The sequence below is a fragment of the Scleropages formosus genome, chromosome 5 (genome assembly GCF_900964775.1).
Source record: "Scleropages formosus chromosome 5, fSclFor1.1, whole genome shotgun sequence".
NCBI lineage: Eukaryota > Metazoa > Chordata > Actinopteri > Osteoglossiformes > Osteoglossidae > Scleropages > Scleropages formosus.
Genome location: NC_041810.1, coordinates 24,759,860 through 24,902,034, shown reverse-complemented (window position 1 = coordinate 24,902,034; position 142,175 = coordinate 24,759,860). Strand labels below are relative to the sequence as shown.

The following is a 142,175-nucleotide window of genomic DNA, read 5'->3' as shown; positions in this document are numbered from 1 at the left end:
GAAAAAGCATTAGATAAATAATAATATTCTAATGGCATCTGTGTGACTTTTTGACAGTGCTTCCAGAGAAAGGGTTAGAGCTGAGATTATGGCTGAGATTACGCCCATTTCATGGAGCTTCAGAAGGACTCCAGCGCGCTGAGATGGGCTCACAGCATCGTCTCACGAAGGGATAAATGCTCCGAAGCTCACCTGAGTCAGGAGGAGAGACCCCAACCCTGACCGTAAGAGCATCCACAGGTGGAGCCCACACTAAACACACGAACACCCAAAGCTATGAGCAAAAATCACACTGGGCAATGAGATGATGGGACAGCTTGTCAACATGTAACCGGTCGAGGGTCCGCGGCTGCAGTCGTCCCCTGGCTCAGCGGCGCTCACAAAAGAGAGAAGAGCAAGGACCGAGGCAATAAAGCGCGGTGCCGAGTGCGTAAACACTTCTCCTTGAGCGGCAGGGAAGGCCAGCGAGGCTGGCGAACAGTGCCGCGCCGCGTCTGGTCCTGGCAAACAGATCCACATGTGCGACGATGTGCCAGGAACACGGCCCTCGTGGCCCATATTACCGCGGTACGTTAATTATAGATCCGAGGTAAACTTGTTAGAGGAGAAAGATGGGTCCAGGACACAAACGCGAAGAAGCTGGTCGAGTCCACCCCGTTCCCCCCCGACGGCCCCGCGGCCCACGTTTCAGCACAAGGGCTACTTTGAAAAGCCACTTAGAGGCGCAGGTCCCGCAAAATGAACGCAATAGATGTGTGTCAGGAAGAGTTCAAGTGCAAGAAAAGGGAAACAGAAATGGCAGCCAGGCGTATCTGGCTATATATAAAAGAATGAATAAAGCACATTATTGCTTATGGAGGGAGGATGTACTCGAGTCAAAAGATCTTCGAAGAAGAGAGGAGGAGGAGGACGCGGTGAAAGCGCAGCATCAAGGTAAAACAGAGCACAGGAGACAGAGGGGAGAGTTGAAAACAAGCACTAAAGGCAATACTGGATATCAATGAAGGCAAAATATAAAGGCGAAAGTATATAAATTAAGTGCACTACTAACCGGAGACAGTCGAGCTGTCTGGGCTAGAAAAAAACGGGCGCAAATCACTACGGTGTCGGATTTATAACTCGGAACACAGCTGCTACTCCTGTACTGTATGTAAATGTTTGTGTACCTTGTTAAAAAAAAAAAATAAAATCCTAAGAAGGTTATCAGTATTCATCTATCCTGCGCTTTATGCACCTGCTCGAGCGACGAACATCGGTGCATCAAGCGGAAAGAAAACTAGGTTTACTTAAGAATCGCATGCCTGTAGCCATGTCTCTTTCTCCTAATGTAATGCGCAAGCTGTATTTTCGCCGAGACTTACGTCGCTCTGGAGAAAAGCGTCTGCTCAATGAATAAATTTAAATGTAGAACATGTCTCAACTCCCTTTGGAGATATTTACAGCTCCGATCCAAAGCATTATCATTTGGTTCTTGTTGTTCACCTAATACTACCATGCAAGACCAGACTTTTTAAAACAACTGGATATCTTTGCGGGAGCAGATCGGCGTCAGTACCTTCATAAGAGGTGTGAATCAGAGTACAGAACACACTGGCTTCTTGGTTCACGAATATTGAAAGGCACAAAGTGTTTTAAATTACCTACAATTATTTATCTGTAAGGGGGGGTGCGGTGGCGCAGTGGGTTGGACCACAGTCCTGCTTTCCGGTGGGTCTGGGGTTCGAGTCCCGCTTAGGGTGCCTTGCGACGGACTGGCGTCCCGTCCTGGGTGTGTCCCCTCCCCCTCCGGCCTTACGCCCTGTGTTACCGGGTAGGCTCCGGTTCCCCGTGACCCCGTATGGGACAAGCGGTTTCAGATGATATATGTGTGTGTGTGTGAATTTAAGGTAGGGACCCTGTTCAAGGGTGCTACAGTGGGAGGTGGGATTCGAACCTGCAATCTTTGCACCCAAAGGCAGCAGCTCTAATCAAGAGCACTGCAGCAGGAAGTGGGATTCGAACCCAAGGTAGAGGCTCTTTCCACAGCACCACCTGCAGTATTATGGACTTCACTTCATATGACAATTTTTCAAACACTTTTGATACATTCTTAATTTCATTTCCTTCACTTACCCGTTTTCTAAAACGTTGCTCTTTCTTGGCGGGAGCACGACCTGTCTTTGTCCTCCACGCTCTTAGATGGCAGCGAAGTGCAATATGGGACTTAATGCGGGTCCACGTTAAGTCAACTCACTTCCACAGTGTTCAGAGTACGCGTCTTGTGTTCCGGAGTGTCGGTGGTCAATGTCGAGATGAACGCCGCACGTGTTTATAGCAGGAATGAGTTAACGGTCGGCACTGGACAGGTGGAGTCTGCGGAGGAAAAACCATTTACTGTCAGACATTTTAAATGAGTGAAAACTGTACTGAAGATCAGAGGATGACCACAGTACCTTGAGGGTTGGGAAACCGCCACCGGTCCGCTGATTCCGATGACCTCGTGAACCTGCATCAGACAACATCTGCTGCGCTGCATCACAGATCGGTGCCCCGGCATCACCAAGCGGCTCGGTCAGACCCACGACGGGCAGAACGCGGCGATCCGCGGAGTTCCGATCGGCAGGTCGGGGCCGAAACAAAGACACTCGGACTCAGCAGAGCGTCGATTAGCCGCCGCATGGCAACGCGGGGGTCCCGTGAATAATCTTTACGCTGCAGCTGCGTGGCGGCGTCACCTTGAGCGGCCCTCTGATAAGTGAATTACTGAGACACAAGGACATCTGCGACAGGCCTAACTCAGCAGATCCTTCAAAAGGCGTCCATCATTTCGCGAGCTGGGCTGCCACAGCAGGTTTCGTGCTCCCGACCTACTTAGCACATCATGCAGCCCCGCGAATATTTCCTAACTGCGGTCAGACAAGGGTTTCATCAAGGCATTCGGCTCTCTTCGACATTTCACTTGATTATTTTTCCTACAACGTTTTCCCCTACTTGTAACGCCTTCAATGCAACAAAACAATGATCACAGGAGCAGATGTGCTGAAAAGGGTCTTTGCTGCTCTTGGAACCCCTGAACACGCGCCCGCAAGGCAGCGCTCCCACGTACACCCGGGCGGATCGCCCTGTCGGTCAGCGGCCCTGCAAACGAGAACAGCAGCCGGTGTGGATCACAACTCTGCGAGTTCCCGTGCAGGAACACGAAGCGAAAGACAAGTACAGCAAACCATGGTCGTGCGTGGGTGTTTTTCGCACCCAGGCTGTGCTCAGACTCCACATTTCACACCTGTGGGTTGCTGTCTGGCTTATTTGCCATGTATTGTGACATAAAGTTGTTTAAATCCAACAAACTGCAAAACAAACCGGAGAGTCTGTGACTGGAGCGAAGCAACCGAGTTACAAACGCAGCAGTTCCCAGTATGCTCGGCGTTCCTCTCGGCCACGTTACTCATCCGCGGCCCCGCGTTTCCCGCATCGGCACCTCCGCCACGGGGCCCCTTTCCGCAAGCACTCGAAGGGTCACAGAGGAAATCTTCCAGACGTCGTTGAGGGTTAACGTAAAGCTGCGCCAGCATGCGTCGCCGCGTTTTCTTTACCGACCGTCATTAGGATGCAATAGATGCCACTTGACGCATCAAAGCGCCACATGCCCCGTTAAGATTCAGATCACTTAAGCACCGCCCCCTTCCCCTCATCTCCCAGAATCATTAATCCAACACAGCAACAAAGCGGCATAAACACGGAGCGGGCTGCCGGTAACATGATTTTTCCAGTCGCGCCTCGAGGCAGCGGGCCCACGGGGACCCCGGAGCCCCCCCCCCCCCCCGCTTTGAGCCGACGGTGACACGAGGCCATCCCGCGTATTTACCGGGAGAGGAATTGGACGGCGCCACTGCGTGTGTCAGAAGGAAGACTGAGTACATCAGCAGAGCAGGTACACATCTGTTTGGAGGGAGATAACAAATTGCTACAGAGCAGGAAACACATGAAGGGCACGGTAGCATTGAGCTGCTAATTTATCTGTTTCCCACCCTCTGGAAGTCATTATGTTTTTGCTGTAGTGTAATTAATATCCCTTTTTTTTTCCAGGAGGAAATTGTCGCGGATCGGTGCGGCGCGACCGCGGAGCAGGGGGCGTCCGTTCTCCTCCGTCAGCATCCGAGAGGCCGCCGACGACTTGGCCGCAGACGGCCCCCGATTCTCCAAGAAAAGGGTTCCCCTCCGTCTGTCGTCGCCCCGTGTCAGAGGCCTGCTTCAGCGTGAAGGAAGCGGGATTACTTTTGACAATGACTGATAGCTTCGCCTAGAATACATCTGTAACCGAAAATGAAAATCCCTGTTAAATCTCAGCTTAATGAAGGAAGTAGACAGTGGACACTCAGGATTTTGTTAAGTAGGAGCTTGTGCCGGCTCTGCGTCGGCTCCGAGATATTTATGGACGAACATCGAAACTCATCCAACGTTAACGTCTTGAGGCTCCGCACAGGAGCACAAGTTGTTCAGAGGCGGAACGCAAAGAGGAGGGCGTGACGGACAGGAGAGGAGCGCGTGCGAGCCGTGCGGAAACGTGCGCCAACGTCAGTTGCCGTGTTCTTCCTTTCTGCCGCGGTCGCGGACGGCGGAGCGGAAACACAGCTGTAACGCGCGACATTCCCACCAATTTCAGTCTAACTAGGCACACGGGGGCAACAGGTCAGACATATTTTCACTGCCGCAGACCTAACGACTATGAACACGCTGTAAAACTACATTTGTGTTGCCAAAACTTTCACTGCTTTCAATTCCCATTCATTTGCCCGATTTATTTTCCTATTTATAGTTAGAGGTCAGAAACGGGGTCTTGACCACTTTGTCTAACCACCAAGTACGTTAACTAGGACTACTGAACGAGTGGTGAGCTCGGTGTGAGACGGTTTCAATCAAACTGAAGAGAAAACCTCACAACAAACATTTAAATAACTGATTTTTTTTTTTATATACTCTATATACAGTATATTTTGGTCACCTTTGTTCAAAGTGGCTACATTCAATTAACCCCTTTTTTTTTTGTGTGAAAATAAATTTAATTTCTGCAACACCCAGAGTGTGATGCATACTATACAATATACAATCACTGATAATTGACTCTAATATACCCATTTGTACAGCAGGATATTCTGCATCAGTCTGGTATGGCTACTTTGATTAAGGACACTACATGAGGAGCTGGGATCCACACCTGGGACCCTTACATTTCCAGGTCTCGGTCCTAACCACTGCGCCGCCCTGCTGGCCTTTGTTCTTGCTTTGAGTCGTGAGCAAATACGATGAGTTTCACATTTACTATCTGCAGTTTCTGTACATTATTTCTGTAACAAGGAGCCCAAACTGAATCTTCTTGAATGTGTAAAATTTCTGAAGGTAAATGGGTCATGTGAGTGATGAAACAATGATGGTAAATACCAGCGGTGATGGAGAGGTGGGTGAAGACGGGCGCGAGGACCCTGCCGCACATCCCCTGCCGTTCGTCTTTCGGTGTCTTTCACAGGAGCGACGGCACCTTGACAAACGGCAGCCTGCACTCCACCTGGCCGATTTGACACCACATCAGCAATTATAGTCCCAAACGGCCGGCTTCCTCCACCCCACCGACCCCCCGCGGTGCTTGCTCCGCCCCCCTGTTGACAGCGACCAATCAGCCAGCGGCGTTGTCACACCTCCGTGCTGACAGGCCAATCCATCTAGTCTCCGGACAACTTTAAAATAACCTTCGACGGCACGCCGGAGGGAAAGCCGTTACAATTAAACCAGGACAGTTTTATGTCATATATGTGACCCTTTAATTACTTTTCTCCCAAAATTTTATGACAATATGATCAGGGGAGAGAAGAACGGAGCGGAGAGTTAATAATGACGTGATAATAAATGGCTGAAAGGGCGATGCAGGAACGAGTCCCCGGTGCCATGGGGCCGAGTGGCACTAACAGTACGATTCGGAGGCACACCCACAGCGCATCACCTCGCTCTGTGTGTGTCTGAACACCACAACCTGCTGCTTCATGCATGACACACATCACGCCCTGTACTATGAGAACACGCTCTGTCCACACCTTGCGTGGGAAGCCTCCTTGGAGAAACGTGTCACATCAATGAAAAAATGTCAAAGAGAAATAAATATGACACCTACATTTTGAATCGGAAGGTAAAAGTGGCGGTACGGCCACAGCGGGCGGGGAAACATATGTAGGACAAGGTAAAACAAAGTGTTACCCTGGAGCTCATTGAAAACATTTACAGGGGAGTTTGAGATCTGTCGGCCCTCGTAAACACCGCTGCGGTCGCGACCCTCCTGCTCTCCGCTCGGCTCCACAACTGCCCGCTCCCACTGCAACCCAAACAAATGCATAACTCGCAATGAGGGAGGAGCAGCAAATAAATAATGGAAAAAAATGCGGTATTATGTTAGTTCTGCAACAGCAGCTTCTCGTCTTCGCAGCGATCGGACTCGGAGCAGTTTCATTGTCAGTCCATCGGAGTGGAGTTCGGTGAAGGTCGGGGCTGAAGCTCCGGCGTGGAGGAAATCAGGATTTAAATTGGTTCTGCCAGCGATCGTGGTGTGCGTGCGCGGAGAACCCCACGCAGATGTCTGAGGGGAGGCCCCGGCAACCTGGGTAAGGAGGTGGGCAGCGAACATCCTCCGCACCGGATAGGAACAAGATCCTTCACAAGGTGTTCGGATGGAGCTCCTGAGTTGAGTAGCGGTGTGTGGATCCTTCTCATCTCCAGCTCAGCTGAACATGTCCATTTCGGGAGGTTTTCTGCACCGCTGTAATTGGACAACCTAATACCAGTGTCAGAGTTATTACTTAGAATAATTACAAGTATTTTCATCACTCTTTTGTCTAAGGTGCCATTCGGTGTTAGATAATCTACTTTACACTGATTTACCCATTTATACAGTGGGGTCATTTTCACCATTTCAGTTCACAGTAAGTACCACGATGGACTGCGGCAGGAGGAGGCGTACTGGTTAAAGCCATTCCCTTGGAATGGAAGACTCTAGGTTCAAATCCCCTCTCTTACTGCAGTACCATTGACCGTGGCACTTATGAAAATAGCACAGTAAAATTACCCTACAACGTACTACAGCAAGAGTATGCATCTAAACCTCAGACCTGAAACCACTACTCCGACAGTCATCACTACTGCTGTTCACAGGTGGGTATTGACCCAACCACTCGTTTTAGAGATGGGGACGCCGGTTCGAGGCTCTCACTCACTCACACACACACACACACACACACACACACACTCTCTCAAAGCCACACTGTGTGCCGCTCCCAGGCCATCTCATTACCCAATAATGATTTATTTTTCCCTTCTTTGTAAATTCAAGCATGACCATGATTTTTTTTACTGCGCTCACTAATTTTACATCCCTTTGTCCCAACAAACATTTCTGTTGCGTTTAATTACTTTGCGCTCAACTCTTTGTGCCCTTGAATCTCTAGTAAACATGTTTTTATTCTCATTTGTGTTTTTCTTTATGCTTTGTTTCCGACCTTCGCAACTTCTGATGTAAACTGTGGAAAACGACGATCGCAAACTCGCTGGATTTACTGAAATAGAAGTGGGTTCGCAACCATTGCAGGAAAGAGGCTCTGTTCAGCGGTAATTTGCAGTAAAACAGTGTAACACAAAGCAGTCATGGGGCCAGTCATGAGTTCAGCTGTCGGGGTAAACTACACGCATCCTCCAACACAACTCCTGCCATTTACAGAGACATGCAGCTTGACCACGCGTGCATGGGGGAGGGAGGGGGAGAGGGCGAGAGAGAGAGAGAGAGAGAGAGAGCGAGCGTCCATCCTTCCCCCAATATGAATATATATGGTATAATGCAAAAGGTGCATTTTAAACTTGCAGTCCAAAACTCAGAATTGCTCTATTTTACCGCATTGCTACACACATCCGAAGCTCTCAGTACGGCGGAAAGGCAGCGTTACCGCGGTTTCAGTACCACAAACTGGAGACGAGAAGAGGAGCAGCGGTGACAGCGAACAAGTCTCCCATTTCGACGCTTTGCACAAGTTCTCTGTAATATGAGTAATAACAGCTGGCAGTGCCACTGCGGGGGGGCGGGGGGGGGCTCTGCCGTTTTGCGGTTTCAGGTGTAATTTCTCCGAAAGGCCACAGGCAGCGACAGGGAGACACCTGTGTGAGGAAGAGCTGCTTCATTAGTCCATCATTAGTCCATTAGAGCGTTATTAGACACCTTCCCCCCCATCACGGTCCCCGCTGTTCACTTTTGCTCCTCGACGGAAAACACATTCGTGCACAAGCTTGAATAAGCGGCGTGTGTGCTGCTCCCGCCCAACATAAAGCCCGACCCGAGAAGCAGAGACATTCACCGGTACTTTGTGCTCAATTTTACTACTTTTTAAGGCGTCTCACTGTTCAAGCTAAACTTGTACGTAAAATTAAAAATAACTGACTCCTTTTGCATCCCAGTGCCAAAAACCTTTATTTTCCCATGTATATACTTCTGGTAACTAGAAAGTGCTTTACTGTGGTAAAAGTTCATCTACACAAGTTTCAGCAAGAATAACCGTTACCTGCAAATGTCATGGTTTGTTTAAAAAAAAATTAATCAGAGCTCAGGGTAAATTTACCTGTGGGCCCACGCTGTCTGCAGTAGCTGCTGACGGACACCGTGTGTGTGTGTGTGTGTGTGTGTGAAAGAGAGAGAGAGACACACCCCGTCCTCCGGAAGGGCTCCAAACCGTTCTTTCCCATGTTCCTCCACGGCCCAACTGCAATTACAAAACACACATGCAAGATAAAAGAAAAAAAAAACAAAAAGTGATGCAGCATAAGAAAGACACTCCTGGAGGGAAGTGTCAGTGCTGGCGCCAGTGCGCTGTCAGCGTGGAGTCGTTGCCCAGCCCTGATGTATTTGGCACCAAGAGCGATCCCCTTTGTTGGAATGCTACCCCTGCAGAGCCCAGGAGGTACGCTGGAGAAACAGGAGCCCCAGCGCAGACAGCTGGCGTGCATGAATACCGCAGTGAACCTTTGTCACAGTTGAAGGAATCCCAATAATGACAGGAGTCAGAATAACCTGCATCAGCATCGATGCGTGAAAAAGCAGATTTTGACATGTCACCAGAAGGGTGTGGGTTCGAATCCCAGCAGGGCTTCTGAGCACAGAACAGAGGCCCAGGCCGTGCAGGAGAGAGGGGGAACGAGCCGCTGGGCCAACGTGGCCACCAGAAGACGCCACTGAGCCCCAATCTGACAGACACGCCGTCCAAAAAAAGCTCCACAGCTTAAGTGCAGCTTGCGACTCGATCAAGTGTGACCATAATTAAACATCTCATTTGCCTGCTAATTGCTCTGTCTCATTATATTTCAATAATTACATCAATACGCTGCTGAAGCGGAAAGGGACTCCGCTCCGCCCTTTGATGACATGAAATGAACCGGGCGGACGCCCCCCCGCCCCGACCCAGAAGAAAGTGGCCTAGTGGTCCCTGGAAGAGCACGTTGGACATGCAGTGCTGCTTGAAAGTATGTGAACCCTGCAGGAACAGTCATTGTTCTCGTACAAAATATTAAACATATACAATGAATAAACGACACTGATTTACATCCCTGCTTCTACTTACCTACTTTGGATAACCAGCGACACTTCGGGGACATTCATTTTTACACCTGCACTACCTGCGTGTTCCTACTACAGACACGATTTACTAAAGCAACACATGGAACTGGTTATTTCACACCTGGTATGTGCGTAACCATTTCACGGTAAAAGTGAGGGACACTGGCGGTTACCACACTGTAAATACCGAGCTGCACGGGTGAACATGGCGACAGGAGGAGAAAGAGCCTCCAAGAAAGTGTACCGAGTGCACAACGCACCTCGAGGTCACGTGAAGCCGAGTTCGTGTGGCTTCTGCTTTCACGCGGCAGCAAAAATAGCAGCTTCTGTAGGCGTGTAGGCGTGTACCCCCCACCCCCACCCCGGCGCTCAGGGTTCATAAAAAGCAAAAGGGTACTGACGTGAAAAAACACAGGGGGTGACAAACAGTCCACACACTGGTGTATTACCAGGCTGTCAGTGGACCAGGAAATGCATGTGCGCGCACGCACACACACTGCAGCCCAATCCCTCATCTTCCCAGTCACCAGCGAAGAGGATGATTACATGTCTTTCTTACGTCTTTCCTGCCCCGGGTGATGGGGGGGCTGACACGGCAAGGGATGGACACGAAGCGTAGTGCTGCGGGGAGGGGGGGGGGGTCAGTACTGGACTCCACAGCTCCCGTGTCCAGCGGTTGATGGGCTGGAGCACCTGCACGCGGGACCTGAATGTGCTTCCTCCTCGTCCTCATCGCTCCGACGTGTCGGTCGTCGGCAGGGGAGAGACAGCCTGCGCATCTCAATGAGACTCGAGACGCTGCCCCCCCCCTCGCCTTCAGAGCACCGACACTTCACCGTGACGTCATCGGCATCTCGTGCCGTGTGAAATTAACGTTACGCATATACACAGGTCGATACATGCATGGATACATCGACAGACATGGAGCTTTATTATTAAAGCCAAAGAGAAGCGACGGCAGTGCTGAAAATGAATTTTCATAGGAAGGAAATTTTACCATCCTTTACCTGTTCCACTACAATCAGGGCACACGAGGTGAGGATTATTGCGGTACGGATGTGCTCCAGTATTAAATACGCCCACTTTGTGCCTTTAATGTATTGTGAACAACCCATACCGCGGTGAAATTCTGCAGAGGGGCCGTTTCTCCCTTAACGAGCGGAGGGCAGGAGAGCCGGGCCGCGACGCGGTGGGCGCAGCGTTCAGGTGTTCGAGGTGCGAGTGCAGAGGGAAAGAATCACGGTTCCGTCTATCACAATGACGACGACAACAGCCACATAGTTATAGGGACAAGTAGCTGCACTTCTATCCCAAAAAATTTAGATTTTTTCCCACTTAAATGGTCGGAAATTTCCTCACAACTGAAGTACTTTTACCAGGGTACAACAGCAGGGCCCCCTAGGGATGATTTTTTTTTTTTTTTTTAAATTTGACTATGGAGGCAGCAGCTGGTGTAGTGATTATATCTGTCTGTCAACCTGGAGGTCCTGGGTTTGAATCCCTGTGCCTGCTCTAAGTTACCTTTATAACGGAACCTGAACTGATGCGGTGAAAACGACGCTGTAGTAAAAAAGGGTAAAATCACCGTACACGGCTCAGCGTGCCAACGTCACACCGTAAGTCGCTTTGAACAAAATTGTCAATAATGATAAATGAAAGTACGGTACACGCACCCAGTAGTGAGTCGGTTGGGTTCGTGTACCGTGTTACATAGAGCGCGTTACTCTTCAGCCATGGTATAAACGGTGTGATCGTCATCTTTCATTATCACTTAAGAGTTCTGCGTGCGCCGCCTTGTCACTTTCACCGCACACACTAGAGATGTGAGCTCAGCTCCTGCCGCGCACCCACGCCGTCAATCCCTTTCCACCTTCAATAGCTGCTATTTACCATCGAATTGCAAAAAGTGACAGAGCAGGAAAAGTGTAAATAAGTGAGCAGTGAAACAGAGAAAACATTATCCGAAAAATTACAGACTTCAATGTGCGACGTTGACTGAGGATGACAGGACCAGTAAAACAGCTCATTTTTATACCTATAATGCTCTGCTGCTACTGAGTAACGTTCGGAGCCGGGAGTAAATACATTGTTTGCCACTAGTAAATTATGCAGATGAATTTGCAAATCAATGGTCACTTTTAGACGATGGAATCCTGGACGCGCGACATCCAGGCGAGCGCTCGGAGGTGGAAAGGTCTCCAGAAACACGGTAACATTTCGCACCTCCAGCACTCGCACGCAAACAAGCGTTCGCTTGATTAGAAAGCCATTAAGTGAAGCTCTTATGAATATGAATATAAAATTTAAAAAAAAAAAAAAAAAAAAAAAAACAGCAGACTGGATTTCTGGTACTTGAATTTTGAATTGCAATGAATATGCAAATGACCTCGCTATTTAAAGTCAAAACTATTTTTTTGCTGAAGGAAAACACTAGTATTTTGCTGCAAAATGAAATACACATTTTTTTTTTTTTTATCAGTAAAGCAAATGTGTCTCTGTAACGAGTTCAAAGAGACATGAAGATGGGTTTCTGTCCTTTTATCGAGAAAGCGGCGTTTCGTCGATGAAAGCCCTGATATTTGTAGGGCTTTTCCCTCTTTCGCACATTTAAACCCCAAAAACCACGAAGCTCCAGCAAGGAGAGGCCTAGATTTTACGGCGGTTTGGCGGTAAGAAATATCGTTTCTCTAGAAGACGTTTCACCGCACCAAGCGCCCCGTGCCGACTGCCGTGCAGTCGCTCCTCGTGCAAAGGAAGCGCGGAAGTAACGCACGGTCAAGTGTGTCCCTCATGCAAGGGGCGGTCGAGTGCGTTGTGCAGACCGAACCCACAGAGCCCTGCTGTACACAGGACCACACATAGTATTAAATGGGATGCGATCCCTGTTGTTCTGGACGAAGGTCCACGAATGAAGAGGAAGGCAGGTGGCGGCTCCTTCGGCAGAGGCTCGCTGTCGCCCCCCGCGGTGTCTCTGCGAGCGGTGTCGGTGCAGCGAATGAGCTCCGGTCAACGGGACCTGTGAGTCTGGGACCGGAGTCCACAGCCTGCTCCACGGACCTCTTCATGCCCAGGTGGAGAGGAGAAGTGGTCACCACCAGGTTTTTGAACACGGTAGAGGTAACAGTACACCTTTTGTGCCGTCATTACGGTGACACAATTTGGGGGCCTGTGATTGGCCGACAGCCCGCTGACACTCCCTCCCCCCCATGCCGATACGCAATGATTCCGAGAACATCACGTCTTATTGACACCTTCCGAAAGGTGAGGCTCGTACACTATGGTATTTACACTGATTTACTCGGTCAGTTCAAGGTAAAGACCGTGACCAAAGGTTCTACAGCAGGAGATGAGATTTAAGCCCAGGACCTTCACTTGTAAAGAAATGGCTCTAACCAACAGTAGGTAAAAGGAATTTGATACATGTCTAATAGACTTATCCAGTGTTTACTGCATGGACTCACTAATATGATCAGTTATGACAATATGATAACAGCACATTAATAAATAATAATACCACCAACACCAGATACAGGCTAAATCCAGTTTTCCTGTGTTAGTAAAACTGGAACAGTAACAAGCTCCTAAGTGAGACTCATTCCATAGCGCACCCTCTTTTTTACACTTAATTTACTGCAAATAACAGTAAAACACACACACACACACACATTTTCAGAACCGCTTGTCCCATACGGGGTCACGGGGAACCGGAGCCTACCCGGCAACACAGGGCGTAAGGCCGGAGGGGGAAGGGGACACACCCAGGACGGGACGCCAGTCCGTCGCAAGGCACCCTAAGCGGGACTCGAACCCCAGACCCACCAGAGAGCAGGACTGCGGTCCAACCCACTGCACCACCGCGCCCCCCAACAGTAAAACAATTAAATCAAAGTGAAAGGAGATGCAGCTTCACACCTGAAGGGGGTTTACAGGCAACAGTTGGAGACCAGCAGGTGGCACAGCAGTTACAACTGATGTCTTGTAACTGAAGGGCGTGGGTTTGAATCCCACCTCCTGCTGTAGAACCGTCAACAAGGTACTTGTCAGCTAGGGGCTGATACCGTAAGTAGTACCTGCCCTATAAAAGTGTAAATCGGTGTAAGTGGCAGAGTGTAAAAAAAAACCTGCGACTGTGAATCGCATTGGAGTAAATCATGAAAAACTGATGAATCATGAGAAACTCCAGGGAGACGAACTGCTGCACTCGCATGTCGGTCATCAACGTCATTGGTATTACCCATCTTACTGATATTACTGATGTAACTGACATACTATTGATCGTACTGATTTTATTGATGCGATTTATATCATTGATAGTGTTGATGTTACTAACGTTATTGACATTACTGATATTACACCGCTGCGTAACTCCTTCTCATCCGGCGGCTTTGATGAGATCAACGGAGAACCGCTGCCACCGCCACGAGCCCTTGGGGGTTTCGTCACCTCCTGTGTATCCAGCGCCGCTCTCCTCCTCCTCCTCCCTGCACTTGCGCGCCTTCATTTGCATCTCCGCTCACCATCTGTTTACGCTCACAGCATCTGAATGCGACGAACACGGATCTTCGCAGACACGCTCACTGAAACACTTCACGTTACCGCGGCACACCGGCGTAGTCGTTCGTGGTGTTGCATTGCCAAAGGACCAGGGTTCGAATCCGACCTCCTGCTGTTGTACCCTTGATCAGTTCCAATGACCCTGCTGTGGAAATGGTAAATCAGTGTACAGACATAACAGTGCAGAAAAAAGCCCAATAATTAAGAGGTGAAAACAGGTAAGTGTCTCAAGCACAACGCCCCCTACTGGGCGCATTACATTGAGGTCGTTCACCCCCCTCACGACCCCGCTTTCAAACCGTCGGTTATGTGCACAGACTCTCTGACCAATGAAATTCCACATAATTTGCATAGAAAAGTTCCAGACAGCAGCAGTGATATTCCTTGTGCGTGTGAGCGTGTCTCTCAGAGGCGTGAGGTTGCCCCACCAGGCCGTGGGCTCAAAGATCTCAGAAAGGCAGGGTCACCGAGGGGTCACACATCCTGCCAAGTGATGGGTTCTTGAGCAGAGAAGAGGGCACCGTGGTCGAACCCGAGTGCAGCGAGCCTGCGAGCCGGAGAGCACGTGGACGGGAGAGGAGAGACGTCCCAAACGTTCCCGGGGGCCACGCAGTTAATGAGAATGCAGAAACCTTCTGTTGTACAGTTATTTTCCTCTTTCAGAGAGGAAAGTGAGAATCGCCTCTACGGGGGGTAAATACTGCAAGAATCAAACAACAGGGTATAAATCACTCCACATTACCATATTTCTTTCGGTCACAACATTTCTGTAAGTTGGCGCCCAGACGTGTGCGAGCGACAGTTTCGTGGAGAAATTCGGAGCGCGATTCGGCCCAGCCCAGCCCCGCCGTGCCCTGGGTACGAATGAGAAGCTCCTTCCACTTAGAAGAAACGAACAGATGTTCCTTCGCGGCACGGACACGAGCGCAGCACCCATTACGGTCTCACGTGTTCAAACGCAGTGGAGAGCTCCGAACAAAGCCGGGGACGGACCGCACTGTGCCGAAAGGCCTGTAGGGGGTGGGTGGACCGGTGGTCACAGCTCTGCTCTCTTCGCCTCCTACCCGCGAGTCATTGCGTCAGAGAGCATATGGCGCTCGCCGGTCTTGGCACCAATGGCCTCGTCGGGGAGACAGCCTGCGGTTTGAGGCCAAAGTGGACAGGATGGAACCTCGTTTTTCTCCAGCACACGGTGTCTCCGCACTACACCTGGAACAGACCCTCGGGGCTCTTTAAACAAGTGATCTGGTGCAAGCGCATCTCCCGGGCACACACGTAGGGTTAGGTAAAATGAAGATGGAAAGGCAACTGACGTGAGAAAACGACCGGAACACGATGGGTGCGACCGAACGTGGTCAAACGCGTCACGCTGCAGACCATGGCCTCTTTCTTTCGCGCCGCTGAGATGAGGTGACTTTTAGAGGCACAGAGGAGACAGAGGAGCTGATGATGGTGGAGATGGAGGAGAGTTGTCCTCAAGCTGACAAGTGAAATGCTACAATAATGGATACGCAAGAAACGAAACGCGCGGGAGGGGAGCGCAGCGCCTCCTCGCGAGCAGGATTCCAACCCGCTCCCGAACGCGCAGCCCAGGCTCCGCGAGGCAGCGGCGCTACCCGCCGTTCCCTCGGCCCGTTAAGATGGAAAGATGAGGCAGCCGGAGGGACGGCTCGGTAGACGATCGGCGACGCAAGCGGCTCCTTCGCGCCCCGTCCGTGATAACGGGCTCGGCTCGAAGGCTGACATTTCACTTCTCTTTCCAACCTCTTGCTGCTTGGCTCCCTGAGCATTTTTATTTCACAGCTGTGACATTTCTAACAGGAAAGCAGGCAGTGAAAGCGGTTAAAAAAAAATAAATAATAAACAAACAAACAATTACAGACCAGTTCCTCTAGAGAAGTCTGAGGCCAAACGTACACCGGTTTCCCTTCTTGGTAGATCATCATTAACTTACTAGCGTCGATTTCTTTGCAGAGGAGCACTTACTGCACACGTACCATAGTACTTCTCACCTATTTAGACAGATGTAGGTCTTGAATAATTAAGCACCTTATGCAAGAGCAGCATCGATTTAGTTCACCGGTTCCCTTCGTATCGGGTTTGTGCGGGTTTCCTCCAGGTGCTCTGGTTCCCTCCCACAGTCCAAACACCTGTGTCAGATGCACCAGCGACTCAACCCTTTCACACAAACTGGGCTTTGACATTTCGGTAATCGTCCTGCTCCTTATCCACCTGGCTGACAGACACAGAGGGCTTGTGGGTAACACCACGCCGTCGTCCTTTTGCACTTCACCCGAACGTCGTGCGGTTCAAGTCAAACTGGGAGGTACAATAAGCGGACTCCCTAAAGCGGGGAGCTGCGCTGTTCCTCCTCTCGGGTTCTTTATCATCGCAAGGAGAACATTAAAAACGGGGAGCGCTGGCTAATTGCGGCGGCGCGCGAAGAAGCGGCTCACTGGCTGCAGTTTGGCGATTTGTGTCATTAACTCAGGATTAGAGCGATTGAGATCTCCAGCGGCGCCATGGTGGGATTATTTACTCTTCCGCCCGGATCCATTCACAGCATAAATTATCTGTGTGGAAACAGATGTTTTCCTTGAACCGCAGCTCACAAAAGCCCAAATTTTAATAGCCGCCGTGCTTTATTTACTTAATTTATTCCTTCATTCCTGCTCATTAAAAATGCGCGTCGCACCAAAGAGCGGGGACGCGACTCGCGTGCGTTCCGGGGACGGACGCGTGGCGGCAGAGAACCGCGGCGGTAAAATTCAGGGGCCGAAGGGCAAAGTCCACCAGAAGCGACGCCCCCGTCGAAGGCCGGTCGGCAGGTTCGGCCGGCCCCGCCTCTTTCCGACCAGCAGGAGGCGCTGCGAGGGTCGTGACAACGTCCCGACCAGGCCTCCGTCGGCGCAGAGATTCGCCCGTTTCTGTCCTTTTTCACCGCTCCGACACGGAAGGCCTTTGAAGATGAAAGGCTGCTTGGGGAGCTCTGGGCTTCGGTAGCCGACCGTAATTAAAACCTCGGCGACTTTCGGATGCTCTAAAGGGATAATGGAAGAGGTCTGCCTCCGCGCTAATCCTCGCTAATTATGTTTTGATACAGGGCCGGGTTTCAATAAACAACGCTCGCGAGAGGCCGATCCAGCCATCGCCGCTCTGCCCCGCTGCCGCTCCGAACGGCCGGTGCCCGGCGCCTCATTTCCATTTCGCCACAATATCCCGTTCCAAGCCAGTCCGAGCTGTGGCCGTCTCTCGCCGGGCCTCCGGGAACACAAAGCCAAGAACGGTGCCGCGGTAATACCGGCGTCGCTGGGGTGCCCAAAAGGAGCAGATCCGTGCGCCGAAACAAAAAGGTTCTTCCATAGTTGAGGCTCTTTATTCGATTTATTTGCCGTTTGTATCCCAACATTTCTCTCATTTAAGCCACACGCTCCAGGGGCGGTCTTTGGGGCTCGTCACTTTCTCACCTGGCACCATCTCTTCGTCTCCATCGGTTCACCGCCAGACACTTTCCTCCAGAGCGATTTACAGCGGTGAGCTGCTTACTGTGATTTACCGTTTTACCCGGCAGGGTAATTTTCAGGGTAAGTAACTTAACATTAGAGCAGGAGCAGCACTTCAAACCAGGGTCCTTCAAACAACCCTTCACGCTCGGGCAGCTGTCGGCCAATAAAAACCTATGTGAGAAAATGAGGTCTAAATAAGAGGTGCATTAATAGCCAGAAAATGTTACAATATGACAGACGACATTGTTCTATATTCACGAGTGACTCCGATTGGCTCGTCTCACAGCCAAATATTGACACAAATATTCAGCGCACACTTCCTGTTGACGCGTCTTGTGAACTCGCAAATTGATGCATAAGCTACACGCTTTTTTAAAAGGTGATGCATTATTCAAAGGCTGAACCGAAGATGTCTACAGGTACGATACATCACAGGAAATGTCAGCGAAAACCGACGGCGGAGGGGGGGCACAAAATGCACCGATTGCATAAGAAATCGGAGCCGTGAACTTTGGCGGAAGGAACTTAACAGTTACGGCTGAGAGCTTCGGCCCAAGATGGACCTTTAGACCTTTTAGACCTCCAGGTGTTTGGAAGATCTCCGGTTATGCAGGTCGCCGCTCATCGCGTTCCTCACAAGAGGTCGATGACAACGAGTTTCTCTCTTAGGTACGTTTGTGGAGAAACCCACCAGTGCTCCTCAGCACGCCAGGACGCCGAGATGAACCGCTGACGGAGACCCACCAGGACCCGACCGCAGCGATCGCAGGTGCTCCTGACCACCGTTCTGCTCAGCGATGAGGTCCAGCCCAAACCAAAGGAGCTTTTACCCTACTATTTCCTGCACGTGGTCTTTATTACGAAGGAACACTTTGACACTTTGCTGCAGTGTGAGGTTTGTGCCCTGAGCTATTTACACCAATTTACCCATTTACACGACTAGGTCATTTTTAATACATCAATTCAGGGTAAGTACACCGATCCAGGACACTACAACGGGAGGTGGGATTCGAACCCAGAACAACTGCCTGAACAGCAATGGCTCCAACCACTAAGCCCCCTGCTGCTTTGAAAGCTTCCTGGAATTATCCTGAAAAGCTAGAAAATTGCAACTCTTAAAATAAATTCTGATTTCATAAACGGACCTGTCCTCTGTAGCAAATTATGTAAGAAACATAATTAATAAATAAAATGCATCGAATGAAAGGCTCGAACTTCCCAGCAAGCAGACCAAACAAAATGTGTCCAAAGGACTGAATAGTTTTGCATGGAATTATAGGTTAGCAAGTACACGGTGGCGATCGGTGCCGAGAAATAAATTGGACAAGAAACGCGCGTGAAGATCCAGCACCAGACAGCTACGGAATAGGGAAGATGGTTCTGAAAGGAGAGTCGGGGGGCCGGAAACGGGCCTGAAACGGGCTGCACTTAAACAGCGACGAGAAACACGCCGTCCAAGGAGGTCCAGCCCTCATCGACAAGCTGGATCATCGGAGCCAAAGCATCGCCTTTAAGCCGGACCGATTCGGGGTGGCCGGCGCGGTTGGTCCTTGTGAACGGAGCAGACGCTTGCGATTGGAATTAATATTAAAAAGAGGAGGCCGCAGACTCCGCGCTCGGTGCGCCGAGAGAAAGGAAGTCTTTGTCACATTACTATATTTCCTCCAGTTGAGACAAATGAAGCTTCATTAACCCTCTCTGGAGGGGTCTTGGAATTAATTCAACTCTCGCAGGAAACAAGTCAACACACAGTGTGTACGAAAGCAAACAAGTTCATCGATATTCCGCGCCCGTCTCTCGTCTCGTCGTGCGTGACGACGCTTCAGTTCGCTTCACGTCCCGGGATTTACTCGCGGACCCTGACGGGACGCACAGAGGACACGCTTGCCCTCGGCCCCCTGGCACATCTATATAGGGCCCTTGGGGGTCTTGACCCACCGCCCGGATGTGCGCGCTTGTGTCCGGCGCTCAGACAGCAGGGTGACGACGACGACGACCGTTTCCCGAGACACGTGTCGATGCCGAAGGGACAACACTTCCGTTTCAAACGAGCAGCCCGAGGGCCTCCGAACGAGTGCCGCCGGGAAGGAAGCAAGGTGCATGCTCACAGCGCCCTCTTCTGGAAGAGGAGGGTACTGCTCCACAGAGACACGGTCCCACTTGCGGTCCAGTGCCGCATGAAGGGACAAACGGAACAAATGGACCAACGGTCAGAATCGTCTCAACGGGAAAAGCAGAGAACACCACCTTAGTATAAAAGTGCTACTTAGAAAGCAGAGTCTGCTGACTGCGCCACTATGTGTTGGGTCACACAGGGGACACGGTAAACCGTGGCAGCACTGGGTTAACGGCTGCTAATGCCAACCCCCCACCTCACCACCAGGGGTCTTGCATTTTAACGATGATATCTGGACGTCTTCAATCCACAGCAACAGCCCTGCAGGGGGTCTCACTGCACAGCCACCCCCCCCGCGGTAAACAGAGATGCCAAACCCTTCCCGTCTCCAATTACGTGCCATGGCCTCCCGACTCCCCGCTGCGCATCCTTCACGTACTCACACCGGGGAGGTGGGGGGGGGGGGGGTTTGATTTGCTGCTACGGGACGCCTGTCAGCAACGCCACTACATACCCGTCAACCTGAGAATCGAAGAAAACCACTCACCTGCATCGGACACACGAGAGCGATTCCCACAGCAGCACAGAGTCAAAAGTACGAGGTTGTTTGCGCAGCAGCAGAGCGGGTAGCGCTGGTGCCTCACAGCTCCCGGGCTGTGGGTTCAGACGTGGCTACGAATGCGGCTCAGCCTGTGTCAAGTTTGCGCGTTCTCGCCACGTTTTTGTGGCTTTCGTTCAGGTGCTTCAGTTTCCTCCCACAGATTTTTAAAAAAAAAAGTGTTTTCTGTGAATTTGAGACTCTGAAATCTCCTTGGTGTGCGCGTGCATGCATGCACACTTACCCTTTGACAGACCGGGACCCCACCCAGAGTGCCCTCTGCCTCCTGCTTCCAGGATAGGCTCTGTACCACCAGCAGGACCCTACACTGGATAAGCGGTTATTGACAGTGGATGAGGGGACCTGAAACACCCCAGGTTACTGCGGCAAATGGGCAGACGTGCAGAAAAGACAGAACATGTGCTGTTCAAAGGGGCCCCGAATCAAAATTCAGCTGCGTCCCGTCCGAGGGCAGAGGTGTCGTATCCGAAGGACGAAAGCGCCTTTGCGTTGTGATGTGCAGCGTAATTGGGCGCCGAGAGCAGCCGGAATGGAGCGCCGGGCACTAAACGGTCCGTCTAACGGCCCCTTATGGTCCGCAGATGGACGTGCGGCGAGATCAAAGCATCCCGGCATATGTCTCGAATGCATTCAAATGACAAAGGGAACATGGACGCGGCGCGGCGAAGCGAGGCGACAATAAAGGAGGAGCGTCGCCAATGGGCCACATCACCTCTGTTTTACTAAACTCAAATTACTGAACCAGAATTCAAAGGTATAAAAATATCTGGTGCCGACAGCTGTCGCTTTCCATCGTCGCTGCAGGATGTTGTGTGAAAACCGAGTTAGATGGGAACAATCAAATTCTGACAGATTTAAAATATAAATATTTCAGAAACGTGTGCAGAGCGCTGAACCACAGACGGTGGCACACAAAGCGCTAGAAACATTACACATCGCCACATGGACCGTATTTACCGCCGCTACCGTTATTTACTCGTCATTTCAAGGGTCCTGCAGGGGGAGGGGTTTCGAACCCGGTCCTTCAAGTGAAAGGCGGTGTCTCCGACTACCGCGCCCCCTGGTGCCCACATCAGTTGACAGCGAGCTGCTCAGATTGGCCCTTGGAGGGGTGCGAGGAGCGTCCTGCACAAGGGCGACTCATTTCCTCCCGGTGCCATTAGCATGTGCGCGGCGGGTTGTGGGAAAACCGCGCCCGGACGCACAATCGATAAAAAGGGCGGATATGAAAGTGACAGCAGCCATATTGTCTCACGCTCTATTCAACGAGCGCCGCCGAGACGGCCGCGGCAGAGACTTATTGAAAGGCGTCCCGAGCATCTGCCGCTCAGCGGCGTGTAGTTCTCAAAGAGGTGATTAATGAAAATGGAAAAACGGCCTGATGGGGGTTACGCTCACTCATACACATACAAAACATGGTAAAAACAGCGCTGAGCGCTGGGTTTTACATTACCATGTACAGTGTGCAGGGCCAGAACAAAAGGGCAACGCAGTAACTCGGCGGGAAGCACCGGTGCCTCTCAGCTCCCAGCCTGTGGGTATCAACGCAGATCAACGTGTGCGGAGCGTGTTTTTGTGTTGCCGAGTCCATCGTCATCATCATCATCATGAAAATCCAGGAAATTACAGTTCAAAACCACAAAAGACGCCGAAGGTTCTACTAAGGAGGTGAAAGTGACGGAGCTTGTGTGTGTGTGTGTGTGTGTGTGTGTGTGTGTGTGTGTGTTTCCTGTGCACAAAACACTACATATAAATAGTGATCATTACCTGTTCAGGCTGTTCACTCGCAATGGATATCCACGAAACTTTATCAGAAGATGCTTATTGCAACGAGAACAACGAAGGAGCTCTAAGGAACAACCAAACAAAAGAATAATCCTTCCTTACATAAGAAACGTATCAGAATTGACAGCCAGGTTACTCCGGCCGCATGGAATCACAGCAGCACGCAAGCCAACGGCCACGTTGCGAAGGATTATTTCAAGACCAAAAGAAAAACTTAAGAACAAAGATAGAATGAAGCTTATTTACAAAATCAACTGCACAAACTGCGACAAGTACTATATCGGCCAAACCGGCAGAAAATTATCAACTCGACTTCATGAGCGCAGGCTGGCCATCAAGAGACGTGATCAATTGTCGCAGATATCCATGCACCAAGATCAAGAAGGGCACGTGTTTGATGTTGAAAATACAGAAATCCTATCCCAGGCAGATATAAGACACTCGAGAGAGTTTCTTGAGGCCTGGTACTCTTCAAGCAACTCTATAAAGAAACACGTCAATCTGGATCCCATCTATGAACCAATGCGACGCAACGACCAATTGGGATCAAGCTAATATCAAACCGGTTCCTAACCGATTTTAAACCGGTTTAGGTCAAGACAACCGACCAATCGGAGACCAAAACAATCGCCAAGGCCGAAGGTCACCACAAACCGGCCAATCACGTCAAACCTCCAGACAACTCCCACGCTCAAACTATATATAAAGAAAGAAGTCCAACACACTCCACACATTTTGTGCACTGATGATGTCACCTTGACTGGCGATGAAACGTCTGCAATCTAAATGCCAAGCTCGGCAAACTACTGAACACCTCAATCGACAACCCAAGCTATGAAGACCACCAATCTTCTCGATCATTTCCAATAGTGATCATTGACACATTTTGTGACGAGTTCCTGTTTTCTTCTTCGGTGTCATTATTTTTGCAACACAAGTGACCCTTTCAGTCACTATTGAAGAACTAAAGGCACCGGCGGCAATTTACGAAAGACCGAAAGAGAAAGGGGCGGAGCCGAGGCCGTTTCACTAACCGACGGAATGAGGTTTGTAGCCTGAGCCACTTACCCCAATTTTTCTTACTGTGTCAGTTGTCTACCACAGTAGCAGGTGGGATTCAGACCCACGTCCTTCAACATGCAACAGCTCTCCAACCACGAGTGCTCAGCCAGCGTCTGTTACAAACCGCACTGGCCGACAGGTTCCGACTGTCGTTTCCACGGCGACGTTCCTCTCACTTTTGCAGAAAGCGTCCTGGTGCCATCCACCAGCGTTGCGTGGCACTCAGAAATCCACGCGCAAGGGTTTCCGCACGCGTGCACAAAAGCAGGATCGCACTGTGCGCCTGCATGAATGGGCTCCTTTCGAACCCACGCTGAAGGGATGCTCCGCCCCCGGCGACGCCAAGCTCAGGCCCACGAGCAAAGCAGCGGATGGAGAGCTGCTTGAACGTGCGAATGGATGAATGGAGCAAAGACCCCGGGAGATTTGTGGCGCTGCAATGGAAAGGCGGCAGCACCGGGACCGAGGTACACCGAGTAACTCATTAGAAATGGCTCCTAGGCAGGAGCTGATGGCACCGGAGCTTTGTGAGACACCACTGACGGGTCAAGTAAAGAAATACGTAAATAAGACGGATGCCGTGCGGCTCCGGTAACAGCGGCGCTCTGAGGCTCCGAATTCAGCAGCTTCTTTATTCCCCTCCTTTCACATCCCAGCTTCCTGAGCAACCGTGACCATCTACCGGCAACCAAGCGTCTGGCGCTTCCGAGCTAGACGGGCACAGGTGGCTGTCAATACCTGTGTGTGTGTGTGTGTGTGTGTGTGTGTGTATGCGGGGAGGGAAGGGTCTTGCCGCGTATCAGAGTCTCAGACAGAGGTGTTTTCAAAACATTGGTTGCCATAGTGACCAGCAGCGGATCCACAAGCACCGCGCACTCCCTCCAAACCCCTCGCACGGCGGCTCCTCGACATCATCACTTCGACTGGATCAGGGCGACGAGATCCAGGAGGTTCCGACACCTGCGGTTCCTCACCTGATGCTGAGGGTCTGGTGCCCATCGGGGTGAAGAGCACCGGATGCCGGGAGCCTGAAGAGTGAACGGTAAGAAAAAGATACCAGAGCAGTCAAGAACAACCTGCTAATGAAGCCTGTGACAAAGGATTCAAAACCGAGGCCCTTCGGATGCCAAGGTGGCAACCCAAATGACAGCGCCCCCTGCTGAGAACGGAAAAAAAACTAATATGGAACGAATTTTTGCAGTGAGTAAAACCAGATTTTTCCACAGTAACGTGCAGAGCTCCTGGGTGCCACCAACGCAGTAACTGCTGTCCTAAGCGTGTGAAAATACAACGCGGCGCCGCGGCCAATTTGGGGAATTTACGAACACCAAGGATGTTGACGCTCGGCACCGAGAGACAGAAGGACAACAGCAGAACCGGACTGGATTCGCTTCGCCGCCGGCGGACGACGTCTCCTCCTCTTGCCGCAGAACCAACGAGCGCGAGTGTCTCGGTGGCCTCGCCTCCACAACGCACGCCCCACGTAGCGCATGCCACACACCCTCGAGCGCGACACAAGCGTTACACACGAGCCGCCGTCGCAATTTAAAATTGATAAAAATTTCGATGAATAGAAACGAATAAAAGCATAGCGAAAATTCCACCTGGAGAGTTATGAGAGAGTTCTTCTTCAAACTTCGGCAAAGGGAGGACGACGGAGCCGTTTAATTAAAAGCCGCTGCCGCGCTCGTCCCGCTTTCGGCCGCGGCGCTGATTAAGGGTTCGAATTGGCGCTCCACGATAAGGGGAACAAAGAGCGACGGCGCCGCTTCATTACAGTCCCACTAAGTCCCTGTGTGACGATAAGCGTCAACAGCGGATGTGTGTAAGGTGAGGCCCGGACGAGATCCGGGGGGGTTCGGCGCAGATAGAGCACTCTCTTGGGTGAGACACCAACTCTGGGTGCGAAACGGCGCTCGGTGAAAACAACACGGGTTCAGCCGTCTATGAACGTGAGCAAAAGGTGAACAGCAAGAAACGCAAGTGGACCGTGACCTTTATCGACTTTAACCGAAATGGGCGGGCAAGGCCCTCCAGCCCCCGACCTCTTTACAGGGGTTATTTTCAGAGGAAGCTCTTGGGCCGCACGCCGATGACCGCACGGCTGGCCGTGCTCCGGAGCGCACGCCTTCCTCCATCCAAACATGTTTTGGTCGCAAACGTCACCGCACACGATTTACCCGTGCGGTTGGCAAATAATCAAAATCTTATCGTATAAACAGAGGGCTTCGGTCCAGCGGCCAGAACTCCTGTCCGCTCTTCCTGGTGGTGCCCTTACAGAGGCCCCAAGCCAGAGAACACGTGCCATGGATCTGTGTTTCGACACGGGACGCGTTGCCCGTTGCTACCGGTTACCGAGAACGACACGGACATGCGCGGATCGCTCCAAACACAGGAATGATGTGTGATTAAAAACATAGAGAGTGCAGGACAAGAGCAGCTCCCAGGGTGTGAGGAAGAAGTGTCGCTGACGGTCACCTTTACGGAGCGTCAGGGACACGGTCCACTACTAGTTTCCACACGTACACGGTCCTTCCGGAAAATTCTGCAGTTGAGTCCATCTATTCGCCTGCTGCTTGTCCTCCTCTTCCAGAAGTATGAAAAGAGAGTCCATCATCAGTGTCGTGACTAGTTACCACGAATTATTAGTGACCGTCGTTCATCGACCGCGTTTCCCCCAGGTGACTTACAGCGCGAGCGACTTGTTTACACCGATTTACCCAGTCATACAGACGCGCAAGTCTTTCTGTGCCGCTTCAGGTTGAGCGCTTTTGCCAAGGGCACTACAGCAGGGGATGGGATTCGAACCCACTGTGCCTCCCGCTGCCCCATTAGAGACAACATGCACGGTCATGACAGCGTGGTTTCAGTAGAACAGAGGAGCTTCACTGCAGTAAATGGAAAAATAAGAGCTGAAATCCATCCAACCTGCAGGAGAGAACAGAGTAAACAGTAAATTGTAGTGTAAGAGAGAGTAAACAGCTGGGGGCTGTTGGCAGACTGCAGTCGCACCTGCGGTAGGCGGAGAGGCCAAGGTGGGGGCGCCGTTTCCCCGCTTCCGTGGGGTGGCCTGGGGGGGTGCGCGGCAGCCCGAGGTGAAACAGAGCGCAAACGAGGTAAAACGCCGTCCTGAGCTGCGAGGGTGAGGGACCGGTGACCCCACCCCGTGAGTCACTTCCTGTTATAGTGCGGACGGGAGCTTATGGGTTTCTCTCCCAACGTGCGTGAGGGAAACGAAGGGACATTAGTGTGCCGATCACGTGTACAGCATAGCTTCGATGGAACTGCAACATGCCATGCGCGCGCACACACACACACACACACACACACACACACACACACACACACACACACACACACACACACACGCTTGCGCCCAACAAAATGTGCCATGACTACAAGCGTTAAAGAAAAGCCGACGCCAACCGGCCTCCTTTCCACACAAACGAGCACAGCCACACCCACCCACTTCCACATGCCGGGGGCCACGGGGGAGGGGAACGTATTCCAGTCCCTCCGGGACAAGCGTCTAGTCGCGGGCGAGCCTTCGGATGGCACGCGCATCGGAGCCCCGGCGCGCTCACGCAGGGCCCGCTGGGAGTGCGACGGACGGGTTAGCGTGTTATAGCCGCCCCGTCCCCACGACGGACATCTCGCACACATCTCTCTCCAGCGACAGCAGGAGGCAGCAAACGGCGACTGTTTATTGTTGTGTTTGGCGTCGGAGGATTACGCAGGCTCCCGGAAAGAACTTGAGGGCAGAAATTCGCTGACATGCAGCCACTGGAAAAAGAAAAGAAAAGAAAAAAAAGAAAAAAAAAAAAAAAAAAAAAAAAAAAAACACAACACCACACACACACACACACACACACACAGGCACCTACCCTAGTTGACTGTGTGTGTATGTGTGGGTTCAAATCCCTCCTTGTGCTGTAGAGCCCCTGTTGAAGGCACCTACTCTGAATTCATGTAAATACATGTACATTTTGGGTAAATCAGTGTAAGTAGCACAACACAATCAGTTGCTTTGGGGGAAAAGTGTCACAATAAATGAGTAAACCCATGTAGTCACTGCGACGGCGCTGCTGATTGACCCAAAATGACCTGGTCAGTCCTAGTCAACCACATTGACTGTGGTTCTTGACAATGATCCTGGCTCTTCTGAGAAAGGACAGAAAACAGGAAGAGAAGCGTCAAGATGAAAAAGGACACGTCTGGGTCACGCGAACAAACGTGGTGGGGGAGATGGTCGTGGATGATGCGGTCAAGGAGCGTTCAGCACGAGGAGCGACCGATGAGTCAAACCAAAGGGACAGACAGTGAGTTTCCAAAAGAAAAATTGGGATCGGCACAGGAAGTGTGTGCTGGGCGCGTGGCGGAGGAAACCTCGAGCATCTATAGCGACGGAGCAGCGGCGGACCTCAGTGTACCGCATGCGTTCGCCAGCAGGTCCTCACTAGAGTGTAGTGTGCAGAGTGCTTGCAGGATGTGTCATGGTCCTTTCAAAAGGAAGCGGATGCAAGAAACGCACCTTCCGTTCTCCATCCAAGGAGCCCAACGAGACCGGCCGTCAGACCCAAACTCACAAACACACACTCAGACCAGGGTCTGGAGCCTGCAGTTTCAGCGGCCGCCTATAGAGGGCAACATCCCCCATAACCACAATTCTTTTTCCTGCTTGGTGACACAAATTGTGACAAATGGCCATTCTGGAATCAGTAATTACACAAATACACAGGGAAGAGTGCAGAACACGGTAAAATGGGCGCAGAACAACACCTGTACAGAATGGAACGAAGGCAGCAGGGGGCACAGCGGTTACAGCTTCCATCTTTGAACCTTAAAGACCCGAGTTCGAATCCCACCTCCTGCTGCAGAGCCCAGTACTTACCTTGAAGTGATACAGTAAAAATTACCCTGCTGTATCAATGAGTAAATCAGAGTACTTAATTGTAAGTCACTGAGCTCAGTGAAGAAAGGTAAACGGCAAGAAGAGCGACAGTAACTGTTGGGTTTGTTGGCACCGGGGGGACAAGAAGGTCCAGTGGGTACCGGGGCCCAGGACGGGATGCGGGGGAGGGGGAGATCAGTACCACTTTTGTGCGGGAGGTGGGGGGGGGCGGCACTTATTTGCGAGAAAATCCCGGTGTGGTTCTGATCAAACACTCACTGGCGTTGATGAAAGGCTCGCGGCTTCTGAACACGGATAAGAGCACTTTTCACACGCTCAGTGAACACTTTCATCCATTTTTGGACGACTTTAAAGGAGCGCGACGCCTCTGCCCGTCGTACAGCGCACGCGGGTCCTCGCTCAGCGGCAGCGCTCCCGCAGGGCCTCGAACCAACAACCCGTTCTGCCGTGCAGCTCCGCCACCCGTTGAGCAGAAGCCCTCGGCCCCGGGACCGGGCGACAGCCACGAGGGTCGCCGCCCCTTCCCAGGACTGTGACGAGTCCCCTTGCAGCCGCACAGAGATGCTCCCACAAGACGTAAACCCACAAAGAGCGAGTCGATACGAAATTACAGCAAAAAAGTTTTTTTAAAAATTGATGAAAACATATTGATTAAATGTCTTATCTGATACATCCCTGCTATTGATTTTTATTTTTTTCTTGGGTCCCGTACTCTTAGCTGGTGCACTAACCGCGTTTACCAGCGTGAGGTTCTGCCATCCCGGGGCGCGGTGACCGCCGTCTCCGACAACAAAGCTCATGAATATGACCGTTAACATGCATATTTATGCCAAGCGCGTGATGCGTGTTGCTGGGCCGTTCTCAGGCACACCCAGCATAAAGCCATTATGCAGATGGTAGTGCGAACACTGGGGGGGGGGGGGGGTCAAGGTGAATGAGAAAACACCCCCAGCACTTCTGATCTTACATTTCCCTCCAAATCTTGTTACCTGGCGCCCGCCACTTTGCATAAATTATCGCGTGCATCATGGGAAACGGAAAAGTGATGGACGGACGGTCTCCGCGGCAACTCATCTACAAAGTTAATGTGCGCGTCACCCGGTCGGCCAACGAGGACCGTTCATTCCTGGGCAAATTACCTTCCCGGCACAACAGGACGAACTCATGGTTAATACACGACCTGAAAAGTTCTTTCGTTCGCCTTGAACTTCGTTTTGCCTTTTGTTTCGAGGAGCAGCGCAGAACCTGGTCTCATCTCACGCACCGCAACGTTCGCAGGTCCCCACATCCACGTGCATCGGCCCCTCGTTACAAAGTGCTGGAATTCGAAGCGGAGGGAAAGTGACCCCAGTTCGCCCTCCAAGCTCAAGGATGGCAGCAAAGAGCACGCAAACAGCATGGGATCGTGGCCGCTTTAACTCAACTCACATCCGCGGTGTTTACAGCTCGTGTCCGGCGCTCCCGAGTTGTCGGCCGATAAAACGAGAAGCATCGCGTACCTTTCTAGATGTACAATCGGGGATTTCTTTACGAGGAAGACGGGCAGCTGAACAGGAGGCCCATCCCCCGAAACGCTCGTCCCGCTGCAGACCCGCGCTTTTACGTCCCGTCCGCAGTCCACAGGCTCCGTGCTCGTCGGTGCGTCCAAGCTGAGCATCTGCAGCTGTCACTCCCCACACAGCTATGCCCAAGAGGGACAATATCGCCGCTAATGAAAACGGCGAAGCCGCAAGTGGAGCGGCGCTCATGCGGCCGCTGACCCCCCTCACCCCGGCGATATTAAGCGTGACGCACGTGCGTCAGCAGTCAGCGCCCGGCTCCTCCATCTGTTTCACCTCTAAATGCAACTCGCTCTTAATTCCTTAACGTTTCTTCAATGAGGCGGGCGGAGTCCGGGAAGGCGACGCAGAGGGAGCTGCTGGGAACGGGAGCCCCGGATGATCGCGAGTTCACGTTCGACATGGAAAGAGGGGAATAAGGAGAGAGGAAAGGCACCGACGGGATTGACATCCACAGCAACGGAGGAACCGTTCCTTCGGCGCACGGTTGTAACAGCCAGTTTCGATGTTATTGTGACGCGCGACCCTTCGGCACCTAGGACGGCTCCCCACAGGGTGGATGGTCCAGCACTGGGAACTGTCCCTTGAGGACACGCAGTACAGAGCACAGCCTGTACCACGTTGTACCATGTAATAAGAGAAATCAGACCGCAGCTGGAAATTATTTACAATCCATGCGGCAACTGAGGAGAAGAAAACAAAAAAGCTCCTAGACAGGAAGAATTTCAAACCTCACAACTCAAATCAAATGCTGCCTGTTTAACGTATTGATCGATACCGAAGGGTTTGAAAACACGTTGAATTATGGTTGCTGTTAACCTCACTTTGCTGCTTTCTGTCCTGCTTAAAAGCCTTCAATTTCCCAACGTGTCTGGCATTCGAGTTTCAAAGGCACAGCGGAGCAAACCGCGCGTTCGGAAAACTCCAAGGGTTCCAGAGACGTGGACCGCGAGCTTGGTTTTAGATCATGAGTGTTAAGACACTGGATGAAAAGCACACGCACACACAGACAAGAAGGCGAGAGCTGTGTGGGTTGGGAAGGGAAAAAAAAAAAAAAAAAAAGTTTCTCTGAGTAAAGAACTTCATCAGCAGCAGTAACCAGAGAAGTGTGTAATCTTCACGCTGAGGCCCTTGAAGATGAAGCGGTTGATCTCGGGTCGGTGACTGTTCCGCGTGTTGCGTGTGTTCCGCTACAAACCTTCATCGGTTCCCACTGCTCCTGCTGCAGCTCAATCCACGTACGGGTCTTGTGTTCTCTGGGAAACGGAGCGTGACCTTTCTACGCTGAGCTTTGCATCTGTTCGCACAGCAGGGTAACTTTTACTCACTTTAGGGTATGTACCTTTGCAAAGATACCACAGCAGCAGGTGGGATTCGAAACCGGGTCTTTCAGCTGAAGGCAGCTGCTGTTACCGCCCCCTTCGACCCCACAGGTATTCAGAAGTAAGCCGCTGTAAAAAAAAGGGGACGTGTGTAAATGATGCAGAAAGAGGGTGGCGACAGGCAGCGTGATGAAGAGGAATGGCTTTGACCAAACTCCGACCGCTCCTTCGAGAAGCGCCGCATCTCGGGGTTCCTTCCCCGTTAATAAGCCGGTTATGAAGACGGACGGCTGACGGATTCGTGCCAGATAAGCCCGTTTGTGCTTGAAAAGCTGCACGCATCACTGCAGGACCGTGACCGTAAGGCGACCACGCGTGCAACCTGCACGAGCCGCCCAGCCCCTTTGCGGCGGCACAGATGGAAGGAACGCAGAGGCGCCGATGCACCCTAAGAGATGTCGATTCGCTCCGTTTTCTTGTGAACGGAAGTCCGTCGGTGGCGTCGTTCGAACTCGGAGCCTTCGCAGCCCTGTCAGAGAAGCCGAAGAACGGACTGTTTGCTGGGTCCACGGAGGAAGGTGATCAGTCAGTCAGAGACACACACACACACACACACACACACACACACACACACACACACACACACACACACCCATTCGTCCCCATTTTACACGTGCTGGTTTGTGTGTCCGGCCACAGAGCTGCAGCAGAATTGAATGGGTTCCAGGCCCCATTCCACCATCGGCTGTGCAGAAGGGCCTTTCGGTCAAATCCAGTAGAGTGTGTTTTCACACAGCCAGCTGATGCGTCCAGCTTCACGTGCAAACATACAAGGACTTTGTCACACAGTGTTACCGCGGTATTAACCTTCATTTCTCCGATTCCTTCGTCCAGGGCCACTTAGAGTGTTAGATGATAAGCTTTACACTGATTTAGTCATTTTTACAACAGGGTCATTTTTGCTTGGTTAAGGGCACTACAGCAAGAAGTGGGATTCAAACCCAAGTCTGACTGTGAAGCAATAGCTGTACACGCTGCGCTACCTGCTCCCCAAATTTACATAAAGGTGTGTAGTTATGAAAATGGAGGCAATAAAATGTGTCACTGGTGGCAGCAGGGGGCGTCGCGGTTAGAGATTAGAGCCATCGGCATGCAGTAGCTTCGGTACTTAACTCGTGCCGAACCGCGGTAAAATGTGTTTGTTTACCATGGCAGCACTATTTGCTCCTACCAGGAAAATTACGGGGTTTACTGAGATATAATTGTTCATTTCCATCATATGAGTCACATATTACTTCACCTTCATTAAGGTTGAATCCCAGCAGAGTAGCTGCAGTCAGTGGGTTTCCAATGAACACTGAAATTGTCTGTCAGCGTGTCACACAGCTCCACCACCCCGCAGACACACACCTGTCTTTGTCGTTACCCGTTTGAAATTCTTATTTATTCTTTTCTCTCACTCTTTTCTCGAAGGAAAGCGTGACGTTTCTACACCGTTAACCCATTTTTACAGCAGGGTAATTCATACTCTATCAGTTCTGGGTACCACAGCAGGAGTGGAACTGGAACCCGGGTCCTTCAAGCGCAAGGCGAGGGCTCTAAGCACCGCACCACCCGCTGCCCCACAGTTTTATGCCACAGAGAGTAAAAGCTCAGTGAGACAGTTACCTCCTTTCAGTGCAGTAAAATACAGTAAAGGCGCCCCGAAGCCCATCTGCAGACCCCCAAGGGCTCCATGGACACCAGGTTACAAACCCCTGATCTGGACGAATAGTTAGAAGCTGAAAACAGGAGAAACCACGTCTCTCTCTTTCTCTCTCGCCCGCCCACTCTGCTTCCTCCCTTCCCCCACAACGGCTGACATCTGCTGCAGCCAGTGCTCCAGCTTCTCTCCCACAGACCGTATGGATTAATCAATCTGTTTGCTTTCTGCTCTCCCCACACGGCCGGGTGCAAGCCCCCCCTAGAGGGCTGTGTTTCTGGGGATGTGACACAGAGCCCTTCAGGCCCAAACAAAATCCATCCCCTCCATTGCCCACCCCTGCGGGGGACTCATGTGAAGGGCGGCTTGTGTCCTGCACCCACCCCCCAGGTCGGCGGCAAGACGTAACGCACATATCGCTGGCGAGGAGCCATTTCTGCAGCCCCCTCGCTGACGACATCGGGCAGCGAGGAACAGAACGTGTCGACGGGGCGCCGCAGCCGTGGCCTCCGTGTTCCGGATAACGAAGCACGCGTTCGCCGCGGTCCATGGACAGCGACCACACCCAGCCCAGAGCACGACGACGTACCGGGCGACGCAGCAGCTGCAGCGGCCAAGTTCAAATCTCACTTTCCACTCTAGCGCCTTTGATCATGGACTTATTACCCTGAACACACACAGTAAAAATTACCCTACTGTATGAATGGGTAAATTAGTGTAAGGAGCTTCACACTGTAGGCTTCTCTGGAGGAAAATGACAGTTTAATAAATTTAATTCCAATTTTATGTCTAGTATAATAAAATTCACGAGTTGCAACTGGTTTCCATGCAGAAAGAACTCCGCAGAGTTAATGCGACACTTGTGCGTTTGCTACAAGGCTCTTGACTTCTTGTTTTTAACAGGGGGGGTGGGGGGGTCATATACGGCCGAGACCTTCATCTATCATCCTGTGACGATTTTTTCATATTCTTCTATTAGATAAAAGTGTCAGAGCATCACTTCATTCTGAGGAGAAGCTGCGGTTCTCCACAGCTAACAGCGTTAAAGCATAAAGCGGTTATTTTGCTGTTGAGTCCAATTCCCAGAGCTCTCCTTGGGGACTCCCAGCATTGCAAAATTATTTCTCTTATTATTCATTATCTCGTACTTTCTCCGAGGTCACTTACGGTGTGAGGATGGTACGCTAACTTACACCGATTTACCCTTTCACACAGGGTACTACAGAAGGAGCTGGGATTTGAACCCAGGTCCTTTGAGTGGAAGGTGGTAGTTCTAACCAAGAGGTTACCCGCTGCCTTAACGTGAAGGAGCCCCCCTCCCCACCCGCATCTCACACCGCTGTACGGGTAGCACTACGACACCTGTTGCCAAAATTAATTATTCCCCTTGGAGACGTGCAAAAGCGAGCATTCAAACCCGGGGCCTCGTGCCGTTTCTCACGAGCCGCATTGAAACGGCACAAAAGCCCCGTTATCCAGGAGCAATCGGAACGGACTCATCCCCGGCACCACGGTACACTCACCGTAAACGGGTCCACGTGTGCAAACGGTCATTAATAGCCGGCGCCGCAGGGAGGACACATGATTTAGGGCCCCGTCGCTTGACGAACACATCCATCCATTATTTATTCCCTCTTTAATTAAAAGCAAAGAGAAGCTCCCAGAGTCACCTGAACCAATATTCCCTCCAGGCCATTCGGAAACGGGGCCAATTTCCCGCACGTTGGCTCTCGGCGTGGGCTCGTGGGAAGGAAACGGGCCCCCAAGGGGCGTGGGCTACCTGTCCAGCTATTTGGGTATGGACCTCTGACAGTTCATGAAATTTCTCAATGGAAAATATTACCTACTGTGATAACAAAGGAACCAGGAACAAGAGGGCCATTTTTGGGCATCGTCATGTCCCATTTATCAGGGCGACAGCGAGATGCCAGGATGCGCGTCTGTCCGCGCTCCGTCACTGTGCCGTAAACAAGCGCTGGACACAGAGCCAGGATCAGGGGGCACCGGCGAGTCCATTATGACAAAAAGTTGGACACATACTGGAGTCAAACACATATTTGCGAAGGAGCTTCCGGTGCGGATCACAGTAACGAGCTTTGTTTCCTTACCAAATACAAAAGAACAAAACATACTTCCCGTTGTACTTAGGGTAAAATCTGAGTTGCGATCCGGTCTCGACAGGTGTAAGCGGTGCAATAAACCTGAACCCTGTTGGTCTTAAAGACACGTGATGCCGGTCTGAGCGTCAAGGTCATTCCTGCCGTCAAGCCCTCGAGCGAAAGGCCCTACAGGAACGCGGTAAGAGCAAGCGATCTGGAGGCCTGCAGGAAGAAGCAGCTGGGATCCGAGGAGGACGGGAAAGAGTCGTCCCCGACGACCATCTCACCGGATCTGGGCCAAACTGTCTGCCGACCGCCTCCACAACGCCTCCGCTGCTCTCCAGAGCTCGGGGGTTTTGGCGACGGGGTCGAGCCGCAAAGTCCCCCGAACGCTCGAGCGCACGGCGCCGTTTGCCAGCCAATCCAACAGATGGAGCCTACCGAGGAGGACGGGCACATTGTCCGCCGTTCGCGGACCCCCTACCGGCTACCATGCCCGTAGGAACGGAGAACGGCATCTCGAGTCGATTTGGGATTCTTTTTATGACCGTGTTTGTCTGCGTTTCAAACGCAGGTAGAGAAAAGAGTGTGGACTGCTGTGTGAACGCTCACCATGCACACAGACACACACAGCCAGCGCAGGTACCGGCTCCACACAGTGTAATTTTGGTTATTGCGTTAGCTGTCAACGTCCAGCGGTCGCGCCGCGCGACCGCTGCCGTCATGCCGGGGCGATAAAGGGAAAGCGCACGGCAGCCGTGGAAAAGAAGGGGGGGACCGCCCTGAAGGGCTCATCTCGTCATATTGGCGCGCGGTTCTTGTCAGCGGCGCGCGTTCTCCGCGTGCCACACACCAGCGCCATTTCAGGGCCCCGGTGTCCAACAAGCCCTAGACCTGGAGAGAAGCCCCCTTCCTACCCTCAGCATCCTGCCAGGATTTTTGTTGCTGCATATTTTTAGAGAGACCGAAGTGCCCGTCTCCCGTCGTTTTTGATGTACGGCTGCTGGGGGAAATTAATTCCGCGTCTACGTATTAATTCATGCGTCCTTCCTGCCAGTCTTATCTCGGCAGGGCCTCCGGTCATTCTGGGCAGGCGAACACGTCGGGACCGCCAACGGAGCGCGCAAAGAAAGCAACAGCGGCGCAGATACGACCGCGAGCAGCCTGTTCAAACGCGTCTAGAACTCCGCACGAGATGCGAGACACATGCCATCGCAGACCAGCTCTCCGCTGGGAAGTGCCAGAAACACACACACACACACGTGTGTATATTTAAATTCCCTGCTCCGTGTTTGGCGGGAGGTGCGAGGAAGGCGCTCGGCTCTCGGCGCGTCCAGCTCCTCGTCTGCGGTTTCTCGACAGGCTTGTTTACACCATCAAACACGGAGCGCCGCTGGACACGGCAGCTCTTTGATCCGCCGTTCCTCCACTATTTACGCCGCTGTTTTTCGGTTTATGCTGCAGTGCACGCACGCACTCAAAGACATACGCACACACAGAGAGCACATTCAAATATAGAAACTGTACTCCTGCGTCTACAGAAGCTGGATCCTCCAGCTGTCTTTTGGGACCTCGAAGACCCGAATTCTTGTTTTTTGGCAAATATCTGCTGAGCGCCGAGCGCTGAAGGATGTTTCTACGTGGGCTTCTGCCCTCACAAAGATGGAATGTGTGGAATATGGAAGATGGCAGGAAGAACCCCGCTGTCAGACGGAGACCCGCAACTGGAGATATTACATGAAGTTCAATGTTCACATTGATGGAGGACTCCTGCGGTTCCTATTCCATCCCCGAGCAAGGCTCTGAAACTGAGCCCCTGCGTTAAGTTCTCCCCCAATGAATCACTGAAGAACAATTCACCAGTCTTTAGGTTCACAGTTTTGTTCCCAATGTGGTGGAATGATCTCCCTGTGTCCCTCAGAGCTGCTGAATCCCTTCCGCAATGAAGAAGGGTCTCGAACCCATCTCTTTGAGAGCCACTTCATCTCCTGATCTCCAGGAGACGGCTCCATCAATGAGTCCAACACCATCTGCTACGATCATCTATGTATTTATCCTTTGAAAGTCACTTTTGTAGGAGCTACTGGAGGGTTGAAGAGCTATTTAAAAAGCCGGGAAATTTACAAGCAGGGTCTTCACCCGGGCCAAAGCAGGACGGACTGGAACAGGTTGCCATGCCTTAGCGTTATCCGCACGGCCAGACACATCCCTCCTCATTGGCAGTGAGGCTCAGTCGGTTCCTCGGGGGTCGGCTACCGGTGCGTGCACTAAATTAAACATCAGGCCCTCTAATTCAGAAGCTGCGCGAGGACACTCGGGAGAACTCCAAGCAAATGGGGGCCTTTCAACTGCGCCACAAAAGGCTGTTATTGGAACAGAGAGCAACGCAGCCGAGGACAGGTGGAGGGGTCAGCGTCCAATCAAAGGTAGCCACGGCAACTAAATTAATCTTTTCATTACTTGGACACCCCAATTTCACCAGGCTCATTTCCTGCAATTGTTCCTCATTCCAGATGTCCAGGAGCAGGAGCCTCCTGGTAAACTGAAGGCCAAGAGAAAGCATTTGGCTTTAAGCGCACAGATGTGGATGATCTCTCTCTCTCTCTCTCACACACACACACACACACACCTCCTTGTTCATCAGTATTACCTTCATTCAGCTACCCATTTGTTCTGAGTTTTTTTTTTTTTTTTAAAACACTAATTTTTCAGAGCAAGGTCATTTTTACCGCATCAGTTCAGGTCAAGGGCACAACTGCAGAGTGAGGTTCGAACCTAGGACCATCCGATAATATTGTTTTACAAGGCAGTGGCCCCAACCACAGCGCAAAATACTTTCCCAGATATAAATTCATAGAGGGAGAATAAAAATCAATATTCTTCTCCTACTGGGTCTGAACAAATAAATTAATTTGTAAATAACCTTTAACAGGAAGTCCCATTAATCCGGCGTTATAATGTTATGATTTCGAACTTTAAAAAGGTGTTTTTTTTTTTAAAAAAAAAAAAAAAAAAAAAAAAACGCCAGTTGGCTCTGCAGAGTAATTATTTGCTCTATAGTTCAAAACATTTTGTTATGCTTATGGTGTTCTTGCCCACAAAGTGTAATTTGCCAGCAAAAGGGAATGCGATGAGTTTACATACTCTTTACATATTCTTTTCACCCAGAGGCAGCTCATCCTCTGCCATTATTGCCTCACAGATAACAGATTGTGGCCAAAGTGAACACACACACACACACACACACACACACACACACACACTCACTCTCTTGCTGATTTACCCCTCAGAATAGCACTCATTCGGTTGTGAAAGTGCTGCCTCCAGTTTCCATGGCAAGCCAAATGCTTCACCGCGTCACCAGCGGATGTTTGCGTATTCAGGTTTCGGGTACGAGGGCATCACGACCCCTTCCTCCCATTCAAATACCAACCTCGTAACCTCCCTCACCCCATCGCACCCCCACATCCAGTGGCTTGATAGAGTGACGAGGGCTAAATGTGAGGCTGTCGCGTATTAAACTCCCTCATTGCTGTGCAAGTCGAACATGATACCATTTGGCCTAAAAGAGGCTCCTGTCCTTGATGATGGGTGATGAGTGAGCACACCCCCCTCTCCCGATGACCCAACAGACCCCAGATGTACTGCACTTTACCAGTGTAAAGTGCAACTTGCTGGGAACTATTTTTGCCTGTTGAACAAGTTTGAGCAGGAATTGAGGTAACGCATCGCCTCCAAATGCTTCTCGAACGCTCAGCCGCATGAAACCTGACGCACCAGCGCTACCTGCTGTTCCGCCATGCCACCCGCTTCTATATTTTTGTACTTTATTTAAAAGATGCCACTGCACCATATTTTGGAATCGTGATTAATACATGTTATCTCTGGTAGATGGGGTGGTGGAATATCACAAGAGGGCTGCAATGGATTCCTCTGCTCTTTTTATGATCCAGCTCATTCGCAGCTCCTTAATTATGCTGGGCTGACGGCATCTCCCGTCCAGGTGAGCACTGCAGGTCACTTCATTCGCCGAGGAGGAAATTAAACTGGGCACAGGAATGGGGGAGGGGGGGAGGCGCACACATCAGCCTCCAAACAGCAGAGGCCACAGTTTTAGTCCTCATTTTGGATAATAGGCCTTTTTATTTCATTTACCCTCAGCTGTCTCTCCATCCACTCAGCAGTCTCAGCACTGGCAAATTGTTTCCAGCGGCTTCTTCCCGTCTTTTATGTGCGAGATCAGTGCTATTTGGAGCTGCGTTCAGGAACCTGTTTCCCTCCTGAGGGAGCGACTCTTCACAGAGAGTCACAGAGAACCATAAAAGCGGCACGAGGGAGTCGCGCGGCTGCATAGGGTTCTCGCTCCCAGAGTTGCTTCCTCATCCTATTCTCAGCTAACAGGGACCAAAAGAGCACGACAGGACACCTGGGACAGGTCGCGGAACCAGGAACACAGCAACGTTCTTGTAACCACCACTATTCTTCATTTGTCTTTGTCTCACACTTTTCCTTAAGGTGTCTCACCGTGTCGAACCTGCTCCCTTCAGCTTGCAGACTGATGGCTCCAACCACTGTGCCCCCTGCAGTCTCCTTCCTTCTTTTCCACCAAAAATGAAAAAACATTCCCATTCTGTTATAACAGCCAAAAAAAAAAGCAGATACATATCATTTGAGGAAAATGTGGCTCATCGAACACCCTGTAAGTCATCAGACGAGGAAACACTTCCAGGAAGAATGAGCTGAATGAAGGTCATATGTAGAGGCTCCTTGGAGGCCATGGCCTCATCATCTGGTTGCTCTGTTGACCTTGAACGTGCAGTGAAGGCACAGCGACTCCATTTCTGGACAAATGGGCTCGCTGGTGTATTTAGTGTGCGCCGCTGCTCACTGACAGGCACAATGGATACTACAGTTCAATTTCCTAACTGCCAAACCCTACCGGGACTTGAACCAACAATCTTTTGGCTCCAAGCACAATTGTTTTGCCATTTACCCGGCTGCTGCACTCCGGGTTAGAGTCATTCTCCACGCCAGCTGAGTGGCTGCAGGTGCCTTTTGCCTGGGAAACAAAGGCACTTGAAGGTGCACACTCGCTTTGCCTAAACACTCCGTGCTGACAGACGTCGTCCTACACCTGCTGCCTTTCGCTCTTGTGATTGACATATGGGGACCTCCGGTGCGGCACTCTGCTTTCGAGGACAGACACATGGGAGGAAGGCTGAAATCGCATCCACAGGTGCGCACGCATGTCACGTTCACGGGTTTGCGACAGGAACAAGGGCAGAGCAACAAGAAGGATGACTAGGCCGTTTCCATGGAAACACGTCTCTAACAACAGACGTGGAAAAGGCACGGTTATGTAGGCAGGTCAACCGGGACCCCTCGGTAGACTCCCTGTGTTCTGCCCACAATGCCAAGCATAAGCCCTGCCCACTCCTGGACCCCCCGTGCACCTCACAGCTGTAGGTTTGGTTCGGTCTGTGACTCCACCGTCGACCACGTTTTGTACGGCTGCTCATTTATCCTGGAAACACGTCAGATCGTTTCCCTGTCCCCGCTGACACCGATTACACGCAAACAGTGTGTCCAACAGATTCTCTAAATAATAGCCGGTGCAGTCAGCATAATGAGATCACACACACAGCCTGTACACAAATGAGGGTCCAAGTCAGTATTATGGGGGCGGCAGTGGCCAATAGAGCAAGAAGCTGGGGTGTCGAGGGCTTTGGGAATGTTTCAGACTTCAGCAAGTACGCACAGACACGCAGTCATGCGCTTCATGAACCCTTCACGTCCTCAGCCTGACCTGCCCCTCATACCTACCTGTCCAGCAACCCAGAGACAGAGATGAGGAGAAGGGAATTCGGGGGTAGTGGTTAGGGCTGGGTTTAAATCCCATCTCTACCTGCGGTACCCTTACTTACCCTAAATTAATTAAATAAAATTATCCTGCTGTACAAATAGGTCAATCATGGTAAACAGATTAAATGCGAGCACCCACAGGCTGACAGCACAGGTGTCACGGTACCGTTTCCAACCCCACCCCACCCTGGACCCAGCATGACACTCTGCATTCCGATGAGCCACGACTAAAGAGGTGTGTATCTGTATCCCCGCCCACAAGGCAGCCGAAATCCCTCTGAGCTGCTGGGCGAAAACCTCGACTCCAAGGCTAAACTGTGGGAAAGGCTCTTCTCGGTGCTCTTACACACACACGCCCCCCCAACCCCACACGGGCGCCTCTTTAAAGGCTGGAAACTCGGTTTGTTGCGTCCCAGTGGGGATGTAATTTATTCTGTAAAACGTCAGGGAGAATATGCGCAATGAGCAGCGCATCAAGTGCTATACAGTACCAGGAAGTGTAGAAAGCACACTCCAGATTTATTGGCTCGCACCCCGCATGACAGACCTCCGCGTGCATAGGGCAGCAATGGCTCGAGGTCAGGACCCTCGGCTCACACCCATTACAGGTTTCTTGTTGGCAGCAGACGACGCAGTGCTCAGATCCACTACCCCTTCAAGGACCCAGGTTTGAACCCCATCTCCTATCAAAGTACCTCTGATCAAGGTACTTATCCTGAACAGATACAGTAAAAATTACCCTTGTCCATAAATGGCTGAATCAATCACGAGATTAAGATTGTAAATTGCTTCGGAGAAACGTGTGAGCTAATATAATAGATATAAATGTAATGTAAATGAGATCTCCCAAATTAGACACGAGTTGGAGGTGAAGCGTCGTTAGATAAATGAGTTAATGATGCACAAAAATTTATAAACCACTGGTGGGGAGCCGCATTTTTATTTTACGGGATGTGGATCGTTTTTATTCTCACGTTGTAGTGTACCGTGCTGTACCTCCTGTTTAACACTAGGAGCTCGTCACCGGGATCATGAGTAACCCTGGTCTGCGATTGGTCAGTCTGGCCACGATGGACAGGCTCTTGGGCCAATCACATGAGCGAACAGTTTACCCTGGGGAAAAGCCAACACGTTGAGGAGGAGGTCATTAGTGCTGTATTGTGATGTGAAGTGAGAGACAGCAGCCGGTGTAGAGACTGCATGTGAGTGGGAGTGTGTGTAAGAGAGATGTGGTAATTGCTGCTAACAGAGGCTCCCACACACACACACACACACACACACACACACACCAAACTGCACCACATGTCAAGTCCTCCCACACATACACACACCTCCACTACTCAATACACATACTGCAGAGCATTATAACCGCACCGCACAGCATCCTTTCACACTTGATGCCACTTTGACAGCGAAGCCACATGGTGGCGGGACACAGATGCTGAATGCGGGTTTGAGGCCGCGAATCGCACCCACCCGGCGCAGCATGGACGGTGAGCGTGACATACTCCTCTCCATGGGCCTGAGGAGGAGACACCTCCCTTGTGATGCTCTCATAGAACAAGCGGCGGGGGGGGCAGCACCAAGCACACACACCCCACACAGGTTTCGCACAGAGCTGCGCGGCTTTGAATTATTTCACACGGGCATCTGGTGGGAGGCCCTGCACGGTCACACTTCGCTTTACTACGCTGGTGCCATGGGAAAGTCCTGTGTCACACTGACCCCTGCTGGCTGCCAAAGGGTCTCGATCGGGACTCGGCCTCTTTAAAGGCCTCCTGCTTCTAACCCAAACAAGATGTGACATTGGCTTGATGGGTCTGTTCTGAAGGGGTACACGCACACACCGCAATCACTAACCCGTGTGTCCCCCGATACCCTCCTGAAATTTTACACATTTTTGCTTCTTGGTGGTGGTGGTGGTTTGAAAGTTAACAAATTCATTGTTTAAATATCACGTCTGCAAAGCGTTTCATCCAGCAAACATGGGTGTGTGTTGAAACAACGTAACCATGGTGTTACCGTGACGACCAAGTAAACAAACTAATGAAATAAAGAGAATGTTAACTTCTCTCCCCTGATGTTCTGGAGCGACCGAGTAGAACTGCAGTCGGAAGTCAGAAACGCCGACACCTTACAGACAAGTCTGCAACAAGGTCAACGGTCACATCACAGCTCTGTGCATGTGTGTTGAGCTCACAAACCAATGTCACGGCCATGTACCGTAAACCAATTTACCACCACTAGGTCAGCCAGCATGATGACGACTCGAGCATCACCGGTTTTCTCTACTTTAGTGCGAAAGTAAAAACTTAGGTCCTCCAGTGGAGCACAAAATGAACGCGGTGCGCTTCTCTGTTGCCCCGTTCAAACTAGCTATGACACGGGGGGGGGGGGTCCCAAAAGGACCATAGGGTCACTCTCTAGCGAACGCTCGACGCCACATTGCAGGGTCCAGGACTCGTTTCCAAGGGCAACGGGGAAAGACCCCCTGCGGAGAGAATGGGTCGATCCCATTTACGTCCGGCCCTCTGCGCCTCGCACATGTTCCACACGGACCCTGTATCGCTGCCCGTATTCATGACGCTAATCTGCCCGCTGCGCCCGCGTGTGGAGGGCTAAGCGATAAGGGCGCGATGGAGCCGCAGGACTACGTGTCTCACAAAAGTGTGTCGGTAATCCATTTATCGCTGGAGAGCCGCTTCTCCAGGGAACGGACCGGCGCGCTGACCGCACTCCCCGCATCTTCCCGCTCATTACCCGTTTACTGCCTTACAAAAGGTTGACAGCAAGTTTTTGGGGAAGCTGCAAGCGAACGGTGACTGTGACCACGACCACACGGTTGTCGGTCCTCACCGGTGCCGCGTCTCCGTTTTCATTAACCGCTTGTTCTGACCAGGGTCACGGTGATCCGGAGCCTATCCCGGAATCATCGGGCACAGGGCTGAGGGGGGCGCACCTTGGATCCGTTTATTTGATCCCAGAAGTCGACCGGTTCGGGACTCTGTGGCTCCCCAGTCCACCCGGGGACCTGCCGATGTCAGGGCCGCACAGCAGCGACCCCAGCAGGAAACGGGAAGCCCAAAGGGCAGTAACAGCCCCTTCGGTGTGAAAACTAGAGAAACGGCGTTGCTGTTTGGTCACGGTGCGGCTGGGACCCGAAATCGGAGGCGCCCAGAGGTTCAGCATAATCCGCGCCCAGTGGAGCAGTTTATCTGGGCACCGTTTCCCGAAAATTAAACTTGGAGAGATGAGGCAGCAGGAGGAAAGGCGGAAAAGTAGTCAAGGAAAATGAGTCTTAAAGGAACTCGTCTCTCCTCTCCTACAGCAGCGGGTTCGAGGAAACACTGATGAAATCCCCAAGTAAGGTTAAAACGACCGCTCACGGGCAAAGCAGAGAAACAACCTAAAACCAGCTTATACAGTGGTATCTCACCTTGCTAGATGTCGTCACGCAGCATGGATCACATAGCACACACTCCAAACCTGAGCTTTGAGACAAAAGACCCCCCCCCCCCAATCACCTTTTCCCTCATGAAAAAACGGGCTTTGAGCCAAAGTTGACCGTGAGATCGTCCGCAACACAAACGTTCCATTAAAGCTCCATTTACACTACATTTGAGGCTCAATTGTCACAGCAGGAGATGCGTCATTCTCAAATGTTCTCTTTGATGAAACAATTTGCTCAACAGAAATGTAGCGTTTATATTCACACCCTTACTCACTGAACAATGAATTGGTGACCGCTGGTGCAAATTCAGGTTCCGCTGCTCCAGAGCACTTCCCGCACTCACGGGGCACTAGGCCGCTCCGCTTGAACCGTGAACACGAGGCTAGTCCATCACGAGACAATCACACACAGGGAAATCTAGAGTCACCCGAAGTACGTGTTTTTGGACTGCGGGAGGAAACCAGAGCACCGGGGGAAAAACCCATATCAAGTCCATACAGAGTAAGCCCATTCAAGCCCTGGTCCAAATCCACAGCCCAGGATTTGCGAGGTACCAGCACTACCCGCTGTCTCCCCCCTTTTCGGTACAAAGCGCCGGAGCGCGCGACTCCTCTTCCGCAAAACAAACACGGCTCGCACGGCCTTCTGGGAAACTTCATAAAAGTAGCACTTGCTTGGGCTCCCAGCTGGTTCTGCGGGACATTCTATGGTCAATCACACACATGAAGCAGGAGCACAAATTCTCACTGCACCGCTGTGCCCTGACACAACTGAGGAGGGCACACAGCTGGACGCCATCCATGGACAGGGAGTGAAACCGAGAAGCAGAAGCACAATGCAGAGATGGAGAGAGGAGTGAGAGTGCCACAGAGGGAGGGAGGGAGGGGAATATTCCCTCCTCTCAGGCCGAACTCGGGTTCGTTCGGCCCACTGCCATCGCTGATGAACGGGATTCACGATGGACTGCTCCTCCCGCGTTGGGCTCCAGCCTTTATTTACCCTGGTCAAGTTGAGCCACCCTGGCAGCAGGTGGAGCTGTGGTGAAGGGCACTGGACTGACTCACTTGACTTTCCACTAAGGGTTCTTTCGTTGAACTGTTAAACTAGGCACCGTCCCTAAACTGTCGCACTGAAAACATCCCCACTGAACAAAATTTAAAAAAAAAAAAAAAAAAAAACATTGTATGCAGTTTAAGTGTTTAAAGATCAAAGTGTCGCTGAAAGCATTCGCTCAATGGAGAGAAATGAGCACTTTAAGTGCATTTATGTAAATATGTATATTGTGAGGAAAAAAAATGGAAGGGAAAATAAGACTTGTGTTGGGAAAAAAAAAGGAAAAGCAGCAGAACACACACACACACACACACACACACACACACACACACACACACACACACACACACACACACACACAGGCTGGGAGTGTCTTCACTTTGGCCACCAACTCAGTCTCTGCCTTCATGAGATTTAAAGAGTCACCAGCCTTCCGTGTTCCAGCCGCGTTCCCTGACATCACATTCGCGGTGCGGCTAAAGTCGGTGACGGACGGACAGTCAGTCTTTAACGGGACTTGTTTTTATCTACATGAGCTCCTTAATCGCAGAAATTAAGGCGGGTTGAGTGGGGAAACGACCTCATTTGCATGTGGAGCAAACAAAGCCGCGCGGCAGCTGGGGAGACAGCGGATGTCTCCCGCTGGCCCATCCTCGCACCTGTGCCGGCCCTTGGCGAGGGGCCACGCAGCCTGCAGGCTTGCCTATCTGGGCCGAGCGCGTACGCACGCCCGCACGCAGTGGGGGTTTTCATGTTTTCGATAATGAAAACACCGAAGAGCGATGCCACTGCGCGTCCAGTGTGTCCGTTGTCACCAACGTGTGCCGAGACGCACCGAGCGCTGCCGTAGTCGCTCCCACGTGCAGCTCGCGTCCAGGGCGCTCGGCCTTCAGAGGCGTGTGCATTACACCACCGCTCTCCGCCGCTCCGCCTGCGCGAAACTCCCCACGTGAAACAACACACGCAACGGAAAAATGGCATATTTCACTTGCCAGCAAACAGGCCAACAGTTCGTTTTAAGACCTTCAACTCCTCCTCGGTCCATTTCACCATATTTCACCCTAACCGTCTCCGGCGGGGGGGAACGCGCGGTGGACAAGTTGGAGATGAGGCGACAAGCAGGGGGCGTGGTGGCGAGAGCCATCACCTTGCAGGCGGGAGGTCTCGGGTTCGAATCCTAGTCCCCATTGCTGCAGCGCCCTTCTTCAATGTACTTCCCCTGAACGGAGAGTAAAAAGTACCGAGCTGCGGAAACGGTTAAACCGGCAGCGTATTGCACAAACGTACCATTGCGAGGTGCCTGTGAGAAAGGTGCGAGATAAGGTAATTGAAAAAAATAGTTCATGGGAAAGGAAATTAATGCAGGACGCAGAGCACAATCCAGCAGATAACCTGAGACTCAACTATTATTCCACTTAGTCGTTTAATTGGCTGCAGAATAAAGGAATATTTATTTAATGTGGTGCCTGGAAGATGGACTATTTCCTTCCTAATGGAAGAAGCTGAAATGCAGAATTAAGATCACGGCAGGGATCATAAAGAATTTAAGACTTGCTTAATTGTCTCCGCATGAAGTATGTGATGAAAGTAGAGAAGGGAGGGAGTCCAATATTTTCCCCAATAATGTTAATTACGTGACTGATCTGGGATTTAACCGCAAGTGACAGACCGGCACAGCGCAACGCGGCTACGAGACGTCCTGGAAACACCGCGAAGCCGAGCGGAAGGCCCAACTCCTCCGCAACTCCGCAAAAGGTGGCGAGACGCTTGAGGAAACTCGGGCAGCTGGGGGCCCAGTTTCAGCACAACTATTTGTTTAAAGGCTTCATTAAAACGGGAAATGAGAAACACTTAAAAGGAACGCGACTCCGAGACGCAGGCTGTGAAATTCAACACCAGGTCGTCCTCTTTATTCATTACGCGTGTGTCCCGAGGGTCCGTTCATTATGGTAAAAGGATGCTCGTAGTACCTCGTTGAGGCGAGATGAGCGTTTCTGGGGCCGCTTTTCCTCCGGAGCATCAGCGCGAAGTTCAAATACTGAGTTATTAAATTAATGTGCAGAAACAAACGCAGCAATTAAGTTAAGAAACTTGTAAATATTACCGTCTGCTCCTTGTGTTTCGCTGCAGCAGTTTCTCTCTTTGGCTTAATAAAGCATTATCACCGCTTATTTTATTCATAATTCAAAGTGTTTCACGCGAAGCAGCTGATTGGGACTTATTGAATAAACCGAATTTCCACAGTAAACTGAATACAGGATGTGCAGAGCCAGTAGTCAGTGGTCCTTCCATTCATTCATTCATTCACACAAAGATGAAGGGAGCCGAACACTCTGATCACTTAAAGAGCTGGAAAAAATATTAAGGGTCAATAAAGCCCCCCAGCGAAAACCACCTCTCAGGTTTCGGACCGGGACCAGAACACGACGAGCCTTTCCTACTCCAGCAAAGCATTTCAGCCTTGAACCCCTCAGACCTCGGGTTCGATGCCTCGCTTTCATATGGAAATTCCGGTAAACGAGTTGCTGCCCTTTCATGTTGACCCCCTACAAAGAAGCTGCGCGGACGGCTGCGGTTGACGGCTTTGCATCTCGTAGAGTGAGCCGGTCGAGAACCGAACCTCAGCGATCGGTGCACAGGGGCACAGGTTGCGGTCAATAACCTCATAAAGCTTGCTGGGCACTGTGCGAGTGTGTGCGTGTGTATACAAACGCATGGGGACACAGCCAGCCGGGGGCATCCCAACAGTCTTTAACTGATAGCATCTTCTAGCAACAGGTACTGTGTTCATAAATGAGGGGAGGTGCTTGGTGGGTGTTGCCGGGACAACGCTCAGGACATGTTGAATGACTGTAGAGCATCGGGGGGGGGGCACAGCCCCAGGGGTCTTTGGCACTGGCACTCAGGGGGGTTTATAAACAAAAGAATCGTTAGCATTCCGCGGCGCGCCTCACTGCAGTACGCTACCGGTTCCGCTGCATTATTAATGCGGCCACATACACCCCCCCCACTCCCACCCAGAGACTCACTGCAGCTAGAAAGAAACAGCAGAGCGGGGCGTCCGGAGATTCAGAGACCCACGCAGTCCTGCTGCTGCTGCTGCGCTGGCCTGGGTCCAACATCTGACACACACTCCCCCCCCCCCCCCCGCCCCCGCCCTTCAAGGGGTAGCGGGAATTGGTCTTCCCGAGTACATGTACAGTCATCCCGCGTGTCACTCCAAAGTCAGTCAACATGTGCAGGAGAGACAAACACACTGCTGGATTCAGAAACATCAGCATCGAGAAACCGCTCACTCTGTGGTCAACAGGTGAGCCACACACAGAATCTATCATCTATCATTTTCCTCCAAAGAGGCACACATGCAACAAAGACCTTTAGACACAGACACTGGATTATGGGCTCACATCTTGACACCACGATGTTGTTGGCTCACATCCCTCCAGTAGCTCCTATAGAAGTGACATTCAAATAGCAAATACATAATCATAGCAGATGATGTTGGACTCATTGATGGAGATGTCAGGGGATCGGGAATGAAGTCAGAGATCAGGGATTCAGCAGCTCCGAGGGACATAGGGAGCTCATTCCACCACATTAGGGACAAAACAAAGAACCTACAGACTAATGATTTTGGACCCTTGAGACTTGGAGTTCTTACTGGAGTGTAAGGAGTGATCGGGTCCTCCACGTATCAGGCAGCAGGTCTTTTAACCATTTTGGAGGTCAGAGCCACATCAAGGTACTGACCCTGAACTGACAGAGCAGAAATTGCACACCTCGATAAACGGGTAAATCAGGGCCCGTAGAGTAGTAGACAAACCTTACAGTGCAGGTCACCTTGAGAAAAGGGGTCAGACACGAGGGCTAATAATGCTGCACACGTGCACTGAGCTATGGTGCCAGCAGTGTAAAACAGTGGTAAACAGCTCTGCCATCTCAACTCAAATATCAGCTCTCTGCGAGCAACAGGCATCATAAATTATTTGCACGTTGTGGTGAAATGGGAGCAGAACCAGGGTTCCAGGCTGCTCTCCTGACCATGGCATTGAGCCAACAGGGGGCGCTACCGCATGTGGACGCAGTCTCTCCCCTGGATGAGAGCAGCAGCTTTTCCCTCATCCTTGAGGACCCGAGACTTTTCTCCAGAGCACCTTACTGTGTCAAGCTGCTTACGCTGATTTACTCACGGACACAGCAGGGTAATTTTACCTTTCCAGACCAGGGTAAGTACCTTCATCAAGAGAACTAGTGCCAGAGGTGGGATTCAAACCCAGGGCCTTTGAGTCCAAAAGCTGCAGCTCTAATCACTGCGCCACCTTGATTTTGTCATACTGCGTGACTGATGACATCGTGAAATTAATTTACTCTTCGTGTCGCTGCAGGCAGCAGAGTTACAGTCCAAGTGCGAAATCATGATCCAATCATATTTTGGAAAAAAATAACGTACATTCAACTTGAGGAAAATGTTACAGTTCCGCCTAAATACCAGAACTACAGATTGAGATGTTCATGATTCCCTCTCTTACACACACACACACACACACTTATCTGACACTTTCCCCTAAAGCAACTTATTTACTTACCCATTTATACAGCTGGGTAATTTTACTGGAGCATTTTAGGATAAGTACCTTGCTCAAGGGGGCTACAGCTGGAGGTGGGATTCAAACTTGTGACCTTTGGATCCGCGCACGCACGCACACACGCACAGAGTAATTAAAGCAAGGTGTGTTGAGAGCGCCCAACACAGTAACTGGAGCAGGAGATAAAGATTCCAATTTCCTCTGCAGCTGAACTCATGAAGAGTCACACAGATCGGCATCGGCGCATCGCCACTACTTGTCCGTGTGAGTGAAAAAGTGACAAGTTACTGTGTCTGTAACAACAGCAGCAAGCGGAGTCCACCTGTGTGTGTGTGTGTGTTTGAGAGAGAGAGACACACACACACACACACACACACACACACACACACTTCAGTTCCTGATCCAAGCACTGTGATCAAGTGCTTTCCCGCCTGTCACCTCCAGTCTGTATCTGAAAAAGTCAGCGTATGCGAGAGGTGACACGGGGGTGTCACTGTCACACGCACTTGACCTCTGTCTTGACCTCATGTGCGGCCCACACTAGTTAACATTTATTAGAAGGAATCCTATTTACATGGTGACTAAGTACCTGGGATCTAAACTAATTCACTGGTTTATGCAGTTGGGTAATTTTACTGTATCGCTTCAGGGTAAAGTACCAAGATCAAGGGCAGTACAGAAGGTGGTGGGAAGTGGAAATCAAACTCAGGTCTCCATTGTAAGGCCACAGCTTTAAGTATCTCCAGTCTGGCCTGGGGACACCTGGGGACACCCCCAGCAGGACAGGACACTTGTTATGGAAAGACGTATGGCCTCTCTTGCTCAGCCTGTTGCCATGGTGACCTGCACTAGGATAAACAGCTTGAGAAATGGATGGATGGAGGTTTGCACAAACAGTGATACTGTGCAAAGCGCTCTCTCTCTCACACACACACACGGCACATAACATCAACAGAGGCTGATAACAGTTTTTAATTATTTGGCACCAGCGTTCCATTGGCTTGTTATTGTGGTAAAAACAATCACTTCCCCCACACACAGAGCCTGGTGCACAGTGTACTGCCGGGCAAACGGAAGACTCATTTCCTTCACTTCATTGTGCACTCCTCCCCACTTCCAGTCAGCTCGGGAGCGAGGTGTCAGGGATTGAACTGCACTGATTTATGTCACCCTTTTAAACTCCCCTGTGAGTCACTGGGAGGCGGAACCCATTTCGCCAAAGCGGTCGACTCTCCGGAGGAAGAGCACCGAATCTTTTCTCCGCCATCATTCCTATCGAACAGCAACTGCTTTCATCTTATTTTTGGCAGGCGCTCGTTCTCAGAGTGGCCATCGCCGGCTGAAAGGCGACCTTTGACCCCGAGCAGTCTATGCTGTTCCACCAGAGGATCGAGGGGAAGCGATGCCACAGGGAACGGGAGACGGGTGGTGCAGGAGAACACGTTCCACGCTGCCGTGGTTGCGAAACAGAAGGGAACAATAGCAGAACCCGTGGGTGTGACGTGGAACCCTTCAGGTTTACCCAATGAGCACATAGCATTTCTCACATTTACTGCATATTTACTCATGTAAGGGATTAACGGGTAACTTCACACAACATAAAATTTCACGGGCAAAACTTGAGGTCCAGCATACGTGAGGTCTGTAACCCAGAGCCACTTACACTGATTTACCCACTGATACAGTAGGGCCATTTTCACTTTATCAGGTGAGTTAAGGACATCACTCAAAACATACTAGCGCAGGAGGAGGGATTTGAATCCAAAACCTACCGATTGCAAGGTGACAGCTCTAATCCCGACTCCGGTGTGGCTTTCCTGTCCCTGCAGAGCAACAAGCAGACGGCGAGAGGCGAGAAAAGATGCTGTTCAAGAAGAACCGGTGATGAGAAATGATCTCATATGAAGACGACGAAAGAGACAAAAGAGCCAAACCTGCTCCTCCCTCTGCTGCAACGAAGGCACAGAGACTGAAGGTTCCGACCTTCTCTTAGCAAGTCACTTTTTACACTGCGAGGTATTTTGGTGTGCGGCCTCAGCCCTGCCTCTACACACCCTTGTACACACCGTTACTCCTCCGCTTCCCAAGAGCGGCACGCTGGATCGGACAAACGGCTCACGATGTTCCCACAGGGCCCAAAAGCAAGAGTAACGACTCAACAGCCGTACCGGTGTTTAGCGGTCAAGAGCGAGCGGCACAGCCACGCAGAGCACGGGGAGCTTTGAACGACGGCAAACAAAAGTAAATTTCAAAGGAGCCTTTCGTTTCGGCTCAGAAGTTCTGCGTCAGGAGGGAAGAGGGATAATGGAAAGGATACACACACTCGGGGGGGGGAGATCAGTTCTAATGCACAAAACGCGACCGCAGCTCTCAAAGACCTTCAGACATGAAACAAAAAGGCCGACGGGATGAAGCACTTGGGTGTTTGCAACGGAAGGAGGGGCGGGAAAGCTCTAGAACTGTACCCTTCCCACTGGATGTGGTTTGCACCCTCACCGAACCCCTGCACTAACGCAGCGGCGGTAGGGCGTGACTCCAAGTGCCCCCAGTAAGTAGTACGTAAAGCTAAGAACAGCAACGTGCACTTCCGTAAGTCACACGCGTCACCTGAGCAGCACTCGTTGGGTGCGGGTACGACACTTTTAGACTAGTGTCCTTTTGAGCGGAGCTGTCCCAAGCGACGTTGGGGCGGTGACCCCATGAGCGGCCGGTCGGTCTCTCGAAAGCCGCGTGAAGGCACTTTAGAGGAGCGTGCCGTGTCCTTCACAAATCTGGCCTGCAGGAGGCGTAGCGGTTAGAAGCGTCACCTCGCGCTCAAGGGGCCCGGGTTCGAATCCGCACGCAATCAGACAGGATCCGTAAACAAAAATTAAGCGCTTTTTAAATAGAGATGCCGTGCGCCTTCATCTCTTTTGCAGTAATTAAGAGACACACTTGAAATGAGGCTCCCTTCAGAAAAGGGCGTTTTCTCACTGCAGGAAACACGGCACCGAACGCTGTCACGCTCCGCGTCGGCGCTACATGTTTACGGAGCCGAAGCCTCTTTGGAGAAAATTGCTGCTGATTATTATATCAAGCGAGAGGCAGCAGTTTGAGGGAGCGCAGTCCAGGTGTGCGGAAACGTGCGTTACGGCCGTAAAGTTTCTCTCCTGGTCTGACAGATTGGAACATGTTTGAACAGATTTATTTATTTATTCCACCGCAGTTGTACTAAATTTATTACCATTTTCATCCTTTCAAACACTTTTCTGCAAACTGCTGGCCAACTCAGTAAATAAAAGTGCATCAACAGACAAAGGGATTTAGACACACAGACGCAAGACTATGGACAGCTTGCGTGTGTGAGACGCCGCCATGTTGTTGGTTCACATCTCTCCAGCAGCTCCTACAGAAGTGACATTCAAAGGGTAGATACATAGATGATCATAGCAGATGGTGCTGGACTCATTGATGGAGCTGGCAGAAGACAGGAGAGAAACTGGCCCTCAGAGATGGGTCTGAGACCCTACTTCAATGTGGGAAGGATTCAGCCGCTCTGAGGGACGCAGGAGCTCATTCCACCACACTAGTACTAAAAATGAACCTACAGAGTTTAGATTCTGAACCCTTGAGAGCGGGAATACCAGTCAACCAGAGACGGAGGAGCTCAGTGCTCTTACTGCGCTGTGAGGATGGTACGAGGGACAAACAACTGCATCCCTTCCCAGTTAAGCACCTGACTACTAAACGGCGCAAATTTCAGCAAGAAGCATCGATGAGCCACTTGAGAAACGAGACCCCCGGCTGGGCTCAAAGCGTCCGGAGCAGGAAACGCTACAGGAATTTTGCTGTACATCTCATTTCCATTTATTTATTTAGCTGATGCTTTTCTCTATAGCAGATTAGAATTATTTCCCCAGTTACACAGCTTGGTAATTTTCCTAGAGTAATTTTGGGAAAGAACCTTGCTCAAGGGTACTGTAGCTGGATGTGGGATTTGAACCGGCAACCTTCGCGTTCAAAGGCAGCGCCGTTAATCACACCACCACCACCGGCTGGTGTAAAACCACATTTGTAAGCGATTAAATCCCGTTGTGCTCAAAGTTTCCAGCTGTCCAGAGTGTGTTGGAAAACAAAGAGCGAGGGGGGCGTTTCATCTGTACCGCTGACGTTTCTAGAAACTTGTCAGAATTGGGTGCCGATTCATCTCTTGATCAAGGGAAGAAAACGTTCATTTCCCCCCCAAACACCGATTTGCATACTGTACTCAAACCTTTCTGGTCATCAACAAGGATGTGGTGCGAGGCGGCGCAGAGGGGTGCGAGGCCCTGTCGAAGCAACACCCCGGGCCGCCGCAGGAAGGGCCACGAGAGCTCGGCCTGCCGATCGCACCACGTGTTCGACAACACATTCGCGTAACAGTAACACTGCGTGTGATCAACCGGCACCAATTTACAGAACGCGTTCCCTCGCAAGAACGAGCCTTCGGTACATATTAAAATGGACAAGAAACCCGTTGTAATTCAATTAAAAGGAGAGTTGGGCCTGGGGAAGGAAACACACACACGGGTTTGGATCACCTTGCAGCAAAGTGCTTGCTGGCGTCCAAGCCCTGGGTACGAAGAAGGACGGCTGGTACCCCAGCTCCTGCCAAGCTGACCGAGTTGTGCGCTTCACCTGCTTCCCTGGCGGTCCATCCAGCTCGGCCCCTAGCGGTCAGGGTCAAGAGACAGTGGGAGTCAGCAGCACACGAGTCTATTGCTCCATTAGCACGAAGGAACGAGATGCTCTGACCTTTGACCTTCTGCTATTGCACATTCCACTATTTAAAGAGGAATAAATTAGGAAAATAAAACTGCTGTGAAGTTACCATGTAACACTGCACTGTGCTGTGCAACAACGTTCAACATGTTCAGAAAAAGGGTAAAACCTCCAAATACAGAAAAACCACCTAAAGTTGGGTTCCTTTCAACTACTATTACAGCTAGGTGGTCCCCAGGGTGAATCTGCCTTATGGTCAGCACGGGGGCATTGGAGGACACGTTAAAGTCGTAGCGTTGCGCGGCGTGTCCTTCGTACCGACTCGTACCTGTTGCGAACCAAACGAGAAAGCACGGGTGCGGTGCGTTGTGTAACGATCTGGCTAATGAGTTAGCCCGGATCCTCACGTGGATTCCGGAAAGGCGTATAATTATATAAACCCAGACGGACACGGAAAAAAGGAAGCTCTTCTTTTTAATATCTTGTAGGCAACTATAGATGACATATTTCACACAGCTGTCTTTACGATAAAATAAACAACATTAAAGTAAACTCCAAAATGTGCGAGGCACAAAACGTGTACACGGCCAAGTATATCAGCTTGCGCGCGCATGGGAGAGAGGACCGAGGGGAGGAGCAACCCCTTAGTCTCCACCATAATACGTCATCATTACAGTTGTCATGGCGCCAAATGTAAGTCGACAGCAGTCGCTCCTAGCGGCCCAGAGCAGAGGAGACCAGAGAACATCAGTGGAAACATCTGGATTTCCAACCTCATGGACATGGGGGGGGGGGGGGGGGGGGGCTCAAAGGAGGCCAGCCAGAACCAACCCTCCATCCCCAAGGACACCAGGAGCATCAGCGCACTGTTTGCTGAGCTCTTTGTTCATCCCATAAACTCGAAAGTGGAGAAATGACGCATGAGACTCTCTCGTTGGTACAAAAATAAATTTAAAAGGAGAACTCAGTGTGGATAGTTTAGGGCAGCAGAGTGCGCACCACACACACACACACACACTACTGACAGAGGTCACGTATGCAAGGATGCTGAGGACTGTTGCCTTGGAAATGGTCATCCTGCTCCCCTCTGGATGCCAAGTGCAGGGAAATTCTCTGCTCATCATTAATCATCCAGGAAGATGGAAGGAGCTGAAGCCTCGGGGATGCCATCATGCCATCTTGCCACGTGTGTGTGTGTCTGCAGGACTCGGGTTACTAATCTCTCGCTAGCAGAAGCAGACACAGGGAAAGGACCGATATCAACAAGTCCTCTCCCAGCTTCTCCTCGTCTCATTAAGCAAATAGATGACAGATAGCAGCACAGAAGGGGTGGGGGGGGTGGGTCGCAGATACAGATTAGTCTCTACTCACAAACAGTCACATATCCTTGCCTTTTAATTAAAAGTGCCATTGTAATTAGACACAGTCGTTTAGAGCACTGTAAAAATAAGGAGTTAAGGCCGCCCATAAAGCCGATGAGGCAGAGCCAGGGGGGGCTTTGGGCAAAAGGTTCATTTTTTTTTCCCGAAAAGGAACTCAAATCCGCTTATAAGGTTTCTAAAAAGTAGGCGAAATGGAGAGGAGGGGAAGAGGGGCTCAAATGAAAGTCGTTGCTGTGATGACAAAGGACACTCGTAGTGGGGAAATTTTTTTCCCCCCATATTCATGCCCGCGCAGTGGGTTGGACCGGGTCCTGCTCTCCAGTGGGTTTTGGGTTCAAGTCCCGCTTGGGGTGCCTTGCGACGGACCGGCATCCCGTCCTGGGTGTGTCCCCTCCCCCTCCGGCCTTACGCCCTGTGTTGCCAGGTTAGGTTCCGGCTCCCCGCAACCCCGTATGGGAAGAGCGGTTCAGACAGTGTGTGTGTGCGTGTGTATATTCATTCACTCATATTCTTATTTATTTTAATGCTGCCAATGAGGGCTCCTTCATTCAAGAAGATACCCATGGTGTCCAAAACCACCGTTTCTACTTGAACTACAGAACTTGAACATCATTTCTACTGGATCCGTTTCAGTGAAACGAGCTCCGAGCGGAGTCTTCACCATCCCCAAACTCCGCCGTAGTCTAGACGTCCTCGTCCGCCTGGTCTTCCCTCTTCTTGGGTAGGATCTTATAGCGTGTGTTGTCTTCTGGCACCAGCAGGACAGCTACCCTGGACCGCGCCCCCTTCCTGCACCACACTGGACTGTCCGTGTAGTCCACGTCTCTTCGATTTGCTCCACACTCTGTACCAAGAGGAACCTCATTTGGATTCAAATGCAGTCCGGAGGAAAATCCGTGCAGTTCCTTACTGCTCTGAGTCCACTTCCCCCGTGTCCCCAACATCCAGAACCCTGCACCCACTGCTGCTATCGTGTCTCGCTCTGTAACGTGGCGATGACGAAAGCGGTCGCTGGAACACACTCGGTAAAGTTGTCCCTTTAAACGGTGGAGCTCCTCACACCACAGGTTCTCTCTCAGTACGTTAAAAACGGCTTGCAGGAAGTGCGGTGATTTACAGCCCCCCCAGGTAATTGGTTTTCTGCTGCAATGGCCATGTGGAGATGGAAAACAATCGACTCGCTCTTAACAGATGCTGCAATTACCTGAGAGGCGCCGACGCTCCTTTTTAGCCGCGTTTCAGGTGGACTGTCGGGCGCAGAGCTCTGGACTCAGCTGAGCACGGATCAGAACCCAGAGTTTGGATCAAACCCCAACTGAATTCCGCGATCCGTTATTAAATCGCTGAGCAGATGCCCTTATACAAAGTGGCCTGCAGAGCGTTCATTTGCACGGTTGGGTGATTCTAGAAAAGAAAAAAAGTAACCCACTGAGACCAACAAAGGCCTCACATGGGCCTTCAGTCCAACTTTCTCCGCACGACATTATTTCCATTAGTGCCAATTCGTCCAGCCGTCCAGGTCCATTTTCCCCCAGCTGATGTGTTGCTATAAAAGGACCTTGACGGCTACACTGAGAAGAAACGGACAGAGCGCAGATCCCTGACAACCTCCTGAACAGCCACTTGTTGTTCTTTACCCTCCGGAATCTCTGGGTACGAGGGCCCTACCCTTTGGTGTGGACCGCTTTCTCTGCCAATGTTGTCGAGGACCCGCCACCGAGCCACGATTCCAGGCACAGCTCCGACAGGAAGGTACGCGACTCGAGAACAGGGTGAGCGGAGAGCTGGACTCCTGTTCCCTTGTCTTTCTTCTCATGCTGGAACCGGCCTGTCCAACTCCGTCCCGCCCCGATGATCCGCCCCATGGTGACGTCCACCGTCCGGACTCGGCGTCCGCCAGCATCTTCTGACACGCTGCTCTTCGAAATGCATCACACCACACTAGTTTCGTCAGTGATGACGAGCGTCTCTTCGCTTCACATCCGTCGATAACAAGAGGTTGGTCAATAAGAAGGACACACACCCATTGTGGAGAAACACACCATGGTGATAAGTGAGGTGCTGAGAGTTTCTGTAGCTCCATCATAGCCCCTCCCAAAGGCCTCATGGAGAACACCGGTGAGACGGCACAGCTGCCCGGATACCACGGAGAAATGCGGACGACGCAGCGCTGCTCGTTACCGGTTTTATACCGTGATCAGCTGCGTTTTGAAATGCAAATGCCGGAAAGAGTCGTACTCGCGAGCTGTAACGAAGAGAAGAGAGACAGTCGTAGCGGAGCGACAAACCGAGACCCGAAACCAACGCACGCGCGTACCGCAGTGCCGTTCTTCACCTGCGAGGGGCGTCGCAGGACGGCTGAGAAACATGTAAGCACTAAGAATAAGAGCCACTGAGTCCCTCTTCGAACGCTGATGAGGAAACACTGGCCAGGGAGCATCATCATCATCATCATCATCATCATCACACAGAGCATCACAGCCGGAAGGAGGGAGAGGACCCAGTCTGGGAACGAAAACGTGCCACGTGTTCTCCCTGCCTCTGTACCGCGGCGAGCAAGCTCGGACAGCCGCTCCCGCGCTCTCTCGCTAAGGTCTTTTACCAACTCTTACTTTGCTGACCCTGAACCCAGGCCTTTCAACTGGAAAGCGACCACTAACCACCAGTACACCAGTTGCCCCACAATCAACTTCCAGCACACACACACACTTTTCCAACGAAACACTTGCCAATTGAGCACCTGTGCACAGAGAAGTGTCTCAGTACGGTAACAGCAGAAATACGGGAATATTACCACGGTTTTACACAAAGGACACCTTTGAGACGCTCGGCAAGAGGAAACGCAGAGGGACTGAGTCACGGCGCCTGGGAGCGCAGACGCAAACCACGCGCGCGAGCAGAGTTCCGACGGCACAGATGAGACACTTTGATGTGGATCAAACCGGACCTGAGCAACTCGTCTGATCAGGATCAAATGGGTGATCAAGAGCACTTTCACCGGCGTTCCAAATGAGGCGGGCAGGATGGCAGCCAGATGGGGAGCAGCGGCGCCTGGCAGCTTGCATCGCGGCAACACACGATATGAAGCACGGACACCAGCAGCGAGTTTACGTTATGTAACGGGGCGGCGTAGGTGGATGGCTGCCTGAGACAGGGGTGTTCCGGAAGACACCAGGCAGCCGCCCGCCAGCCGTGACCCCGGGGTCAGGCTAAACCAGGGTGCAACAGCCTCGCTGGTGGTCGCCTGCAGAGGGCACTCAAGAACTGACTGCGAAAGAGCGCGTTCACGTTCGATTCTGCGACGGTTGAGAGCACGGTGGGCATCGCACCTCGAACGTACTTCCTAGCGGGAGGGAGAGGAAACCCTGCGACTCGCTTTAAAATTACGCTGTAATGAAGGCATTTTAATTACTTAATTAAAACCCTGATTAATCTAGTTCGCGGCGCCTCCATCACATGTCAATTAACTGGATTTGCGACCCTGGAGCCGTGGGACACGGAATACGGTGCAGGACCGTAAACGGCGCACCTTGATCCCTCTTGACCGCCTCCCCTCTCCTGTTGCATTCAGACTGGACTGTCGAGCCCATGTTACATCGCTCTCAGAGCTGGACGCACAGCTGGCTTGGGGTCGGTCACAGCCCCGTCGCTCTTTCGTTCAGACATGCAGCGATTGACAAGCCGTGTTTATTAGACACCTTAGAGTGTCAGATACACCGCGGTAAAGCACAGCGACCTGCAATTCATCAACTGACCGACACAGGCACTGCAGACTCCAAGTACGGTCACATGGAGCTGGAGCACCGCTTTTCCCTGCAAACACTGGGGATCAGGAGAGAAGAGATGAGACTCCCGAACATTCGGATTGTCACTCGAACCCGTTCTCCATGGGAGACGATGCGAGACGCTGTTCAAGGAGAACACGGTAAAAAAGCACCTTTAGAGAGACGCCCTGGTTTGCAAAGTGACGTCGCAGGCCTGTACGCGACCTCACGTGTAGAATTCATTTTCTTCACATTATTTTCATGCATTTTAATTCTAATTCGCCTCCTGGATTCAATTAAGAGAAACGGGATGCGGGAAACTGCCGGCCGATTTTTACCGTGCAATTGACTGCGTTTTACACGCCGATTATATTACACTGCTTAATTAAAAGCTACGAATAAAGTGTTTAAGTACATCATAATTATTATGTAGAGACTGATTGCTTTGGGTTTCGACTTTCACCTCTGAAGGCAGTTGTGGACCCTGTTTTACCCGACACGCACCGACGCAGGAAGTTCAGAGACGAGAAACGGAGAGGACCGCAGTACAGATCTGAGACATGACGGCGTTCGTAGAAAAACGCAACTCAAAGCCGCTTTCTGATGACAAAGATCTGGTCAGATGAGCTCATATTACTTTTGTGGTTACAGCAAGATGACAAGGAGAAAACATGAAGATCAAACTAGTAAGAAGCTTCTGAGCAGCTTATATCGAAACGGCCTGCAATCGATGTACCGATCCTATGAAAACCAAACTTTTTGCCAAAGCGTTCTCATGTATCCCCTCCGTTCATTTTTCTGCACTGGCTTCCTGCAGCTGCCTGGATCACATTCGGGACCCTGGTTATTGTCTACAAATGCATCAATAGAACTGCTCCCAGATATCTACAAGACTTGATCTTCTGCTACACCCCAGCTAGACCCCTTCGGTCATCTCCTTCTGCTCGCTTGGTGGTCCCGCGCACGAAAGGTAAAGCTCGGAGGTTCTCGGTTCTGGCTCCGTTGTGGTGGAACGACCTTCCTCTGTCACTCAGAACTGCTGAAACTCTGTCTACATTCAAGAAGGGTCTGAAAACTCACTTTTTCCAGACTCACTTCGCCCAAGATCTCTCCAGCTCATGTATGGTGTAAATGTTCGTGCACCATAACTTTATGATCATGCCCGGATGAGCCTTTAGACAGCCACTACTCCTGTATTGTATGTAAATGTCTGTGTACCTTTTTAAAAATAAAAAGGTGATCAGGATTCGTCTATTCTGAGTTTTATGCACCTACTTGAGCGATGAACATCGGCACATAAAGTAGAAAGAAAGTATAAGAATCACGTTGGCAACCATGTCTCTTTCTCCGAATGTAATGCACAAACTGTATTTTCTGAGAGACGTACATCACTTTGGAGAAAAGCGTATGCTAAATGAATAAATGTAAAACGAGGCCAGTACACGTGTTTACACAGGGCTTTCTCTGCGTATACAAGAGCTTCCAGAAGCCAAATAGATGAACTACATGAACACCACCATGTGCTACACGAAGGGCCTTGTGGAAGCAAAGGTTCCCGAACGCAACGAAGACAATGTTTCCAAGCAAATTAAAAGAGGGAGAAGCTGCACTGGAGTGACGGGGCACAGATTTACGGCTGCGGAAAGTACTGGGAAAGCGATTCGAGAAACAAACGTTGAGCAGCAGCACCTCGAGCCCCTATAAGACCTCTGCACAACTCACACACACACGTGGAGTTTCATAGAAACTTTTCCAAGACTAAATCGCGCGCAGCGAGGGGACAGCAGAGAGAGAGGAGCGCCAGGGACAGCGGGAAAGGGACACCGACACACGTGCACCAAGGTCAGGCGTGTTGACTGGAGGACAGCGCTTCCGCCGAAAGCCACCCGCCGAGGTGCTAATGGCGTTCCGAGACAGAGCCGACAGCACCCCCCACGGAGAAGAAGATGTGTGCACACGCGCGCTCTGCCCTGCGCTCTGCGTCCTTCGGAGTCTCCGCTGCCAACAGCGGACTGACGGCGAAGAGTCTTCGGATAGGAAGGCGGTTAAGCGGATAGCACTGCTGCCTCCCAGCTCCTGGGTTCCAAGTTTGGACATGGGTTCAAACCCAGCTCAGTCTGTGCGGGGCTAGGAGGTTCGCACCATGCTTGTGTGGACTGCCTCCAGGTGCTCTGGTTCCCCCCCACGCCAAAGATGTTTCAGATAAAGCGTTCACTCTAAATTGCACTGTGTGTCTGATAAACGTCAGTGCATATAGTGAGGGGAAACTAACTGTACTTAGACAGAGCTGCAGATGTGTGGTTTTCTCATAATGTAATGCACAAATTGTATTTTCCATCAGATGTACGTCGCTTTGGAGAAAAGCGTCCGCTAAATGAGTAAATATAAGTGTAAGAGATTGCTGCCAGGATAGGCTCTGGACCACCATGACCCTGCACTGCAGAAGCAATTCCTGGTAATGGAAGAGTCACCTATCCAGGCCTCAAACCACAGCATCTGGCAGAGAGAGACTGACTGAACGCAGAAACGAGTGCAACCGCAGTCCCCCCCGCCCCCCAACATCTGTCTTCCCAGACCCATCGCTGTCGTCTCCCGTGGGACATCTTCATGCAGGAAGGCAGATGTTCATGTGGCTCAAAGTCGGTCGTATCTGACACACGCGCCGCATGGTCCATCCGGATGTTGCCATGGCAACGATCACAAAGCGCAATGTGGAGCAAAGTTTGCTGTCAGCCGAACACCTCAATTAATCTGTCGCAGTATTTTTTTTTTTTAAATTTCTCTTTTGTGTGCAGAGCAGCTTCAGCCACACGAGTCCGAGGTGCTTCACACACACAGGCACGAGAAAACAGAGAAACGCACAGGTGGGGAAAGTGAAGGCGACTCGGGAACAGTACAGAGTCTTTTGTGTGAATAGGTGTTTCCTCTGCAGACATCAGGAGCTAATGTACAAATTACCTCGTTTTGAGTACATTTTTGAGCATTCCAGCCTACGTATAAAAAAGGTGGCCAGCAAGACGCAAATTCAAGTCGAAAGTTAATTAGCGAGACATGTGGTGGAGTTTGGCGACAGAAGTTTCTTGATGATGCAACAGGCGTTGCCATGGCAACACATCTTCCCAGGGAGGAGCGGAAAGAGCCGTGTGCCACTACATACACGAGAGTAGTCAACCTTGTTGCGACACTCGTGACGCTCACAGATCAACTATCTGTCGTGAGCTTGGGGTGGGGGTGGATGAGCAAGTGCCATACCGATCCAAAGGCCATCGGCCTCCCGTGGACCTGAATGCCACCGGCCTCAACCGTCCAACAGGATGCAACTGCTTGCGCCCATTGGGGCACATTCCCAGGTTTTGCTGGCCACTTCTCACTTTACCTCAGTTTACCTCAGCAACAAAGAGGGAGAGCAGGAGCCTTGTGAGGAGGAGAGGAAGGACCCAAACTGACCTGGGAGTCGGTCTGGAGGCTGAGCGGAATGAGCAGCTCCGTCAACACAACATGTGTGTTTTACATCCCAGGCGCAGGACTGAGACACAGCGACAGCACCCCCATGCCAAACACCCCCAACCAGGTCATTTAATAGGAGGGAAAGATGCAGGAAATTTTTGATCAAGAGGAAAAGTGTGGCATGGCACCAAGACGAAGTGGGACTGAAGCCCATAATCCTCTGGTGGTATAAAGCATCCGTTCTCCTCGAGGTCCAAGCAGCAACCTAACGGGAACTGATGGACAAGTCGGGGGGGGGGGTTCAATTTACAATAGTCTGTGATACCATTACCACCAATGGCAAAGATGATAAAAGCATCTGTCCAGGGAGACCAACTCCCCCCATTCCAGAACAAAGATAAAGCAGCGAGAGAGAAAAGGGCACAAGTGTCAGTGGTACTGTGGTAAAAACAAGACAGACATCCCTGACCAAGTAAAGAAGGGTTTCATCTGGATCTTCCCTAAAAGGAGTTCGAGAACTTCCTCTTCACACCAGTGTGGTAATGCAGTGGTGTAAATGCGCAGTACTCGTGGGCCAACACATTTCAGTTATACTTTTACTCATCCGATGCAACGGAGAACTCAGTATCAATAAGGGTAAACAAAATTGTATCAACAGACTAAGGGCTTTAGATAGGCATGTGGTTTTCGAAGCATTGTTTTACACAATTTTTACCAGCACTTTACAGAGGAGCTGTGTGTAGAACTGACAGGAAGCACAGAGGAGGCCAAGACAGGTGCAGGGATGAGTTCACAAAGCAGTTATAGATGGCTCCCAAAGAGATGGATTTGAGACTCTTCTTCAATGTGGAAGGGATTCAGCAGCTCTGAGGGACACGGGGAGCTCATTCCACCACACTGGGAACAAATCTAAACCTGCAGACTTTCCCTTCTCGACCTTTCATTTCTCCTCTCCCAGGAGCTGGAAACACCGAGGCCAACATGCGAGATGCAGCTAAATGGGGGCCTGAACACCAGTTTTTCACTCATCTTTTACCACGGTATCCAGCAGCTTTATGTGAGCAAGAAAAGGAAAGCAGAAGGGGTTGTAGGGGTGGGGGGGATTCACCCCACTTTAGCAGAAACGGACTTACGGTCACTGTGGTGGGGGAGACCGTTACAGAATTACTCTGTGGTCTTCAATTAAAGAGCCAAGGAAGACCACACTCACTCCTCCCCACATCAGTCTTGCCTCTAATTGGAGGAGCGCAGGAAGGTTGTTAAGCAAGTAAATTACCAAGTAAATTACTTCTTTACCACCTGATTAGCTTCCTTCTTCCGCCCTTCCTCCAAGTGTCAGCAGGTTTATTGTTTCACAGGTCGGTGGGATCGTGTGCCGGTCGAGTGGCGGTCGCTGACGTTTTGTTGCGAGTTCAGGGTCCCATTTCCCATCATAAATCTGAAGCCAACAGAGGGTGCGAAGACATTGTGTGCGGGGAGCATCTCCTCCTGTCATAAGAACGTTTGAGAAAAACTACGGTATAGCAACCGCAACCAGCCACGAGAAATTCTGTGACCAGATATGGTCCAGTGCCACGAAGTGCCATCTTCTCCGTACCTCTACCGAACAAACTCTGAGGTACAAACGAAGACACGTCCTCTAGAATTGTTCTCATCTTCTGCTTCCACAGCTGACTGTTCCTGCTGTCTAGGAGCGACGCAGAACCGATCAGCAAGAGCAGGTTCCCGGTTGAATGGCGGCCAGCGTTCAGCTGACAGCACTGCACTGCACCCCCACCCCCGGCAGGGTACGTCCCTAAATGAAGCACTCATCTTTTCTGCAGTCCGATACAGGGGCCACTTCCCCACCTGCAAATTGGCACGGGCCTTACAGTGAACACGTGTGCATAACTCTAACCGCGCACACACAGCGCCACTCCATGCTTGTTTAATGCGGTCGAGTGCTTTTGGAAACATCCTATTTCAGGTCGTACTAACGTGAGCAGCTGGACCGACGCAACACAGCACCGACAGCTGGACGTTCCTGTCCATGTCCACCGGATAGGACGACAACTTTCCAAACGGTCTGTGCTGCGGACACACGTTTCCGTTGCCTGGGGTTCCTCCGCTGCCCCTGTACCGCGAGTTACCGGAGGCAGGAGCCCAAAGAGACGTCGGTATTGGGCACAACGCAGGAGGTGACCGTGTGAGTCAGTAGGAGCCACGATCCAGCTCTGGTTTACTGGGCCAACACAAAGTGAACCGCTGGAAATTGCAAGCTTTCCTAACCAGTTTAGTCCTTTATAAACATCTAGAGGCATCAAAACAAGGAAAAAAAAATAAATAAAAAATGCTCAACTGGCCTAGGTTGAACGAAAAGGTCGATGGATGTCAAGGATCCATCATCCCTACCCAGAATCCCCCGCTCCCCTGTGGCCAAATCGCGACTGTGATCAAAGTCCGACAGAAATTACTGTAATTGGCTCTTGGGCGGGGTGCGGTGGCGCAGTGGGTTGGACCGCAGTCCTGCTGTCCGGTGGGTCTGGGGTTCGAGTCCCGCTTGGGGTGCCTTGCGACGGACTGGCATCCCGTCCTGGGTGTGTCCCCTCCCCCTCCGGCCTTACGCCCTGTGTTACCGGGTAGGCTCCGGTTCCCCGTGACCCCATATGGGACAAGCGGTTCTGAAAATGTGTGTGTGTGGCTCTTGGGCAGCACCCCCCCACCCCCACCACACAGCAGAACCACATTTCAAACCGTGCTCATGGTGTCTGATGGCAGAAACACCGGCTCCCAATCAAGTCCTCATTACACCATCACGCACAAATCTCGGCCGATAATTCCCCGAACCAGTCGGCCGGCGCTCCCCCTTCGGGCGCCGACACCCCCCCTTCGGGCGCCGACACCGGTCGGCAGGGAAACGTTGAGACCGCGACACGACCAATGGTTCTCCATTAAGGTAACGAGACTCGAGGCTGGGCAGCGGGCATCATCTCATTGAGCCCCTCCTGGTTCCGACGAGTCGTTGCCTCCTCCATAATGGGCTCTTCGGTGATGTCCCGCCCCCCCATTTCTCCTCTGCATCCCCACAATGCTTTTCTCTTGCCATCCAACATCGTTTTCTGTTCATACACATATATATTTATACTGTATATTTTGCTGCAAACTGGACACCCCCCAGCACCTCTGTTCTACATCCCTGGATGGACCCCGCACCGCACGGCGTGTCGGGAAACCAGCCATCAAAAGTGCTCGGCATATGGGGACCTTTCGAAGAGGGTCTCCCTGGTACATGGAGGACAGGACCCCCAGGGACCAGGATCCCACAGCGAACGAACACGAGGACCGGCACTCGGCTCATGAATTCGCTCGTGGTGAGCGGAGTTCCGTTCCTCTCCTCCAACACACAGCTCTCTGGAGCGGAGGCACCGAGGCCTGCAGGGTCCGTGTGCCATAGCACGGTACTGACCTGATCTCATTTCGGCGACTCGGAAGGCTGAGTACGGCAGCCCTGAGCACAAAGAGCTGCCAGGCGCCACTCCAGTCAAGGGATGACACTCTGCCCTCAGCACTGGGGGTAAAACGTTGTGCTTTACTGGGCAGGATGGGGAGGGGTGACGGTCTCTCGGCAGCGACGGTCTCACAGCCCCCTTAGAGTCGATTATAAAACATTACGATCGATGCGGCTTTTCTGTGTGTTTCTGCGCCAGCAAGATTTAATTTGAAGGAAATTGATCTGACGCAGAGCAGGCGGTCGAGACCCACGCACGCGCTGCACCGATAATGTCTGAACTCCCATCATGGGCTATTGATCGGGGATTGGGGGGGGCGTTGTAGGGCGAGAGGCATGTCAGGAGAAGAGCCCAGGACCGTGTTCGGTTGAGTTCCCGTGTTGAAAATGCCATTGGCGCTTTGGAGGGATCCATACATGCGAGTGAAACTTGGTTGCTCATCCCTCAGACGCTGGGATCAAATCCCAACTCGACCGAGTGCTCGGCGCCACGGTCAGCAAAGGTCACGGCGGTGGGGCCGAAGGGGACAGGTGGAAGAATGAGGTATCCCCTCCTGTCTTCTCACCAGGAGCAGCACCTGGATGCACCCCCCGCACCCAGAGTTGACCGACCAATTTATCACTGCCGTACGTCAGGGTGGTAATGGCTGCCGTAGTTTACACAGTGGGGGGGGGGGGGGTCCAGTCCGTTTCACCAGCAGGTCAACATTTTTCACCTTTACTGCCTGTCCTCACTGGGCAGCAACGCCATTTAAAAGCCTCGACCCGGAGCCAGGAGCGGAGCGAAGGACCGCGGCAGATAACATCTGGCTTTAAAACGCGTCGGACCGCAAACCGCTGGGCCTCGGCTACATGAATCGTGGGTAATTTGCAGAGACGCCCCGGTGAGCGCCAGGCGATAGGACAAAGACGGGGGCCGCGGGCGGCAGAGTGGAAAATGGGGCCGAACCGAAAGGGGAGCGAAAGAAGCTGCGTTCGCAGGAAAACACGGGGTGGGAGGAACGAGCAGCTGGACGGTCCACTGAAATTATTTGTACTTCATGGCAGCAACAACATCAGCAACGAGAAGAACAAGAGGAGCTCCAGATGGTGGCCGTCACCCCGGCAGGTTCTTCACCGCCGCGTCGGGGCCACCGCTGAAGGCAGTCCGATTCCGTCAGGCCCCGGCGCTTCGACAACGAGCAGCAATCAAGCCTTTGGAGCGCGGCGCTCGGCGGGAAACAATGCAGGAGCTTCCGGAGCCATCGGCAACAATGGCAGTCAATCACAGAGGACAAGTCGGCGTCACGCCCACGACGTCCCAGACCGAGCGCGGGCAGATAAGCGCACTCCTTCTCCTCACCGTCGATCGAGCTCGAGAAACCATCTCCGAGGCGGACGATTCGAAGCACCGCATCAGCTCGTCGTGCCGCAGGATGCGATCGCACTCGGCAGTCGTCCAAGACAGACGCCGGAGGGACTCGACCGCTAGCGCGCAATTCTGCCACGGTCATCACACGCAGCCAGGACAAGTTTTGCACTTTTGAACAAATGTTCAGCAGGTTTGAATAGAGTGACGGGTGAGAGCCCCTTAAGGGCATCGACCTGAACCCTCAACTGGCGGCAAGTGGGCGTGTCACTATTTGATTGACAGCTTGGGAGAGGTTGCCGAGCCAACGCCACCTGGCACTCAGCCTCCCGGTAGCATATTCCTCCCGCTCATCATTCCCTGGCCTCATCAGCAGGGTCCATCACCAGGAGGCCCTTTATGAGGATACATTTACCCATTTATCCAGGCAGGGTCATTTTTACTCTATCAAATCAGGGTAAGTGTCGTGATCGAGGACACCGGAGCAGGAGATGGGATTCGAACCCTTCCTCCATTCTACGGATGGTGCTGCTCCACCCACAACGTCGACACGCAGATTTACTGCGGGTCACCGAAGAGTTTAACAAGGCAACAGCTTTGTGCCCGGTGCAGGAAGGGGGCGGGGTGGGGGCTGCACTCCACACGCCTCCCGTGCCACAGCATCCGTTCATCAGTAGCTCCGGGAACCTGGTCACCGTGATTTAGCACGGCGCCATAAATTGCTCCAAAGGAAAATATTATTCAAGCACAATGAGGGACCACATAGCAGAGCGCCGGCACACGCAGTAAATCCGCCGCAGAGCAGCGGCACCGTGCGACACCACAGAAATTAACCAGAGGGAGGATGACACGGGCCCAAGCTGTGCTTTATGACCATGCGTGGTCCTCCAAAAGGATGCACTGCTGCTCCGGCCCTCAAATAACCTTCCCGGGGCCTTGTGGGAGCGAACCCCCACGAAGACCTTAACTACCGCTGGTGCCCAGCGGGCAAGCGGACCCTCGTCTATCAAACTGCAAGAACCAATCCCAACCGCTATCTGCCCGCAACCACAGGGCTCCAGCAATTTGTGCTTCATTAGTCCCAATGACCCTCTACCCACCCACCCCCCACTAGAGACAGAAAGTACTGACTGTTAATGAGAAAGAGCAGTCCGGTACAAAGAACACGATATCGATACTGAAATCACTTCAACTATTATAATTAAAATTAACACTTTGGAAGTCGTGCTGTTCAATTAACCAACTACTTTCCCCAACAATTTTTTTTTTTTTTTTTTTTTTTATAGGAAAATACATTTTAAAAATGATACCGTGAGACATTGTGCTGTCTGGTCATCCCGACATGTGGTCACCAGAGGACCTGGAACCCCGGCGTGCGAAGAAGTCGTCCTCCTCCTGCTCGGAGAAGCCGCCGTATAGACTTCACAGCACCGAAGCGGCTCATCGTTCCAGGAAGGTGTTCGCGTTCAGCGTTTGCTGGTTGCTGACAACCAGGTAATGCAAGCTGAGCTCAGATTCACCGCGGCTGTGAACGGTTTAAAGGCCTTCGGTCATCCAATTACCTGGGGTTTGACCCAAACTCAACGGAGGCTCCGAGCCATAATTAGGAGGCGAGAGAGACGGCAAACCGACACCCACCTGACAGCCACAGACCACCTCATTAGCATCGGGGTCGGGGGGCCCTTTCCTCCAAGGCTCCTTCTAGAGCCAAGGGCTTGTACCAGGATCTGTTAGAGATGCTGGCAAGGGGCACCCCCATCCTCCAATTCATTATTTTACATTTATTTAGCAGACGCTTTTCTCCAAAGTGACTTCCAATGAACTCTATGTAGTGTTACCATCAGCCCGCACGCCTTATTCACCATGGTGACTTACACTGCTAGATACACTACTTACGATGGGTCACTCTTCCATACAGTGGAACACTCTGTGTCACTCACACTGTGGGTTAACCTGAACAGCATGTCTTTGGACTGTGGGAGGAAACCAGAGCACCCAGAGCAAACCCACACAGACATGGGGAGAACATGCAAACTCCACACAGACTGAGCGGGGATCGAATCCATGTTCTCTCGCATCACCCAGGCACCGAGAGACAGCAGCACTACTCACTGTGCTACCGAGCCGCCCAGTTATCATTCGTTTTCCTGCACCGAGGTTGATAAAACGCAGTCCTGTTGAAGTGACTTCTGTTTCACGGTCAACAATGGGGCAGCAGGGGGCACAACTGTAAGGGCTGCTGCTCTCATACCCTTGACAGAGGTACAAGTTAGCCTGCTGTACAGATGGGTAAATCAGTGTAAGTAACTCAGTGTACAAACTCGCACTGTTAGTCAACCTGCAGGTTCAGACCCGCGGTACAAGGAGAGAAGGGGGGGTAGAGGGCGAGAGAGAGGCGCCTCCGGGCTCCTCCTGGAACCCGTCCATCCAGGCAGGAGGACAGCGAGGACCGCAGGTCCAGGTGGGAACCAGATGCCCATAGAGAAGCTGAGGAAGTGCGGTACTGAGAACAAGGCCATCATTTCAGTTCCGAAGAGGGGTCCTGCTGTTGTACCTTTGAACAAGGTCATTCACTGCAAGCATCTCAGCTGGACCCGACCTACCGCGACGCAAGGAATAGGCGGCGCTGTTCCCTCGCCACACGGCATCATCTTGAACCTGGGTTTTAATTTGGGCCACGTCCCCCGGTCCCTCCCCCATCCTGCGTCCACTCCTCCATTCAGCCTCCTCCGCACGTCCCCCCGACTGGCGCAACGGCACCGACCGAGTGCGAAGGCAACGCTTCCACAAAGTCATCACATCCACAAAAGTTCCTCTATAAAATAAAATAAAAAAAAAAAAAAAAATTAAGTGGCACAAAGAACCATCTGAACCAGAGTGAACGAGATGTTTGGCTCTTCGAGCAAAAACGATCACAGGACTCCGCCGATTTCCTGCAAAAAGCGTCTTGGGAACGACCGGCTCTGCGGAAACTAGAGCGAGGAAACACGCGGGGGGTTGTCAGGCCTTCAAGCATGCGCGTGCACGCTTGTGCAAGCTTGCACACACACGCACAGACTTGTTTACACCATGTGCTTTACCTTCGCATTAGAATTCCAAAACTTAAAACCCTGTTGTGCTTCTTTCCAACTTTTAAAAAGGGTGTTTTACCTCCTGGGACCACAAGGTCTGCATCTCCAGGGCTTATCGCTCTCGTGGGAACATTTTTTTTTTTTTTTTTTTAAAAGAACACACACACACACAGACTCCTGCTCAGGGCTGAAGGTCCCGCTCTGTGCGTTCTGTTTGTCTGTCATTCCAAGGAGATCAATAAAACACGTGTCGCCTCTCGGAGGCTACGGAACAGGAGCCGTTACTCCGGCACTCTGACCCGCGGGGGCCTTCGTTTCCTCTCGCCGTGGCTCACCTGTGGAAAACTCGTGGAAACAAGAGCAGGCAAAGCTTCACCTTGACCTACCTGTTAGATGACAGCAGGTGAACCGCAGACAGACCAGGAGCAGAATCCTCAACCACAAAGACCTCTTGGACCACACGGTCTCATGAATCAAAATGTGTTTGTGTGATACACTTTTTTTTTTTTTTTTTTTTTTAAAGTGGGGGGGGGGGGGGACACAAAACTGTCATTGGCATCAAGCTTTCATGACAAAACAGCACCCGTGGCACGAAAGAACCACTGAGAACCCAACTCCACCGCTCATGAGCTCCTCCTTAAGAGGAACGAGCACCAGGTGCAGTCATCTAGCAGTGGGCAGGAGGAACTTGCACAGGAGCTGCTGTTTTCTGACCTCTTCTTCGCTCAGCTTGTTTATTGTATTGTATTGACCAGTATTGATCGATATTTCTGTTGAATTTATGGCTATCAAGTGTAGAAATAAGAAGCGTGCGGTCACTTCCTGGACAAGCTGACCGTGTGAAACGCAGCTAGGAATAAACTGCAGAGGAAATATTTCAGTGAGTGCAGGACTGATGAGATGCACCGGGGGGGGTCACTACATTAATCAATGTAGAATGTCACCCCACCCCCACCCCCACCCCCACCCCCAGTGTTTCAGACAAGAAGCGTTAAGCTCATTGCTGTGTTTAACCATAAGTGCGCACTAATAATGAGTGTGTTCTTCCTGACTTTGGAGAGTTTACCTTCAGGACACACATTAATAGCAATTACATTAATTTCTCTACAAATTCCCACTTGTCAATATGACAAATAGGCAACGGGTTTCGAAAACGTATGGAAATCATTATTTAGTCAAAACAGCGGTAACTGCCTGACGTGCCCATTATTCCATTTAATGCTCATTTCAGCGCTCAGCATATTTAATTATCGTTCGTATCTTTGGGCCATGAGACCTGAGGAGAGTGCGGTAAAAGTGAGGTAAAACTGGTCTGCCTGAAAATTGGACCCAAAAGATATGATGACACTCTTGGGTTGTTAACAGTGATGCCTGTTCCTGGATCTCCACCACATATATTGATCGCTTCATTGCTTAGTCTATGGTCAGGTGGGGAAGAAACTTTATTGATCCCAAAGGAAAAATGATAACGGCCGGTGGCAGAAGACACTAATAAATAAATATCGTATTTGGACAAGTGCAAAAATGTGCCCATAAAATGTTGACAAATAAGAAGTGGCGCCGATAGCTCGGTACCAGCGGGACAAAGTGGTCGCGACCCTGACAGCGAGAGGCTCATTATAGACTCATCGGACCTCGTTATAAAAGATCCTGTAGATTTTTTCCCAACGAAATACAAGAGGAAGACAATTTAAAAAAATAAATAAAAGCAAAAAAAGGACTAGAAGTTTGCAGCAACATTTGTTACGTTGAAGATGCGTTATGCTTGAACCCGAAGTGTTCCGAGGTTCGGTCCTCTGGCTCGACGTGGCGGCTGCACCCTAAAGCGACCACGGGACCGACGCCACGGACCTCGGATGTGCTCCGAGTGACGGTGCACCTTTTGTCGAACCCAAGTCCATTCGGCGAAGAGGAACCGGAACGACATCGAAACCGTGTTCGACTGTGGGAGAACGCAGAGGGAGCACACATCGCCTGCAGGCACATCTCGTGCTCACAGCGGAGAGCTTCTTTATGGCATCTCTAGGAGTTGAGGACAGGACAGAGACACGGGACATGGACACGGGACACAGGACAGGGCTTCTCCTGCTGCTCTGGAGCTCCCGCAGCAGGAACTGTCACAGAGGATGACCGATGCCCGTGGCTCAGCGTAACACTGACCCCCCCCAATGGAAGTCCACCCACCCCGCAGTCAAACGTGTTTTTTAAAAAAAGTAGTCTGTTTGAACAAAGTCGGGCACCGTTTCGGTAAAACAAACTCGAGACCGGCGGTCGGTCGGCCGAGGAAGCGGGAATAAATCTGAGGTAAGAGGGCCATTAAAGATAATTATTCTGCTTATACTCCAGAGCGCAGCTCACAGCGCCTGTCTGATTTAACACTTTGTCAATGGGTGTGGGGGGAGACACATAACAGAGGAACCGGCGGCACAGTCAATCTCACCTGTGCCGTTAAACCTGTTGAGGAGCGACCTGCAGGTCAGCGCACAGAGCTGACACGAGTGCTTCAGCCAGGACAAAAGTTCATCCCTCATCAATAACCGCTGTCCAGGGGTTCCATCCTGGAAGCACAGGCGGACAGGGGACAACCTGGATGGGACACCTGCCCGTCGCAAGGCAAACCCACACAAACATGTAACTGAGTTGAATTCGAACCCGCATCCAACCCCGCTTGTAAGCTGTGCGTGTCCCATAAACAAAGGGACAATGGGAAGGGAACGTACTGCTGAGAGGACATTTCCAATCCTGTCCCTCCATCCTCTCTCGCTCCTCTCTGTAGAGCTACAGAACCAAGCTGTGTGGAGTCAGTGAAAAAGAGGCACCAGCTGAAAGTGTCTAAGCAAGTAGATATTAATGGAAGGTCTCCCCGGGGGGGGGGGGAGTTGGGTCCGGGATTGGGTCCAAGATTGGGTCCGGGGCTCCTTGGGGCAGGGCTCACACGCTCCAGTGGAACCCACCTTCCTCCACCTGGGTGACACATACAGTGGAAACTAACCTGTATATACAGGTATAACTGAGCCCTGAGGAGCAGCACTCATTGGCGCCTCCTACTGGAGCCTCACCTGAGAGCGAGCGGCAGAGTGAGAATCGCTCACGCACACACACACACACACGCACACACACACACACACCGCACTGTTGTGCACCTGCTGAGAGAGACACACCCAAGAGTTCCCAAAATGCCTTTAGGGCCCAGTAGGACAAGGCACCAGAGAGCTCTCTCCGGGGATTCGATCCAGCAACAGACCGGTGCAGCCGAGCTGTCGGTGCTGCTTCCGGTTTCTCTGCACTGCACTGTTTGTCCATCAGTCCTGTGAAACCATCAACGTCGACATCCCCGCAGTGAAGAGTGGAGGAGAGAGCAGCGAGTCCGAGTCCCGGTCCATCAGGGCAGCAGCACAAATGTCCCCCAGGAGCCTCAAGCAGCTGCACGCTCACAAGGCAGGTGAGGCAACGTCCTGTTGGGGGCACTGCTCCGGGAACATCACACGAACCCTGAATGTTTGTCCCTCCCTCACACTCACACGCAACCCCCACGTTCACGTCAAGACAACGGTGACATTCGCGCAACGATCTGAAAGGAGCCGCGTCGACGGTCCGAAGGGCCCCGACTGCGCTGGGAAAGGGGCCGCAGCGGCTGAACGCAGCGTGCGATTTACACCGAGAATGAAGCGTAACGAGGGGTAAAATGTGGAGAATTTCTTCCCGGCGCTCGGCTGTTTTCGGTGGAGCTGCAGTGGCCCCTAGCAGCACCGTTGTGTACTACAGGCCACCTGAGCCCAACCCACAGGGTGTGGGCTGGTAACACTGCACAGAGTTCTCTGGAAGTTGCTCTGGAGGGGAGTGTCTGCTAAATTAATAAATGCATGTGTATTATCTCTCTCTCTCTCTCTATATATATATATATATATATATATATACACACACACACACACATAAAACAAACATACATAAAATATATGATAAATGTATGTATGCAGTATGTTTATTCACTCATGAACTTGAGTGGGAAGACAGCTAGAGAGCTGCAAGAGCTGTGAGCCTCAGTGGTTCCTAATAACAATAATAACTATATAATAACCTAATGACCATTGAAGCATTGATTAAAAACTTCACAATGGTTCTCAACAGAGAGATGGAAATAAGAAGTAGTCACGCCGCAGTCACTCCGACGGCTAAGAGGGCAGCTTTCAGAGTCCAGCAGAGGGCATGTGAAAGGTGTGTGAGGGCACTGGGTGCCGCCTCCTCCTTATCGTATCTCCCTCCCGCTCCATTTGCTCTCGTTCCCTGGCACCGAAAGCGCTTCCCTCACATGTGCAGCACGTTCATGTTTTTAAGGCCTAGTGATGCAAAGGAATACAGGCAGGTTTTACCTGCTGAGGGGAGGGGACAGACCCTAGGGCCATGCCCACCTTATGGCCACACCCACTCCTGCCCCAATGAGGCGTGCTGAGCGCCGCCCCCTTGGGGAGCTGTCCGCGGTGCTGGCGTCCGCTCGGTCCTCCTTGTCACGTTGAGTTACGTCAAATTAAAACTAGAGTAACCAAAAAGTATTCGAAAAAAAAACTATTTTATTTATTACCGCTGCAGCAGACATTTAGAGAGAAGCTGGCCTGTAAATAAATGGAGGGGCAGCAAACATTATTGTCAGGTACCTTGGGGCTGAATGTGGCTTTGGCGTGACCAACAAATGGAATAGCCAACGAATTTCCAGTCACAGTTATGTTCCTCAGCTGAAGAACAGAGGAGCAGCATGGTGTCGTCACTGGGTGCCTGAAAAAGGGCATTTTCACAATTTACCGTCAATCGTTAAATTGTACGAATTGAAAGCGAAACCGAAAACGGGGAGACGCGTGTTCTCAGCATAATCTCAGCCGTCGTTACGGTGTTATTGTGCGTTGTGTCCGCTTAGAGTACGGCTGGAGGTGACGTAGCAGCCTGGGATCCAGTTAAGGGTAAAACGCAGCACGCTTTACCTGGATGGGCCACTCACCTGAACCCCCAGCCATGCGCGCTGCTCCAAGGGCGGAGGGGTTGTGCGGAGAGGGAGCGGGTCGGGCTCCCGGCTCCCGTGAAGAGCCGTCTCGGTTTCTCATCCCCGCATCCCCGCCCCGGTGTCCGGCGGTGCTCAACATACGCCACCTGTAGAGTGCATCCATAACTACTCCTCATGCGCCGCTTCAGCTCTTCGGAAAGATACTCTGGCGGACAGCGATACCGCGCAAAAGCTGCTGGGCCTGAGAACCCTGACTGGAATGATGTGATTCGCTGCGACCCACCTAATTATTTAGCGTTTATTGATCCAACATGTTTCGCCGCATCGTACAGCACTCTGTACTAGTACATTACTACACATCAATATACTGGTATATTAACAGATGTATTAGTATATATTACAAAATTAGCATGTATTAGTGTATTAGCTACATACAGTGTGCAGCACTAGGCTACTTAGAGAGATCTACCCATTTTTAAAGCAGGGCCATTTCTAGTGTATCAGTTCAGGGTAAGTACCATGATCAAGAGCACTAGAGCAGGAGATGGGAGAGTTAAGGCGGCACTAACCCCTACGCCACCTGCTGACTATTCTAGCTTTGCCGACAAGTGAAGCGCCTGAGGGTGGCGCCGCCCACCGTTTCAGTTCTTCAGTTAAGCGCCTCTTGGTGACAAAGTACAGGCAGAGGAGCCTTTCGACATGTTTCGGTGCTGACGTGTGTCCACAGGTGAGGCTTTTCGCCCAGGTGAGTCCAGGTGAGGGCGTTCACCTTCCAGCAGGAAGTTGCAGACAAAAGAGCTGCACAAAGAAATAACACGACGGGGGCCTGCAGAGCAAGGAGAAGGTCTCGAACCCCGCCGGAGCAGTGAGGCTCTGGAGGAGCTCCCTCCCTCCACCTTTCCCTTGATTTTTAATTACAAATATTAATAAGCAGCTTAGTAAGAGACACGAGGTCCGGGCATCTCCGTGCGCAAATAAAACGATATGATTATTTATCCGCTCGGTTTTACCTCGTTTAATTATTCATTCGCCCTGCTTTCCTACTTATCCCTGAAGCACAACCCAGCGAGAGGGAAAGAACCAATTCCAACAAAAACAAGGGTTGTTGCGGAGAAGCGACAGGATGAGGGTGCCGTTCGCACTCTGGTGGTCCAATCCTGTCCTCGGGCTCTGCAGGGGACTCATCCGAATTACACTGCAACTCTATTCCCATTTACCCCCCGTCCCGGTGTGAACATCCACGCTCCACGTGCCGTGTGCGCGTTTCCCATCGCCACGCCTGGTCAGGAGTCGAACCCACATACATGCCACAAGCAGTATCTGTTACAGGGAACTGTACCCAGAATTCCCGGCACTAGACCTCCATGTTGTCACGCCACGGTGGGAGGTGGCCTTGCGCCACGTTTGCTCTGCCCACCTGCTTTCGAGCCGAGGACGCAGGGGGCACTGCTGAGACGAGACCCGCCCCACCCCCCCCACACACCATGCGAGTGGCATTCTGGGTGCCACCGGACGCAAATTTTCTGTAGAACACCATTAAATATGGCAGGATGACAACTAGTGTCGATGTCATTTTGTGGCAGGCAGCGGCGACAGCGGCGCCCCCTGTGTCCCTACTGGGGGTTCACAGGGAGGCAGCCAGGAATCACATTAGCGGTGGGGAGTTCCGTGGCTCACGGCGCACTGTCGTCACGGTAACGCAGGCTCCGTCCTTTTCGGAGAAAACCGATCTTGGCTCCATAAGCAGATTAGGCCCAGAATTGCATTAGGACCCCAGCGTGGCCCCCGTCCCCATCCCAGCGTATTTGTCCAGCTGGAACAAGGCAGGAGGCAGGTGCCGGGCGCACCGTGACAATTGGCCGAATCAAAAAAACTCGCTCGTGGGGCTCACAGTAGTCAGGGAATGAAGGACACCGGTCGCAGCCCGATTCTGCAGCCCAGGATGCAGAAAAAATCCACAGCCGGGACAGACACCCCTCGCACCCGACTCCTGTCACAGCTCACCTCAGTCACCTCATAACTCTTTTATTAGCTCTAGAGCCCCACTTTCACCGAACCCACCAATTCCGTGTGGTTCATACGGTCCATTCGGGATGCAAGGAGCCGTCGCCACGGTTACCATCCAGCAGGGTTCACATTTGAGTGACAGAGTGAAAAACCGCGAAATGTTTCCTCCGTAAACATTTTAACAGTTATAAAAGTGTCACCGGTGCCGATGGTGAAAATGAAAGCGGTCGCTCTCCTGTTCACGGTCACATCCTGCAGCCAGAACATCACGACGCATTTCCAAGCTCCTTTATACCACGGTACAGCACCTCGCTGCCCTTTCCTTCCGTGCACAAAACATGAGCTCAAGTGCAGAGTCCTACAACAGTTAATAATATGGGGTAGCAGGGGGCACAGCGGTTAGATCCATTGTGTTTAGACTCAAAGGAACTGGGTTCAAATCCCACCTCCAGCTGTAGTACCCTTGACCCGACCAACTAACCCTGCAAAGTAAATAAACTTCCCACCGTGAGTCACCTTGGAGAAACATGTCAGACAGGTTTGAATGTCAGTTAAATCAGAGGTTCCCTCTTCCATCGTGCATGCACATACATTTTCGTCCATTTGCTGCGTACGTTTGCAGCCCTCCCTTGTGAATGCGTCCAGTTTGCTGTGAAAACATTGTCCCGACTGTGATGATGATAATCATCACCACCACCATTGCTGATGACTACTGGCAGTTCACAACATAACAAACAATACAATAACAAATCAATACGTTTTGTGTGCGTTCCGTGTCGGAGTCGCCACGCCGCAGCACTAATACTGGAGATTGAATGTGGATACGGCAGCAGCGCGCCGGTCCGTCAAGGGCGATACGAGATGACCGAAATCGACAAACCGCTTGTAATTATGGGAAGAGTTAATCAAGCAGATCAGAGCGTCTCAATCACATGCAAAGACGTCGCCGACACGCAGGCGACCAATTACAGTTGGGCAGAGACACTGTGATGGGTGTTGTGTTGATCAGGTATTGCCCAACAGATCAACGCAGCACACAAGAAACAGCACAAACAGGTGGAGGAAGGACGTACAAGAGGGGAGGGGATAGAGACACATCAGCAGACAAGAGGGACCCGTCAGTCGAGCGGCTGCGATGAGAAGGAGAGACTACGAGCGAGGAAATCCCATGAGGACAGAGCAGCGATGATGAAGAGCAGGTGCAGCACAAAGGTCAATTAAATTTAAACACCAAAATGTCAGTCGTTAAAACCAATAAACCAGCGGAAGTTCCACACTCCCAGCATGCTCAGTTTTCCATCAGCATAAGACACCCATAAATAACCCTTCAGCTGGATATAGACCAGATTTGCACAAAATATGATCCTTTTTATTCTGTATCCACTTCAGTTATATTGATTAATTGGACCTAAATGAAGGTTACACCTCGCGCTCATTAATCATCTCTGCACAGTTGGCCGAGGCACAAGTTCCGCAGGAGTAGGAGGTCTATTTATGCTTTATATATACACACACACACATATACACACACACACACACACACACACACACAGAGAGATGGAGAAAACAAAATATTAATTAAAATTATTTGTCTACCTTTGGGAGGAGGGGTCGACGTTTTATATGTGCAACGTCAACATGAACTATGAAACTAACACACAAATATATATTTATTTGGAAGCGCTTATCCATAAACACACACACACACACAATGTTGTACAGTCAATGCCTCGGCAGTTTTATCATCACTCTCCTGTGCTTTGGACCAAAACCGGAGATGCTGCACTATTTGGATTCTGGTCATTTTGAGTTGCTGTGTTATTATTTTTCCAAATAAAAGCCAACAAACCAAGCAAATCAGGTCCATTAAAGGCCACACACACACACACACACACACACACACACCACTCCCTGACCCTTCTCCGCAGTGTTATGGACTGTAAAATAAATGAACACTGCTATCCATTTCAATAGAGCTCATAAGTGCCTAATTTCCGCCGATCTCTTCAAATCTTCCCCTTTTAATGGACACAGATTAATCAAAAGGTTGGAGGCGTCTGATTTATCACCCTGTCAGGTCCTGCGCCGCCTCCCCTCTCATCAGCACCGCTCACGTGCACCTCCATCACGTCCGGACGGGCAGCACGTCTCTCAACACGAACCATAGCCGCGTATCCATGGGAACATCCGTGCACTGCCCTCTTAAGCCATTTTTCTTCGGTGGTTCATGTGGTTACTCTGTTTTACACTGTGCGAGAGGGAATTTTCACCGAGACAAATACTGATCAATAACCTGTGTCTGGCTTTGCAGCCCAACTGGGACCAGAAGTCTGTTCATAACTCGCTTTGTTCCTAACTCCAGAGTCACTTCTACTGCTAAGTTACAATCAATAATTCGGCTCATTCCGCACAAACGGCAGCTAGAGCAGGAATAAATTTCCAATATTCGGAATTAGAATAAATTAATTTAAAACTGGTGAAAATAAAGATACCTTGTGCGTGTGTGAAGTCCCGCTGAACGCTGCTTGTTCACCTGTTGCACAGGGTTCTTGTCCCTCTTACTCTCAGCCCTCAGGGAAGGCAGCCAGGAACCGTAAACAGCGCGAGGGAGTTGGATCGAGGCAGCCGCACAGGTTCCCTCCTGCGACACACAGCCCCATCATATACACAAGTTACAAAAACGTGGTTACATATGAACTGGAAAATGTTTGCACCTTTGAAACACGTACACTGGATCACAGTTTGCTCCACTGCATTCGCAGAACACTACAACTCACACGCACACCATCTTCTGGCTCCTACTAATTCTGTACAGTCGCACTTGTTCCAAACTATATTACTTGTTCAACAAACTATGATCCAGTCAAAAAGTCAATGTTATTTTTCTGCCTCTTGCAGTATCGTTGGAAGCGAAGTGTGTGTGTTGTGCTGTCAGTACTGCGCTGTGATACACTGTCATACGTTCCCTTCTCATCCCCAATGAGCTGAAATTAAAAGCGGCTTGTGCTGCGGTCATCCTGGCCTCGGCAGCCACGTCGAAGTACAAATTAAAAAGCACGGAATGTACCGGAGTAGGGGGACGGAACAGCTTTCCTCTCGCACTCGTACCACAATTTACAAGGTTACCCCACCCAGCTCCCGGGTTCGGGATCGGTTCTCCTGCGGTCGAGCCGAAAGTCCAGCAAGGGGCCGCTGGGAGTGTCTCGCAGACCCAAAGTCAACCGTGGAAGTCAGCGCCACTGCCACTCACGTCCCTGCTGTTGAACATCAAGAACACCATAAATTAAGTGGTGCAGCCACAGATGACGAGGGACAGGAGGACACCGACAGGCAAGACAGAGAGAGAGACAGACAGACCGAGAGACAGAGATGGAGAAACGCAGCCCAGCACATCAACCATGTCCACCACAACCAATTTGAATCTTTCGAGCTCAACGTCAGTTTGACATTCCACGTTTAGCTGTGTTCGCAGACACGTACCCAGTTCCCGGCGTCCCGTTCGTCCCCAGTACGGACCCAATGTCCACCCGTACGCAGGAGAAAAGGCTCATTCTCCGTTACGAGGGGAGGCAGATGGCTGCTGTGCGTTTCTTTGACCCCAAGTAATTTGTCCATTGCGCAAAAAAACACACACTGGTGTCTTTAACATCCACCGGATTCTAAAGGGAAAATCAAGAGGGGAAACAAGCGCCTTGAAAGCAACAGAATTTTTACTTCACTTTTACTGCGAAGGAGCATGAGGCTCTCGAACATTTACCCTCACGGAACAGTTCCAGTGACAAGACAGCTTGCGTTTCCAGGCAACGGAGCGCCGAGGAAGAGACGCGCGTGCAGCCGCACTGTATGTCCGCCGCGTTCCTGACATGTACCGATTTTCATGGCCACGATCGGGGGAGCAAATCTGAGAGTGATAAACTACCGTGACCTTTTCATGGTGAGCGCAAAAGGTTAATGAGGTCACAGTGGAACAACGCGACTGTTGCTTGATGGCCACGTTACCAAGTCCCACGTCGCCCTCCGCCTGGCCCGTCACTACACTGTGACCACACTGTCACCGCTATTACGACACCCTCCAGCAGCGTCTGACGTCCAGCGGTCTCAGCGAAGGCAGCGTGTAAAAGCGGAGGCCTCTCTGTGCGACTGCCCCCCATGGCACTGGGGGGCACATTGGGCTGGGAGCTCCAGCAGCCCACTGATTTATGTCATGAGCAATGAAAAGATGAGATGTTTTTGGGCCGAAGAGGATGGTTAACGTTAGTGCGAGCGACACCGACGTCTCCGTTAGCGGGGAACCGAGGGATAAAACGGCACATGATCTGACATTTAGGAGAGACAAGAATGTGGCGTGGCAGGGGGTTCTCCGTCGGGATCACTCGGCACGTTTTCCAACTCGCGATGAGCAGGAAGCCTGGAAAGGGGCAGTTTCACGGCGGACGGATGAGCGGATGAACGTGTCACATGCAGGCAGCGATGGGAGCGCACAGCAAGTTACCCTCCATCCCATGAGCTTCTCCGCTGTCAATGCCCCGTTTCCCACTCTGCCCCTTGCCGTGCACAGGGTGCCACGCCTCTTCCTGTTTATATCCCGCCTGAACCAAAAGATACGAAGCATAATAGAGATATAGGCATGATTGTGGGCCATCGGGGCCTTTTATCGCCGCCGAGGCCTATGTAGGGAGATGTAATCGAGGGCTTCGCCACAGCGCCGCCGCCGTATTGAGCTCCTCCAGCCGCCTGCAAATGAAAAATCTGCTCGTCTCATTTCCTGCTGCACCCGCAGCTGCTGAATTTCAAGGTTCCCATTTTTCTATGACGATGCGTATCACTCACGCTGCTGGGAAACACGAACGATGCGCATAAACATTACTGGCCCCCCTCACCCCACCTGGCCGCCCGAGGACGGGGGGATTCTAATCAGGCGGCAGCCTTGAGCCGGGCGCAACGCAGAGAGACCCATCACTCACGGCGCATTTACAACAGCTCGCGACCGTGGCCTGTTTCGGACGCAAGGAGCTCGGGTTCGTGCTGCACTTTACAGGTGGCCCTCCAACGAGACCAGAGCGAGTCATTTACCACCGGGGGGGTTTGTAAAAATAACAGTAAAAGGGGACGTTAGGAACTCGAGTGAAATTAAAGTCTGTGTCGACCTTCGAGGGGTAAAGCGCATTTGCGCCACAGACACACCTGCCTCTGTACCTGCACTGTTTCCGTTGTGCCTTAAAGGGGCCACGTCCCCATTTTTATATTGAAGCCTTCATCTGATGCTCTTCTGAGCTTTTACCAGTTTATGCAAAACTACGGAGAATATAGAGAAGAATGGAATAAAACACGTTCAACATCTGAGTTCTGTCTGCTTTGGGGGAATCGAAGAGAATTGAACCTGCTGAGAGCATCCTGACCTTCCTACCTTGGCCAGGTAGGAACAGGTAGGGACACTGCACTGCACTGAAGTCAAACAATGTGCCTTCAGGGACATCTCACTTTTTGTCCTCAGTCAAGTTAGTCTCTCTGTCCTTCAGTCTGAGAGGAAACAGGCAGCGCGGCACAGAGGGGTGTACAGACACTGCAAAGCTGCCTGAACGTAACCATGACGACGCTAAAACTATTGCGGTTTCGCTGTTTTCTGCAAGCGCATCACCGTGCATCTCCCTTAGATTTACTATGGTTCCACCTTCATACCTGGGTAGCTGCTATGGACAGGAACACCTTTTCATGTTAGAGGACGGCAGAGCCCTCAGCTAGCACCAGCAAGGGGCGCCCAGGGGGTTAGAGGTCACGATGGGCTATCTGCCCTGTAGGTAAAAGCAACGTTTCCATAGGAAGTATGGAAAGGTCAGAGATCACCACTCAAAATCTTGCCCTCCCCCCCACCGCTTTGTATATTTCAATTTTATATTTCACTGCCGAAACATCTGTCGTGTTTACTCCTAGAAATGGATGGTTGAATTAAAAAGGAACAGGAAAGACATGAGAAATAATGGCAATGAGGCGAGGGGGAGAAAGGCGTCTCCTTGTTTCCAGAAACAAGGAACAAGACGTGTTTGTCTCTAAATAAAGCGGTTGAGGGCTGCGGAGCCCCGACGCTAAACGCTGCCGCAGAAATAAGCAATTTCTAAAATGAAAGAAAAAATGAGTGTCAGAGGCTACGCTGTTAATTTCAGCATTGTGTTCCTCGAATTATGATAGAAATTAGACGCTGTCACAGGAGTGTGACGGGGCGACGGCGCCGTGTTGCGCTGTGTTTTGATGCGAGAGCTCCCCCCACGCAGCCCCCCACGCCGTGCCACACTATTATTGGGAGCGACTGGTCCGGAAGAGCCCGGCGCTCCGATGGCAATCGCTTATCTCCATTATTCCAGCGGAGCTGCAAATCTGCTCTCAATCTTCAGAGTCCAGCGGACCCTCAGGCTCCCGGGGCCGTTTGGTGTGTTCCGGTCGATCGGCACCCCCCGCTGGGGCTGCTCTGTCGCCGTCAACTCTGAGAAATTCAGGGGTGGGAGGACTCCACGCCTTTTGATACACAGGACAGCTGTCAGGCTTGGTAGAGGCTCCCGCTGCAGAGCCAGCTGGGTTCCAGGATAAACGCACTGAGATCAAGTCGTCTGCGTTACACTGGCAGGTCCACAAAAGGCATGAAAAACGAAAACAATATAAAGGAGGAATGTGGAAGTGCGTGGAGCAGGACTCTCCAACAGCACCCTAACTATCTTCTAGCCCACTAGCAGCAAGCCCTGAAGGCACCCCATAGTGGCCCCCAATGTGGTCTTTTGACACGTTCATCTTTACCATGTACGCGTGCGTAAAAGTGACCCGGGGAGCACACTGGAGCCACGCTCGCATCCAACAGTTTGCAAGGAGCTGCTATTGTACAAAGGCGATTGTGACAGATGGTGTTGGACTCATTTACGGGGGCTGTGAGTAGCTCTCAAAGAGATGGGCTCAAGACTCTTCTTCAATGTGGGAAGGATTCAGCAGCTCTGAGGGACACAGGGAGCTCATTCCACCACACTGGAGTCAAAGCCAAGAACCAAATGGCTCTCAGTTTTGGACCCCTGTGAATGAGGTATTGGGGAGCAGATGCCTTAACCATCTCTTAAGTACGCCAACATCATTTGGCCTAGTTGACTAACACTGGAGAAGGTGTCCCAGGAATGAGACAAGTGTTGAGGTCCTCAAGCATCCCACGACTGTACCCTTGGGAAAGCTATACACTCGCCACGGTTTGAGGACACGTCCACAATGATGTCCATAATGTCAAGAACTGCGCAAATTTGAATGGATTGGAAGTCTCAGCAAAACAAAGAAAATGCAAAGTGAGGTTGTTCAGCACTGCGGTTCGCAGCACCCAACAGCGAGAAGACAGTGACACCTTATGGTGAACCCCCCACATCCCTGACTCTCACACACACAGAGGCACGTGTGCACAGCACGAACCCACATCACTCGAGTGTGTTCTCTTATTTGCACAGCTGCAGTCGCTGCATTGATTAATAAACAACTGTTGGTGTTTAATCATCAAATTTGTAATTTATGCAAAAATATGCAACTTTGCCAGCAAATTCGCTTGCTGTTTATATGACAACTTAACCGGGAGCGAAAATAAGACAGCCTGTCTCCGTGTAGACCTAGTAGGGTGTAAATGCTCACGTCTTAATTTCATGACCTACATGACAACTGAGCAGGAGCTTCCGAACACTGGCGGGCCGCCTACATTAATGTCAGTTAATAAATCACATTAGAATATCATCAAAATGATCACATCAATAAATGAAAGCAGTCCCATCTTGCAGCACGGCAGAAAGAGGAAGTTAATGAATTTTAATGGCAACATGGTAAATAAGTAGACAGGGCTGTTACTGGAAGGGAACGTGGGGAAGCTGACAGTGAAGTTGACAGGAGATGCGGAGCCCAGCAGAAGCAAAAAATGGAGCACAAAATAAATTAAAGATCACCACCCGACGTGGTTCAGCATTTTAACTGCAGTCCATCAAGACCCCCCCCCCCCCCCCCGTCCCGAAAGAGGCCGTTTTATCACCTGTGAAAGTCGTTGGAGTCCCACAGCAGACACACCTGTGACGGGGGGTGGGGGTTGCCCTCGCTCTATCTCACCATCTCACCACGGCAACTGAAGATCTGCGGGAGCCGTGAACTTTGGGGTTGCGGGGGCCACCTGGTCTCTACCTCAACCCTCCTCCTCCACCTGCAGGGAGACCCTGATCCACTGACATTCAGCACCAACTGCCACCTACGCCGGATTGCCTCGCCGAGATCCCCCGCGGGAGTCACCCCCCAACACAGTCTACGATTCCATTCATATATGAGACATTTTTCTTCAAAGCACATTCGCAGTGTTACACTACTGACACTCATTTTCCCATTTATAGGGCACAGTAATTTTTTTTACTTGATCAATTCAAGGTAAGTGCCTTGATCAAGCATTCTACTGCAGGAGGTGGGATTCGAACCCAGGTCCTTCACTGGAAAGCATCACCTACAACTGCTACACCACCTGAATTACAGTCTTGACTTTGCTGTGTGCTGATGAGGTCCATCAGACTGCCGTACAGTTCACGTCAACCCTTTTGACCACATACTGTAGAGCCCTTCTAGAAAGTTCTGTTTTCCATTCATGTCCTTGGTGTTCACTTTCACTGTGACTGAGTTCATCCATCTGGTTGCTGCTCATCCTCTTGTGTTCCTTCCAATGTGTGAAAACCTCAGTCTGTTTTCATCTGTGCTTCTAGTGACACTTCTGACCTAATTTGACCCATTAGCCACCCGTTTTCCTGCCTATCCACGGTGTCCATTTACATCTCCAGCACTCTATGTACAAACCATCTCTACATATAATCTCTCCCGGCAGGAAACAGCTTATGTGATGAAGTATATGTTGTCTGCAGGCACTGACCACCATGTCTGTGGGACATCTGAACAAGGTACATGGGAGTAGTATGGTACCGTACTCAGGCGTCGAGGTACGAATATCTCCAGGTGAAGGATTGTTGAGTTGGAGATTCATGCTGCAGTGAAAGATGGAGGGAAACACCGTGCTGCACTCATCCATGAAATGTTCTACTCTTGGTCCATCCGTTGGGCGCTGACAGGAGGAAGCCTCCAAGCACCTTCCGTCCAAATGCCTTCCCTCCAACCAGATTCAGACCTAACGAGGATGAACCCTAAATGTTTATGAATTCAGGCTCCAAGTCCCCCACAATGATGATGTTCAAAATGACAGCTCTCCAAATGCATCTTGTATATCTACCCATAATCCCCAGACGTTCTGCCCAGGATTCTGCTCATCCGTGACCCCCCAGAGGTCAAAAGCAAGATAAATGCAGTGCCCCCCACACTGTGGCGCACTCCTCAAACCCTGAGAGGAGAGACGACCCCGGGCAGCATGGAGCACTGTCCTCAGAAGCTGTCTGGCCATGGACACCTCCCTTCTAGCGGGTGCTTGTGGGACAGGATGACGTGGTCGTAGTCAAAGTTCTCATCCAAGGAGAAGGGTAGCACTTCCTCTGTCTCAGCCTGAAACACATTTCCAATGACGGTAAACAGAAGAGTAAAACGTTCAGGAGACAAAAGGCCAGAAGCACTAAGGAGACACGGCAGCCATGCATCAATCCCTGTCCCCCATATGGCCCTACCTGGCTTTCTGAGGTGGAACCCCGACAAGGTGGTCGCTGGGCAGGCACCATTGTGTGGAACTCTAGCTGTGTGTAATGGTGGAAGGAGGGCGAGAGGGTGGGAGGGGCCTCCTCCACCTCACCAGGTAGAGCGCCTGGGCCTGGAAGGATGGGGTCACGACCATGAGAGAGAAGCCCCTTTTCATGCTATGCACAGCAACGGGTACCTCAGTTTCATAGGCAACCTCCACCCACTGGAGCCTGCACAAATGATGATGACCCATACGGATCGGCTCAAAGCAGAGTCCTACATCTGAGCGCAGGCGGTCCGGTCCAAACCCAGGTTGTCCAGGTGTCATTGTGTACTGCTGCGCTCTGGGCCAAGAGAGACGCCACCAAAGGAGAAACAAAACGTACCAATGCAAAACCAAAAGGGTCCGAGCCAAAGAACCCGGTGCGGCGGGGCCGACCCGGAACACAGAAGAGCCGGCGGCGCGAGCGCGGCTCCTGACGAATGAGTCCTGACAAAACATCTGCGCAGATTAGAGCGGCGGAAAACGACTGTCAAGGAGGAAATGATTACACATGCCAGTACATTAATAAAAGGGAATATTAATAAATTAAAGAGCAGAGAGCATTAAATATTGACTCCCCAGCCCTCCCAACACGACGCCGCTGCAGCAATAAACGAGACGAGGATGCCAATTAAACAGCTAATTACCTCCTGATCAAACCTATTCGATAGGGTTAAGATTGGGCGGTGGGGCTGCGGGAGGGGCTGACACAGATATGGGTGGGGTGTTGACTGACCGCCTCAAAGTGTGGGGGGTGGTGCTCACAGGTTTAGATCCAAGTCAGAATTGCGATAGTAAAGTAATTTGCCTCGTTAATTGAAGGTCACCACAAGGGAGGGGGAGACTCGATTCGGTCCCGGGCGCCGCTGTCAGCAACTGCGTTCCGCTCACCGTAGCGTGTCTGTTTCGATTTTGGGGAAAACTACTGCTGCCCCCACCCCGATTAAAAGAGCCTCTTCTGACAAAAGGCTTTTGAATGCAGTTTGAAGATCAATACTGAGCAACAAAAAAAAAAATAAAAATTTTTTTTCCATTTTCATCCCTCAAGAGTAATTTCTCCTGAAATTATGTAAGATGCCATTTTCTCTTCCTTTCAAATTGACAGGAAAACTTTCTTACTTGACTCCAATTTGATGTGGTAAGAAAAGAAAAAACTTGTTAAAAAGTATACTATGGTACTTTGAGAACCATGATTACCTTGTTATGTTTAAACAAGTGTTTCTTGCAGCCCATCAACCTGCCGCTCCGCTCTGATCAACATGTTCAAATTAATTTCACGCCTGTTTCCACGTTAACAGAAAACAAGCGATGCATCGGAACCCACAATCTGCATCGCGCTCGTCGGTCAGGGGAGCAGGGATGGGGGGGGTGTTCACCTGACGTGGACGTCGCATCTTCTGCTTTGTGGGCGAAGTTCTCTGGGGCAAAGTACATGTCCAGCTGCAAAAGACACAAACCACATCCCTCATCCCGCCACCTTCACTGTGTCACAGAACCCCCTCCCCGCCAACGACAACGCTCCACAAACCGGGTCCCTGAATCCTTCACTTTTACTGTCCCCCCAGGGGGTGTGACTCTCCACCCAGTTCCCCAGAGCAGCACAAACAGTCCTGTCTTACATGCCAGAGGGGAGAGCAAAGGGTCAGCTGGCAGTGCAGTGGTTTCAGTTGTTGCCTTTGGACCCAAAGGTCGCAGGTTTTAATCCCCACTCAGATTCATGTGCTGCTGTTCGCATTTATCTGACACATTTCTCCAAAGTGACTTACAGTGCTAATCTACCTATAGCTACGTACCCATTTATACAGCTGGGTAATTTTACTGCAGCAATTTAGGGTTACGTACCTTGCTGAAAAGTACTACAGATGGAAGTTGGATTCAAACCTGCAACCTTTGGTTCCAAATGCAGCAGCTCTAACCACCACACTCCCAGCTGCCTCAGCTATTCACTTTTGCAGAAGACTATTAATAAGAGCAGATTCAGCGATCAGATTGGGGGTGCAGCTGGGTTTAACTCTCGAACCTTTGGACAGGCGCCATGGGCCTCAACCCAGATGGTAAACAGCAGTGGAGCCACAGCTCTGACAGTAGTTCACCATCCCTGAGGATTGTGGTGCCAACAGTGAGCTCCTGCGCTGCGAGCGGCGCTCCGAACTGCCGGGATGGGATGGTCGTGAATCGCGATCACGATAAAATGAATGCGCATCAGAGCTCTTCCAGCGATCACACACTTCTGTGTCTACACTCATTTGTCTGAGGTTCAAGAAACTGCAGGCAGAGGGGTAGCGATGCGATTGGTGGACGAAGCACCGAGGAGGCCCACAGGCCGCCGCCCACCTCTTCCTGATGCTCCGTCTGCTGCGCCTCACCGTCTCTCCCTGGCTCTGCCCTGGCTCCGCCTCTCTTGCAGGATGGGCGGAGTCTAGAGCCCACTGTCAGTCTGCCACGCGCAACACCTGCAAGAGGAAAAGAGTGAAAATCTCAGTAATAACCATTAGGAGCCTTGAATACAGGAGGAGAAGCTGAAAATTTCATACCCTGACTGATTGAGATACTCAGATGTAAAGTAGTGTAAAGTAGTAAATACTAGAGTAAAAAGGGTGTGAGGGACACAGTAACATTGTCCCCCTGAGCACTCACCTGTGGGAAGGCGTGTGAACGACATTAATAAGTCCTCATAGGTCTGCTCAGCAGAGTTGCAGAAGAGGTCCAGGGTGTCTCTCACCACCTGCTCCTGGGGGGCCCCCTGCGGGTGTTCCTGCTCCCCCGGCATCCCGTCTCACCCCAAAACACAGCGGGACACACTCCACGAGCCCTGACCCTCACCTGGAGAAGGAGAGAATGCACTCAAAGAGGAACGCAGGAGCGAGGGCCTCCTCCTTGTCCTCTTCGTCCACGCTGTGCGTCCAGCAGACGATGGGGAAGCAAGAGGAACAGGCCTCCCAACTTCCACTGTTACTGTACCTTTTACTTCAATAGCTTCATCACAACTGTACACCTTATTCATCTCTCCAAGCTGCACAAACATCACCGTCCAGCAGAGAGCGAGGACAGCTGAGGCGGCACAGCCCGACGTCCCCCTTGTCTCTGTCTGCTAGCTGACGTCTCCCTCCGGAGCCTTTCTCCAAGCTGCTCGTGCACATGAGTTGGCAGCAAAGAAGGGAAATTAAAATTAAACACAGCGTGAGATTAGAGAAGGAAGACGGGGGAAGGCAGAGCAAAGGAACAGAGGAACGAGAGCGTCCAGCGAGAGCAGCACGGAGGACATGGAGGGAGATGGCTGGAGAGGGAGGGAGACGGTTAGACAGGGTGAGAGACGACCTACAGACAAGGAGCAGCCACCTGAAAACCTGTACAGAGGTCCTGCACAGAGATGTGTGTGTGTGTGTGTGTGCGTGTGTGCGTGTCTGAGCAACTGCAGAGTCACAGAGCTCCTCCAACGAAGGACAGTACTGAAGGAAACGCAACAAACGCTCGTCTGATGACACCGTTGCCGCATCCTTCGCCAAAACACACCTGAGCCAGGAGTTTCTCACAGGGTGCAGAAGAAAACGGCGAGAGGTACCGGCCAACACGACACCTACTGTCGCGCGAGAGGCCACGTGTGCCACACGCCAGGTGCTCGCTTGTTTGTGTGTCGAGCTCTAACGCTCCTCTGGGGCGCTCTGTGCGCGTGTGTGTGCGCGTGCACACGTTCTCCTGCCCTCTCCCACAACACACAAGGCGAAAAACAACACGGCGTCATTGGGAGCCTCACAGCTGCGCTTCTGCCCGGTGTGTAACGGAGTGGAAAGAGTTAAAGAAAAACACGAGAGCGTGGCGAGGGACCCCAACCCCCGACCACCACAGCAGGGGGCAGGCGCCGCAAACGGTAGCTCTACACACTCGGGTACTCCAATGCTACAGTCCCCCAGCACCACAGTAATACCATACTTGAAGAGCCCAATACCTCAACAGTGAGGTACCCCAATCCCACAATGCCCCACTCACTGAATGCAGCTACACACAGAGCACTGCACACCTCACAGTCGTCGTGGTGCCCGTTCAACTGTTTTCAACAGGACTCTAGTGACACCTAAATTGTGTGTGTGTGTGTGTGTGTGTGTGAGAGAGAGAGAGAGCGAGACAGAGAGTTCCACCAGTACCAAGTCTGCTGGAGTTCCTCTCAGCTCTTGTAACACACACAGTTCCACGACTGTGAGCGACGACTGTCATCGCCAAGGTTCATTACGAGGGGTTGGGGGGGATCAGGTGTGTGTCTGCAGCGCCTCGTCTCCATCAGGTCCCTGTGCACCCGGGACCTGGATGTGACTTGACGCATCAGGTGGCCCCTCACAGCGCATCCCGTCCCGTGCTTTTACGTCGTTCCTAGCTCTGGACACTGAGCTGAGCCAATGGCTCCGCCACATGACCCCCGATCGCTGATAAAGTGCGTATGAGGTGCCCACGCATTCGGGGCTGAGCAGGGGGGCTGTTCGACATGACGAAAAGTTTAGAGGAGGGCCAATGAGTGTAGCAGCGTGGCACGAGGGCTGCCTGCCACGGTCATGCTTCAGCGTGTTATCTGTGAACCGCGGCGCAGCCCGTCGCCCCACCTGTCAGAGGCGCCGAGAGGCGCTTAACCTCAACGAGCGACGCGGCTCGGCATTCGCTCTCTGCCCTCCTCCTGCTCCGCCGACCGAGTGCGGCCACCGCTCATCTGCGCGACACCTTCTGCGGCGACTCGGGAACACGTGCCCCGTATCGCGGGAGACTGCGAGGTAAGAGGCGCCGCTGCAGCTTACGGATGACCGGGTTCTGCATGCGCGTGAACATCGCACTGTAGCTGCACTGACTCGGTACTGACCGGCTTGCTGACATAGAACTTACTCAATGACGGAACAGCACTGACTTCCTGATATAGTACGTGACTCACTGACCGAGCGGCACTGACTCACCGACATACTGTAGTATTGGCCCACTCACTCAGCGGCACTGACTCGCCAACATAGCACGGACTCGCTGACCGAGCAGCACTGACTCACCGACATAGTACTGGCCCACTGACCGAGTGGCACTGATTCAGCGGCACTGACTCACCGACACAGTACTGACTCACCGACACAGTACTGGCCCAGTGACTGAGTGGCACTGATTCGCCAACATAGTACTGGCCCACTGACTCACATAGCACTGACTCACTGACCGAGCAGCACTGACTCACCGATAGTACTGGCCCACTTACTTATTGAGCGGCACTGACTCACCGACATAGAACTGGATCACTGACCTACTGTGTACTAATCATGTAGTGTTTCAAGTGTGCGGTTACTGCATGTATGGACTCACGGCATGTGATGTGAACCGGCTGACGAAGGACTGACTAACTACAAACTCACTGATCTCGTTGATCCACTGACTGACGGTTCCGGCGTGCGGTCCATTAGTTACGAACGCACGCTGTGTCATCTGTCTTTCTTCCGTTCCTTCTGCTCTACTCACATGCAGCAGCCGGTACCATAATTTACCATGCTTCTGTATGTACCTGCTGGTGGTACTTAGTCCTGGAATGGTTCGACACACCCCGAGTCATGCCAGTCTGAGTCTTTGCTCGCGCACAGTTTCTTTCTAGATCGCTGCGTGACGCAACAGCGACCGCTGTTTAAAGCGATCTAGGCCAATATATATCATTTGTTGAGGTCTAACAGATTGGATTCAAGCAAAGCGTTTCATTATGCAGTTTCTATACACTTCACAAAGAAGCAAATCTCGCCATTCCGACTAACAAACGGTCTGTGGTGACGGTACCTCGTCAACGGTCCCTTTCACACGCTGCTGGACGTGGGACAGGGAACTCTGGGAAATGTAGTCCATGTACCCAGAAATTCCAAGACTTGATAAAAGACTACAATCCGTATAGACCCCCTCCCCGTGTTGTCACTGTTTTTTAACACCGTCCAGGTCACTGAGCGCAATTTACAGTTCCCATGTGTGTTAACTTAATGTTTCATCCACGACGGTGAAATGAAGAGCCGACGTTAATTACTTACGGATCCATTAAATGTTTCAGTATATACATATCCATATATGATGCATTAATTTTCCTGAGGCATTTCAATACCTCATAAATGTGATTTAAGTCATTATTATTCACGTTTTTGAATACCAAAGACCAAACCTTCACGTATAAATGAATGGGCAGTTTCTATAACCTTGTGTTTAACCTCTAAGTTCAAGCATTCTTCATGTTAGCTCCTGAATGATCCGTGCTGCTTTTCCCCACTCCTTCACTGCAGCATGGCCTTGCAGCCGCTCACCCTCATAAACTGCGCAGGCCTCCTGCAGCCCGGCTGCTCCCTGCTGCCGCTGGATGGTGACGTCTTTCTCTTTGGCCAGAAAGGCTGGCCCAAGCGCTCCTGCCCCACTGGGGTGTTTAGCGTGCGCCTGAAGAGAGGGCAGTTCAAGCTGAGAGCCATCGCCTTCTCCAACGACTCGTGCTACCTGCCCCCGCTGCGATGCCCCGCCGTGACCCACCTGGACGCGTGGGAGGCCGAACCCGAATGTTACCTCATCCACGGCGGGCGCACCCCCAACAATGAGATCTCAGGCAGCCTGTACGTGTTGAGTCAGGAGAGCCGCGGCTGCAACCGCAAGGTGACGCTGCGGTGCCGAGAGAAGGAGCTGGCAGGCGACGTGCCGGGCCCGCGATACGGCCATACCATGAGCGTGGTGCATAGCCGGGGCAAGAGGGCCTGCGTGCTCTTTGGAGGGCGCTCCTACAGGCCGCCCGGGGAGAGGACCACGGAGACATGGAACACCGTAGTGGACTGCCCACCACATGTGTTCCTCATCGACCTGGAGTTCGGCTGCTGCTCAGCCCACATCATGCCGGAGCTTGCCGATGGCCAGTCCTTCCACCTGGCTCTGGCACGAGAGGATCGCATCTACATCCTCGGGGGACACACGCTGTCCTCGGACAGCCGGCCCCCGCGTTTGTTCCAGCTCCGTGTGGAGCTGCTCCAAGGCAGCCCGGTGCTTTCCTGCGAAACCCTGGATGCGGGGCTTTCCCTGACCAGTGCCATCCTCGTCTCCACCGGCTCAGCCCACGAGTACATCATCCTGGGCGGGTACCGGTCTGAGACCCAGAAATACCTAGAGTGCAGTGGCATCACCTTGGACGACAATGGGATCCACATAGAACCCAGAGAGCCACCCGCTTGGACAGGCGAGATCAGCCACAGCCGCACCTGGTTCGGGGGCACTCTGGGCAAGGGCAGTGCTCTCATCGCGGTTCCAGCTGAGGGGAGGGGTGTCCTGCCGGAGACCCACAGCTTCTATCATGTGAGCTTCAAGCAGGAGGGCGACAGAGACGCGGACGACGGCACGCAGGGCTGCAGCCAGGAGTCCACAGACTTCGAGGACTCGGCTCCGCTGGAGGACTCCGAGGAGCTGTATTTCAGCCGGGAGCCACATGAGCTGGAGGACACCAGTGACGGCGAGGGGGACACCTACAACGAGGAGGACGAGGAGGACGAGTCCCAGACGGGTTATTGGGTGCGCTGCTGCCTGGGCTGCCAAGTGGACCCCAACACGTGGGAGCCATACTACTCGACCGAGCTCCATCGGCCGGCCATGATATTCTGCTCACGGGGGGAGGGCGGCCACTGGGTCCACGCCCAATGCATGGACCTGCCGGAGTCTCTTCTCATGGAATTCTCCCAGAACAGCAGCAAGTACTTCTGCCTGGACCACGGGGGTCTGCCCCAGCAGGACCCGAAGACGCCACCCCGCACGGCACCACCCCTCAAGCGGCCTCCCATGAAGACGCAGCACCGCAAAGCCCCCGTCAAGCTGAACCTGACCCCTGCCAAGAAGAGCTTCCTGAGACGTCTCTTTGAGTGACCTCCAGCGCGCACATCGAGTCCATCCACACAACCGACACCTCACATGGCCATGACTGTGCTGTAGCTGCAGCGAATGTTGCGACGATTTGTTTAAAATGCAGATTGTTATGCAGTTGATGGCAGGTCGTCCCTTAAAATAACTCAAGTGCCATTTTATTGTTTCTTTTGTTGCTGTGACTGTGGAATTCAGCAATTATTCTCCTTTGTGTTAACATAAATACCACAATAAAAGTCAAAATTATATTGTCATGATAATTAATAAAGAGATTTTTAAACATGGACAGTGTGTTCTGCACATCAATATAATCCTTGTGTGAATTATGTGGTTTTGAGAATAAAGAATGTTGTTACTGCTGTTATTTAAGAGAACAAGATGTACAATCTAAAACAATTTTTTTATTTTCCTTTTATTTATTGCATGTCAAATACAGTAGTATACTCTTCAATGAAAAAACACTTGTCAATAAAACGCTTTTAAAAATGTAACACAATGATAAACATTAATCAGTATTGTATGAGGTAAATTATGCACCAAACATTTCAAAACAGAATAGTGTAATGTTTATGCTGAGATCAAAATGATACTAAAAAAATTTCAATATTGCATACAAAGAGTTGCGTAAACATTTTTAAATAAGTGCAAAAAAATCCATAAAACTTTGCACACACTGTACAATGAAGACAGCTGCAATAATTTTCAATCAAAAAGTTATTTTCTATTTTCTATTCTCTAAAAAAGCAGTCGAAGATTTAGTGTACTTAACAATCAATAATAAATTTTAAAAAAGCGGGTCAGGTGCATCTCTGAAAATGAAGTAATTTCACAGTAATGTCACAGTCCATTGCATCCGCAAGAAAATGAGGTCAACCAACAAAGTTCAAGAACCGCTTGTCCCGAGCGGGGTCGTGGCAAGCCGGAGCCTATCCCGGAGACATCAGGCACAATGCTGAAGGGGTGGGGGGCACACCCTAGATGGGACACCAGTCCATCGCTGGGCAAAATGAGGTCAGTATAAAGAAAATCATCTGAGACACATATAGCTTGTGTACAGAGGTAACTCAAGAAAATAGCCACTTCCGTTCCCTTACCATGAAAATGCCTAAAATGCTCTTCCATAAAAACAAACTAAAATCTAAACAAATTCAAACATCCAAAAAAAGGTGAAAAGCACAACTGTGTGAAAAGAAATATCAAAACGGGTGAAAAATGTTCCAGTGTGAGCAAACAAAGGAAACGAAAGGATAAATTCCTCCCGTACTCTTGATTTCGAAATCCTTCTGCACTCTTTCCCGGCCTTAGCGACACGACACGACACGACACGACACGGCTGTGCTTCGGGCCAGCGAGTCTTCGAGAGCTCGGGCAACAAACACAGCTGTTTGGGAGGCGCACAAAAGCAGAAGTTCCTCCAGACCACTCCGTCCCGATGCCGTGAGGAGCAGCTGGTGTGAGACGCGCTGGCGACACAACAACAGGGGCCCCAGGAGCCACCTGGAGAAGCACGACGCGAACACAAGAGGCCCTAGGGCGCCTCTCTCGTGGACGAGTGTGTGAGGACCACGGGGAGCCCTGCCCTTCCTGCGCTTCCCAAAGTCACTCGGCAGCCCTGCGTCCCGAGATAAAGCACAAAAGCAAACAGAGACCAGTCACGATTCTCCGACTCCATGTCCTGCCCTGGTGATAAATCAATAAAGCGGTCATAAAATGACCACAATTGCCTTCCCCTGACTTAGAGCACCGTCACCTATTTCCATAAATAACTCTTACATATAAATTCATAAATGTGTCACAGCCCTACAGTACAATAAACGATACAGTTTTTATGTGGAATATGAAAAGCAAGCTATAAAATCTGTACAAAAAGTAGTGAAATGGCCAACGCTACGAGCCGAAGTAACTGTACCTCTTTTAAAGCATGTGAGCATGAAATAATGGTGGAAATGTTTCTCCACTTCTCTGAAAAATGCTTTTCCAAAAGTAAATTGATTAAAAGAATAAAACACATTACCACAAAAGCAACTCACATGATAACAAAGAGTGATTACATTTCTCAGTAATAAACAGTATGTTCCATGAATAGTTAAAAGCAAGGTAAAAAATAAAGGGAACAAATAACGAAGTTAAATTAAGATCCACATTTCACAAAACCGTGGCCCATCAAGTCAAAGAGTATTACAGTAATAAAGTACCATAGTAAAGCAAATAAAGTGTCAGCCATAGAGTCCGGACTTTAAAACCTGAGAGAGAATGTGTCTATACATGTATGTGTGTGTGTGTGTGTGTGTGTGTGTGTGTGTGTAAATCACACACACACACACACACACACACACACACACCAACCAACCAAACAATGTCTACAGCCGCCTGTCCCGAGAAGGGTCGCGGCTAGACAGAGCCTACCCGGCAACACAGGGCACAAGGCTGAAGGGGGAGGGGACACACCCTGGACAGGACGCCAGCCTGTCATACCTTTTTCATCCAGACACTGAAAACATCAAAAATATAAATTCTGAGGTTCAGTGCTTTTCATAAAAAATATACAGTGTAAAATCAAAGTTCCAAAGAGTCTGCGACATCCAGTGATTCGCCCAGGTCATCTTGGGTCTCCACTGGGTCAATGGTGGCTTGCAGGGCCTTGGCAGAGTTCTTGTGTGCCTCCATGAACTTCTGCAGATACTTGGAGGTGTAGAGCCAGTGGTGCTTCAGCACATCCTCCAGCTCGAAGGTCTTGGACTGCCGGGCGTTCATCTTGCGGAAGCGGCGAAACAGCTTGTTGCCAGATTCGTTTCCCTCGCTGGCCCAGGCCCCAATGGAGCCGTCCCTCTCGATGATTTCAGGAACATGGGCGAGGGTCTTGTGGAGGTAGTTGGTGATCTTGCCGTCATAGCGGTGCTTGAAGGTGGTGGACAGGAGGTCCGCAAAGCGCTGGGAGTTGAAGCTGTAGCGGCACAACTGGTCAGGGCAGTCCTTAGCTGGAACGGTGGAGCGCCAAACGGGCTTCATCTGCAGGTACAGCTCCACGAGCTCCCTGAGGGCCTCCCTCCGCTCCTCCGATGGTACCACCTCACACACGGCATCTACCGCCTCGCGGGTCATCAACCGCCGGGCGAAGTTGCCATTCATGCGCATCACCGGCTTCAGCTTCAGCCTCTTCCTCAGCTGCTTGTCCAGGGCCGAGCGCCACTGTCGTCTCTCCTCTCGGCTGGGGTTGCTCTTCAGGTGAACTTCACCGATTTCATCCTGGAAGATTTTGTAGAACTCGGTGGCGTTACCGATGTCACAGTGTAGGGCGTCCAGGGTCGGCTGGGTCTCCATGAAGGGCTTGGCTGAAACTCCCTTGACGCGGTCGCGGAGCTCTTCCATGGACTCCGAAAAGGGGTTGGTCCTCCAGATCTCGTAGCGCTCCAGGTTCTCTGCATGACTCCTGGTGATGGAGTGCAGCACCATGTTATTGGATGCCTCTTCCCTCGTGGAATCACACAGGGTGCAGATGTAGGTGGATCCAGAGGCCTCCAGGCCCTCCATCTCTCTCACCATCTTCTCGTCATAGCCTGTTCCTCGGAAGTGGAAGCGGAAGAATCGAGGCAGCCCCCCGATGGACAAGATCAAGCGGCTCTGCTTCATGGCGTTGCGCTCGGCCACAACGGGGCCCAGCACGGCCGTTAGGGTCTCATGGTCAGACTCGTCCACGAACATTAAGCAGAGCGGTTTGCAGGACAGTTCCGAGTTGGGCTTCGATTCTTGAAAGATGGTGAACTTCTCCTGACTGCCCTCGGGCTGCACAGAGATCGACATCACTGTGAAGGAGAAGCGCACAGCTTTCTCGGGCACCGCCGGACCGTTCCCGTGCTTCTCGCTTACGTCACCCATGCCGTCACAGGACTCTTTGATCACCACGCTGAACCCTGCGGTGCAGGCCGAGTCTTCAAGGCTATGCTCCTTCAGCCCTTCCACAATGTCCTCTTCCAGGTCCTTCAAGGCCGCCACCAGGGCCACGTCGTAGCGGAAGCGCCGTGAGATGGTCTCCACCAGCGCGTCATCCACAGAGGCAGCCCAGCCCGAGAGCCCATCGATGATGCCCACATCTGTGGCGCTGGACACGTTCTTGAGCGCAGGTTGCCACTCGAAGGGGTGGAAACCCGGGAGCAGCTCTTTCTCAGCGTTGCGCAGAGTGTGGAGGGGCTGGAAGATCTGGCGCCCACTAGTGGCTTTCACGGTGCGGTACATTTTGTGGTACTGGCTGCAGCTCAGGAAGGTGTTGACCCGTATTGCCAAACACACGGCAGGATGCAGTCCGAAACCCCTGCCTGGATGGGGCAAGAGAGAGGTTTGCTTTGAAAAACAAGTCATAAAGACAAACAAAACATCATTCTGAACACTGCTGGTGACAAGGGAGTCAAGCCATGTAGTCTAACCGTGATTTTACCAATTGGGCCCTCATTAAACTGAAAACAGCAAAAATCACAGCAACAAATGGTTCACAGTGAAGCAGCGCGTTTGTGATGATGATTATTGTCATGACAGGAGGCTGAAGTGACGTAGCTGGCGGCACCGATCTGTTGGCTGCTGGTGAAAACAGATGCCAGCTGGCCCTTGTTTCCCGAGAGACGGGACTGCGCTGCTGGAGTCGATTCGTGTCGCGCAACACGGGCCCCACTTGACGGCGCAGCGGTTCCGGCACCGGTGCCGTCTGAACAGGCTCTTGACAAGAACGTTCATTTGGACTCGCTCGCGTGAAGAGGGCAGCGAGACAGCCCCGTCTCTATGTTGGCACCGCGTGCAGACAGGATCGGAACCCGCGGGGCACTCAGCATGAGTCTGCCCTCATTCACCCATCTATACACCACAGTAACACCTTGTTGCTGATGTTTCATCGCATATGCAAGGCTTTCATCCAAAGGCACTTACACTAATCACCCACCCATGCAGCGACAAACATTTTCTGCGTTCTTAAAAAAAGAGCAGCACATCCTAGACATGGTGCTGAAGGGCCGCCAAAGGTGTGTGCGTATGTGTGTTTCAGAACCTGAAGAAATCATGGTACATTGTGAGTTTGCGGTGAAGAGCACAGCAGAAGCACAAGGGCCTCGGCTCAAGCGAACGTACCTTGCATCATGGCCTCCAGTTCGTCCGCCTGCCGGTGCTCATTTCCCGCCCGCAGCGCCAGCAGGAAGAGCGTGAGGCACACAGACTTGATGTCACCGCCCTCCTCCTTCTCGGCAAATGCCTTCACCTGGTTCTTCAGCTCCTTCAAGCGGTGCTTCTGGGCCCGTCGGGTCAGTGACAGCAGGTGCTGCCGGGGGCGGCCGCCTTTGTTGACGGGCAGATAGCTGTTGAAGGTCTGGCCCTGCCCCCCATCGCCCTCTTCATCGGCCTCCTGGTGGCCGCGGCAATGAGACCCGAAGGACTCAAGCCGAACTGCTTCCCTGCAGTCTTCTCTGGGGCACCGCAACAGGAGCGACTGCAGGACACCCAGGAAGGCCTTGGCTGGGGTCACCAGGTCGCTGGGGGCGCAGGGAAAGGTGCAGAGTGGACAGCGCTGGCCCAGGGCACGGATGTACTTGAGAATGCAGGTGCGACAGAAGAGGTGCCTGCACGGTGACTGCACGGGGTCGGCCAGCAGGTGGTCGCACACCTGGCAGGTCACGGCACGGAGGAAGTCCGTCGGGAAGTCCTCCAAGAGCAGCTTGGAGCTCAGGTGGATGTTCTTGCAGCCGGTGACATTCCTCACCCACAGCGCCCTCTGGAGGCTGGGCTTCACCCAGGGCTTGCTGTTGGCGCCGTGCTCTGCGCTCCGCCACTGCCAGCCGGCACCGCTACCAAAGCCGTGATCGAAGAACTCGGACTTCATCTTCTTGGCTCGGACGAATTGGGAACCGGCGCGGCTCGGCTTGCATCGTTTGCGGCTGCTGCGCTGCAGGGACAGCTTCCTGGGAAAGCAGAGGCGACACAGGGCGGAGTGCGGCTGCCACCGGGTGACCCGGGTCCCTGAGAAACAGCAGAAACCCCCGCCGCGCATCGCCGCCTTCCAGCAGCGGTGGCAGAAGAAGGGGGGGTGCACCGTTTCCATGTCCCCTGTCACGTCGACCTTGAACACCTTGAGGACGACTTCCGGCCATGTCTTGGCCTTGCAGCCCATCCTGCGCAGGGCGCTCCCGCTGCTCTCGTCCAGCGGCCCCTGGACGTTGTGCTCCGCTCCACCTTTGACTTTACGCAGCGCCACCCCACACAGGCGGCACAGGCATCTGCGAGCAAAACACACGCTGGATCAGCATTTCCACTCCTGCGGTTTGTGAACTGACACGGTTTGCTGAAACCGCTTTAATGACCGAGACAAATGCATCGACAGCAAGTTGGAACTCTGGACATGTTGTGTACCGGTTACATGTTCACCAGCTCAAACACACACCTCAAGTGGCCCATGTGGGTGTCCATCTCCTGAAGCTTACGGTCCACACGGGCGCCCGCGCTCTCCAGGCTCTCCTTGCTCTTTCCCCCGAGGCACAGCCTCATCACGCTGGCAGTGGGGCTCCCGGGCGGGACCTCCAGCTCAGACTGCTGCGGCGCTGGGGGTGATGGAGCCGGAGCAGGCTGGGCGTCACCTGGCAGGGGCGCTTTCTCCATGGACTTCACCCGGAAGAGCTTGAACTTCCAGTCAGAGAACTTGGAGTAGGGGTGCTGCAGTTCCTGCGGGACAGAGCGCCAGGTGGCGCTGCCGCTGTGCGCTGACCCCTCCTCCTCCATGATGTCGGCGTGGGCGCTGATCCTGTAAGACGCACAACACAAGCTGCTTTAAGGAGCCTGCCGAGGAGTTTTAATCTGCTCACGACTCGGTACGTTCCTGTGAATGCACTCTGAGGCGAACTTCGGTACTCGGCCGGCGCTCGGGAAACGGAAAGAATTCATTTTGGACCTCGGAGGAACTGCGTGGCAAAATTCCCCAAAATCCCGGCACAAAAGCATCTGCTGAACCTCGACCCGGAGAGCTGTGGCGCTCAGCAGAAGCCATCCAGAGCTGTTGTAAAATGCATGAGTCCAGTAATGCGGGATTGAGGCGCGTGCTGAGCTTGAGCCCCGTCTCCTTGATGGCCAGTGTTGAAAGACACCCCCCCCCTCCCCCGCACTGCAAAATGCACACCTTTACCTCGCTCGATCGCGGTTCCATCTATTGCTGTAAATCCATTAATTTTAGCATGGGTTCAATGTGGGTCCACAGCAATAAAGTGCTGGACCGCTGCCTAGCCAAGGGGACGGGAATTAACACGGGGATGCTAAAAGCAGCCCTGTGTCACATACAGACGGCACCAGACCGTGTCTAAGTTGAGAGAGGACGGTCCTGACCCACAGGGCTCGTACCTCGACGGCAGACCAAATTCCTTTCGATTACCCAGCAGAGGAAGAAATTTCACATTTTGTGATGTTTTACTTTCACATGTGATGTACATTTATTCATACAGTGTAATTTTTACTCTGTCAGTTTAGAGTAAGTACCTTGCTCAAGGGCACTACAGCAGGAGGTGGGATCCAAACCTGAGCTACAGACACCACCCTAGAGTTCCTACAGCCTTTCGCACATGTGCACGGCACAGCCGTGCAACACAGTGACACAGTAAGGGCAATTCAGAGGGACTGCTTCACCTGAAACCTGACACATCGTGGAACCGTAGGAGGAAACCAGAGCACCCCGAGGAAACCACCATGAACAGAGGGAGAACACGCAAACGCCACGCACGCTGAGTGTGGATGGAGTCCGTATCAGAACCCGCAGCCCCGGCACGGTGAGACACCAGCGTAACCCGCCGTGCTGCTGTGCTGAAGACTTAAAGAGCGAAAACCCTCAAGTGTGAGAATCCCGAGCCGAACGCCGTGAACAAGCCAATTAGTTAATTGTGCGACTTACCATAATCCTCCCATATTAGGCGCATAATGGTACCGGTTTGGACGGGTGTCTCTCTCTAACGGTGCGTGTGTCCGTAGGACTGCGCTTCAGCCCCGAAAACTGCGCTCTCTCTGCTGTGTCAACAACAAAAACAGCTGAGCGGGTTCAGGCAGCGTGTCGCCCGGCCTCTTACCCTGTTTGTGCCTCTCAGCTGGTGTCTGGCTCCCTGGGGCCCTTCGCTGAGGGACGCCTTCTCTCCGTCTGCCTTTCTCTCTGATTCCCGGTGTGTCCTCTGCAGGATGGCGTCTCTCTGGGGGGGGGACCATGTTGTCTCCCGCATTTATATCCCCCCCACGGGGGTCCCCAACAGCCTGGCGCTGACACCTGAGCCACCGGCTGGAGATGAGGAGGGCAGATAAGAGCCCTCCCCTAAGCGGGGCCTCACGCTGTGCCACGTTCCCATGCAGAATAACCTCAAACAGGTGGCTGGAAGCCGCAGGAGAGAGAAAGAACAACGATGTTTGCCCCCACCGCCGACGGACCGACCCGTCCAACCGACGGGCGCTGCAATGAGCCGCCACCGAGGGTCTCCTCCGCTGCCATTTCATGGCGGACAGATAAGGTTCCCGCAGGGCGAAGCAAGGGGTTCTTCTGCAACTCCGTTGGGCTTTGTCGGAAACGCGGTGAATGCAGCGCAAGGAGACGCTCCGCTTTGCTGGAGCTCCGTTTCTATCCTCCATCGTCCACAGTGTGGACGGTAACCGGGGGAGTCCGTGACCGTCTGTCACACTGGTTGAAGGTTCCTGCATTTGGCTCCATCTCCAGAACTGATCTGCCGTCCTTGGAAGTGGGTCAGTTGAAATGTTCTGCGTTTGCCAGTGTTGAACGCACGCACACACACGCACTCACACGCGCACACACACATACTGCCAGCAAACCCTCAGTCTTCCTTACAAGTGGGCCAATAATAAATAAGAATTTCAGCCGTTGACCCAGCAGACGGTTTGCTGTCAATGATGTCGGTTCCTAAGATGCAGATTGTTTGCCTTTGTCAGCCTAAGGTTTTTCTCTCAACGTTGGTCGTAACGAGGGATGCCGTGACCTCTGACCTCCTGCGTGACCTCCATTGTGACCTCCTGTGTTCTCCAGGTGAGACAGTTGACCTTGGGGCCTTCATCAAATTCCACCAGGGGGCTGGAATAATGTTTTCCATAACTGAAGGGGAGCAGTGCATTTTTCAGATGCCAAAAGCCATATTGGACATGGGGGGAGGGAGCATCACAGCGAGAAACAGCACTTTTTTGGCCCATGATCCCACAAATATTATCGCCGTTTCGACCGTTTGGAGGCTTGTACTCGCAGGCAACAGCGGGCATCTGTGCGTCCAGCAGGCATTTAAACAGCGGGGGCTCCTCTTGGGGGAGGGGGTCGGGGTCGGGGCCGGGGCCCAGACCGGGCCGTACAGATGTCCATCCGTCTCGAAAACAACCGCTGACCCCAGAGACGCCCTTTGCTCAGCCTCTGCCAATAGATATTGTTTGTTATTGATGAACTCAGTTGTGGTTTGGTTTATGGTGAAAGGGATGCTGGGAGAGCCATCTGGCCTGTGGCTCTGTGTATATGTGTGTGTGTGTTTGTGAGAATGCTGTGGGCTGGGGGCTGGGGGGCGGGGGGGCAGATCACACCTGTTCCACAGCCTGAGGGGGTTCTTTCTTCACAATCCGCATTTCTTTGGGGGTGGGGGGTGGTGGAATAACTCTGGAGCCTTTTTGCCGAAGCAAAAAATATAAAACGGTGTAGAAGTGCAAAATTTGAGTGTGGCAGTTTACATAGCTGCATATTCATATCCATATTCATAGTCATTCATCTATTAGCAATATTCACTTGTCTGACACAGGTGCCACTGAATCACAGGCCATATTTACATTCATATTTGAAATATTCACATATAATCTAGAGGACAGACCTGCAAAGAGGGATCAAACGGAGGGATCCCACCCTCTCCTTTAGACACTCCCCTCGCTCGGAGAACCAGTGCCCCCCCCCCCGAGCGTTCGGCAAAATACAGCTTTCCTCTGGGGGCCCAAATTAAGTGTGTGGATCAATAGAAAGGATCATGTTCTGCCTCACTGTGTTTCTTTGAACAATGTGCTTTAAGCATGGGAGAGGAGGCGGTTCGAGATGAACACGTTCCCTCCACACGGACCCCAGCCGCTCGAGAGAACAGAGACAGAAGTGAACCGTAAGGCGGCTTTGAGCACTGCGGGAGGTGGAGCGTCTCATATCGCTTCTGGAATGCTCTTTCGTCCCACTTGAGTCATTTTTGCATTTTCACACCGAAACGCGACTCTCCTCTTATGGTCAATTCCTTCTCGAGTGTCGCGATGCCCCTCCTCAACATCGCCTTCCATCGTTAAACACCTGGGTTTCTGACTGGATGTTCCAAGATATGCGAACCAAACACAGCACAGGCTCCGGTTCTGTTGTATCATATTTCAGCGAAGAACAGGAGACCGCAGGCCGTTTCTTTCGGAGCAACGCCGCACTCGGGAAGCAGTAATGAGCACGATTTTGAACCGGCGGGTCTTGGCTTCTGAAAGAGACGAGTCACAGTCGTTCTTTCAGCTCAGTCCATTAGTGGACAAGCCAGGACACACCGTCTCAGCCCAGACGGAGGACGACTCATCGCCGCTCCAGAGTGCCTTCTGATTGGCTGCCAGGAAGAACTCCGCCTCTCATTCCCGTCCAGAGGCAGCTGGGCCCCCGCAGGCTCCGGAAGGGACGGAGAGCCTCAGCCCAAGCTGACCTCAGATCAACCGGAAGAGAGACGCCGCATCCTCGTACCGTCGCACCCACGTGGCAATCATCTCGTTTTCACAAAGGCTCGTAATCACGCTGGGACAGCAGGCATTATAATTAAACACAAGGGGGGAGAGCGAGATCACGAGCACACACGCGCTCACGCACACGTGCTGTTGCAAAGGCAGCCAGGTGACGCCGCAGAAGGCCGACCCCATGTTGCCACGGCAGCGAAAGAAGCCGTCATGGCTGGTGGCGGAACCGACGGCCGATCTGCGCGCCCACCTCCCGGGACCCGTGTGTGACGGCATAGGGTGACGACCGGACGAGTGTGTGGGGCCGTAAGCTCTGCCTCCTCAACCCGTGCAATGAGTTCAAAAGTAATTATGGTTAGTGAAGCATTGACAGACCAACAGTAGATGTGGCATAGTGGTTAAGGAGCTGCATTATGGACCGATGGTTGGAAGGGGAGCGAACAGTGAAGACCGTTCAACCCATTGGGACGGTGGTCCACCATAATCTGGACGCCTTGGCGGTTCACGAAAGTGGCTGAAGATGCCGTCACCAGGGAGGCGACAATGTGGCCCCCGCAAATTGCCGTACAGCCCATCCATCTCCTTCCAACAGCCCCAGCTAGAGCGGACGGGGGGTGAATTGGCCCGCAGGTCTGGCCTGATGCTACGGTCCGACCGCTTGCCAGTATTATCGACCAGGGCAGCGCACGCAATCGGTGCTGCTGTTCGGGGGTGTAAAACCACCACATTGGCTGGAGAGAGCAAACGTACAGTTTCAGGTGTCCGGTGTCCTCAGCGAGTGATTTTTCTGGGAATCTCAGCTCCTGCTCACAATAAACTTCATTGCCTTTAGGCCTCGTTCTCTGCTTTCCCGCATCTCTTGCTCTCTCTCCCTTCCTCCTTCTGTTCTTATCGGGGCTGAGTTGTGCGTAACGTCCGGGTGGGCCCTTCTGGACCGACTCGCCTTCGTCACGTGTCTCTGCGAACGCGCACCTCGGCAAACACGAGCCGCCTGCACTTGCACGTTTGCCCTTTCGCTCCTTTTCCAGCTCTTCCAGATCGTAAATTATTCACCCAAAACCCAGAACAGAGAAAGCGTGAAAAAGTGCTGCAATGACAGAAGTTTCTCCAAAGTTTCTCTGCTGAGAAAGTGCACGATGCAGCTTTTCACCCATAACCTGTCGCTGCACAACGTCGCCCCCTAGAGGACGGCAGCGTAGCAGCAGGTGGACACACGGACAGACATCTGTAGTGTGTCAAGTGTGTCCAAACACGAGCGGCATCCTGTACGTAAAGCGGCTGGAGATGCAGGACAGCAACAGGCGCTGTTTGTACTGCAACCCCATCAGTCGCACTCAGAGACCAAGAGCGAACCTGTGTGGAGCTGCCTTGGCCGGGATGTTGGTGGCAGACCTGAGCAATCGCGCACACGTGCATGCAGACCAGCACTGGTCTGATGGCTATTTGACCTTGGACTTGGAGTCATCAAAGTGTGTGTGTGTGTTTCCTGCATAACAAGGCAGTCGGGAAGGAAACTCGGGAGAACACATCCAGTACAAAGAGCAAAGTCGTGTTTAAGATTCCGCCGGAGTGGAGGGACAAGACATGGGCGGAGCACAAGCGAGTGAAGGACGGGGGCGCAACGGATTTACTGCCGACACGCTCGTTTCTCTGCGAAGAAAGAGGCGCTGACCACCAGCCTGTTCCGGGGAGGCGTCGGCGTCACACGTCAGCGCTGGAGCCAAATGCGGCTAAAATGGATCAAAAGCTCAGAAGCAAAGTTATAAAAGGCCATGACTTCAGTGAAAGAGGCCAAAAAAAAAGGAAAATCTTGAATAAGGGGAAGGGATCTGGCTTCCCTCAGTTCGTGCATTGGAAACCATTTCAGCCCTGTGAGCCTCCTCTGTACGTGACAGCGGTGACCGCGGTGACAGCCCTAGCACTGCCCTCTCCAAGAGGACGGTGTTTCTAAGAAGGAGCGAGGACAGTTCCCCGCGCTGATGGGGGATTCTATTGACGTTGAGAGAACAAATTCAAAAATATGCTGTCTTGATTTCAGCCTCATCGCGTGGATCTCCCCCCCGAGCTGAAGATACCCTCACACGTTCGCTATAAGGAGCCAAACACGTTCGCCCCCATTTCCAGACATTTTACCCTATCACTTTAACGCACTGAAAGAAGTAAAATGCAGTAACGTACGCAAAGAGTCTTGTCGTGGGTGCAGTCCATCTCCTTCCACTTTGGTGTCCATCAAACGCAGGCAAACAGTCATTTTTCCCCAGAAGCTTGACATCCGTTTCACCTAATTGTGTTGCAACAGCGCCACCACGTGGCCAATCGGTGTACAGCACCACCTGGTCCCGGAATCGTGATTATGGTACTTGGTCCCAGACACACGGAGCACCGCAGGGGGTCTCTCACAGGTGGGCTGGGGCCCTGTCCGCTGGAGCATGCGGTCAGGGTACGAGAAGGACGAGGTGCATGACGGACTGTGGATGAGGCCTTAACACTGGAATTGCAGTAAATGTGTCTGTTGGGGTTTTTAAGAGGGGGGTGCGGCGGCGCAGTGGGTTGGACCGGGTCCCGCTGTCCGGTGGGCCTGGGGTTCGAGTCCCACTTGGGGTGCCTTGCGAGAGATTGGTGTCCTCTCCGGAGCGTGTCCCTTACGCCCTGTGTTGCCGGGTTAGGCTCAGGCTCCCCGTGGTTCAGCTGGTGGATGGGTTTTTAAAACAGGGAGGAGACCGATGCAGCGACACAGGCTGCACAGCCAGAATGCAGGCCGAGGCAGCGCTCGCAGCGGAGCTCCCTGCTGGTGTGACCATCGGGGGCACCGTGCGATCGCACCGTCACTAATCAAACCCAAGTCTGCGGGTAAATTGGAAAACAACCCTCCAAGGACCGAACAACAAAAGTCGTGACTTAGAGCCATTAGGGTGGAACTGCCCTTCAATTAGTGCAGCAGCCCCGATTAACACCCAATTAGTGCGACCAGATAAAATTAATTCTTCTCACTTTCGAAAGCGGGATCAAAAGATAAACAAAGCGCTCCACTCCGCCCCACTGAGCGTTTTCGTCAGAGGACCCGGGAGGCAAACTGAGCCACGTGACCGCTCCCCGAACGCTTCTCACGTCAGACAGGTCAACGCTCACACATTCGGTCTCCCCGATATCTCCGCGAGGCGCTCTGTCGCAGGTTCAGGCCCACCCTATCATGCAGGTGGCACCAGGAGGGGATCGAGACCCACCTGGCGGCAATGCTCCGCGTCCTCTCGAACCCCTGCTCAACTGATCCTGCGGCTCTGAACTTTCCCAACTCGGTGCCCGGTGTCAGTCTCCGGAGGGGAGGAGCCCCCCACCTGCCGCCGATGCCGAATGCGAACGGCGACATTCCTGCCGCTCCGCACTGCTGTTCTCTCTGTATTTCGATGCACGGGCTGCCGATGGGCTGCCGACGAGCCCGGGTTCCACAGCAAGCAGCCGCAGCCGGGGCCTCGCGTCCCCAGGGTTACGTCCAACAAAAGGTCACTCTCCTCATCTATTCATCTCACTTACACACGGTTTGAAACACACATCTGAGGACTAACGTGGGCAGCGCTAGGAGACGGGTACGGCCCCGGCCAGCCTCCTACGCTTCGCCGCAGCAAAACGGCGGAAAAACATTCATTGCGAGTATCTTTAATGGCAGAACATATTGGCTGTTTAAATGTATAAAGTCGTTTAAAGTGGCCCGAGCTTTGCGTTTACAGTGGAGCGGAAACGTCGAGGAAGTGGTTTTGCCGATGATGTCATTTCACCATTTCATCGCCGTCACCCACAGTGCGAGGTGGCCTCACGTCACCCACTTTCTCACCAGAATTACACCGATGTCTGTTGGCCCTTCCATCAGAAGTGATGAAAACTCTTAAAAATGTAATTAGCTGCATAGTGGGCTCTTCACAGGCAAAGTTTATTTCTCAAACTTCAACAACTTTATTATTATTGCTACACACTTTCAGATGAAAAGTTACATTTGAACTTCCGCAGATGCGTACAGTAGTGTATAGAGCCGGTGAAACAAAGACACCCCTGTAATGAAAGCAGAAGAAATTCCTGGCTCATGATGAAATCCCCCCCCCCCCCCCCCCCCCCCCCACATGCAGGATTTCAGAGATGAAATACCCCTTAAAAACTCCAAGAATGTGGCTCAAAAGTGACAAGTTTCATTTCCCTCTTTTTTAAATGAAGAAAACAGAAAGCATCATGCTCAGTCAGTGCTGTGCATGAAACATCTTGTCAATAGCACCACTTTAAAACAGAATGAAAACGGTGTGTGCAGGTTCTCGTCACCTGTCCATCACTGAGAACATTAAGAATTTAGCATACGAATGCAAAATATACATCAACAGGAGTTACTAATGATAACGGATCAAGTTGCTTGGCGATAAATGCACACAATGATCCCTGGGATGTCATCATGTGCGGATTCAAATCCACCTCTTAGCCCATTTAAACAAGAAACTTAAAAAAAAACGTAAAAAAAGGAAACAGAGAAATAAAAAGAGAAAAATATTTCCATGACAGAGCTCATAGCTGTAAACTTCATCCTTTTACGCAGCTAGTTACTTTAGTAAAGCCATTAGTGTGGCTTTACTACAAAAAAAAATTGGTGGGAGGGTATCGGAATTTGTCTGTCCTGTGTCTTATGCACCTACTCGATTGCAGCAACTGGTAGGTACCAAACTAGGTTCGCTTGAGACTTTCATGTCTGCAGCTATGTCTCCTCCTGTCAATGTAATGCATAAATTGTACTTTTGCTGAGATGTACGTCGCTTTGGACAAAAGCGTCTGCTAAATGAATAAATGTAAATGTAGTGTTGAGCACCAGACTTCAAGGGTAAAAGAGCAGGACCCCACGCAACTCATCGGTCACCAGTCCGGTGTCTTTCCTGCCACGCCGCCTGCTGAACAGGTACTGCTCCTGATTTTCTGCTTCTCACCAGTCAGAAGGACATGAACCTCAGCAGTAGTATATCTGGGTGCTCCACCGTGACTTCAGTTCAGATAAAGCAAGGTTCCATTCCCACTTCCATCTCCAATTGGAAGGTCACGGGAAGGACAGGTACCCTGGGTGTCCCCTTATAAAGTCATCTCCATAGTGGTTATCGCTGTCGCTGAGGGAGTGCAGCCCATAGCCTGGCAGAGGGGTACACCACAGTGTCTCGTAGGCCCTCTTCAGCTCCGGCAGAGGGTCCGGGACCACGCACTGTTCCACCAAAAAGATCACAGGTAGCACAGCTAGGAGTAAAACCAGTCCCACTGCACCGAGCCAATAGCAGAAGCCCAGCTGACCGGGGTCGGCACTGATCTCCGTCCAGTGCTGATGGGTGAAGAGGGACCAGCAGAGCAGGAAGAAAAACCCTGACGGGTGGGAAGGAGAAGCAGCGAGTCAAGCTTTCAACCCACACAAGTGGGCAGGTTAATTAAAAAAATACCAGCACAGGAAATACCATCCACCACTTGCCCCACGGACACTTTTTCCAGGTCACTTACTGACACGGTGACTGTTCAGACCAAATGGTACGTGTAAGAATTCATATGGAAAGTAGTCAACGCCCATCCCTTGCACTCACCTGTGGGGACCAGTGTGATGAGCAGGAGGGTAGTGGGATACAGCGCCTGGCCCACCATGAGAAGGGAGCGCGTGTTGGAGTAGGAGCGTACCGTCTGTGACGTCCAGCAAAGACCAAAGACCAGGCACAGCGCCCCGGCGCTCAGGCCCATGAGGGAGGAGAGTACGGCAAACACACACTCCGCCTCTGTGGTACACAAGACAAAGAGCATGTTAGAAACGGTGAGGGTGAAGAGGGATCCTTCCCCTGGAGGTTTACTGAGGTCCGCACGTTAATCGCACGTGCCGGCTTGTCACGCAAGCCTAAACCCGTCCCAAGCAGGTTTCGGGGGGAACGGGGGACCGGCAGGCGGAATGACAGACACGTGCCCAGAGAAGAGCCATACAGTCCCTCCGCACATCACATCACCTTTGAGACCAACATTGCAGGCTTGAGCAATAACACAGGATGCGTACAAATGCAAGACCAGACATCACCAGGGCATCTCATTCTCTGAAGCTCCACGAAACACCGAACTGCAGCAGGACAAGTTTACACCTGCACACGTGAGCTGAATTCCTGCAAATTAGCAGGCATGTTGAGCGTGAGTAGACCAGGGAAAACCGGGCAAAACCTGAACACCATTAACTGCACAGAACAGAGAGAGCAAAGCAATACAATAATGTCCTGCATCTCTGGGAATTGCTGCAGAGGAGCTGGGAGAACGTCATGTCTCATGTCCTCGTTACTTGTTCACCTTCTGTTCCTCTCTAGTTTCCACGCGGCGGACTTGCTTTCTCACTGGTACAAAATATCACGTGGACACGACATGCTCCATCGGAGGCTTCTGGAAGCGGCGACATCCAGAGAATGGCAAATTGAGCAGCCAGCTACGTATCTCACCTTCTAAGAAGGACCCTCTAGTCTGATCCGCATCCAGGGCGGTGTCATTGCTCCGGGTCCAAAGGCCCTGGTCCCCGAGCCAATGCGGCATCCACACGGCGTAGATCACGCAGGCACAGCCGACGAGACCGACGGCTGACTGAGCCAAGCGGAACCGTCCCGCGGGGGTGTGGGTCTCTGGCAGGATCATTGTCTTCGCTGGGAAGGAGAGGCAAAAGGATGCGAGGGACAAATGGACAAGGTGAGGCAGCCACGGTTCTGAACGACGCCACGTTTCGCCGACGACGAGTTCTGATCCACGTAACGCAAAATTGACACAATCGCCAAAGTCAAGATTGACCAGAAAACACCTTGTAAGATCATCAAACGATGTGCTCAACTTAATTGACAACGTTACGGTTTCGGTGCTGGGATCCCGACTGGGTGCAAGGTTTCTTTTTTCCCCCAAAATAACTATTAAACATTTTGTAATAAAATGTCTGGTAAAGAATTTATATATTTAGCCCATTCTTCTCTTCAAAGCTACTTACAACGTGAGGTTCGTACACCAAGCTACTTAAATGTATCCGTTTCTCCGGAAAGGTCATTTTTACCGCGTCAGTTCAGGGTTAGCACTTTGATGCAATTCGAACCCGGGTCCTTCGACGGGCAGGGCAGCGGCTCGGCTCTAACCGCTACCTGCACGACTGTGACCAAAATGAGTTGTACTAACCTCTCCCGGTTCCTGACAGGTCCTTCATAGAGTGACGCTCTCCTGGAGAACTTGAAAGCGAAGGGAACTCGCAGTTGAGCCTCAAACAAACGACGGCGTCTCACGCGAGTCTCTCGTCGACCGTCTGCCAGCGAAGCCCCGCTCAGACGGCGTCTCGCCGCACTCGCACTGTACGGGGAGCCGAGACGCAACTGTACCACCGGCAGAGAGTGGAAACATCTTATCTTCCCACCTCTAGAGGTACGAGGAGGGAGGGCGGAACCTGACCGGGGAGATATTCCTCTACCGCATGTCTCCACGTGCCGTCGGGCAGCGGAAAATCCCCCGCGGTCATGAAGTTCCCCCAGAAGACCCCATGACGCGTGCTACGGGTGGGCCACGTGAAAGTGAAACGAGGCCTTGACTGACAGCCCACTGCTCCGCCCACCAGCGTCCCGCTTCTGCCTGCCTCTTGGTCAAATATCAGAAAAACACTCAGCAACCATACACAACAGCCATAGTCATAAATAAATGCGTGCGGAGCATTAATGTACACAGCAGCTGGAGAACGCAAAAACTGGCCGAACTTAGGAATCCCCCAACTTTTTACACCGGTGGTGTGTGTTTGACACACCATTTCCTGCTTGTGTTTTGTGTGTGTGTGTGTGTGTGTGTGTGTGTGTGTGTGTGTGTGTTATGTACCCTCCACTGTTCACCCGAGAAGAAGAAAAAGTCCCACACAGCTGCTTGGATTTCACACATTCCCCACCACCCCTCCCCACCCCAAAGAGTCTATCTCAGCAGTTCACTGCACACAGACCTCCTTAGGATGTGCAGAGGAAGAGCAGCTTGTTAGTACACTGAAGTTACCGTGGTACGCAGCGCTGTAGGCGAACCTCAAGTGCAGCTAAACAACCGCCTCCCACCCTGTGCCGTGGCCTTTGCTCTCCAGCCCACACAGGTAGCCCGTGGAAAGATTCGGGTGACCTTCGAACCCGGCGCGCACACGTACATTCTCTCCGCCGCGGGACGATTTCCTTCCTGCGGCGAGAGCCCACCCCCTGAAAAATCCCAGAACCTTCGAGCATCGGGCCAGAGGTCAACTTGAGCAAGGAGGTTGCAGTGAGCCTGATGCCCAAGAAAAAAAGAAGACAATTCTGCACAAGCAGCACATGAGGATCCAAGCGAGGCATTTATTTCCAAAGACAAACAGCGCTTTGTAATCGGAGTTCACACCGCTAGGTTGTCAAAGGGCCCCTCTGCGCGCAGTCTGAGGCACGACGCCTGCGATGCGCCCGTTCAAACCGGCGACCCGCTGAATGTCGCCAGATGAAGGTGTTTGTCGGGATGGAATCTCCAAATTCCCCCCGAAGACAAGAGGACAGGTTAATGAGACGGTTGGTGAGACGACGAACGCCTCCGTAAGCGCTCACTGCTTTCTTGCTCGGCTCAACAGGTCGGCGAACACGTCGAAGAGCTCGGGGTCCTCGCCCGGAGACAGCTCCGGGGTGTTTTTCTCCAGCCAGTCGGAGGAGCGGATCTGCTGCCGCAGCGTGCCGATGAGCGCGTCCAGCTTCACGGACGGCTGAGCGCTCTGGACGTCCGGCAGTCGACGCTCCTCGGGGCCCAGCGGGTTCACGCCCAGGTCCTGGCCCTGCTGCTCCGCCCCCCGGCCTGACGCCTTCTTCTCAGCCGCACTTTCCTCCGTCCCCTGGTCTCCTGCGATGTCCATGTCAAAGTCCCCCGTCTCTGTCCTCGCGTGCTCTTCTGGCAGAGGCCTCAGCAGCCGCTTCTGTTCCTCCAGAGCCTTTTTAATCCTTTCCATCCCTGCGGGGGAGATACAGCCACCGACCTTTTTTAAAACCAAACAATGACTTTGGCAAAGTGTGGAAAGAGGTAAAAAAAAAAAAGCAATAATTGATATTAATATACTATATAATAATTATATTATATGTATAATGATACAAAGCCGCTCGGGACACGACTGGGCATAAGAGTTGGACTTTATACACTGGCTCCGCAACAGCCCAGAAGGTTCCTTGTAACTCAATTTGCTTATGACTCCAAAATCACTTTTACCACTAACTGACAATAATTAAAATACTAATAATGCAGACATCCCCGATATATTCACTGGGTAGGTTCTCTAAGAATCTCATACGCAGCCATAATAAAAGTGCAACACCAAGAACACCTGCTCCCCCCAAACTCCCGTTTATTGCTCGTCGTTGACTGACTGATCCCATGAACAACGTGCACCGCATGCAACACTCCTCATTACTGACCAGCAACACCACACGGGAGCTATAAACACTGTGGCAGTGAGTAGAATTACAGCTGCAGTCCTGTTCTCTGTACTGTGCCTGTGCTCTTTAGCGCCCTCTACAGGCTGGGTGCGTGAACACAGGTCACACTCGCTGCGACAGAGAGAGAAATGTTGGGAAAGAGACGAAAACGCCATCAAAAGTAAGAAACCGAAAACGTGCTTCATCTTCAAAAAGCCAAGACTGGGCCGCCTGAGCGAGGAGCCGACGAACACGCGCATCGCAGGCTGAGTGCGACAAAGAGGGACGGAGGCAGGGACACGGAGAGAGAGAGATGTCACGCTGACCGAGTCTCAGGCTGGGCTCTCGCTCAGAGAAGACGATGCGAAACCAGCCCGGCGTGCTGCACCAGAAGGCCCGTCCACAGCTCAGCAGCACCTTGTGCTTCAGGAAGCATCTCCAGAGCGCCATCTCTGCCTGGAACGTGTTCTCCGGCAGGTACTGCAAGAGGGGCGAGGAGGACAGGAGGAGAGGAGAGCACGTCCCTTGTGAGCGCGGGCCGCAGCACCCTCACCCCCCCAACCACGACACCGGTCCCCCTACCTTCCTGAAGTCGGCCCATATGAAGAAGCCAGCAGGCCGGTGCAGGTACGGCACCCCGAGGTCACGCAGCTCCCCGGCTACGTAGCCGTGCGCCGCCCGCAGCCTGGCCAGGTTAGCCGGCAGGAAGTGGCGGTCCATCCACTCTGAGTGCAGGGCCGCAAACACTCCGTTACGCTCATCCCTACTCCGACCCGACACACTAGAACAAAGAGTAGCCCCCCACCCACACCCAGCGGGGCCCTTCCCCAGCTCTCGTACCCCTGTCCCGCAGCAGGCGCGCCACCTGGTGCTGCGTGGGCCCTGGGACGCCGTGCAGGAAGCCCATCTGGTCCAGAGCAGCCACGAGGTCCTTGTTGTGCGAGTACACGGTTCCCACGCGCATCCCAGCCGCGGCAAAGTCCTGGAGGGACCGACAAGTGTGGGACGCCCACCCACCCACCAACCCACACACACACACACACACACACACACACACACACACACACACACACACACACACACACAGTTTTACCTTACTGATGCCCCAGAGCACATGGGTCCGCTGGGCGTCAGGCAACCTGCGAGCAGAGCACTACGTTACTACAGCACAGGTACGGGGATGGTGGGGCAAGAGGAGCAGCACTCACCTGCTGAGACCGAGGACGCTGCGGAACTCGGCCGACGGGTCAAACACGGTCAGCATGTACACCTCATCCACGATGGCGTGCAGCCCGTGTCTGAGAGTGAACAAGAAAGGGCTGCAACATGCGCTCACTTCACTCTTATTGATCCTCCATCCACATTCACAACTTCAGGACTTGAACACTGAGCGCTGGTGTAACGGGCAGGTCCACCCTGCAGGGGGCGCACTACTTCTGACGGTCGGAGCGATCGATGTTAAGCAACTCAAAGGAGGAGTGGATTCCTTCTACACCTAAGGCTTAAGATCCGAGCCAATAGTCGTCCGGTGACACATCACCGTGACACAGCAGGCAGCACTGGTGCCCCTCAGCTCCCGAGCTAATGGTTCTGACATGGGTTCGAATCCGCCTCAGCGTGCAAGTTCTTTACATGGGTTTTCTCCGGGTGCTCTGGTTTCCTCCCACAGTCCAAAGAGATGTTTCAGGTGGGCTGATGACACTAACATGCCCTTACTGCGTGTGTGTGGGACATTATGCACTGCGTACCCAACCTCACATCCTACGGCTCCAGGACAGACTCTGGACCACCATAAACCCTCACTGCACAAGAGGTTATTGATGTGAGTGGGTGGATGATCTTCCTGTAACCATGCTGCCTTCTGGAGTGAAAGTCAAAGATCAGAAATCAAGGTCACACTCACTCCACGCACGGCTTAAACCGAACTCCACGTGGTGTCGCTGCTACTCGTCGACTGCCGAGTCCAGAGTTCACGACCCGCATCTCACTCGTTCCTACACTTGACACACTCTTGTTGGATGGCTGCCCAGAGTCAGCCCCCCCTCAGAGGGACATGGTGGGTGACAGCAGCACTGCCCCAACACCTGGTCAAAGCGTTCTTGAAATGACCACGGTGAACATTAACCGCACAGCGGCTCGTTTGATCGGTCGCTCGGAAAATCGCGATGTCACTCATCTACTAGTGGAGGGAAACTTTTGACAGCAACTTAGTTACTTAATTAGTTTATTCATATGTCTGACCATCTTCTCCAAAGTATCTCACAGCGTGAAGTTTTTACGTTAAGCTACTTACGCTGATTTACCCATTCGCTCGGGAGGGTCATTTTACTGTGCCATTTCAGCATCAGTGCCTTGAAGAAGAGCACTAGAGGAGGAGGTGGGATTTGAACCCAGGTCCTTTGAGTGCAGACAGGTAGCTCCAAACACTACGTTTCCAGCTGCCCCGAGCCCTGCCGAGGACTGACCTCTTGGCAAACTCGAGGACGTCAGTCACCTCCTGGGGGGAGTAGATCTCTCCGAGCGGGTTATGGGGGTTCAACACGATGACGGCTCTGACGGTCACACCCTGCACGGCAGAGCAGGTAAAAACAGAGTGAGGCTCAGCTACACGGTGCTCCCTGGGTCCTCGCAGGCGACAGCCGCTCTGTGCGGTGCGTTTTCGCAGCTCACCTCCCGCGTCGCTTCCTCCAGGGCCTCCTGCAGCTTCTCCACGCGCAGTTGGAAAGGACGACCTCCTGCATCTCCGGGCTGAACGGGACACGGAGTGAGGCGACCAAAGGACACAGCTTGGGGCAGCGCCCCCTACAGGCCACGCCGGGCTTGCGGTGGTGCCCTGGTCCTACCTGGCAGTCGAGCGGCGCGTGGACGAGCCTGACGCCACTGTACAGCTGGACGTCTTCCGTGATGGCGCCATAGAAGGGCGTGGGGATGAGCATCCCGTCTGAGATCCAAAAAGGAAGCAGGAGACAGTGGAGGGGTGTCGCAGTTCACCATGAGGCCAGCGGGTGGCGCAGCAGTCAGAGCCACCACCTTTGGACTAGAAGGAGGTGGGTGCGAATCCCACCTCTTGCTGTAGCCCTTTTGATCAGGATAGTTACCCTGAACCGATTACGGTACAAATTGTGTAAATGAGTACATCAGTGAGATCAGTTTAGAATAAAAACTGAAGGGTACCATGGAAAGAAAAGTGACATGAATTCTTTATAATAATAATAATCTCCAGGCTGTTGAGTGAGAGAAACAAGCGGACCCATCCTCACCTCCAGGGTCACACAGCACAGCGGCGATGCAGGAGAAGAGCGAACCGCAACCGTTCATGACGACCACCTGAGTGGCGACACAAAGACCTTCTTACAGACCCTCCACAACCGCGTCTTCGTAAACGGGGAGCAATCTCACTCACGTTGTCTGCTTGCAGGGGCATCGGCGACTTGCAGTAGTGTGACAGGAAACGGGCCACTTCCTCTCTCAGGCTGCACGGGGCGACAGAGGGGACAATAGTTTTCAGCGGGCGCAGGAAGCTTTCGGAAACCAACCACCCACGCGTACCTGTCGGACCCGCGACCGCGGTCAGAGCCGCACGTTCCTTGCTGGGCGCAACCATCTGAAACGCAAGCGCAGCGGTGTTGACCCCGCCGTGTCCGGTCACACGCGGTCCAGGAGTGGAGGGAACCGCATTCCAGCCCGAGGGAGGAACTACAGCAAGCGGCCACCGTGGCGCGTCTGAACGAGGGCCACCAGCCGCGGCCAGCAGGTGGCGCAGTGGTTAAACATGTCAGAGGACCTGGGTTCAAGCCCCACATCTTGATATAGTAGCCTAGACGAAGGCAATAACCCTGAACTCGTACTGTAAAAATTACACTGCTGTTTAAGTGGGTAAATTAGTGTAAGTAGATTGATGTCCAAACCTCACGCTGGAAGTCACCCTGGAGAAAAGTGTCAGATACACAATAGTTAATAATAATAAACCCCCAGCGGTTTTTTTTTTTGTCCCCGACTTGAGAAGTCCACCATCAATAAACACGAGAATGGATACGAAGACCGAAAGAGCCGTCCCGTGCAGACGGGCAGGAACACGTCGCCCTCTGTGACCGTCGACCGAGTCACTCATTAAACCGTACCCGTGGGTCGAGAACCTCTGATCTGCCGACACAGACAGACTTTGGAACACTCACAAGCGGTGGCCTTTCCAGTCAGGGTACTGCAACAACGCAGGTTCCACGTGCAGCATGTCGGCCTGCATCAGCTGGACCCCCGAGAGAGAGAAAGAGAGAGAGGAAATGAGGAAGGCTCTCTGAGACACAGGAGCCCCCAGATGTTGACCAGGTGTTACCCTACAGTCTAAGGCACAACACCATCTTCGGCCGGGAGTCACTAGAGAAGCAGCGCCGATACTGAAGGTCCTCGAGATGATCACAGCAACCCAGATGTTCACGATTTCCATGGACCCCCCTCCCCGAAGGAAGCCCAAGGGAGCCCCGCTCACCCTCTTGGACATGAGGTCGTCACACAGCTTGTTCTCACTGGTGCCCATGTTGATGATGCCCTGAAAAAGACGACGCAGCGACAACGTCACCCGAGACGCCGGGAACAGCGAAGGAAAGTTCCAGCTAGGTGAGCGCGGGGACCTACGCTGGGGTTGGCGCTCGCATCGTACTTGTCCTCATGGCACAGGTTGTACCCCTCCTGAAGGATGCCCCTGTGCTGCAGGATGCCGTTGCCCCGGCGTGACAGGAAGTTGCTCTGCGCGAGTCTTTCTGTGGCGCAGCAGGGCGCTTCGGGGTCGGCGCTACCCCCGCGGCGAGAGGCGCCGAGGACGCCGGTGAACAGGGTAAAGAGGCGGAGCTCGTGCTGGCGATCCAGCTCCGCCCGCCGCTCCTCCAGCCTCTCGCGGCGCTCCTCGGCGGCGGCCTCACGCTCCAGCCGCGCTTCCTCCAGCGCCAGGAGCCGCTCCTCGGCCTCCCGCTGCCAGCCCAGAAAGCGAGCCAACGCCTCATCCAGAGCGCCCCTCCCCCGGCATCCGCCCCCACCGCCCCGGCCCTGTCTCCGGCGTTTCCGGGGACGTGGCTGCCCGTGGGGTCCGGGGCCGCCCCCATCCCGGCGATCCCCCACACCCCCCTCATCTTCGCCGCCGGCCTGGGGCCCGGAGGCCGTGGACCACCCCGTGACCGAGGAGCTGGCCATGTTCTGGTCACTGGCACCTGGAAGAGGAGGAAGAGGAAAGGCCTCACCGAGCTGCACTGCACCGCAGGAGTTCTCGACTTGACCGCTTCCCACAATGCACCGCTCCCAATGGCTCTCCAGAACAAGAACCAAGAACCTGTGATACGAGAGGTTAAACATTAAACAGACATTTTCACATGAACAAAATGAAACTGCAACCCTCGTCAGTACAATCTTGCTCTCGCGTAGTGAGCAGGTCACCATTTTTACAAGAAACATTGCATGCTGCTTATATTTATCGCTGCTTTTAAAAATATTCAAACCTTGATTACTCAAGGTTTTTTGGCTGGAGATGGACTGTAAATTAGATTCCTTGACACTAGTAAAGGAACTGGCGAAGTGACAGGCAATAAACACCTGTTTTTGGTCTGTGCTCGATTTTCTATATATGTGAACATTAGAACAAGTTCCTGCTCATCCCAGCTGTGCAAATTACACTACCTCAGTCACGCAGTACAGTAGAGTAGAGTACAGAGTGCTGCCGCTGTCCCTTCCCTCACGACAGGGTTGGGTGGAGACGCGGCGTTGGACCCGCCCCCTTGTCGAAGCCACGCCCCCCGCCCACTTTACACCACGTGCGGTAACAGAGAAATGCGTGACAGTTGTGGAACGCAAACACCTGTTGTTCCCTATGCACTGTCGTTTATGAGAGATGGGGGGGGGGGCGTGTACCCTGTCTGTACCTGAGGGGGAGAAGCCCACGTTGGGGGGGCGCTGTCCCCTCCCCATGTCCCCCTGCTCGAGCCGCGCGGCTCCACGCGCCTCCTCATTATTATTCTCCCCCCCCTCCTCGTCGTCGTCCTCCTCGTCCCCCCCCTCCTCGTCGTCCTCCGACCCGACGTGGTAGAGCAGCTGCGGTGGGGGCGCCGAGACCGACGGGGGGTCGCATCCCATCAGCCCGTCCTCGGATTCCACGTCCTCGGACTTGATCTCCAAGAGGTCCGCCTGCTTAGCCGCGGGTCCGAACAGGAAGCCGCCGGGGGGCAGGCTGTGCACGCGGAACGCGTCCGAAGCGGCGGCTCCGGCTCCCTGCAGCACCTGATGAGCGATCACGGCCCCCCCGAGGGACGAGTAGGACACCGAGGGCCGGTTCGCCAGCACGCGGTCCATCACCTCGTAGAACTTCCACGCGCGGCCCCGGCGCAGCGTCCTGTGGCTCTCCTTCATGCGCCGGTACTCGAGCTTCATCTTCTTGATCTTCTCGCGGCACTGGTCGCCCGTGCGCAGGATGCCCTTGGCGCGCAGCACCTCGGCGATGCGGTTGAACACGTGCTGGTTGCGCAGGCAGCTCTCGAGCTCCAGCTGCACGGACTCGTCGGCCCACAGCTGCAGCAGCTCCAGCACCTCGGGGTCCGACCAGTTGCTGCCGCGCTCGTACCTCTTGCCGCGGAAATCCATGCGGGGGCCCTCCATGTGTCCCTCCTTCCCTCCGTCCCTTCGTCCGTCACTCGGGAGCAGCGATCAAAGCCGAGGGTCCGAGCAGCGCTTCGTTACTTCGCGCATCCCTCTCGTCTCGTCTCGTCTCGTGTCATGTCACTGTCGCGCTGCCATGGCATCGCATCGCATCGCATCGCTGGACGCCCTATTCACTCCCCTCCACCCCAAACAATTAACCTGGTAAAAACGAGCGACTGGACCGGACGGTCCCCCCTGTCTGGGACTGACTGACAAGCCGAGCGAGTTGCAAAGACCAAAGAGCGGCAGGACGGCGCTTCCGGGCCAAACGGGGAGAACCACTAACCCGGACTAGACCCGCTCCAGATCGCTCCACTTGAGCGAGAAACAAAGCGCCGCTTCTGTCAAACCGCACGTGTTTTGGTCACTTCGCGCTTGGCGGGAGGTGGTGTGGTGGGGGGGAATGGGCGAAGAAAGTGGTGAAATTCTACATCCGGGTTGACGGCACATGCGTGCTCTCCTTATTCCGGGATAACTTTGGTCCGTGCCAGTCGCGGGCTGCGCGAGCTCGCAGCGCGAGAGCCGGCCGGGGGAAGGGCTCCTCAAGGAGCGCGAGCAAACCGAGACGAAAAAAAAAAAAGGGCTCGCGCACCTTTTTTTTTCTTTTTAACCGCAGCTTTCCCAGCAGCACCCCCTGGTGTCGCAAAGGTCTCATTGCACAATGTTTTTCCACAGCAAAGCCGCGGGCGAGTGAAAACGGGGCCGAAGAAGGAGAAGTGTCGCTTTTGACTGGAGAAGGAATGAATTACGGGTGGAAATGAAACATCGCTTGATGGGGATGAAAACGTCCCCGTTCTCGCACTTCTCTTTCATCTCACTTGTGCTGAATAGAAACGCCATGAGTTCAGCATCCCTGCTGCCGCAGCAACCCCTGACCCTAGGATGCTCACATTGCTGTGACATGCAGAGTGCTCTTTGCCCCTCCGCTCATTTACATCCTTCTCATTAGTGACCATGTCCTCCAAAGTAACTTACAATGTTAATCTTCCAGTTATTTCTCCATTTATGTATATACAGCTGGAGCGATTTTAGAGTCGGTACCTTGCTCAGGGGTTCTGCAGCTGGAGGTGGGATTGGAAGCTGCGACCCTTGGGCCCGCTACGCCAGCGGCTGCCCTTTCTCACAGTCCGTGCGTGGAAAAAGGGTCGCGTTTTCTCCAAACTCCTTGGTGGCGCTCACATGTGATCCAGGGCTAAACCGCTGGCTGTAAAACACTGCAGGGTTTCGAAGACACCGGACACAAAAGCAGCTGAATCCAGAATTCTGGGCACTTTTCTAGGATTCACCCTTATCCACACACGTTTATATTACATACATATATTTATATTATATCTGTATTACACATCTGCCTCCCGCAGGTTCGCAACGCAGCCTTGAGTTTCATTCGGCTTTGGCTTTATAAACCGTCCACTGGCTGGGCAGAAAATACCACCAAATTTGGATGTGGCACAGCGAGACCAGCGCGGTCCTCCCGGCCTGGACCGTTCTGGCGGCACCTCTGTAAGAGCGCGACAGACGGCAGCAAGGCTGCATCAGCTCGGGGGGGCCCAAGGACTGCTGAACATGTCAGCAGGCTAAGGTTAAAGGTCACCAAGGGAACGAGGTGTCTGGGAACCGCTACATGTCAACGGATCCCTCCCGGACGCAGGCGGCTCCACGCAAACGCAAGACTCCCATCGGCCACGCCGTGCTTTTCCTTACATGGCACTCGGTCGCCTCGTTCAAACCCCTGATTTGCGGTGAGACAGCGATGAGGGCTATTTTGGGGGATTTATTTTCCTTGGGCTCCTGAGAAACCCATGGAAAACCAAAAAAAATGAAAAGCGAAAACTGCTAACATCGTGCATTACATAACGGCAAGGAAACGTGTTTTCCACAGCGCGGAGACGAAGAAGAGGACGTCTCCTTTGTCTGGACTGTCTCTACATGGAGAATGAACACACACACACACAGTGTCCAGGGACAGACCAGCAGGCAACCCTGAACTGCTCACGCTACAAGTCACGGAGTCCCCTCAGCGTTCCCCTTGTTTTCCGTCACACAGGTGAGGGTCACGATAAACCGTCACGTTTTCCATCAGCTGTCATTCCCGAACGGTGCGGTGTGTAAATCCAATCAAACGCTTCGCTCATCAGCGCGCTGTCACTTCGGCTGAACTGAAGCGTTTCTTAATAAACGCGACCCGTGAACCGGGACCGCGCCGGATTCCCGTGATCACGGCAGCCGCCTGAACATTTGAGCAACGCCGTTTCTCAAACCGCTGCTCCTTCAGCGATAGGGTGCGTGTTTGTGTGGCGGCGTGGCGCGGCACAGTGCAGCAGGACACAACGGGGCTACTGGAACAGAGCTATTTCTGGGTCGCAGTGTGTTTTTTGGTCTGTGCCGCGGTGTCAAACGTGGCATCGCGTCACGGGGACGAGTGGCAACTGGGGCAGCTGGGTCACCTTCTTCCTTCCGCGTCCATCGCCTCTGATGAAGGAGGTGTTTGGCAGCGAAGGGCCGGTCGAGGCCGTTCCGCACGGTCCGGCCGTGAGCTCGGCCTGCGACGAGGTCGGGAGACGCCGCAGCCGGTGCTCGGCTGGGCGGCCGAACATCGACCTCGGCCTCTGCCAAGAAAAGAACCGTTCAGACGAAGGTTTAAATGTGCGCAATGGAAAATTCTGCCTTTCAGCACGTCAGCTGCGTACTTTGTGTGATACATGGGTTTTTCCTTCCACTATTATTAGTATCAGTGAAAACATTACTGTTTTCAGTCTGATGGGTCCTTCATGACCTTTGCATCTGCACAGTGGAGGTCTGAACCCCTGGGGGACGCCCCCCCCCCCCGCCCAGTTCAATCCCAGTGACCGGCAGTGGGTTAAGCAGGCAAGTCCCTTCTAGAAGCGTCACTGTGGACAGTGGGTGCCATTGGAACCTCGACCGCTGCCTCGAGAACGCAAACATTCCACGTGGCACGTGGCAAACATTCCAGGGTTTGTGGGCAGGCGGGACAGCTCTTGGGGGGAGATGCAAAACAGGCCAGATGTTTCAAAATCTGCACAAAAGTCAACGACACACAAACACACCCCGACGCAGATCACATGTCAACGGTTTTCACCATTTTACCTCATTAACACAGTATCGAATGTTATGCTACATTACTACAGCTTTACTCACTGACATTTGGCTTCAGCCATCTGGGTTCATTCGCACGACTGGACCTTAGGTGACAGGATGTGGGACGCCCCGATGGTCCACACACACACACTGCCGAAACTGCCTGTGCCAAGTGGGGTCACGGCGAACCGGAGCCTAACCTGGCAACGCAGGGCACAGGGCTGGAGGGGTAGGGGACACACACCCACGACGGGACGCCAGTCCATTGTAAGGCACCCCAAGCAGGACTTGAACCCCAGACCTGCCAGAGAACAGGACGCAGCCAAACCCACCACGGCCCCCCCATCCAGACAGTCCAGTGCATCCTAACATTTTTTTAAAATATATTTTCCATAGTTTAAAAAAAACTGGAAAAACAGCACAATGGAAGATAATATGGTTAGAAAATCACATTGTTTCAATATTTGAAAAAACTTCCGCAAAGATCACAAAATCATAACATTTAAAAAAAAGCATAATAAACGTGAACTTGGTAAGGAAGTGTCGTAGACGCTACAATATAATTGAAGGATCACTGGCTACACAAATGTCTGTTTTATATTATGCTGTGTTGCATGAACATAAATCATTTTACTTTGGAACAAAAAGCGATACTGTGTCAGATTGATTTTTTTTAGTATTCTGCTACATGAACCAAATGTATGTGCTGAACTGAAAAGTCTGGGGGACAAGCTAATGGTCAACAGGCACGTCCCCCTCCTCTCCACAGGGGACACAGAGGAAAGGCTGAAAGAGCAGATGGGGGGGGGGAGTCACAGAAGATCACCACTTGTGGGACATGTATCATTAGCCAAACTGAGGGCAAATATGTCATGATGCATTTTGATGCTGTTTAGGGTGAGTAAGGGGCCATGAACCAACTGCATGCCACCAAAGTCCATCAGACAAAAACACAAGTTTTTGAGGCTCGACTCATTCGGCCCCGAGTTGGACGTGAGGAAAATGGTCCTTTGCCGCTCCAACCCTGCCCCGCTGGGTCCCCAGTGCTCTCTGTCGTGTACCGTGGGCTTTGCTGCTCTACGTGGGTCGACATGGCTCTCCAAACTCAGATGTGCGTGGGCAAAGCGCATCGACGTGCTGCAGCTGAGAGAGTCACCCAGGCTGCATGCACTCCACCTCCATCACTCATGGTTGGCAGACGCTCCTTCGCCGGGCCATACGGTTAGCCGAGCGCTGTGTGTCACTCCTCATGGATCCTCTGCATATGTGTCACTCACTGGGTCACGAGTGCAATGTGACCAGTACCGCCCAAAAAAGGGCTTTCAATGTGAGCAACAGATCATTACTTCCCAGATAACAATGTTCTTACAGCTCTGAAGGCCAGAGCAGAAGGACTGCCACTGAGCAGGTGGGGGGGGGGGAAGCAAGGCTGAAGAAGGTGATGAGCGAACCCAGTGACCGGGCGTTTATGTCAGGGTGACTCCTGTTTAGAGCAACAAGGAAAGAGGGACATGAGAAGAGGTTGAGGAAAAGAAGACATTAATCACAGCATCGTAGCTCCTTCCCGTCCGCCACGGCAACAAAATGACGAAGAGGAGACATGGGGCACGAGGGGGTGCGGAAGATGACAGGATCTGTTTATGAGACTAAACTGTGGTCAAGAGGATCAACAAATTGGTCGTAAGAAGTCGCAGAGCTTCATTTTCTCCCACTGCATGTGTGTGTGAGAGAGAGAGAGAGAGAGAGAGAGAGAGAGAGAGAGAGTGAGAGAGAGAGAGAGACATGGTGTTAAGTGGCGATACAAGTGTTCTTCCCGGTTCGGTGCATCTTCGGGATCCCAGGCCCAACTGTTTACCCCCATGATGAACTTTCCTCTGCACCACACAGTAAACAGTTCCAGTAACTGCAGTCAAAGCTATTCGCTCCCAGGACACACACACTTCATTGCTGAGTGCGTGTGCCGTAACCGAAGCCGAAGGCACACCAGAGTCAGACTATATTTAGATCGCGCGTGTGACAGAGGAGCCGTGGAGCTCGGACGCGCTTGCGGGAGTCGGCCGCGTGTGTTTTTCACGCTCCCTTCCCCGAGTTACGGGCGACGGCTGCCCTTGGTGTGTGACGCACGTGCACTCCGGCGCAGGACACATCGAATGCACCAGAGCAGCCCGAAGCGAGAAACGTGGAGCCGTGAATGAACTGCAGAGGAAAAGAGTCACACAAATGTTCATACGGAAATATTTATTATAGCAAATGCGAAACAACTTTAAAAATGTTGTAAATGCAAAACAGTAATAGAAAGATATGTTTTTAAAGCAACAAATAATATTTGCAGAATTCAGTGTAAAAAAAATGGGAGATAAATCAGAACTTTCCTTAAGGATACGCTTCTTGACTCTACAAGAATAACAGGCGAGTATTTCTGTCCCCGTTACCTGCCGTACAATTTACCCACAATCCTCCTGACGTAGCCCCTGCACTTAAAGAACTGTACTGTTACATTTCGAACAAGAGCGATGGGGGCCGTAAGTGTGCACGAGAGCCACCCAGAAGAGCCCACCCAGCCATCTCTGTGACCCACACACGCATCCACTAAGGTCCATGGACTCACTGAGTAAAACAGGAATATTTAGGAAGAATTAAAGTATCTCAACAGCATCACAGTGACACAGGTCAGGCGCGACATTAGGACTATGGAAGCAGCCAGTGACACATGAGCGCAGCTTTCAAACGCCTCACATGCATCGGAACTGCTTTTTGGAAACATTTTACGCAAGTTCATCTATGACAAGTTGAGACGAACTGTCCAGTCCAGTTATTTGGGCTTCAGTGTGAAGCAGCGAACACGGGACGGCAGCGGTGGGGGTGCGGGTTTGGGGCGTCCGGTGCTTTCAGTGCGCCGAGTCCGAGTCGCTCGAGTCCAGGCTGGCCTGGGTTGGCGTGGCTGTGGGGGGGCAGCGGGCCGGACAGTGCAGCGCCTGGGTGCTCCTTCGCAGGTTCTCCAGCGACTGCAGGAAGGATCGCCGTGCCCGTTCCTCTTCGAGCGGCGACACGCCCTCCTCCTCGACCTCGGCGATCTCGGCGAACGTCACGGGCTGCGTCTTGAAGCGCGCCTCGCGGGGCCGCCGGGGTCGGCTGCGCCCTCGGGCGGGGCCCTTGGGCACGGGCAACTGCTGGGGGAACTCCTCCATGGCCGATGCCAGCAGGTGAGGGGGCAGCACGTGCAATCCAACGGTCTCCATGGGGCGGGCGGCCGTGGGCATGCGACGTGGGGGCTGGGTGACCGGAGCGCTGCTTCTCGACGCTCTTTCTTGAGTGCCCGTGGTCAAGGAGCGCCCCAAAGGCTGCGGCCCAACAGCAAGGCTCGTGTCGTCGAGGGCCTGGCTCTGCTCTTTGCTGGCTGAATCGGTAGCCTCGGTTAAACCGATGGTCACAGCTGTGGCACTGGTTGCACCGCTAGTGGTTGCTGCTCTGACACCCGTAGCTGCGATTCCTCCCTCAGCATCCGTGCTAACACTCCTGCTCTCAGCTCCGCTCCCGTGTGCGAGTCAGTCTGATAACAGTCGCTCCTGCTTCTGTTTATATAGCTCCCCGCCACCCACTCAACTTTCGCCTCCCTCACTCTCACCACCCCCAACCCCAGCTGCCTTTTTAAGTCCCGCCCTCCTCCGCGTAGTCACTTCCGACTTCCATACTGGTCCTCTGGGATCAGGGCCCTGAAATAAAAGCCTCGTATGCAGGGGGGGACAGTGTCAGGTGTTGGGGGGGCTAGGCAAAGCGAGAGAGAGAGAGAAAAACTGCTGTGCAGCCAAAAACAGAGATATGGGGAGACAGAAGTGTGTGTTACCTAGAAACAAACATCCGGAACACCAGTACTCATCATTATGTGCTGAGCAGTGCTCCAGTGCCCCCTGACACACACACAGGGCCCCATCAGGAGGCCGTGCGGGTCTGTGTATGTGTGAACCAGTAGGTGGCAATCACGGATGCACGGGCAGCCAGGGAGCAATTAAAGGTTCGGAAGACCACGTCAGTGCTGCTGTGGGAATAACCTGCGTTTGTAATCAGGCGTCATGAGAACAGCTTCTATAATTAATCTGTTTGTAAACGGTGAGAGGGACAGGTCCAGCGAGCAGGGAGACCACATTTATATCCGTCGCCGTGACATCACCCCCTCTGCCAATTCAACAGGCACCTGGGTCAGACCCTGTTCGGAGTAAAAGGGGCTGCTGGTGACGACCGTGTGGCGTTGCACCCTCCCCCCCAGGGCCCCCCGGCAAAAGGGGTTGGGTCATCACGTCACGGTCACTGCACATAGGGGTGTGTAGTTGCTCATTTCCACATAGCGACCACTCTATTTGTGGAGCTTCGAGGTCACGGTGACTCTCTTGGGCGCTCAGCTCAGGTGACATCATATGACATCTGTGTTTAGTTCAGATACCGTGTGATGGGTTCACTCCTTCTTGCTGGAATCCCCTGACCCACACATACTAGAGTGGATGAGCTAAGATCCAAACCCTGCTCCCCACTGGTCGGTCCAACGCACTAGGCTTCTCGGGGCCACGTGATGCATCCATAAGAGACCAAAGGCGTATGAGGGCAGAATGTGTGACTGACAGTGCCCCCTTAGGTTTCATCTGCTCTATTTTTACACTCTTCTCTACCTGCTCAGTCTCTCTTTGTCACATTCTATGGACATCTACGGGCAGTCGGCATTCCCCGACACCTGGTAGGACAACGGGAGCAGCGAAACCCCCAGCTGCTACCATCAGCCTCACCCGCAACCTTGATGAGTGTGATTCTGTGTGATCCTCCAAACTCTGACACAGAAGGGAACCTTGGACTCAGGACCAAGATGCGCTCAACAACCACCATCACCTTCACCAGCCATCCGTGACAAGGCTGCACCATCCTGTGCTGCCCAAGGCCAGGGTCGTCCCAGTGTGTGCAGTGTTTTGCTGACATGGTGTGTGAGACTACATGTTAGCCACCATAACCACACTATTTACCACCCAACTATATTTTTATTTCCTTTTCCTTCTATATTGCGAGTCAGTTACATAAGACAAGTCCGGCCTGTCAGGGCAGTGGAGATGTGGTGCCGATGGCACAAGAGCAGAAGCTAGATACATGATGAAACCTGAGCAGGAGGCCAGACCAAGGGAGAGCGACCACACACACACACACACACACACACACACACACACACACACACACACACACACACACACACACACAATCCCACAGCAGAGACCATAAAGTCACACAAACACCACAACATCACGTCTTTGGTGAAAGGAGGTCCAGACAAACAGAGAGAAGACACCCCAACCACACGGAGACACCAGGACTAGGTTCACACCGCCAACTTCTAGGCAAGGAGCTCCCCTAGGGAGAGAAACACGAGAGAAGAAAACCTTTAGCTCACAATTATAATGTCATACTGCAAGGTGAGGACAGAGAGAGACATGGAGACCTCAATAGACACTGTGTCCAGGTTCGACTGGACAGGCTGTCGATCGACAGCGCTGAGGGTCGGCCTGTTCCAGGCACAGCAGGAAAGGCACTCGTATGTGAGCGCCACGGTCTGGACCCAGTGACATTTGCTCTGCCTTGGGACCTGTTGGCATGGCAACAGTGGAAGTATCAGACAGTGAGTTCCAGACATGGCCCTGGGTGGTGGGGGGAACTCTGCTGTGCTTTTGCACACACAGTGTGATGGGCCTAGCAGGGCTGGAACAGTACAGAGCTCTCAGGGGAGGGCTCAGGGTCATCAGTGTCATCCCACCTGGACAGAGTTGTCTCCACAGCGTTCAGAAGGTCCCGGAAGTACTGCAGGTGGACATGAGATCCAGCCCTAGGCACCTCTTTCCAAAAATAGTCATGTTGCTTTTTGCACCCATTTTCCATGTTCTGCCACTGACCTGGAACACTGCACTTTCTGAAGTCCTGCAGTTATTTGTGGCTAAATAAACAGCAAAGGCAAACATGGTCGTCACAGTTACCATGCTGAAAGTCAGGGACAACATGGGTACTTTGTTTACTCTCAGCTGTACGTCAACTTGAAGAAAATTTAGATGTGAAAAACACACAAAGGTAAACGTGATGTAAATACCTGCTATGAGAGTGCACCAGATCCTACAGTGGGAACAGGGCAGGAGCTGGATACTCACTCGACACTGGGCTGTACCCCACAGACACACACACTCCTGAGTGTGAAGTGGATGAGCCGAGAACTCTGACATAACGCGCAGAAACAGATGCGTGTTTTCGACTGCGGGAGGGGTGACGTCACAACACACAGATCAAGCTGGATTCACGCCGATTGGGAACAACTGCAGTGACACCAAGACACCAGTCAGGCGTCACTGCTGCTTCCAGCAGGTTAGCAGGAAATAGAGGCGGTTACACTGAGCTATCTGCTGAGAAGATCCTCGTAGAAGAGCTCCACCTGACCACCTGGACACACAGCACTGAGCAGTGTTTACATTTATATTTATTCATTTACCTGACACTTTTCCCCCATAGTGACTTACAATTATTCACCTATTTATACAGCATGGTAATATTACTGGAGCAATTAAGGATAAGTACCTTGCTCAAGGGTACTACTGCTGGAGGTGAGATCTGAACATGTGGCCTTCAGGTCCACAGGCAGCAGCTCTAAGCACCACGCTACAAGCCACCCCTGCTAATCTGGGCTCTCTTGCAGGCTGAAGGACCCAGGTTCAAATCCCACTCCTGCTGTACTAGCCTCCATCAAGGTACTTACCCTGAACTGATAGAGTGAAAATTACACTGCTGTATAAATGAGTAAATCAGTGCAAGTAGCTTCACACAGTCAGTTAGGAGAAAAGTGTCTGATAAATAAGGGTTAATGACAGTAACAGTGTGGCCCAATACAAAAAACTCCAAAGAGAACAGGGAGCTGAAGGTGAAGGGCTGCACCTCTTCACTGGTACCGCCCCAACGGGAGTCACACTTTGACTTAGAACTGGTACAAAAGGTTGTTTTTTCCTCAAATGATAGCATCTGAATCGGATCAGAAACAACTCCTGAAATTTAAATATAAAACTACAGTAGTTCTGGGGTTCGACACCTAAAAATGGTGAGGATCAAGCGTTGCTCAGTGAAATGTTTGTGACATCCTTCCTGAGCTGGAACTTCCATCTGTTTATTCACTTACGCTCATTTTGTTCTGTTCTCTGTCCTTTAGTTGCTGTGACCCAGTTCTCTTAATAAAAAGAAACAACTGAAGCTATCACCCCACCGCAGGCTCTGCACTTCCACAAGAGTATCAGGGGTGGGAGACAGAAGTAAATCCCGCACTGCAGCCCCTGCTGCAAATAAAAGTTGGCCCCATCGTGATATGTCCAACCTGGGTGACAGCCCATCCTCTTCTGGGACGGGCTTTTCCATCCTGCGGTTTTGGAACGCAGCCGCCAACACAACCGGGGTTCCCCCGGACAGAGGACCCCGTACCCCTGGCACGGCCTTGGGTCGGAGTCCCTCCCACAACTCCTCCACATGTGGAGCCCCCACTGCTGAGCCATCAGCTCCAGGTAACTGATGCCTTACAAACACCTAATAATAGAAGATGGAATCGATTTGCATCTGAAGGAGGGCGGGGCAAAGGGGGCGGGATCAGAGTCCAGAAGGAGGCAGCCTGTAGACGTGGCTACACATGAGCAAGATGGCAGATCATGTTACGTTTTAGGCACAAACTGGTGTTTCTGTGCGTGTGCGCGAGTGCATGCGTGCGTGTCTGTAACCATGCCCCACAAACACAGGTGCACATACCCACATAGATGCTTCTGCAGTGTAACGGAGTCCTGGACCAAAATAGTGCGCCACCATGTAAACAAACCACGTCTCCAGAAGGACACGGCCCCTTTCTGCTGTGGTGGTGCTACTCTGCTTCACACCCTGCACTTCTGGGATAGGCTCTGCACCGCCGTGCCCCTGGACTGGCCAAGAGGATACTGATAATGGATGGATGTACGTTCCGATTTAAAAAATGGAAGCAAAATACACGAAGAAACGTCCGGAAAACAAGTTCTTCTAGTGCAACTCAAGATCCCCGTGATCAGCACATCAGGGCCAAGAAGGTACCTGCTCTCTATCCTAACAAGGTGAAAAACCATTTCCCTCGCAACGTCCAGCCCGACAGACAGAATTTAAAGTTGCCCCATGAGTAACACCCCTCCCCAAAGAGCAGAGCTTCATGTTTCAGTCCAGTTTATTTACCAAGCAGTGTCTGCGCAGCCAACAAAGTCACATCAGTGTGGGATACAAGCAAAAAAAAAAAAAAAGAAAAGAAATATTCCTCTGGGGACATATTTTTAACCGTTTTTTTTTCTTTCTTGGCTCATAAGTTACATTACAAAGGAGACCAGAAATAAGCTGTTCTTAACTTTTTTTAAACTGACCTCACACTAAACTTCATTTTAATCTCATTAGCTTTGCAAGATGTGAAGCCGAACAATTTTAAACATTTACTTATTAACTCCTACTCTGACCTTTTCCAAAAGAACATATTCAGGACAAAACCGTGTTTGTTATTTTTCCTGGCAAATTATGTCTGTTTTTCAGTTCAGAGAATCCAAAAAAAACATTGTAGTTCCCCGAACCCTGAAAGACCTTTAACTTTTGCCTCGTACATCATGTTTGCAAGAACGCGTGAGCGCGCACACACACGCGCACACACACACACACGCACAGAGCACCATAAACAGAACCACCAGAACATTTTGCAATCACAGACTGGCCCATCACCTCACAGTGGACTTCAGGTGACTGGGTGAAGAGTCACTGCGGTCGACATCAACCCGTCTGGTCACTGGGTGACTGAGGGCCTTCCCCCACCACTTTGTACCCTCGACTCACAACACGTCCTTCTCTTCGCCCTCCTCATCTTCTTCCTCCTCTCCTCGGTTCTGGGTAGATGGTGCGAAAAGTGAGGTTGATCCGAGGCCCACGGTCGTGGTACTCTTTTGCTACTTGGTGCTGCAAAGCAAGAGCAAGAAAAGTCTCTTAATTATTATTCTCATCATCATCATCATTATTATTAACCATTATGTATCTGACTCTTTTCTCCAATGTGACTGGGAGTGTAAGGTGTATACGCTAAGGTAGTTACATCTATTTACCCATTTATACAGGAGACGTTTTACTGTCATCATCTCACAGAGAAAAACAAACTCAAGTGTTTGTCTCATGTTACACAGAGAGTGTGAGGGGAAACAGTTGTGGTGCAGCTGTGCTTTGGGCTCCACTACACTCTGCTTTCAGTGGCAGGTCTTTGGCTGAATCGGAGTATTCGTCACTTCAAAATGTACTACATTCAAAGGTACAACAGCAGGGCCCCTCCTGGAACAAGACAGAAGCTCCATGTCCAGAGGATGGTGTCGGGGGGGGTGAGCCTGAGGGCCGAGGGAGCCACGACCACCAGAGAAGTCCTTTGCCACGGGAGTGCCACTCATGCCAGCGGGACAGAACACACTCTCACATGTCCTGCTCTGTTTCCAGCCTCCTTGTTTTGTTTATTTCTCTTCGGTTTCCGCCTCCGAGCAAATCCAGACTCTCCAGCTAACAAAAACATTGCGTTCACGGCGCTGCTCTGCTTCATCCGACTGGCTGCCGGGGGATCAGCAAGCTCTGCACACTGTCCGCTCAGACAGCCGCGCTCCTCGCCCCTCCCCATTGATCAATCCCAGCATAGGACTTGCTTTAGAAGGTATTTCACAGACATCTGCAGAAACGGATGACCGGCACTATACGACCGTAACAAAAGACACTTGAGACTCCCAGACCACCTGTTCTGCCATATAAACCAGTAGGTTCTGCACTGTCCTGCCTCATCTCTTTAAAGCAGTAAAATCAGCCACCATTTATAATGAACAAAGTGAATGTTGCATTATCAGTCCAACCCTACTGACACTCAGACTTTAGAAAGAAATCGATACAGGTGGGTTGGGGCCACAGAAGAGGGGAGCATACCTGCCAGTCCTCCTGTGTGGCCCCTTCCATTAGCAGAAGTGTTCCATGGGCCAGGGGGATCTTTAACCGCTCCACGTATGTGTAGTCGCCACCATCCTCCTGGGTCACACAGCGAGCACACATGGTTACACACACATGCACGCATGCAAGTACAAATGCGCAGACACCGTCCTCTCCCATCTGCCCCTGTCCCCCGTCTCCTGTCCCTCACCAGTGTGGGTTGCTTCCGCAGACTGAAGCAGCGCGTGTCTCCCAGGCTGAGCGAGGCGATGGTGGGCTGGGGTCCGAGGGAGGGCTCGCTGTCACTGTGCCAAGCAATGCTATCCTTCCCATCGCGGTACAGGTTGCACAGCAGAGAGTTGAAGGATCGTCCTGCAGCCTTTTCTACTTTCGTCCGCAGCTGCAGCAGTAACGGGTGCCACTGGGGGTGGGGCACAGCACAGCAGGGAGACACAGTCACTCAGGGGTTCTTTCAAAGCTTCATGCAAAGAGTGAATAAAGCTAAAACAGTGGTAGCTGTAGGGAATGGGGTCACCTGTGGGTTGGCCTCCAGGGTAGAGTTAGAGTAGGTGTAGGGCAGCTCTCCGTACCAGCAGGTGAGTCTGGGCTCATCGTAGGCCTGACCTAAGACACAGAGAGTCACCAAGAAAACGCTGATCATTGTGAGCATGCACACATATACACATAAACACACAGCAAACAGCCAATACCTACAGGACCTGATCACTCCCTAAAGCCCAGTAAGTGGTCTGAGCTCCCCCATCTCTGGCTGCTTGCTGGTCCCACTCAAAAGGGTCCAAAGTCTAAAGTCTGTAGGTTCTCAGTTTCAGTCCCTACATGGTGGAATGATCTCCCTGTGTCCCTCAGAGCTGCTGAATCCCTCACTGAAGGAGGGTCTAGAACCCATCTCTTTGAGAGCCACTTCTCTCCTGCTAGCTCCATAAATGAGTCCAATACCATCTGCTATGATTATCTATGTATTTGCTGTTTGAATGTCACTTCTATAGGTGTTACTGGAGGGATGGAAACAAGCAACATTGTGGTGTTTGACACATAAACTGTATGTCCATAGTCCCATGTCTGTGTCTAAAGCCCTTTCCTCTGTCTGGGATGAAGCATGTGATAAATGAATAAATGTAAATAAAACAAAAAGACGGAAAAACCCGTGGCCAACATTCTGGAAATTAAACCACTTGGACAATTGCAGCACTTTATACACAACTATTTTTGGAAGCTTTTGCAGTATTAAGGGTTTAAATAAAGTCAAACCAAATACATAATATTGGAAAGATAAACAATTCTGCAGTACCTTTCTGTGCCAAATCAGAGCCGAGTTGGGTCTGGAAACACTGACTCAGTGAGCACGACGGGCATAAAAAACAAACTTCACCCCTCCCCCACCAAAAAACTTTGCAGTCTGGTTCCGCGTCGCTGACGAAAACACACTGTATGTTCAACAGTGTCACTAGTGACTAATGATGGCATCTAGTATATGGTACCCAGTGAAATTATCCAGAATTACATGTATCGCATCGAAACAAATCTAAACGAAGCAGAGACCAAATTCTGAGAACGTCTCAACTGGTCTGATGCAGCACAGCCTGTTGTTCTCATTATAACCACACTTCCCATGTTGACTGAGTGGATGTGGAGACCGTGGTCAACATGGCCACAGACCGTGCTTCAAGTTGGTCTTCTGCGAAAAGGGCAACTCGGCGTAGAGCCTGCTGAACATCCAGTCGGCCTCCTCCTGAGACAGGAACCCCGGGAAGAGCCGCAGCCTACACACACGCGCACACACACAAACCCAAAACTTGTACTCAGCCTGCCTATTACCAAAAGCTATACACCTGGCCAGTAATGGTATTTAAAATATTAACTAATCATTACAACAATAACATACTACTAATACTGTAATGTCCATGGAGATTTTTAAACTGGCATTTTTTGCTGACACTTTGTTGCAAGTAACTTACAATCCAAAGTGGCTCAGAATTGGGGCAAAGCACCAACAGGGTACAAGAACTGGCATCCTTTATGTCAATGACCGGTCCAAACGGTCATCTTCACCAAAATTATCTCACCACTAAAAGGCCTGTTGAACCAACTGTTTTGACCGACTGTGGTTGCACTCACGTGTTCCTCTAGAGCTCACCTGGACACACCTGTGGGCCCCTGGCTGATTTCATATTCCCCTGCATGCCTGGAAGGAGAATAGCGCAAGACGACGTGAGCTCGGGGACAGCGGCTTCTCCATACAGACTCCCCGCCGACCCCTGGCCTGGCAGGATAACCACGGGCTGCTGTATACTCACTCTATGACCTTCTCGGCTGGTACCTCTCTCAAGGGCTGAGCCAGAGAGGAAGAGAAAGCGGGGGGGCGGGGGGGGGGGGGGGGACGACGACACACTTTATGCCTTGTTGACTCATTTCACCTGAGCTACTGTGCCACTTCTTGCTTCGCGGACACACCCGTTTTATCCCCACGGATCTCCTCACCTTTGCTGGTTGACGAAACTCAAACGTTCGCTGCCCGTCACCCCAGTTCCCAGCCTTAAGCTGACAAGGACCTGCATCTCCCCCACTTCTGTGAGTACCACCTGCAGGTTGGTGTATATAAAGGCACAGGAATAAACAACCGTGGCTCCACTGGTAACTTGGGTTGTAAACGGTCAAGTTATGGATTTTTGAAGACACAAATATTTCTCCGTCCCTAGCAAAGCGAAAGCGACCTGCATCCGGCAGCAAAGTTCACGCAAACAGAAAAGAAGCGTGGGAGCACTTTAATTCAGCTTTCATGCATGTTGCTTATTGTAACTTGGTTTTAAAAGTGACTTTGGAGTTACGAACAAAACGAGTTATAAACAGACTAAGTGCGTTCATAAATCGAGGAGCAGGCACACGCTATATAATCACACCGTAACACTAGATTTACCTCTTTGGGGAGGGGTCGATTTCGCCCATGAACCTTGAACTCTGACTCGCTGTCGCTTGTCACTCATCGTGTTTTTCCACACACCCTCCTGCAGGTAGGATGTGCGCTTCAAGCCTGAAACGAGGCAAAGAAAGAGGTTCTGAGTGAGAGACTTAAGCTTTGACTCAGGACAATGTCGGGCAGTCCAGAGCAGTGGTGCTGCCCTCAGACCGGTGTGACTCTCTACTGCCCCCATCAGGTCACTCGCTGTCACAACAACAGGGCGCACGTCTCATGCGCACGTCTCATGCACACTGACTCGCCTGCCTCGCACATCATCTCATTTACTTTAATTTCAACTGGAAATTGGGAAGTAGCTGTTAGTGGCCTCATACAGGAAAACGGCTCAGACTAGTTGTATCTGAAAAATCTAACTAAACCCATTCTCTCAACCCTACTAATATAGACTAATTCGAGGTGAATTTCGTGTGCTGAAACTTGTCAGAGTGTGAACCCAGAATGCGCTTCGTCACCATACCTGTCCTTGTCCCCAGATCGCGCCATTTGGAAGCGCATGATTTTTACACGACACTTATTTATTCCCCAGACACACACGACGCACGCGCGCACACACAGGACCGTGACTCGTGAGTCACAGAAACTTTCACGCATGATCATGATGATGATGAACACAGACTTCAACCGTAGTACCACGGACTAACACAGCGTACGTACGTGGCAGTGGACAAAAATTAAAAATTGCATGTCGTTTGTTTCTAACGTTTAAATGCTTTTTCCCAAAAAGCTTTCGCTCTATGACGCTGGTGAACAGCCGGATAGACGTCCGTCTGTTTGGGCACGCCAGTGACGTCATTGCGTACGACCTGGTGTTGCACTGAAATAGCTCCCGCGGGTGACGAAACGAACTCGTAACGAATGGTTCCGTCTTTAATAATCGGTTTTTGTATTTCAGGCCGCGTTAGTCCCTCCTTTCCCCCCAGTTGTTACGGTGAAACAAACTTCTTTCAAAATTCAGTTTATTTTTATATTCTTCTCACACAGTTACACAGAACGCTCGAACACAGGTATAAGGCAAAGAAACAAATGCATCAGAATGAATGAATGAGCTTTATATTGCCAAGTACAGTATGTTTACACATACAAGGAATTCGTCTTGGTGACAGGACTTTCCACAGCACAGACAGAATGACAGTGACAAGACACAGATAATAAAAGTAGAGTGGGCTAATAAAAGATTAAAAAATATATATATAGAGTATAAACAGGGGAGTGCAGTGGTGCAGTGGGTTGGACCATAGTCCTGCTCTCCGGTGGGTCTGGGGTTCGAGTCCCGCTTGGGGTGCCTTGCGACGGACTGGCGTCCCGTCCTGGGTGTGTCCCCTCCCCCTCCGGCCCTACGCCCCGCGCTGCCGGGTAGGCTCCGGTTCCCCGTGACCCCGTAAGGGACAAGCAGTTCTGAAAATGTGTGTGTGTGTGTGAAATAAAGTACACAATATACAAAATAGACGCTAGCCATTATATGTTTGTACAGGTATGTTATATACAATGCAAGAGAAAGTAAATAAGAGATATGATGTGAAAAATAAATATAACTAGCGTTGTTTATTGCACCTGTTTACTCCCTAGGGGGCATTTAGCTGTTCATGAGGCAGATGGCCTGAGGAAAGAAACTTTTCCTGTGCCTGGCTGTCCTGGTGCTCGGTGCCCTGTAGCGCCGGCCAGACGGCAAAAGTTCGAAGAGGAAGTGGCCTGGGTGCGAAGTTTCTAGGATGATTTTGCCAGCCCTTTTTCTCACTCTGGACGAGTACAATTCTTGGAGAGTGGGTGGGGGGGTGTGCGTGCCGATGATTCCTCCAGCCGTCCGGACTATCCGCTGTAATCTTCTGAGGTCTGATTTTGTAGCTGAGCAGGACCAGACAGTTATAGAGGTGCAGAGAACAGACTGGATGACTGCAGAGTAGAATTGCATCAGCAGCCTCTGTGGCAGATTGAACTACCTCAGCTGGCAAAGGAAATACAACCTCTGCTGGGCCTTCTTCACAATGGAGTCTATGTGGGGCTCCCACTTCAGGTCCTGTGAGATGGTGGTGCCCAGGAACCTGAATGACTCCACTGTTGCCACAGTGCTGTTCATGATGGTGAGTGGGGATAATGCTGGGGTGTTTCTCCTAAGGTCCACAATCATCTTCACCGTTATGAGCGTGTTCAGGTCCAGGTTGTTATGACTGCACCAGACAGCCAGCTCTTTAAACTCACGTCTGTAAGCAGACTCGTCGCCATCCCGGATGAGGCCGACGAGCGTGGTGCCGTCTGCGAACTTCAGGAGCTTGACAGACGGGTCTTTTGCGGCGCGGTCGTTGGTGTACAGGGAGAAGAGCAGTGGGGAGAGCACACATCACTGGGGGGCACCAGTACTGACCGTGCGAGTCTTGGATGAGAATTTTCCCAGCCTCACTAGCTGCTGCCTGTCCGTCAGGAAGTTGGTGGTCCACCGACAGATGGAGGTGGGCACAGAGAGTTGGGTTAATTTGGACAGGAGGAGGTGTGGGATGATGGTGTCGAAGGCCGAGCTGAAGTCCACGAACAGGATCCTCACATAAGTCCCTGGTTTGTCCAGATGTTGCAGGATGTAGTGCAGTCCCATGTTGACTGCATCATCCGCAGACCCGTTTGCTCGATAAGCAAACTGCAGGGGGTCCAGTAAGGGTCCGGTAATGTCCTTCAGGTAGGCCAACACCAGTCTTTCAAATGCCTTCATGACCACAGACATTAAGTCCTGTGATTTTGGGTTTCTTTGGAATAGGGATGATGGTGGAGCGTTTGAAGCAGGAAGGAACTTCGCACAGTTCCAGTGATCTGCTGAAGATCTTTGTGAAGATAGGGGCCAGTTGGTCAGTACAGGTTTTTAGACAGGCTGGTGAAACACCATCTGGGCCTGGTGCTTTCCTTGTCTTGTGTTGCCAGAAGACCCGACGGACCTCCTCTTCACAGACACAAAGCGTAGGAGAGGGGAAGAGTGGGGTTGCTGGAGGTGTTGGTGGATGCATGGAGAAAAAGTCAGAATGGGTCTGAAACAGAGTTTCTCAAACCTGCAATAAAACTCATTCAAATCATCGGCCAGTTGTTGAGTTGACGCGGTGCTGGGGGATGGTGTCTTGTAATTGGTGATGTCTTTCAGGCCTTTCCACACTGATGCAGGTCGTTGGCTGAAAACAGTTTTTTCAGCTTTTCAGAGTAGTTACTCTTAGCCACTCTGATCTCCTTTGCCAGTGTGTTTTTGGCCTGTTTATACAAGGCTCTGTCATTGCTGTATATTAAACGAGTCCTGGTAGGGATGCACATATCCTCACAGAAATTGATATATGATGTTACAGAGTCTGTGAGTTCATCTAGATTGGTGGCAGCAGCCTCAAAAACACTCCAATCAGTGCATTCGAAGCAGGCTTGTAAGTCCTGCTCTGCTTCATTAGTCCATCTTTTAACAGTTCTTATTACAGATTTAGCTGATTTCAGTTTCTGCCTGTAGGTCAGTATACGATGAACCAGACAGTGATCAAAGAGCCCCAAAGCTGCCAGTGGGACAGAGTGATATGCATCCTTTATTGTGGTGTAACAGTGGTCCAGTATATTACTGTCTCTGGTAGGACATGTAACATGCTGTCTACTTTGGCAGCTCAAGAAACTACA

At 52.0% G+C, this 142,175-nt stretch overlaps 6 protein-coding genes across 10 annotated transcripts; 1 reads left to right on the top strand and 5 right to left on the bottom strand.

The window, feature by feature from the left end:
- The first annotated feature begins 91,962 nt into the window (after positions 1–91,962).
- On the top strand, positions 91,963–95,691 carry rag2 (recombination activating gene 2). The gene is made up of 2 exons (XM_018765257.2): positions 91,963–92,500; positions 94,016–95,691. The coding sequence occupies exons 1-2, from the start codon at positions 92,247–92,249 to the stop codon at positions 95,619–95,621; spliced, it is 1,860 nt and encodes a 619-aa protein (XP_018620773.2). The 5' UTR covers positions 91,963–92,246; the 3' UTR covers positions 95,622–95,691.
- Positions 95,692–98,174: 2,483 nt separating this feature from the next.
- On the bottom strand, positions 98,175–103,538 carry rag1 (recombination activating 1). Its single transcript, XM_018765326.2, has 4 exons — positions 103,525–103,538; positions 102,034–102,390; positions 100,731–101,869; positions 98,175–99,931 (listed from the first exon to the last, which is right to left on the bottom strand). The coding sequence occupies exons 1-4, from the start codon at positions 103,536–103,538 to the stop codon at positions 98,175–98,177; spliced, it is 3,267 nt and encodes a 1,088-aa protein (XP_018620842.2).
- Positions 103,539–111,105: 7,567 nt separating this feature from the next.
- On the bottom strand, positions 111,106–114,153 carry LOC108942396 (uncharacterized). Its single transcript, XM_018765738.2, has 4 exons — positions 113,520–114,153; positions 112,808–113,005; positions 111,926–112,111; positions 111,106–111,713 (listed from the first exon to the last, which is right to left on the bottom strand). Exons 1-4 carry the CDS (start codon positions 113,545–113,547, stop codon positions 111,400–111,402), a joined length of 726 nt encoding a protein of 241 aa, XP_018621254.1. The 5' UTR covers positions 113,548–114,153; the 3' UTR covers positions 111,106–111,399.
- Positions 114,154–114,653: 500 nt separating this feature from the next.
- accs (1-aminocyclopropane-1-carboxylate synthase homolog (Arabidopsis)(non-functional)) lies at positions 114,654–122,991 on the bottom strand. Of its 3 annotated transcripts, XM_029252175.1 has the most exons (15): positions 121,690–122,990; positions 120,416–120,984; positions 120,270–120,329; positions 119,959–120,029; positions 119,187–119,256; positions 119,044–119,110; positions 118,627–118,724; positions 118,454–118,531; positions 118,249–118,349; positions 116,992–117,081; positions 116,877–116,922; positions 116,624–116,765; positions 116,366–116,508; positions 116,110–116,263; positions 114,656–115,325 (listed from the first exon to the last, which is right to left on the bottom strand). In XM_029252175.1, the coding sequence occupies exons 1-15, from the start codon at positions 122,417–122,419 to the stop codon at positions 114,928–114,930; spliced, it is 2,817 nt and encodes a 938-aa protein (XP_029108008.1). In that variant the 5' UTR covers positions 122,420–122,990; the 3' UTR covers positions 114,656–114,927. The 3 variants fall into 3 exon arrangements, with proteins under 3 accessions (XP_029108007.1, XP_029108008.1, XP_029108009.1); XM_029252174.1 differs by having other exon boundaries at positions 114,654–115,325; positions 119,959–120,329; positions 121,690–122,991; XM_029252176.1 differs by lacking the exon at positions 121,690–122,990 and adding an exon at positions 121,364–121,582 and having other exon boundaries at positions 119,959–120,329; positions 120,416–121,103.
- A 4,789-nt stretch (positions 122,992–127,780) lies between these two features.
- On the bottom strand, positions 127,781–129,187 carry c5h11orf96 (chromosome 5 C11orf96 homolog). Its single transcript, XM_029252262.1, has one exon. It carries the CDS (start codon positions 128,815–128,817, stop codon positions 128,446–128,448), a length of 372 nt encoding a protein of 123 aa, XP_029108095.1. The 5' UTR covers positions 128,818–129,187; the 3' UTR covers positions 127,781–128,445.
- A 4,587-nt stretch (positions 129,188–133,774) lies between these two features.
- alkbh3 (alkB homolog 3, alpha-ketoglutarate dependent dioxygenase) lies at positions 133,775–139,324 on the bottom strand. 3 transcript variants are annotated; one of them, XM_018765221.1, is made up of 10 exons: positions 139,203–139,324; positions 138,489–138,602; positions 138,053–138,153; positions 137,869–137,903; positions 137,709–137,756; positions 137,231–137,334; positions 136,089–136,177; positions 135,765–135,974; positions 135,554–135,652; positions 133,775–134,560 (listed from the first exon to the last, which is right to left on the bottom strand). In XM_018765221.1, exons 2-10 carry the CDS (start codon positions 138,553–138,555, stop codon positions 134,465–134,467), a joined length of 849 nt encoding a protein of 282 aa, XP_018620737.1. In that variant the 5' UTR covers positions 138,556–138,602; positions 139,203–139,324; the 3' UTR covers positions 133,775–134,464. The 3 variants fall into 3 exon arrangements, with proteins under 3 accessions (XP_018620737.1, XP_018620738.1, XP_018620739.1); XM_018765222.1 differs by lacking the exon at positions 139,203–139,324 and adding an exon at positions 139,006–139,193; XM_018765223.1 differs by lacking the exons at positions 137,869–137,903; positions 139,203–139,324 and having other exon boundaries at positions 138,489–138,568.
- Positions 139,325–142,175: the final 2,851 nt, after the last annotated feature.

What these genes read in the sequence shown, in the direction of transcription:
- rag1 (XM_018765326.2), bottom strand. An exon ending in ACCCACATGGGCCACTTGAG is followed by an intron (nt 101,870 to 102,033) that starts GTGTGTGTTTGA and finishes TTTTGCTCGCAG; the next exon opens with ATGCCTGTGCCGCCTGTGTG. An exon ending in ACTGGAGGCCATGATGCAAG is followed by an intron (nt 99,932 to 100,730) that starts GTACGTTCGCTT and finishes TGCCCCATCCAG; the next exon opens with GCAGGGGTTTCGGACTGCAT.
- accs (XM_029252174.1), bottom strand. Translation starts at nt 122,419, where the DNA reads ATGGAGGGCCCCCGCATGGATTTCCGCGGCAAGAGGTACGAGCGCGGC. An exon ending in TGTGCTGTGTGACCCTGGAG is followed by an intron (nt 118,725 to 119,043) that starts GTGAGGATGGGT and finishes TTTGGATCTCAG; the next exon opens with ACGGGATGCTCATCCCCACG. An exon ending in AGAGCCCAGCCTGAGACTCG is followed by an intron (nt 115,326 to 116,109) that starts GTCAGCGTGACA and finishes TCTCCCCCGCAG; the next exon opens with GGATGGAAAGGATTAAAAAG.
- c5h11orf96 (XM_029252262.1), bottom strand. Translation starts at nt 128,817, where the DNA reads ATGCCCACGGCCGCCCGCCCCATGGAGACCGTTGGATTGCACGTGCTG.
- rag2 (XM_018765257.2), top strand. Translation starts at nt 92,247, where the DNA reads ATGAGTGTAGCAGCGTGGCACGAGGGCTGCCTGCCACGGTCATGCTTC. An exon ending in GTATCGCGGGAGACTGCGAG is followed by an intron (nt 92,501 to 94,015) that starts GTAAGAGGCGCC and finishes CCTTCACTGCAG; the next exon opens with CATGGCCTTGCAGCCGCTCA.
- alkbh3 (XM_018765221.1), bottom strand. Translation starts at nt 138,555, where the DNA reads ATGAGTGACAAGCGACAGCGAGTCAGAGTTCAAGGTTCATGGGCGAAA. An exon ending in CCAGCCGAGAAGGTCATAGA is followed by an intron (nt 137,757 to 137,868) that starts GTGAGTATACAG and finishes TTCTCCTTCCAG; the next exon opens with GCATGCAGGGGAATATGAAA. An exon ending in TGCGGAAGCAACCCACACTG is followed by an intron (nt 135,653 to 135,764) that starts GTGAGGGACAGG and finishes TGTGTGACCCAG; the next exon opens with GAGGATGGTGGCGACTACAC.
- LOC108942396 (XM_018765738.2), bottom strand. Translation starts at nt 113,547, where the DNA reads ATGAAGGACCTGTCAGGAACCGGGAGAG. An exon ending in CCTGTCAGGAACCGGGAGAG is followed by an intron (nt 113,006 to 113,519) that starts GTTAGTACAACT and finishes TCTCCTTCCCAG; the next exon opens with CGAAGACAATGATCCTGCCA. An exon ending in TAGAGGGTCCTTCTTAGAAG is followed by an intron (nt 112,112 to 112,807) that starts GTGAGATACGTA and finishes TGTGTACCACAG; the next exon opens with AGGCGGAGTGTGTGTTTGCC.